Raw genomic sequence first — 125,966 nt, 5'->3', positions numbered from 1 at the left:
GCGACCAAAAATGAACCCGCACAAATAACTGCAGCGCCGGTGGACAGATTGACAAGGCCTGGAATCCATTATAAAATCAAAGACACATTACATGTATTTTTCTTTTGTACAGTTATACATAAGGTTTGTTATAAAAATAGGTACCCACACAACACGAAGTCGTATTAAGTTGAATAAATTGAATCTCATATTAGTATATTTCGAATCGGAATCGCAGTATGCATAGACAATGTACGAGCAATGTATATTCTTTGTTGCATATGATGCCGAATAAGAATGTAATACGATTTTCTTTATGCATACGTATAGATATACGAACAATGTACGGCTGATGTATATTGTAAGTCGTATATGATGCCGACTTAGAAAATATACGACTAAACATATACATTTTGAACAATGTACGGTTAGCGCCTCCACTTTTGTACGTATAGGCATTATTTTAGCATAATTCACGATTCAATCATATTGCATAAATATACGATTATTGGAAGTTGTATTTCGATTTACGTACAAGTGTGTTGTGTGGGTAATTACTATTTACGTGTTCCCGGTTCCAATATTCACGTACTTTTTTTTTGCAGATTTTTCGACCTGCCATTATTCCAAGGTTGTCTTGGAGTGGTACTGGGTCAATAAGATCCACTTGATACCAAAACCAAATTTCCCATAGTTTCGCCCCATCGAAAAAATCTGGAAAATCACAAAACTTCAGCTTACCGTCCGTCCACACGGCGCTGCGACAATTCTGCGACCGGGGTTTCTGCGACCGATTTGTGCTCACCGGAAGTGTCAAAGTAATCAAAAGTAGCCCAAGTCGGCCATCTCGCATGTCAAAAGTGTCGCAGAAACTCCCGCCGGCACTGGGTCGCAGCGTTGAACGCACTGTTTACTACGTTTCAACAGATTTTGCACGCGCACACGGACTTGACAATCGCGTTCCGAGAAAATTGAACACAACCAACGTTAAAGTCGATAGAAGTGCTTTGATCATCGACTTGGGTATCGGTTTTATTACGTTTGTTTTTTTTATGTTATTTGTAAACAAAAAATAAATTCCAGAATAAAATTCTTTCTAGTCGAACGAAAACGTATACGGATAACGGACATATTGAAAAGTTTGAACAATACTTAAGCGCTTCCAAAACTATGCTTTTAACGTTTACTTTTTTTTACATTAATGTTTTTGACTTTCTAGAATGCTTAGCCATGTAATGATTCCCCAAAATATGCCATAGGGCGCATTTACATTGAAGTTATTATTTACATTCATACATTTTAATACAATAGTTGAATTAAAAAACGGATTAAAAACATGAATTAATACGTCAGTATATTTATTTACTATATTAAAGCTCCTTTTCGTCGAGCAAACCGGCGTTACTTGTTTTTACATTAATGCTGTTGACTTTCTAGAATAATAAAAATATGCTATACAGTAGATATCCGACATACGCGGTACTCGACATACGCGGATTCGGAGATACAGTCTGTTCCCGAGTTACGCGGTTTTTGCGTTCCACAGAAATCCGCGTATCTCGAATTTCCGCGTATCTCGAATATTGCTTGACACATAGTTTATATTAGGAGTTAAGAGATCGAGCTATTGTGTACATGTATCATAGAATATTCAAAATTTTTCTTTGTCCATTAATATGAATGCAATGCAAGCGTATTCAAACTACATAAATTGCAACAAACGAAATTAAAAGCGTAAGTTATGCAAATGTGTAATTTACACATTTTTTCGTGTGGTTGTACATCTCAGGAATTTAAATCGATGTAATAAACCCAATCTACTGTCAAATTTTGAAAACCGCGTATCTCCGAATCCGCGTAAAGCAACCCGTAGACGTTGCGAACTTGTACGTGCGAACAATTTGACAACCAATGCCAGGTTGTCAAATTGTTCGCGCTTACAAGTTCGCAACGTCTACGGGTTGCTTAAGTCGAGAACCGCGTAACTCGAGAACAGACTGTACGCGGTTTTCAAAATTTGACAGTAGATTGGGTTTATAACATCGATGTAAATTCTTCAGATGTACAACCACACGAATAAATATGTAAATTACACATTTACATAACTTACGCATTTTATTTTGTTTATTGCAATTTATGTTGTTTGAATACGCTTGCATTGCATTCATATTAAAGGACAATGTAAAATTTTGAATATTCTATGATACATGTACACAAGAGCTCGATCTCTTAACTCCTTGTATAAGCTATGTGTAAAGCAATATTCGAGATACGCGGAAATTCGAGATACGCGGATTTCTCTGGTCCCCATTATCCGCGCAAGTCGGATACTGACTGTATGCATTTTCATGACAATTATTATTTACATTCTTTCATTTTAACACAATAAGTAAATTAAAAAACGCAATAGAAACATGAATTAGTACGCCAGTATATTTATTTACTATATCAAAACTCCTTCTCGTCGAACAAACCACGACAATGACCATTTTTACATACGAATAACGGTATTTTTGTAATGTCGCAGAAAGTTGCGACGAAAACGTTGGCCAGATTGTCCAACGCTGCGATCCAGTGCCGGCGGGAGTTTCTGCGACACTTTTGACATGCAAGATGGCCGACTTGGGCTACTTTTGATTACTTTGACACTTCCGGTGAGCACAAATCGGTCGCAGAAATCCCGGTCGCAGAATTGTCGCAGCGCCGTGTGGACGGACGGTTAGACGAAGTGGTAGAACAGTTAGAGATGTTCTTGGCAAGAAGAAGTGAACGGACATTGCGAAAACGGTGTCCCTTTCCACGATACGAGCGCTAATGCAGGAACCAAAACACAAAATACGTGAATTTATAAGAACAGTGAACACTAGAATACTAAAAACCTATTTTTATAACAATCGTCATGCATAATTGTACAAAAGAAAAATACTTGTCATTTTTATTGATTTTTTATGGGTTCCCGGATTATTCAATTTGCTCAATTACCTTGGTTTTCCAGTTATTTGTGCAGGTTCATTTTTGGTCGCTCTCCCGGGAGAGCGCTGTGTGACATTGAGAGATCGCATGTTGTGTTCTTTCGCAGCAGTGCTGTAAAACGAGAGCACTTCTTCAGTGTTCATAGCAAACGTTAAAACAGAATGCAGTCCTTCTCCTTGATAATTGGTACTCGGACATCGCGATCCTGTTCACAGCAAAGCAAAACGAGTTGCGCCAGATCCTGCAGTAACAGGCAGTGAATTTCTACTCCTTCCTTAAGTTTGATAATGAATTATAACACTCCGACTAAACTAACTTAATGACAATATTCATATAAAAGAATAAATTCTGTTTTCACAGTTCAAGTAATACGTAAAAGTATAAAATAAATTAAATGAAAAAAATAAATTTTCACAATAAAAGTTTTTTTCCGTAAACGTAATAGAAAATAAAAAATAATGTATGTTAAATGAGATATGTATTTATGTATCAGTTTTTCATTTTTGTCGTTATTCGCATAGCATCGTAGATGGCGATCGAACTGAGAGCTGAAGTAGCTACTTGCCGCTGGAATAGAACTGAGTCTATTTTTCGGGCAAGTAGATGGATGTATTGGTTGACAACGCGTGTAATTACAAGTTGTCAAAAATAATTGTTTAATTTTCGTGATTTTTTTAGGATAACCTACGACTTATGTTACAGAAATGTTATTTTATTGCACCAATGATCGATATTTTTATTTATTGAAGACAACATCATGGTAAATTTAATTTCATAACTTTCTGTTTACTTGTGTTAGTGGTTTAGTTACCGGCAAGTACTTGCTACAGTGCGAACGGCTACTTGCCACTTGCCTGCTTACTTGCCACTTGCACTTGCCGACGTGCGAATCAGCCTTAACAATAAGACAATCAATGGTTGAATTGCTCCAAAGACCAAATCGATTCTGTGAATGGTCCCTAGGACCATCAGGATCGTTATCGGTATCCGCTCCTAGGGGGAGCTGTTTCATTTCAGTTCCTAGGGAACTACCTACCACTATGCGTCAAACTGAGAAAGAAAAGAGAATTGAGAATTCTCTCGTGAAATCGGCAAAATTCATCTCTCTCTCTATCGGAGAGAATCGCGAATCGGGAACATTCGACATTTGTTTTCCAAATTTATATGAAAATGACATTTTGAACCGGTAGGTCAACGACACTACTCACCAGATATGTCAATTAGTGTTGGCAGAATCAGGATTCGGAAGATTCGATCCCTAGACGGATTCTAAAGATTCAAATCCCATTTGACGGATTCAAACACGCTTTCTGGACTGCACCATCGCGTAAGAGCCCCGCTACACGACCCGAAAACTCAAAAACTTCTCGGCGAGAAGAGGGGAACAACCGAGAAGTTAACGTCAAAAACTTTTCAGCTCCGTGAGCTGAAAACTGCACCCGAGAAGTTTTTGGCAGCTAACCGAAAACTCAAATGCGTCAGAAGAAGAAGACGAAAAAGAAATAAATGTAAACATAACAAATCTCAAAAACAAAATAAACGAACATATGGTGATAAATTTACGTGTTTCTTTTGTAGTTACGGTTAGTTAATATTTTGTTATTTTATAGCTAGAATATCAATTATAAATTCACTATAGATCAGGGGTTCGCAAAGTCCGGCCCACCAACTGATTCCAAAATCTAAAAGTTTCAAAAAGTTTAATGATAAAGATTAAAATATTTTATTCTACCACTTTTTATGTAACTTGAGAACATCAAAATCTTCCTTCTTCATGCGAAGAAAGTTAATTATAGTTTCATTTGCTTGCTCTGCTACAGTATTGTCCAGCAAACGGTTGCCATCTTCTTGCCTCCGCACAATACGCCTGTTGCGTTGTTGCAAGTTTTGGGTACTCAACTCGATGACCCGCGATAGGGTAGTTAGCCACACTTCAACAGATTATCCATCTTTTACTTTTTGTGTGAATTGAAATAAGATCTTGTTTGCTTTGAAGGAAGATTTTTGAGTTAACTGAAAAATCAAAAACAAAAACCTCGTTGCGCCGCAAAGTTTTGAGTTTGCGGCTCGTGTAGCGTGGCTCACAGAATTGGTACCACAAAACGCGGCTACACGAACCGAGAAGATTTTGACGTAAACTTATACGGTTTTTGAGTTCTCGGTTGGAGTTTTCGGTTCGTGTAGCGGCCCGGTAAGGCCGCGTCCACACGGCATCGTAGCGTAGCGATTTTGACACTCCGTCGTAGTGTCAACTATTTTTTATGGCCGTGGCTAAGGCCTCTCGACCAACATTTACACTACGACGGAGTGTCAAAATCCCTACGCTACTATGCCGTGTGGACGCGGGGTAAAGCAAGCCGGAGACGTCGCGAACTTGAACGCGCGAACAATTTGACAACCATGCATTGCCTATGTTAAGGAAAGGAAAGGAAAATAATAAGAGGATATCTTCCTTTCCTTTCCGTAACGTCTCCGGCTTACTTAACGCGACGTCCCCTTACAGGCGCTGAACTCCATGCAAAAAAACCTAGCGCGATTCGCACGACTTTATTAAGATTGTTCTGCCGAAACTGGGCTACTTTTGAAACGGGACGTCACGCTGCAGTGTGGACCATTCGGGGTCATTAAAAAGTAGCCCATTTTCGGCAGAACAATCGCGCAAGCCAAGCGCGACAGAGGTAGGAGAGTATGTGGAAATATGTATCACATAGGGGCGCAAACTCGGCTGAAATTGTTTATTGAATTTTGAGGTAGTAATGCATGATATTTGTGTAGCTACGTATTTTATGCACCCTGAGTGAGTTTGGAGCTTCCACATTTGAAATTCACTAAGAAAACAAACTTAAACAGACAACGACAATATTTTGGCCCACCGTAGGAAGTATATATTTCCACATCATCTCCTACTTGTTGAAGAGCTGTTTGTTTACGTTTCGACACTCGAAAAAACTTTGGTAAAAATATCAATTAAAACGGAGTTTGATTACTGAATTACATTTGTGAAGGCTAGAAATAAGTGATAAAACGAAAAATCCGATGTTTTGTGAAGAATATTGCTCGTTTTGTTCGCGTTTGTGTTTCGACTTGTTTACGTTTTGTCCAGCTGTCGGTTTGTTTTCGTTTCGAATTGACATTTGACAAGAGCTAGTGCGACGCCGCGTTTTTCGCTGCTTCTACACTAGCGCGGTTTGTGCGACATTTTTTTTTGTATGGAGTTCGGCCGCCTGTCAGGCGATGTCGCGCTGTAGTGTGGACCCCGAGTAAAGATTCAAATCTCATTTGACGGATTCTAAAACTTTGACTCGATTTGGTTCGAATCAGATTTGATTTGTTTTTGCGCGATTATGTGGTGAGTCGTTGACGTACCGGTTCAAAATGTCATTTTCATTTGGAAAACCAATTTTTCGACATTCATCTCTACGTTGGAAAACCTATGTCGAATGTTCCCGATTCGCGATTCTCTCCGAGAGAGAGAGAGAAAGATTTTGCTGATTTCGCGAGAGAATTCTTAATACTCGTTTCTCTCTCAATTTGACGCATAGTGGTGGGTAGTTCCATCGGAACTGAAATGAAACAGCTCCCCCTAGGAGCGGATACCGATAACGATCCTGATGGTCCTGGGGACCATTCACAGAATCGATTTAGCCTTTGGAGCAATTCAACCATTGATTGTTTAATTGTTAAAGTAACAAATAATATGAAAAATCGGTAAGTTTGGTATGCACGCATGATATGACGGATTGGGACTCGGTTTCGAAGATCCGGATCTCAGAATGGAATTGAATCGAAAGATTCGAATCCCTGTATGGATTCAGTTTCCCCATCACTATTGGTGAGTTGCCATATTGGACTGTGTCGCACCGACCACGGTGTATTTTTCGTGAGTGACAGCAAGCGTCCATTTTGATTCTGCACATCCAACTGTTTCAATCCATCATCGCCATAGCGGGGAGCGCACAGCTACGAAGGCTTCGAGGACGCCATTGTTTATTTTTTATGCATAAAAATTAACTTCTCCGGTACTGTGCTACTGTTATAAAGTGTTAAAAAACGGAAACAGTGTTACGTGTGTTGGGAAAGTTATCGTTCCAGAAAGTTAAGCCGTACCGAAGCTTATGGTTTGTACAATTTTTCCTACGTTCTATATGTTCTGCTGGTATATATATGTTAATATGGTAGTCAGAATGAGATGGAATGTCGATAACTAACCAAACAAGGAGGAAAACATTGTTCATCTTTGCAAATGAATGTTATATACATAATATTGGGCCAAGTAAAATGGCAAATGCTTGACGATGAGTTGAAAATTAATTTTTTTCCAATTTTGCTGTGCCAGTTAACTACTCGGGACCGCTTAATTTGTCGAGATACTAAACTTATGCAGCAGCATTGAAAGAAAAGTAGGGTACAATGAAGTATAGAATGAGATAGATACAATAAGTCGTAACTGCTTGTAAGAAAAGAGTGGAAATATACTCCTTGTTTTGTCTGACATGGAAATAAGAGCTCTTTGGCGCGCATAAAGAATAGTATGAGATAGACAATATGACGCGTAGGTGCTTGCGGAGAAAAGAGCGGATGTAACCGAAAAAGCAATATCGCGCGTGAGCATTTTGAAGTATTAATCGTTTGGTCCCTTTCCAACTCTTACCTTCTCAGTTTCTTATTGGGAAATTCTTCTAGTTACTTTATGCACATCATTTTTAAGTAATGAAAAAGAAATTATGTGCAGTTGCAAAAAAATGTAAATGATTGTTATTTGTTAACTTCAGTATAGTATCGTTTGGTATTTTTATGGTTGGTATCTGTATCTGGAAAATAGTGAAATTGTATACAATTTTTGTAGGTTTAACATGAAAGTTGTGATGGCGGTAAACTTGAGAAATTTCAAATTTAACACGTTGCGTACCAAGCATTTTAGCACAATTTTTAGTACAATTTTTCAAATTACAATTTGTTCATAATATTTGTTAAACCTATTGTTTTCGAAGGCCAAGCAAAAACTTAGCTTCCCAAAATATTTATATGAAATATTACAATAATTTTTATGTTGCATTTTTATTTATTTATGGGTCAAAAACTTTTTAGAACTAGAACTGCTGTCACCCAAATTAGGGAGCGATTGTATTAAGATTTTTCGAGAAAATCGTTAAAATCTACGAAACTCTTTCCTTTTCAACGAATCATAATGTTATAAGCAGATAGTTCACTCACTTTGAAATAGAAGCACCTATTGCGTAAAACAATCGGTAGTAATTGTTTTTATTAAGCTTTGAGAGCTTTTAGGAATTATAAAAAGTTATTTGAATGGTTGGATGTCGAGAAGTAATGTTAATTTCGATATAAAAATGGACCAAAATAGATGCAAAGAAACCTGGTTTCGACTGAAACTTCTATGCATTTTGATACTGACAGGTTGTCAGAAATTTTCTAGACGAAAATGCGGGCATCCTGCAAAAAAGTGGATTTAAAAAAATCAAATTAAACATGTAATCTCACTAATTGATCTCACTTTAACATAAAAGTAAATAGCAGTTTCTAAATTATTTGAAAGATTATTTAAACCATAAAACACAGAACATAAACATGGGGGGCAAAATAGAAACAAAATAGTGACAAAAAGTATGTTCGGGAATTGATGATTTTCAGTCCAGCATTAAATTAACTTAAAACTATGAATTTCAGTGCGTGTTTAGATAGCTACCCTAAATTACCATACCAAGTTTATCGTTTATCACTAAGTGGGCCAAAATTAGCACTATTTCCTTATTTGCCTATGATGGACTAAAGTATCTTAGCACAACTTCTTTTTTTATTACGAATATACTTTTCAAAGTTGAAGGTATTAATTAAACTGTAAATTCAACATTACGATCCGTTCAACGGTCCATTTGGTAGATGTTATTATATCTATCTCTTTTGTTATGCACACTTTCAGATTTTCGAACGATGGACGCAACACTCGAAAGAGACAAAAGTATCCGAAACTTCATGTAGCGACTACATGAACAAGCACGGAATTGACAGAGGTGAGCCGTGATCGGATATCTACGGCAGCCGAGATCCTTCTTCGACTGAGAAAGTGTTGTTGTGTTCAAATGCGCGAAAAGTCAACGGTGTCGATTTTTTTTCAACGAGTACAAGTTCGGGAAGAACATTGAGTGAATTTACATATGAACTCCATATTGCTAAAAATATCAACTGTCTAATGAGTGGTGAACTGCGTGTGAAAACTGTGTGCACAGAACAAAACGAAGAAACATCGTGTAAATCGTGGTAGCAAGCGCATCTTGTAAATCAGTTCGTATGCATGAAAATGCACTGTTCTGTTGATAGCTAGCAACAGCCAGGGCAGTTTATGTAGAAATATTATAAGAGCCATATTCAACTGTGCACATCATAAAAAATCCAAGGAACACCAAACATGACGGCCAATTCGGATACATCTACTACTGAGTTGGCGTCGCCGGTACCACACAATGCAATACTTCGCTGGAAGAGGGTAACTAATCCCAGCGGCCCACAACCAAGGCCTCGCCACGGGCACCGATCTGTGAATATCAAAGAGTTGATGGTCGTTTTTGGTGGCGGTAACGAAGGAATTGTCGATGAATTGCACGTATATAATACAGGTAAGAAAAAAGAACGAAAGATTGTCATGGGTTGATTTTTATATTCATTCGATACTGTTGAGAGTACTTCCGTATCCTCAATATACTTCTTACTCGTGACAAATATTGCTTTATGCCATGTTTCTAATGGACTGTAAACAAGTTTAGCGAGAATGTTTTTACAGCCGATAAAATCCGACAACAGCGCAATCGCGTCATATTGACTAGATGATGGCGACCATATTGGAAGAATGGAAGGCGGCCATATTGGAAGAAATATATATTTGTCTTTCTTTCATCTGCTTCTGTTGCAGTTTACTTTTATGCAGAACATTGAAGTGTGGATGAAAAAGAAGATGCGAGATCTGCGGTACAGCAGATATCATTGTAATCCCTTCAGTAACGGTTTATAATACGAGTAGCCTGAAAACTTTCGACAGGAACTTTTGTTTGAAATCCTCAAATTTGAACATCAGTCTAAACTGTTAAGCTCGAAATTAATAGAATAAACTAACTAACTTGGAAAACAGTTAAGAGATTCATGCAGGATGCTTCCTGAATTGAATTATTGGTTATTTATCTAAGTTATGAATCAGTGCTGATAACTGCATAGGTCATTAAAAATTTTGTGTGTTCTTTTAAGGTAACTTTTATCAAAAACATTTGAGCAACGGACGTAATCAGCAACTTATTTTTATGATGATGACAACAAAGCCTTTTATTAGCATTCGGAAAGATGTGAAAAGCATATTTTTTACCTTTCCTAGAGTGCCATGAATAAACATTTTGGTTTGAGAGCGTAGCGAAACACTGAAAATATAATCTCCCATTTTTGTGGCAATAATCCTTAATTTAATTGTTTATTCCGTCACTATTCTTATCTATTTCAGCTACCAACCAATGGTATGTCCCTGCTACAAAAGGAGATGTTCCACCAGGATGTGCTGCTTACGGATTTGTCGTAGATGGTACTAGGATTCTCGTTTTTGGTGGGATGGTAGAGTACGGCAAGTACTCCAACGAACTTTACGAGCTACAGGCCACCAAATGGGAATGGAAAAAATTGCGTCCGAAACCTCCAGAGTCCGGACCACCGCCGTGCCGTCGCTTAGGTCATAGTTTCACGCTTGTGGGGGATAAAATTTACCTATTCGGAGGTCTTGCCAATGAAAGTGATGACCCGAAAAACAACATCCCCAAATATCTTAATGATCTCTATATATTGGAGATCAAAAATAACCAACTACAGTGGGAAATTCCTACTACGTTCGGAGAAAGTCCACCACCTCGCGAGTCACACACCGCAGTTTCATGGTACGATAAAAAGATGAAAAAGTATTGGCTTGTGATCTACGGTGGTATGTCTGGCTGTCGACTTGGCGATCTTTGGCTACTGGACACGGATACAATGTCCTGGACGCGTCCCCGAACAAATGGTCCACTACCACTGCCTAGATCATTGCACAGCTCCACGCTTATAGGAAATCGAATGTATGTGTTTGGTGGTTGGGTTCCGCTAGTGATGGATGAAGTGAAGATAGAGAAACATGAAAAAGAATGGAAGTGTACAAATACTTTGGCATGTTTGAATCTCGGTAATAATCAATTGACTCCTTAAAAGTAAATGGATATTGCAAGATCCATCTTATCCTTTTTTTTAACTTTATCGTTTCAGAATCTATGACCTGGGAGGAGCTTGATCTAGATACTGAAGAAGACAACATGCCACGTGCCCGTGCAGGCCACTGTGCCGTCGGAATACATACTAGACTTTATATATGGTCTGGTCGTGACGGCTACAGAAAGGCCTGGAACAACCAGGTCAGGGTGAGCTCTGTTATTCCTAATACGACATAGCCATTTGTATGCATCAATATAATATTACATATGTAAATTTTATTAAACGCTGGCTACCGCGTTTGGTGTTTTTGTTGATTTCGTACAATCAATGAAATTTATGTTCACAGCATTTGACGTAAAATTGCGCGTGCTGTTGCGGTGTCTTTGTTGTCTAACAGCTTAACAGCTTAACTTTTTCAAGATTCACGATATTTAAATCGCTGAAAAATCACGGTTTTTGCTCTAGTCTAGTCGTGTGTTGGCGTCTATTTTTGTGCTCCCTTTTTTCCCCATCCGCGAAACAAGTGAACAAAGTTAACAGTATTTTACTTGGACGTCAAACGTTTACTTACGGTTGAAGAGTACTACAGAAGCAGTTGAACGATGCTTACCTGGGCTCGAAAACGGTGTATGTATGGGCCGAGGCCGGCTGTACCAAAATTCACCACCACATTTTGATTACGTGGAGTGGCGAGTGTTGTTCGTGATGAATCTAAAAAATTGGAGAAGTTCTCTGTTAGTCAGTTAGATGCTTCGGAGAAGTAGTTTACAAATCTTCAAAATTAGATTATAGCTTTTCCACTCTACTTAGATTATAAATGTTTACTACAATTCAAGTTGTCTACACATTTTTGTATGAAAATATTCAGATGAAATGAGTAGTAAATGTGTTCTTTTCATAAACGTAATATCTATACACTATCAACGCTCAATAAACGTTCTGTTGAAAGTTTTTCATAAAATTCTTTTTTTGCATTTTATCGTGAATTTGCCTATTTAATTAAGTTTTCTAGTTTAAATTCAATTAAATATACATATATGTATGAATATTATCAATGGGAGAGTTATTAATGCTAATAAATGCTTTACACTGCAACTGCAATGTGCGTTGCGGACAAAAGCAAGCATTTCTCTCGAGCTTACATATCAGATATCTGCAGACTAGCAAGACCAGCTTGAAACGGTTTTGCTAAGCATCCAATTTGAACAAATTTATGTTTTTAAGTGGCACAACATCTCCTAGAATTACTAGGCTTCTATTCTTAGAGAGTAACTATGAACGGAAGACTGTATATACTATAGATCGGTGGTCAGCTGTTCGTAAAATCAGGAAGTGCCAGACTGGAGATTCGACATTGTTTCGTAATTTTTCCTCTAGAATGTTCTTTATTGATTAAAGAAAATAAAAATTCCTCACGCGAGAGGTTTGAGCTTAAATGCTGATTGAGAAAAGGGTAGCGTGATACTTTTGAGCTAGAATATTCTGCATAATGTTGCAAGATGTTTAATTTTAGTTACCAAAGTATTCAAGCAATTTAGCACATCTCTAGTCACGGCATGTAGTATGTTTTGATGTTCACACCAAATGACGCCTCGTAAAATGAAAGGGCTTTTGATTTGTTTGTTTAATGTCCTGGTACTATTTATTGTTTCACTTGACACAGGTTTGTTGCAAAGATCTTTGGTACCTTGAAGTTGAGCGCCCATCTGCAGCATCACGCGTGCAGCTGGTACGGGCTGCTACTCACTCGCTCGAGGTGTGCTGGCCAGCAGTTCCATCGGCGGCATATTATATTCTCGAAGTTCAAAAAATTCCCCAAGCGCCTCCACCACCACCCACACCTGTTGCTCAAATTCCACCGTTACCGGTTGGGTCGGCTGCACCATCAGCAATCATTGGCTCCGGTGCCGCTTCTAGTGCCGGATCGATGTCACCGGCACAAATGAATATTGGCGTTGCGGCAACAGCAGGAGAACCTTTGATTCAGCAACCAAGTAAGTGAATCTAGTCCATTAGGATTGGTATTGGTATAGCTCAGACATGTTTTCTGTTTATCTCACGATCTATTATTTTTTTAGTTATAAAACAACTACCTGTTCGAGCTGCTGGACCTGGAACACCAACAGCATTAGGCGTATCAGCAACAAGCATTCAATCACCCATACTTCAAAGTAACAGTATGACCACGCAAACAGCGATACTCAGTTCTGTTCACAACCCGACCACCATCGGACTGCAATCGCCTCCTACAAACAACAATGTAGGTGTCGTTTCGTCGTCAATACATAGTTTGAACCAACCGGTTCAAAGAATTGTCACCAAGGTACAGCCAGCAAAGCAAATTCAAACGCCACAAAGGGTTCTTACTACTTGTTCGCCTATTCTGCAGCAGCAACCCACACAAATTATTGCGACGCAACAACAACCGATATCTTCGCAAACTATTCAGGCGGCCGTAGCTCATGCAACGAATGTAACCACAGGTCAGAACCAACTTACGCAACTACAACATACACCACAGACAATTCGGGTCGTTTCGGCCGGTGGCACGTCTATTACAAACGCACAACAGCTTACCATAGGTGCCGGAACACCGATACGGGTACTCTCATCTACTGGGCAGCAGTTACGTATCGGGACAGCCGGTTCTGCTACCATCCAGCAGGGCCAGACGGCAGTCCTTCGAGCCGCTGGTACCAACGTAGTTTCCGGTAGCCATCTACAGTCTGTTCAGCAGCGTATCGTGAGTGCCGCTTCTGGTAACACATCCACAACGGCCACCATCGGTGGCAAACAAATTATTTTACAGAAACCAGGTACCATAGTAAGCGGTCCGGTAGTGGCTGGTGTTACAGCTACCACCGCTATCAATAGTGCTGCTACAAACCAGGGTCAGATTCTGACACTGGTAAAAACAAGCCAAGGCATGGCGATGCAAACTGTACCGAAGATGAGTGTGGTCCAGAAAGCCACCGGAACAATCGCGGGAGCACTACACCAGTCTCCGCAGCAGCTTATTACGTCAAATCTTATCGCCGGATCGGGAGGCACAGTGTTGCAACAGGCATCTGTCGCAGGTCCGGGTGGTGGTCAGAAGACCACCGTTCTCGGCGGCAACGTAGTGAAGTTGATGTCAACTGGTACCGGTACCATAGGAGGCAAGCAGATACTGATGAAAAATTCAAATATTGTGCAGGTGGGAAAAGTGGGTACTAACGCCACTGGAAAGCCAACGTTGGTACTCACGAACAAGGCAGGCCAACCAATACGCGGTAACCAGCAGGTAATTGTCGTTACGACTCCACAAGGAATTCGTACTGTGAGTGGAACAGTTACGTCGTCGGCCAGCAATTTTGTTACCCTCTCGACATCGCAGGTTATCAACACGATCAGTACCTCACGAGCTGCCAGTATAAGTGGCACGACGGTCCTTCAGGGGACATCGGTGTCAAGTGCGGGAACTGTGTCAGCTCTTGGGAGTAACGCGATTGCTGTTACGTCGAGTGGAAGTGCCACCACGACTATCGGTGGACAAGCTATAAAGCTGCGGGCCGTGCAGGGTGGCAAACCGATCACCTTCACTATGCCAGTTGCAGGTCTACAAGCTGCTGGGCAAAAACTGACGGGAACACAAATCATTAACATGCCACAGAAGCTTGTTAGCGGTAAAGCCCTCACAGTCCAGCTGACTCCTGCAGGTGGTCAGAAGACAGTCACTATCGTTAATTCTGCTGCAGGCGCCACTGGTGCTGGTGCTTCCGTGACCGGACAGACTGGCCAGAAAATCCTTATGCTGCCTTCAAAAACAACCACTAGAATCGTCACTCAGCAGCAGTATCAACAAATACAGCTACAACAGCAGCAGCTACAGGCTGCTCAACAGCAACAGCAACAACAACAGCAACAGCAACAGCAACCGGTGCAACAGTTGCCACAGGAACAGCAAGTGTCCACTGACGCAGCGTTTGCAGCGTTAGCAGCAGAAACCGGCATGATGGAAATGGATAGCGAAGGAATGGAACAAATGGATGGCTGTTTCGACTTTGATGATGGAAATTGTACTGAATATGTCCTGGAGGATACAGAGGCTGATAACGCCGTAACTCTAGAAGAGTTAGAACAGAAAATTCTACCACCAGAAGAGTTGCTACTGGAGAGCATTATGAATCTACAGGAGATGCCTGTATTTGAGCAGTTGGATGGTTGCGACGACATCCTTCCAACTCGTGATGACGAAGAAAAGGACACGTTTTCGAAGAATTATTCTTGTACCCCAATGACAAAAGTACGGTACACTAAATTAGGCTTATATGGTGGCGCAGTGAATATTACTGGTGCCGTTAACAATGGTAATGGTGCAGAAGATAACGCCTCGATGATAGATAATACCATACCGGATAATAATCAGCACCTGAATGAGGCCGAAGGCAATCAGCTGCCGGTAACAGACTCTACAGAAGGGGGACAAGTTGATTTTCCAACCGACACAATCGAAAGGGACGAAGATGGTGAAGGGTCGATGGTTGAGCAGGAGGAAGAATCCACTTTGAATAACCCGAATGAAGAGCATTTGGGAGCGACGAGCAACAACGACACTGCGATAGAGGACAACTCCATGTTTGTTTCAACGGTTAATGAAGATATGCCAGCCGGGGCTGTGTCAGAGGGTTTAAATGTAGAAGGACACAATGTGGGATCCGAGGAGGAACCCACTATTGCAGAAGTGAACGAAAGACACAGCACGGATCAGACGGATACGAATACTTCGATACCATTGGAAGGCGTAGAAGATGAGCCTCACCAAAATCTCGGTGCTCTGTTAGATGATAATACATTAAACGAAACATCAAGTCAACAACAATACGAAGTAAGTAATAATCCTTTTACTTCGAATATAAAATCGAGCACCATCTCAGGTCAATTGGCTTTAACCCTCATTATGCCCGATATTGGGGACCTTATTTTAGATGCCTTTTGCGGATCATAATGAAGAAGGCACCAAGACACAGCAAGAACAGATTCTAAATGATAGTACAGGGGAAGGCGACGGGTCTATCATCAGCGACAGAGTACCACAAGCTTCTCTTCGCAATCCAACAGCAACGGAAACGGAAGCCGCAAATATTCTTACTACTATTAAAAGCGCTGACATCCTTTCAATTCAAAATGCCGAACTTTTGGCCAGCGGAAGCGCCAACGAGAATATTATGTGAGTGTAAACATCAAATCCATCGGGGATGAGCTACTGTTGTCTTAACTCTTTTATGTTAATTGTTTTGTCTTCTTTCTTTGCATATTATAATCCGCAATTAAGCTCGGGGGTTGCCACTGAGATGCTCCCAACGGACGCCGAAAATCAATCAATAACATTCAAAACAGAATGTGGAGATGTCACATCGGCTGTAAGCGGTAACATGATGACCCTAAGTGATGGAACCACCTTCGTGACAAGGTTGCAACCTGCCGGAGATGTAACTACGCACAGTGTGATTCCGCCTGTCGTTAAGATCGAGGATAATAAGACGTTTACTACTGGCCACTTGGATGCATTGGCCGAGGCAGCTGCTTCGGCTACCTCTGCTCTGCCAGTCGACTTGATGAATAGCTCGTTATCGACTGGTGGCTTAATGGGCGATTTACTTTCTTCGCCTACATCCAACGTGGCACAGCAGCAACACCCAACGTCGATAAAGTATCTAGAGACTGAATCGAAACCGTTTCAGCTTTCTTCACCAATACTCCAAACGGCGGGCAACCCTCCGGCAGTAAATAATGGGAATAATGCAATGCCAGCAAACAAACAGTTAATTGCTACAAATGCAGCCAAGGTCAATGCACGGGGTGTAACAGTTGGAAAACTCAAGGATGAAAAAGTTGAAGTATGTATCTTATTTTTTGTCTTATATTTATATACTAGAGTTTTTGTAAGCACAGTCATATTGTGTATAACAAATTCAACTAGTATTGTAATAATTTTATGTTTTTAGTGTTTAAAATCAGAAGCTTGATTAGCGTTTGGTACAGTATTTTTAGGGAAACTGGATGCACTTAACATTTTGTTGACGGGAGACGAAGATCTTCGTCTATTTTTCACTCAACGTTAGATCCACGCATACCATTGCATAATTGAGCATTTACTTGTTTCGTTCGATTCGTCGTTTCCGTTTCGATCGTTCGTTCGTTACCGATTTATAAAGAAAAAAAACAATTTTGTCACAAACAGGCGATTGTGAATCGACACTCTTACTGCTTGGTACATCAAATCGTAGAATTATTCAAAAACGAAAACATTACAATTCAATGCACTACAAGGTCAAATTAGAACAAAGGATACGTACTTATAGAAATGTCAACTACTGGTTAGTAGTTGTAATTTTTAACATATAACAGGTGATATTAATTCTTGAATTGTTGTGAAATCTCGATGTTTTTTCTACTATTGCAGCAGAAGCCCATGAAACCAAAAGATGAATCAGAAATCTGGCACACTGTTGGTATATTCAAGGCAGTCAATCATACCGTATCAAATTACATTGATGTAAATGAATGGGACAGTTCGGTCGACGGTGAAATGCTTACAGCAGACAACATACCGAATCTGTCCGAATTGAAGCGGATAAATCTGGAGCCTGGCTGTGCGTACCGGTTCCGAGTAGCGGCTATTAATAGCTGCGGTCGTGGCGAGTGGAGCGACGTGACTCCTTTCAAGACTTGCCTGCCAGGTTTCCCAGGTGCACCATCAGCAATTAAGATTTCTAAGTCACCCGAGGGTGCGCACTTGTCCTGGGAGCCACCACCGTCAACTACCGGCGACATTCTTGAATATTCAGTCTATTTGGCGGTCAAGTCGCAAAATGCGACTAAAGATAAATCGTCCTCCCCATCGGCCGCACAGTTGGCATTTGTTCGTGTATACTGTGGGTCAAACAATCAATGCACAGTGGCGAACCAGTCGTTGCAAACGGCACATGTTGACTTCACCTCCAAACCGGCCATCATATTCCGTATTGCTGCCCGCAATGACAAAGGTTACGGACCAGCAACGCAGGTCAGGTGGCTACAAGGTGAGTAGTGTTACGGCAAATCAATTAGCCAAGCCTAGAATTTCTCTTTTCACATTTTCACATACTATTTCATCTGATTTCCATTCTCGCAAAAGATCCACAATCTTCAAAGACTGGGCAAGCTGGTGGAAGTGCTGGAGGCCAATCGCAGCCCGGAGTTGGCGGGAAACGTTTGACTGAAAAGTCAATGGCAGCTGGACCGAATAACAAAAGAATCAAGATAAACACGGCCTCCAATCCAACGATAATGGTGTCTCCACAACACAACCAGTAGGTAGTCAGCATCTGTGACACTGGGGCATGTTATTTATCTCTATGAGATTGATTTTAAAGAGCACAAGATCGAATACAGTGCTGCAGAGAACTAGTGGGTTATATATAATGCAGCTGACGAAGGGAATTATCAGCTTTTATATCAAAAAGTAACGAAGCAATTCGTATAACTACATGCAAACAGACGGAGTCCTCAAAAGAAATAAATATACACTGTTGGTAAAGCATGGTTACCCAACGATCGGGATCGTTTATCACACATCAATCGATAAAACGTTTCGTAACGTTTAACGCAATTTTGTATAGAATGTATTTTAAGCAATATATCTAACGCATATTACGTATATATTCCGAGTACCGATTCTTCACAACCCGCGCTTCACGATAGATTTCCCTTCCGCATTGTTTCAGTCCGATAGTAGAACGAAAATATCCACACCTACACTTAAAGATGGATCCGTGGACATACAAAAAAATCTGTTCTGTAATAATAATGTGCTTTAGTGTCTGTTTAGGTACAAAGAGTCCCTGGCCTGAAGATTACATCCAACGAACATATATCGCAGCTTTAATCCGAAAACCGAACCGAAACCACACCATTCTATCAGATTTCACAGAGTCTGGTAGATTGATAGCGATGCATATGTATTGACGATAAGAAGGGTATAGGGTTCAGGTACATGATGGGAAAGGAAATTACACGTATAGGAACGTCCCAAATTGTTTCCCCTTCTTCCATTCATATGTATAGTTTTATAACATCGTCAGATGGTATAATGACATTTATAAAGGGTGTTTAGATATAAACTCGTGTCAAGAAAATAATAAAACATGGGAAACGCGACTCGCAATTCTAAGAAAAGAAAACCAGAATCGTGCTGCAGATACACATTGCGAGAGAATTGCGCATACCAACCGGTCGGGAGGCTATTCAAATATTAATTTCCCATTTTTCACTTCCTAATGAAAGACAGCACAAAATCGAGCATTACAGTAGAGAAAATTATAAAATGATCGATGAGTTGCACATGTAATAAGCTAACGTATGAAAGATCGATCGATCGATTATCAGCATGTTGTAGGAAAATCCCGAACGCAAAAAAGTGTACATACATTTTAAATGAATATGATTAGTACCTCCAATAGAGCGTATAATAAGTGAACCCGTGACTGAATTTGTGTGAATGGAACATTATCACTTCATTTGGTTATGTTAAACGCAGTCTTCATCACATGATTTTGTGGTTTGCGTTTGGGAAAAAATTGTCAAAATGGTAACTCAAATAAATAAGATCCCATCGATTGGAAAACAACAGTAATCTTTATGGAGAGTTTATTGTCATTTGCTGACTGCTTGCTTACGATATAACGAAAAATGTTAATACAACATAGTCATTTTTCTATTTTATTATATGTAACAGTTTTCATTGCCCATCAACATGGTTTGACACATGTATCTACTGTAACCAAATCAATTTCGCTCTGGGGGATACTGCGTGACATGTGACAAAAATTATGTGTTTTATAATACTTTAACTATGTCCCTTTCCTAGACAGTAGTCAGTGGTGACTGTAAATTCAATAGATGGGCTGAAACATTAGTTTGGTTATTAGAGCAAGAAGAATTACTTCAGTATGTTAAGTTGTGGTGCGTCATTAGAGATGCGTCTAAGCAATGAAAAATGTCATGGATTTTCTCAGATTTGCTACAAATATATGCAATAATAGTACTTGTGAACAACCTTTGTAGTTTTTTTTCTTGGTCCAGGCGACGGCATGCGATGAAAACACATCTTCAACAAAAGTAGTTGCAGTAGGAATATGCCTCTACGGCCACCACCACCCTCCCCCCCCCCCCAGCCCCCCGCCACCCACAGAGGCTCCAACTCCATAATAACGGCCCGATAATCTACTTTTGGTACAGCATTATGATACACGGGAGAACACAGAGGAATGCAATGAGTGATATAAGTACCGAGTAAGTAGAATCTTACCAATAAATTTGCCGGTTTAAATCATATCTATTGAATCCCTAAAGAGTGAATAAGCATGTAAAAAGAACTTCTCGATGTACCACATCGACGCAACATACGCGTCGAGACTTTGCACGAAATGTACCGACGCCGCAAAGTCATTTTTTTGCTGTTTTCAAAGTATTGGAGGTATTCATGATTTTCCGTCGAAACCTACCAGTTTTAACAACGCTGTTCCATACAAAAAGTACTTACAGCCGCTACCGGCCAGCTCTGTCGTACGCTCCTCGAACTTTGTCTTGTAAGCCCGATCGTTGGCTTCTGTGCCAATACGTTCAGCTTTCGCTTCGATTCGCTCGTCTTGTTCGTTGCTGAACAAGGTGGCTAAACCAAGCTAAACAACTGGCGAAGGTTTAAAGAGCATCGAAGTCAAGGTGTATAGTTTTGGTATCAACCAAATAAAAAATCAAAGATCGTCGTAATGGCAGTAGAATTGACCAATTTGTGTATTTGTTAAAGATTTTTTCAAGTGATTAATGATGCGTATGAAAATTATTACTTCGATCAATTCTACTGCCATTACGACGGCCATTATGTTTTTATTTTTTTGACACCAAAACTATACACCTTGACTTTGATGCTCTATAAACCTTCGCGAGTTGTTTAGCTTGGTTTAGTCACCTTGTTCAGCAACGAACAAGACGAGCGAATCGGAGCGAAAGCTGAACGTATTGGCACAGAAGCCAACGATCGGGCTTACAAGACAAAGTTCGAGGAGCGTACAACAGAGCTGGCCGGTAGCGGCTGTATAATAATGTATTAGGTTTTTGGAGTTTTTAAATATACCATAACCACTATAACTTTAAACAATAAGTGTGAATGTACAGATTTTTGTACATCATAACATAAGGCCCAAATTGGCCAAATCAAAAACATCTATTTAGTTAGTATTTTTAATGACCACTTGTGGCATCTAGTACTGCCTGCACCACCAACAATGCACGATGGAGCGAAGCCGGGATAAAAATCAAAAATTCATTTTTGGATTTCAGAAAAATTAGATATGTTTTCTTAAACTACAAGATGAAACTAAGAACCTAATGACCCAAAAACTAGAGCCTCTGTTCTTCCAGGTTCTGAGAAACATACTTACTTACTTATGTGGCGCTACAACCGCTGAGCGGTCTTGGCCTGACGAAGCTCCATCCGAAACCGCTCACGGTCGCTCGCCACGCTGGTCCAATTCCGTATCCCGGCTTTATTGGCGGCTTCGTCTACGCCATCCTTCCACCTCAATTTAGGCCTACCACGCCTCCTCTGTCCTTGGGGACAGCCTAAAAGGACTTTACGGGCTGGGTCGTCCGATGCCATTCTCATGACATGACCAGCCCACCGGAGCCTGGCGAGTCTAATTCGCTGTACGACAGTAAGGTCGCCGTACAGCTCGTAGAGCTCGTCGTTATAACGGCTCCTCCATTGTCCCTCCTCACATACGGGGCCAAAAATCCTCCTGAGCATCTTCCTCTCGAACACGGCTAAGAGGGTTTCGTCAGATTTGGACAGAGTCCATGTCTCGGAGGCGTATGTGAGCACTGGTACTATGTATGTTCGGTATAGTCCCAGCTGCGACTGTCTTGACAGGTATCGTGAGTGGAAGAGATTTCTCAGACTGTAATATGACCGGTTGGCTGCCAGCACCCTAGCGCGAATTTCATCTTCAATGTTGTTGTCGGTGCTGACCTTTGACCCAAGATAGGTGAAATTTTGGACGACTTCAAAAGTGCGTTCACCTACTTGTACGTCACCCCCGCGTAGGCTTTCGGCAATTGTTGGCAGGGCCGCTGATGGTGAAGAACATACCGTCAAAGCTGCGCTCTGAGAAACATACCGTCAAAGTAAAGATTTGTGAAAATATTGCGTGAAAAACTGAAAAAAATCCATCAACTTTGAAGGTCTGTAACTCCTATAATGGCGGAATCGAATTTCAAGCACAGTTTTGGAAAGGTATATTATCATGCTTTAAAATTGTTGACAGTTTAAGTAAATTGAAAATGAATGTCCCAAAATATTAAGCATTGTTTCGCAAAACTTTTGGAAATTTTTTCAATTTTCTGTTTTTAACCTTACGCCATCGCTAAGGATTGTGAAAGATTGTAATATGATGCATACCCACTTATAGTCTAGAATGTTTTGCAACAATAAATGATGGTTTTTTTTGCATATACGCGCGAACTTTACCTGTTTTTTTGAACTTCGTATGTGAAGCTTATAGTTTATCACCTACTAGGCGTCTCCATCATGCCATATGCCGCATCGTGTGTGGTAAGAAATATTTGAAATTCTCATTCAATGAAGTATTTATTGGTCGATAAAAATATGAAGCAGGGTAGTGGTTGAACATCACGTAAAAGGGGAAAGACAAGCCAAGTCAATGGCAAAGAATGAAATTTTTGGTTTGCTTTGAATGCATTAGGTCGCTTTTTCTTGTTCTAAAGCTCACAAACCAATCTTTTTATACCCAAAATTCCTATTAATAATTCGATTCAGATATCATCTGGATAAACTTGATGTCCAAAAGTGTTAGGTTTTGCAGGCCAATTGTGATCGAGTTTGCGAGAGAGTCAAAAGAAAAAGTTATGCAAACAGTAGACGAAATCAAAAGCCAAATAACCAGGTTAGTTCCTTATACAATTCAGCTAAATGAAAAAAGTTATGTGACGGTAAACTATTCATTTTATATGAGTTTAATTGATAGAAAAAATTAGCATATTCAACCGACACTCTGTCTATGCAAACATGGTGCAAAACCAACAGAAATGAACAGTGTAGAGCACTTAGAAAATGGATTTATTCCAAATCCTGAGAATTTATCTAATGGAATATCTCCACTGCACTGTTGGATGAGGTTTTTCGAATGCTTGCTTCACATTTCGTACAGAATTGAATTTAAAAAATGGAAGGTTACTCAAAATTATAAAAAACATGCACAATGATCGAAAAAAATTGTTTTGGAAAAGATGTACAAACATTTGGTGTTAAAGTAGATGAAGGCAAATGGGTGGAAATAGTACGACGGGAAACGTTTGTCGTGGGCCTTATTCAAACATAGAAAAATTGAGCGATATTTTGCAAATAGAAACAGAATTTATAGAAAGGTTTCGAAATATTTTAATAGTCATCAACTGTTCTTCTTCTTCTTCTTCTTCTTGGCGTAACGACCTCTTGGTCATGCCTGCCCGTTAAGGGCTTACGAGACTTATTTCCCTGTTGTACGTGGATAGTCAGTCCTCTCGTACAGGGGAGGGTCCGGTCTCGGTTGGGATTCGAACCCACGCCGTCGAGGTGGTGAGCCCCGGCGCTCATGGGCCGATTTTCTATCGGGGGGCTGTCGCGGACCCCCTCATCAACTGTTCACAGCCTTTAAATCCAAAAACTGTTAGTCTATATTGCAAAGACACATACATGTTGTACATACATCATTACAATTGATACAAAATGCCTTATACTGTCCATAAAGTTCTTGCGCATGTAGATGAACTAATTGTAAATGCCCCAGGTCCATTGGGATCCTTAGGAGAGGAAGCAGCAGAAGGTAGAAATAAAATATACAGAAGGGATAGAAGAGAACATGCCCTAAAATGTCACAAGAATTCAATATTAAATATCAATATTAATGTTTATAAACAATAAACAATATTAAAGACATTTTTATGAGAGCATTACAATCATCCGATCCATACATTTCAACAATATATCTGTCTAAATCGTTGAAAAATAAAAAACAAATCCCATACCCAGACGCAGTAAAAACATTCTTCGTAGATTACAGCTCCTCAAATAGTAACAGAGCCAATTCAAAACCAAGAATATGATGGTACAAGCTCAGAATAGTTCAGAAGTTTTGTCCGCGTTAAATATCAATTATTTTCCAGATAACAATATTTTGAATGAAAGTTTGTGGTAAATTTAGTTTGTTTTATATTAAACTAAAAAAAATCTTTAAGTTAATGTAAAAAAAAGATTGAAAAAAAATGCACCCATAGAAAAGTAAAAAAATATGTGGTTTTTGCAGTGCCACCTGGCGGGATTGTCCAGAAACATCATAATTTCGTGTAATATAATAGTATTACACGATATTACAATGAAAAAATTGCAAAACATTTGATTCCGAATTTATCCCGGCAATTTGCTCTTTTTGCTCCATAGTGCAATGACGGTATACTATATCATGTATCTGGCATCGCGGATTTCAGTTCTCTTTTGTACCTTGGCATTGGTCGGTCGCTGTAATTGGACATGCTCCACTATAAATGTGGTATGGGATTGAGGTCCAGTGATTTGGGACGATGTTTTGGTTTGCTTATATAGACATTATTCAATGCTAGTACCGAACATACTAAGCGAGGTTTGTATCGTTGTCCCGCTGGAGGACGTAGTCACGAAACAAGCTCAATTTCTTAACGGTAGGTTATTGGTGATGTTTCAGAATGATAAAATAATCCATTTTCTTGATTCATTGATGAAGATCATAGTTCATTCAGCTACACTTAAACTACATAGCACAACACTATTTTCAGCGTTCAATGCAGAGAACAAACCCTAATTTTTACTTTTATAAAATACCTCACAAAGTGGATGGCTTTTGTTTCTGCTTTAGCCTGGTGTGTACTGACTTTATGGATGTAGTGCATGGGGTTGGTATACATTTCCTAAAAAGGGCCACATGATCAAAAGGAAACCGAATGCGCGCGCCGGATACCTTAAACTATGATTTAATGTTTTCAAAGTATTATCCTTTTTAATTGAGTATCAATTTTCTAGTAAATCTCTATTTGAAAAAAAAACGGAAAATTCAAATCGCGAAATGAAGCATCCACCTCTACAATCTACTCTTTGAACAAAAGCGCTCACAAAAGGCTCGGAAAAATGACTGCCGCTAAAAGGTGCGGCGAACGGTCTAATAGGTGCGGTCAACCCGCAAAGGGTGCTCCCATTATCTTACTCGGGGTCCACGCCCGAGCCGCCTGTCAGGTGACGTCGCGTTTCATGACGGGACGTCGCGCTGTAGTGTGGACCCCGAGTTAGAAGGGTCTGTCATCTTTTTAATGCTTTGGATGGAGTTGCTAAACGGCGCTCGCGCAGTCTTAATAGCTCCGGCGATCGTATTAATGTTTTGGACGGCGTCACTAAGCGCCTTGGCCATCGCTAGTGTTGGGTCAAGTATAGATTTTCAGTAAGCGGAGCGAAGGCTCACCAGCGCAGCGTTGTAAAGCGTTAAGTAGATATTGAACGCAACTATTGCGGGTGAAAATTACAATAGCATAACTAAACAAAAAAATTTGTGATTCTTTTTATACATTCATGACTGTGCAGTGCACAGGTTGCTCAGGTGGTCGAGACGCCACTGATATTAAGGTATGCGCGATGACGAGATGGTGTTCTGGTGGTTTTGCAAGGAATATTCGTCGTCTATTCGTCAAGAAAAAAGACAATAGGTACTTTGAATTGAACACAGTAAACCGTAGGAAAATTATTTTGATACGTATACGGTTTGTACAATCATGCGAATATTCCTTAACACGTTAACCGCCATGTCAGTCCCTGGGGACAGACGGTGAAGTTTCCGTTCACGCCACGTCGGTCCCTAGGAACTGACGAATCCATGAGTCTCGTCAATCGATCGGTGTCAGTCCGCCAGCGTTGGTCCATCATGTCGTGATCGCCAGACATTATTTCTTCTATTTTTTATCTTTTTTTATTACTTTCTTTTCTTTTTTTTATTTTTGCACCACCGAACTCATCAAAGTCAACCACAAGACTACTTTTTTATTACTTTCTTTTCTTTTTTATTTTCGCACCACTGAACTCGTCAAAGTCAACCACAAGACTGTCCTCTTCAAGGTCTACCACAAGACTGTCGCCCGCAATCGAGCTCGCGCTTTATCAGCTCGCCGACGCCGGTCCCTCTGTCTTCCTCTTATTCGGTCCTTCTCTCTCAATTTCGCCCGTTTTTTGGCTAACACCCGCGTTCCTCTTCCTATCTCTTTCTCTGACTCGGTGCATCTCTTCCTATTTCGCCCCAACCACTACACATCAGTATCAGTCCGCCAGTGTGTTTCATGTTCATGCACTCTCTTCGTTTCTGTCTTTCCACTTCCGAGCCACCGAGTGGCGTAAACGGAAAGTATCACAAAATAGGCTAACCCCTGAATTGTAAAAGTAGGCAAACAGGGAGGTCTGCAGCAAAATCTAAATGGCCCAAAATCATTTCATCATCATACAAGCTTTGATCGAAGAGGATTGTTCTATCACATTAATGGTTTTGCAGATGAATCAACGCGAAGAATTTTGCGTTGACATGTCATCTATATCAATTTAGAAAGATATCGGAATTTTACTGCTCGAAAAATGTTGGAAAATGAATAGTTTCCTTTAAAATAATTAGAAAGCATTTCTCTTGAAATTCAAAGAACTTACCAGCTAAACAAAAAATATTCGAAAATATTGATACGTAACGGAAAATGCAAACCACGAAATGAAGCATCCACCTCTACAATCAACTCTTTGAACAAACGAGCTCACGAAAGGCTCGGAAAAATGACTGCCGCTGAAAGGTGCGGCGAACGGTCTAATAGGTGCGGCCAACGCGCTAAGGGTGCTCCCATTATCTTAGAAGGGTCTGCTATCATCTAAATGCTTTGGATGGAGTTGCTAAACGACGCTTGCGTTATCTTAATAGCTCCGGCGATCGTATTAATGTTTTGGACAATGTCACAAAAGACCTTGGCCATCGCGCTAAACAGTGGTAAAAGGTGTATTCTGATGTTTGTAATTATGCTGTTTAATGAGTTACCATGGTGATGTAAAAGTTTCTTTATTTACGTATTCAAAATGTTCCCACAAATTATTATACAGGGGTACTTTATAGAATTATCAATGCATATAATCATTTATTCAAAGGGATATAAAAACAATATTGCAATGATTGAACTCTATAATAATAAAGAAAAAACCGTACCCTCCACCCTAAAGTATTTATTTTTAACATCTCCAACTGTTTCTCAAACCGTCCGGTGCCGTTGGCTATTCATTTTGTCATCCAGGCTTCAATTTCCTCCACCCTTGTGAAAAGAATGAAACAAGAAAAAAGAAAAACTGGTTATTTGCAAAGCTACGTTGAGCTAGAGACTGATTTTCTTGTAGTTTGAAAACGAAGGAAAGGATAGTCTCACAGTGTTTTTTCAATTCGATAATCTCAGCGAAAAATAATTTGTTGCCCAACGTATTCAAGGTTAGATCGCTACTTACGTTCTTGGAACAAGCGTGAAGTTCTCTATGCCTGTTTCCGTGATCAATACATCATCTTCGATGCGCACCCCGCCAAAATTGCGGAAACGATCCAGATTTTCTTTAACTAGAAATTTACTCATCTCAGGATCCGCATACGCTTTGTTGAGCAGCTGAAAGATGCAAAATACTGTTAGTGTAGCAAATGTAGATGTCGGAAGTCGAAAAACGCTTACCGGTTCAATGAAGTAACAACCCGGTTCGATGGTCAAATACATTCCTGCCATCAAGGTGCGTGCCGTACGTAGACGATTGATGCCCGCTTTGGTTGCTCGTTGCGGACAATGTGGCAGATATCCGCCAACGTCATGCACATCCAGCCCCAAAAAGTGCCCAAGTCCGTGGGGTTGGAAAATGGCATTCAAGCCCGCTTCCATCATCTCCTCTATGTCGCCTTGCAGCAGTTGCCCCTTGCGCATCTCCTCGAGCATCACTCGGTTGGCCAGAAGATGCATATCAACCCACGAAACCCCCTGCCGTGCAGCACCGCAAACTGCATTACGCGCGGCCAGAACCGCGTTATAGATCAACTTTTGGTCGGCAGTGAACTTACCATTTGCAGGAAAGCTACATGTAATATCCGCGGCGTATCCACCATAATTGGCGCCCATATCAAACAGGCACATGTCACCATCGCGTATGGCGCAGTCGTTAGGAGAGCCGGCGTGTCCGTAATGCAAAATAGCCGAGTTTGTGCCGACCCCGCAGATACAGGTGTACGATACGTGGCGGCAACCACCAACCGCGTAAGAATAGCGTAGGAATTCGGCTTCCGCCTGGTATTCGTACATACCCGGCCGTATCGCCTTCATGACCGCCTTGTGCGCCTCTGATGAGACGCGTGCTACATATCGCAGAACTTCTATTTCAGCGGGAGACTTTAAGACGCGGCTGAAAATGATCCGAAATAAGGATGAGTGAAAGGTAATTTTTAAAAATATATTAATATTTAGTTCATTTAATCCATGACCAATGTACCCCTTTAACAATCGATTCGATAATTTCATAAAAATTACATTTATATGATACAATGATTAAAGACTATCAACAAATCTTCATCCGAATCTATGATATGATTGATTATTATCCCTCCTACAAAACGGTTAACATAAATCATCAACATGTTTCGTTTTTTGCGGTATTCTTCTTCGCCTTGGGGTCACGACTGTATGACTTGTCGTACTGTCACGACTTCCCTTTGTATACGTGGATAGTCAGTCCTCTCGTACTAAGGAGGGTCCGGTCACGGTTGGGATTCGAACCCACGCCGTCAAGGTGCTGAGCCCCAGTGCTCATACAACGAATTTCTAAGCGGCGTTAACGATCGGTTGTCGCGGTTCCCTTTCGCGTTATTAATTATGCTAATTAAAAGTATTAAATATTTAGTGTGGACTCATTTTGTTGGTCAGTTATTCAATGCAATGTTTGCCACGTGGGATATAAATCTAATTAAATACTAGATCACAATAAACGAAAGCAGACCGAGAGGAATCCCATTACAAAATCGAGTTTGTTAGACTTTGTAATCGTCGTGAGGAAGGAATGGAGACGTGGTAGTTAAACAAGATGCTCGAGCAGTCAAAAACAGACTTGGTACGGTTAAGCGGGTCAATTTTAACCACGTGCGTTAAACAGAGGGGCGTGGGGGGTTTCTCCCATTTTTTTGGGTTTTCCAGGTAAATTTGCATTCGTTTTCTATTTTAATGTTATATGAAAGTAACTTAAGCATGTTAAAAGTAGATTCTTTTCAAAAAATATTCCCAATTGAATCTGTTCGAATAACGAATTTTAATCAAGATCGCTTTGCCATATGATCCAGTCAATTGAAACTGCAACCCCTTTCGGAACTTTCTTACTAAAACACGGTGGTTAACACCTGTTAATAATTTCTTATTCTATATTGAGTTTGAATATCTAAAATTCACAAACAAAGAAAATTGTGCACATCCCATTAATATTAAGTCGGTGGCGGTAGAGCATCGAGAGCCGTTTGCATGCGCTCCACCAAATAACGACGCAGTTGCTTTGGATGAATCTTCATTTTGTATAATACATCAAACTGCAAAGTCACCACTTTCAAACCAAGTCGTCTTAGATGCCGTATTCGCATAACCTGAGGGCCGATCAGGTAATTGCCAGTGCTATCATAAAATTCCGGTAAGTGCACCAACACGGCCACGTTAATATTCCTTTCCTTCATCATATTTATTGAAAACACATTACCCATCTCAGCGGGATGGAAGATGACATCGACCAGATAGATTGAGTTGACGGGCAAATGCTGTAATACTGCAAACTTGGTAATACATTCCGGTCCTCCAGCAAGTTCTTCCAGCTCGGTTGTGACATAGTTAACGATACGCTTAATGCGTCCATCGTAGAAAACGGCCTTTGCTGAATGATCTCGTGGCAGCAAGGGACCATCATACGCTGGACATTCTAGTGTCAGTCCAGTATCAAACACCTTCAGTTTACCGCGAATATTGTCCAGCCATTCTGGTGGCGTCCTCGAGTGCAGTGCGTCGAGAAAGTATGGATTGAAAATGCGATTCACGAAGTTGAGCGGATACCGTTCAAGGCACAGGAAACCAAATACAATATGGATTATATCAGCAGGATGAAATTTGACAAAATTTAAATCGATGTACATACTCAGGGTGTCAAAAAATTTGTCTGCATTAACCGGTACGTAGTCCAGATAGGCGAATGGACAAAAGAAAGACTTCAGGCTAGCACATTCTACCTGGCTGAAGTTAGCGATAAAAAACTCACTGCATCCGTTCAATATGTGCCTGTTACGAAGCCGAAACTGTTCGCAGTGGCGTACTATCGTGATAATCAGATTCTGTGACCTAACTTTGACGCCTTTTGCTTTCATGTATCGTTCGATGGCTCGCTCGATTAGCGCGTCCGAATAGCCCAAATTGGTGAATGATTCCACTATTGCACCGAGGTCATCCTCTGACAACGCATGTATATTCGTATTGAGCCACCGTGATTGGGTTTGCATAATACGGTAAGATGATAATTTACAATCTACAAGCGTTTGAAGTACCTTTATCGAAGCATCCGATCCCATCTGCCACCAGAGTTGCTGGACACGTTTTTCCAATACTGTCAAAACGGCCCGCCTACTGATCTTCAGATGAGGGAGAATCGCAAATATTAATTCCACATTCTGCTCTGTGATAAGCTTTTCCTTATCGATCAGTCCGCACCAGAACTTTTCCGCCATTTCGTGTAGTTGGGATCTGGCGAGCACTTCGATCGCATTACAACATTCCTTTACCGAAAGTGCGTTCTCCGAACAACGATAAACCAGCTCGTTAGCCAATATGTCGATGATTTTGGACATTTCCACGCAGCTTCCTAGCGCATGCAGCAGTTGTAAAATTAAGCTCGAGTCAGCATAATATACGGTACAGTTGATAAACCGCTCGAATGTCGCGCTTTTTCCCAACGTTTTCAGTTCATGCTCATCGGCAACCTCGAGAATTTTTTCAACAACCTTGTTTGCGATTTTTTTATAGTATACACCGTTGGGCATGTTTTTCTCCATCGCATCCAAGATTGTAACTACACCGTTGATCGACGTATCCATAAATTCCATGTCTGAATCCTTCCAGCCATTGGTAGCCTGCAAGTAATTTGTAGCATTTGTAATTTGCAGCACATCTGTTACTGGGTGAGATCGCGTTCCAAAGATAGTATCCGATACAAAAGACGCAAATTCGTTTTCTCCAATCTTACGAACGACTACTGGCAGTTCTTGAATATCGCAGCCTTGTTGTACAAGTATCATAACATTATTCCTCACTCGTTTCTTGACGTCAGTTGATTGACTATTTGCATTATTATTCGGTGTTCTTGTTGGAGGCTCATCGCTCGAATCTTTCGATGAAAATTTGCACACACGGTTTTGGAACCGCGGAAAGAAATTCTCTGTTGATGTACAGATAACTCCAGCCAGTCGATGTGACGACAGAGAACTCCAAATGCAACGAGACATCCTGAATTATTATGTAAAAGAAAAAGCACTCTGATTTCACAATGTTGCAATTTGGGAAGCTTCTTAACCCCTGCTGACGGACCAAACAATTACTGCATAAAAACAAGCTTATCTGAATACATTTCTTTTGCAAAGATCAACCAATGATCGAAAACTTAATCTCTCAACTGTACAAGTGCATGTGAAAACAGTGCAATGGTTGAAGCAACGAAGTTTATTTACCACAGCTGCAATTGCAGCAACACACCTTAAGGTGTGTTGGACGAATCGGGATTCAGAAGACTGGAAGACTCGATCGCTTGACCGATTCTACAGGATTGGATCCCATTACACGGATTCGGATCAGTTTTGATTCGCTTGGGTTTGAATCACATTTGTTTGGGACTCGATTTGGTTCAATTCCGTGGAGTTACTCATTGTAACCAAGACCCGATCTACATTTTTAACGAATGTTTTTTGTTTAAAATATGACTCTCCATTGAGAATGTCTAAAGAAAGTGTTACAAATAAAAATCACTGTGCCCGGTTTTTAATGCCTATCGATATACATCGTTTCCATCTGTTACTCCACGGTTAACCTTACCGTCCGTCCACACGGCGCTGCGACAATTCTGCGACCGGGATTTCTGCGACCGATTTGTGCTCACCGGAAGTGTCAAAGTAATCAAAAGTAGCCCAAGTCGGCCATCTTGCATGTCAAAAGTGTCGCAGAAACTCCCGCCGGCACTGGGTCGCAGCGTTGGACAATCTGGCCAACGTTTTCGTCGCAACTTTCTGCGACATTACAAAAATACCGTTACAGTCTGTTCCCGAGTTACGCGGATAATTGGGACCAGAGAAATCCGCGTATCTCGAATATTGCTTGACACATAGTTTATACTAGGAGTTAAGAGATCGAGCTCTTGTGTACATGTATCATAGAATATTCAAAAATTTTCTTTGTTCATTAATATGAATGCAATGCAAGCGTATTCAAACAACATAAATTACAACAAACGAAATAAAAAGCGTAAGTTATGCAAATGTGTAATTTATATATTTATTCGTGTGGTTGTTCATCTCAGGAATTTAAATCGATGTAATAAACCCAATCTACTGTCAAATTTTGAAAACCGCGTATCTCCGAATCCGCGTAAGTCGAGAACCGCGTAACTCGAGAACAGACTGTATTCGTATGTAAAAATGGTCATTGTCGTGGTTTGTTCGACGAGAAGGAGTTTTGATATAGTAAATAAATATACTGGCGTACTAATTCATGTTTCTATTGCGTTTTTTAATTTACTTATTGTGTTAAAATGAAAGAATGTAAATAATAATTGTCATGAAAATGCATATAGCATATTTTTATTATTCTAGAAAGTCAACAGCATCAATGTAAAAACAAGTAACGCCGGTTTGTTCGACGAAAAGGAGCTTTAATATAGTAAATAAATATACTGACGTATTAATTCATGTTTTTAATCCGTTTTTTAATCAACTATTGTATTAAAATGTATGAATGTAAATAATAACTTCAATGTAAATGCGCCCTATGGCATATTTTGGGGAATCATTACATGGCTAAGCATTCTAGAAAGTCAAAAACATTAATGTAAAAAAAAGTAAACGTTAAAAGCATAGTTTTGGAAGCGCTTAAGTATTGTTCAAACTTTTCAATATGTCCGTTATCCGTATACGTTTTCTTTCGACTAGAAAGAATTTTATTCTGGAATTTATTTTTTGTTTACAAATAACATAAAAAAACAAACGTAATAAAACCGATACCCAAGTCGATGATCAAAAGCACTTCTATCGACTTTAACGTTGGTTGTGTTCAATTTTCTCGGAACGCGATTGTCAAGTCCGTGTGCGCGTGCAAAATCTGTTGAAACGTAGTAAATAGTGCGTTCAACGCTGCGACCCAGTGCCGGCGGGAGTTTCTGCGACACTTTTGACATGCAAGATGGCCGACTTGGGCTACTTTTGATTACTTTGACACTTCCGGTGAGCACAAATCGGTCGCAGAATTGTCGCAGCGCCGTGTGGACGGACGGTTACTCGGGGTCCACACTACAGCGCGGCGTCCCGTCACGAAACGCGACGTCGCCTGACAGGCGGCCGAACTCCATACAAAAAAAATGTCCCACAAATCGCGCTAGTGTAGAAACAGCGAAAAACGCGACGTCACGCTAGTTCTTGTCAAATGTCAATTCGAAACGATAACAAACCGACGCTGGACAAAACGTAAACAAACCGAAAAACAAACGCGAACAAAACTAGCAATATTCTCCACGAAACATCGGATTTTTCGTTGTACTACTTATTATTAGCATTCACAAATGAAATTCAGTTATCAAACTCCGTTTTAATTGATATTTTTACCAAAGTGTTTTCAGGTGCCGAAACGTAAACAAACTGCTCTCAATAAGTAGGAGATGACGGAGAAATATATACCTCCTACGGTGGGGCAAAATATCGTCGATGGTTGTTTTAGGTGGTTTTCTCAGTGAATTTCAAATGTAGAAGCAGCAAACTCACTCAGGGTGCATAAAATACGTAGCTAAACAAATATCATGCATTACTACCTCAAAATTCAACAAAAAATTTTAGCCGAGTTTGCGTCCCAATTTGATACATATTTCCACATACTCCCCTACCTCTGTCGCGCTTGGCTTGTGCGATTGCTCTGCCGAAACTGGGCTACTTTTGAAACGGGACGTCGCGCTGCAGTGTGGACCCCGAGTTACACTGTACAACCAAAGTTCCCAGCGAACGGTTTTGCTCGAATCAGTTCATTTTACAGGCGAGAGGTAGGGAGAATCCAATCTCCACGAAACTCTACTGTGGACAAGATCGAGATAGCTGCTATTGATGCTATGCCATGACTCTTTCTTCCTCATTGGGTCATGCATTTGCTGTTAACCCGGAATAAAAACCGGTTGAAGGTGTGCGTGAAGCGGAAGGCATATGCATTGTATGCGTGTTGAGGATTCTCTTTCAATGCTTTCTGCTGTGTGCAAAAAGAGCATGCCTCAAATGTGCTATCTTTTTCACTCTTATTGGACCTGTGTTTGTTTGTATGTGTTATGATTTTTTTTCTATGTTATTGGCACAGCTGATTGCTGAGCAATGTAGCGGTCTCCAGATTTACAAGCGTTCGAAATTAGTAGCAATCGCTGGACGGTTCTGTTTGTTTCAATAATGTGAATGGCGATTATTAACCAAAGGCTTTGGCTCACTTCTTTGAACCGAAATCCGATGAACCTTTACTCAAGCTGACACGAGCATACGTAAATTGAATTTACCTTAATCAACCCGTACAACATGCATACAGCGATTAACGGATTTATTGCGGTTGTTGTGCTAATGTGATAACGCAGTACTACCATATTTCAACCCATTGCAATTCATACATTTTTAATCGTTATTTTAATGTAGTTCTTTCTTTCATTCAATTCTATAGTAAAACGTACGAATAACAAAGAAAATGAAGAAGGAAAACGACAAATAAAGAAATTACTTAGTTTCATGCAAGCAATTTCATTCCATTAGCTTCACGCAATTTCATTCCGCAATCAAAACAATCCCCATGCATGCATCGAACACATACACCATTCATATCATTGACTACGAACAGCTGTGAGCGAAACCATCCGTGCTTACACCTGAGCGGAGCAAAGTAGTGCGCCATGATGGGAAGGAGAATGGAACGTCATGGAAACGATGTCCATTCCTCCTAGGTTAATATTGGATGTTAAACCTCGGGCATCGCCAACTGACAAATAGCCCAGAGTGATTATTGCACTGACTTATCCTATCGAGACAACATGACGACTAAATAGTAGAAAAAGACGCATTGATGAGAATTGAAGACGAGCTGTGAGAAAGAGTGGGGGCTGAGCATAGTAGCGAGCGGAATAAGAGAGCAACTATGTTTTTGCTCTTTTTTTGCCTGGCGCGCTTGGTGTGCGTGTCACCTCTGACTCAACGTTGTGTGCGTGTAATCCGACCCCCCGTTAAGCGGAAATCGGGGGATCCGAAAGAAAAAGGCAAAAAACTGCTCGATTTTCAGTGTACCGCCGTTCGCTGGGTTACTTCCCAACCAAGGTGTATAAATTAGAATGTGAAGTCGTCCAGTGTGAAATGACATTTTATGACTTGACATAACAATTCTGTGGTAATCATATGGGTTTTGAGGGGGGGTATCGGAAAAGCATTGGGCTTTTGACATAACTCTTCTCAAATATGGCACCCCTTCCAAAGCGACATAAAAGGTTCATCCAGACGATGGCAATCTTTTCGTCAATCTTTCGCACACATTCAAACATGGTTGTCAGCCATGTGCAAAAATGGCGAATTCTGTCCAGACGATGGCAATCAATGTTCATCAATGTTTCCAACAATGTTCAAGGTTTCTAAACATTTTTCATGGCATATAGTTATCTTGTAAAATATGTATCAATAGAAAGTAACAACATATGGTAACTAGTTAACATCACAAAAGTGAATTTAATTAGTGGCATGATTGTAAAACTGAACCAACACTTGCCCAAATTAAACTGACTCGTTCTAATTAATAATTTACTTAAGGTTCGTACAGGATATAGCTTAGCTTCGTTACCTTGTTGAATGCCAAACGGATCGCTGTCAACATTGCTCGTCAATGTTTCCAGCTTATCCATCGACCCATGGATAGCTCGTCAATTCGCTCGGCAATGTTGCTTGGCACACACATACAGTCAACGAAATCGTGTACGAATACGGTAAACGTCAACATTGCCGAGAAACATTGCTGTCGTCTGGATGAACCTAAAGTCACATTCTATATTTATACACCTTGCTTAAGCAACGTAATTACCAAGATGATTAAATACTGAATAGGTGACTTTTTAGGAGGTATTTTTTTAGAAAATGGCGACCGTGGCTTTTGACAGCATGGTGATAAACAGCACAAAATGTAAACAACTATGCGAGTAAAGAGAAGGTACGTGAGGTGAAACTTCGATACATTTCGTCGAAAAATCGGTAACCCACTACGGCCGACGGCTTCTTAAACATTTTCCATGCGAACAAAACGGAAGCAATTGAAGAATCGGTTTGTTTGGTCCTCGAGTGTTGTAGTTTGTTTATCTTCTAATGACGATTCCCGCCAAATTTGAGTATCAGCATACTGTCAAAAGCTATTTTTTGATTTTTTGCAGTGTATACGTCAAAATGCTCTACATTCCGCTACCTTATATAGTGTGTATTTATCTTGGTAATTACGTTAACGTTCAACCTGTGGTCACAGCTTTCTTTAACCGTCACCCGTTCAACCAAACCTACATACGTAGACGTTCAACCGGACTACCCGGGTAGTCCATACATTTTGTATGGGAGACTCCGTTTTCCTGTACTTAAGACTTAATAACTTTTTATCTAGACGTCGGCTCGATTTGAAATTTTTAGTGAAGATACTTGAAGGTGTTTCTCAAAATATTGTATAACATTTATAATTTTAAAAATTCATTAACTATGTTAATTTGAGGTTCCAAAAAATTTCACCCTTCACATCTATGACCCAAACCTGTGTAGCTTCAACATTTTAGATAGGAGTTTGCATTTTCTGTATTTCAGTAAACATATCTTCGATCATTGAAGCTGAATTGCTTGAAATTTTCAGAAAATTATTCAATTTTTTTTCCAAAAGTGTTTTAGAAATGTTCAATGTTCAAGTAGGATTGTTTCATTCGAAAACACGAATTCGATAATTTAAATATTTATGCCTTACGTTTAGGTATAAAAATCTTAATCTTATATTAAATACAAGTATGCTTCACATCATTTTGTTCAGAAAATGTACCCCACAAACACTATATTAATCCGCTTCTAATCGCCTATGTGTGTGATTCAAAGTACAACAAAAGCTGAGTAAAAGTGAGCGTTATGGAAAAACTCAATCCTTAGAATAGATAAAACCGAACAGAATTAGAGAAGAATCACTAGGAACAGCATTTCTGACGAAAATAGAATTAAATAACGGACAAAACTCTGTTCCCAGTTGAAGCATGAAGAAAGCATGAAGCGACTGTGAGTTTATTAATTTTTACGATATTTTATGCAATTTTCCAAAAAATTTCAAGTAGTTAAGTATCTACGAGCAAATACATCAGTACTAAAATACAGAAAAAGCAATCTTCTATGTCAAATTTATGAACTACACAGATAAATGGTTGTAAATGTGTATGGTGAAATTTTTTGGAACCTCAAATAAACATACTTAATGAATTTTTAAAAATATAAAAATTATACAATATTTTTGGAAACACTCTCAAGTACCTTCACTGAAAATTTCAAATCGATCCGACGTCTAAATAAAAAGTTATTAAGTCTTAACCACAGGAAAACGGAATCTCCCATACAAAATGTATGGACTACCCGGGTAGTCCGGTTGAACGTTTGAGGGGTATCAACCGAAAAACGCAAATAAAAATTATTTAAATTCCTTGGAAAAAATTTTTTCTTTAGCAAAACGATAGAAAATGAGTTTTTCTAGGCATTCTAAAAATTTCATGCCGATACGTCAATCCAATCAAAAGTTAGAACAAAACAAAACTCCAAAAACTACCCGGGTAGGCGGTTGAACGGGTGACGGTTAATACTTACTTACTAAAACAATAATACTTTAATGTTTGAATATACCACTTATATGAGCATACAATCTCATTAAAGTCTACTAGGAACAATATTTACTGTTGACATATAAAAACGCAAGAGTCTGCGGCAAGAATCAAACTCGTTTGATTTTTTAGTACAGAAACCGCAAGGTCGTGCGTCTGCGGTGACAGCCCATGACAGCTCCTATCTCTCCCATGGGAAAAAACGCAACCGCATGCGGTTGCGCAAAGCTGTGACCAGGGGTTCAACCGGACTACCCGGGAAGTCCGTGCATTTTATATGAGCCACGCTACACGAGCCGCAAAATCAAAAACTTTGCGGCGCAAAGAGGGGAACAGCCGAAAAGTTTACGTCAGAAGCTTTTCAGCTCTGTGAGCTGAAAACTGCACCCGTAAAGTTTTTGGCAGCTAACCGCTAAAATGCGCTAGACGAAGAATACGAAAAAGAAATAAATGTAAACATAACAAATCTCAAAAACAAAATAAACGGACATACGGTGATAAATTTACGTGTTTCTTTTATAGTTACGGTAATATTTTGTCATTTTATAGCCAGAATTTTTAATTTGAGATTTATTTCCCTGTGATGAAACTTTTTTTTAAATTTCAGAGACTTTGACCTCCTCGGTCATTCGTCTCTGCCTGTGATGAAACTAAATTACATTTCCATTCCAATTACAGGGTAGTTAGGCACTCTTCACTCATCAACAGATTATCCATATTTAACTTTTTGTGTTAACTGAAGAAAATATCTTGTTTGCTTCGAAGGAAGCTTTTTAAGTTAACTGATAACAAAAACAGCAGAAACTTACTCATGCATAGACTGTCAGAAACTTTGCGCTTGCATTGACTGGCGACAGCATTGGTACCGCAAAACGCGGCTACACGAACCGCAAAGATTTTGACGTAAACTTATACGGTTTTTGAGTTTGCGGTTGGAGTTTGCGGCTCGTGTAGCAGGCCGGTATGAGAGTAGTAGTATACCCGGTTGACAAAAATTCAAATTGTTTGCAGCTGTCATGTAGTACCAGCAAGTTTTTCCATGGCAGATTGCTGGGACTCTTGCTGGAACTACATAGTAGGGGAAGGTGGGGCAAGACGCGCCGGTGGGGCAAGATGCCCCGGCCTGTTTTACGCTGAATTAAGCCATTTAAAAATAATTTAAGTAATAGAATATGTTCATCAACGTATCTACTACAGCCTATGTAAATTTCACTTCACGAAATAACCATTTCAAAAAGAAAACGAGAAAAAACCAAATTGACTCTAAATGATCTAATATTTTGCCACTTTTATGTAAGGTATGGCATGCTTTGATATTATATTTTTTAAACACCGAGGCCTTCTTTTACTACCTGATAATGGTATTTAACGAATACCGAAGAGAAACTGTTTTAAAATTCTCAAAGTTTTGAATAAATTACATAAAACGGACGATCCTCAGAGTGGGGCAAGATGCGCCGGCCTAGGTGGGGCAAGACGCCCTAGCATTCCAAATGTAAACAATGGGGCAGGACGCACCATTAAAACAAGAGCAAGTCGCACGGTGCCTCCATTGTCAACGCATTGTTGATTTAAATAAGTCTAATATTAAACATGCCATGTGAGTTTCATAAGAAACGAATAGTTTTTAGTTCTTCATATGAAATTTGTGTTAATTTTTTATGATGTTCAACTGTGTTTTCAAACCACAGATCAACTGGATTACAAAACGTCAAATTTTGACTCTGTCAGAAGTGCTACCTGCAAGGTTGATGTAATTGTAAAGGTTGTACTAAGGCGGTTTGTATAAAAGGCCAAAAACAGATCCGTGAAAATATTCAATAATTGTTCGGAATTCAGCAACGAATTTATACCCAAACTGTCTTTTGAATGGTACACCACAAAATTCAATCCAATGTGGGTTACATGGGCTCAGTATCGGACTGTTTACTAGTGTCTCTGCATAGACTAACCTTTCAACAAGCAACCTTGGTCCATCTCCTGTCTGTTTTAGGCCATCTTGCCCCATGTTTACGTAGTGGCGCGTCCTGCCCCACCGGCTGGGCCATCTTGCCCCACTATTGTCAACGGAGCTAAAAATTGAAAGGCCCTTCGAAAATCTTATTTAATATGAAATTGATTAGTTTGATATAGTGTTTGATATTTTTCATACATAAACAAGATGTTTATTTATCTAACTATGAAAATTAGAGACTTTTTAATGAAAGGAATGGAAGAAAATAATGTTTTTCGCTTAATGGGCGCGTCCTGCCCCACCTTACCTTACCAGCAACAATGTCAATTTCTGTCAACCGGGTATATATTTTATAGAGGTTTTGAGCTGGGTGGCTTCTTTCACCTCTAGGCCGGTATGAGACCGGAAGAAGGGATTAACCGTCACCCGTTCAACCAAACCCTACTACGTAGACGTTCAACCGGACTACCCGGGTAGTCCATACATTTTGTATGGGAAACTCCGTTTTCCTATACTTAAGACTTAATAACTTTTTATCTAGACGTCGGATCGATTTGAAATTTTCAGTGAAGATACTTGAGTGTGTTTCCCACAATATTGTATAACTTTTATAATTTTACAAATGCATTAAGTATGTTAATTTGAGGTTCCAAAAAATTTCTGCAGTGTCAAGAACGCTCATGTCATTGACAAGTTCCTTTTTGACACTGATCGGTTACGCTCTTCGTGGCTAGTTATGGGTTCATGTTTACACATAACGCCGTTGACGTTACAACTTCAATTTTGCTGCTGACGTGAAAGAAAGTGTTATTTACAAGGAATGTTGCTGGATCTTGTAGTTGATATGTCAAACCCTGTATTGAAATGATTACCAACGACTTCGTTTGAAAAGTAATAACCCTGCGAACGGTTTTGCTCGAATCAGTTCATTTTACAGGCGAGGGGTAGGGAGAATATCACCTCCGCGACCCTCTACTGTGGACAAGAACAAGATAGCTGCTATTGATGCTATGCCTTGACTCTTTCTTCCTCATTGGGTCATGCATTTGTGGTTAACGCGGAATAAAAACCGGTGGATGGTGTGCGTGAAGCGGAAGGCATATGCATTGTATGTGTGTTGCGGATTCTCTTTCAATGCTTTCTGCTATGTGCAAAAAGAGCATGCCTCAAATGTGCTATCTCCTTCATTCTTATTGGACCTATGTTTGTTTATCATGTGCTCTGAGTTTTCTATGTTATTGGCACAGCTGATTGCTGAGCAATGTAGAGGTCTCCAGATTTAAATTCGATTTCAAATATCAAGTTTGAAATTAGTAGCAATCACTGTACGGTTCTGTTTGTTTCAATAATGTGAATGGCGAAAATTAACGCAAATGCTCTGGCTCATTTCCATGAACCGAAATCCAATGGACCTTTACTCATGCTGACACGTGCATAGAGCGATTAACGGATTTATTGCGGTGGTTGCGTTAATGTGAAGACGCATTACTACCGTATTTCAGCCCATTGCAATTCATTATTTTTAATCGTTGTTTTAATGTTGTTATTTCATTTATTCAATTCTATAGTGAAAAGTACGGAAAACAAAGTAGAAGAGGAAGTTAAACGACAAATAAAGAAATTACTTAGTTTCATGTATGCAATTTCATTCCATTAGCTTCACGCAATTTCATTCCGCAATCAAAACAATCCCCATGCATGCATCGAACACATACACCATTCATATCATTGACTACGAACAGCTGTGAGCGAAACCATCCGTGCTTACACCTGAGCGGAGCAAAGTAGTGCGCCATGATGGGAGAGAGAATGGAACGTCATGGAAACGATGTCCATTCCTCCTAGGTTAATATTGGATGTTAAACCTCGGGCATCACCAACTGACAAATAGCCCAGAGTGATTATTGCACTGACTTATCCTATCGAGACAACATGACGACTAAATAGTAGAAAAAGACGCATTGGTGAGAATTGAAGACGAGCTGGGAGAAAGAGTGGGGGCTGAGCATAGTAGCGAGCGGAATAAGAGAGCAACTATGTTTTTGCTCTTTTTTGCCTGGCGCGATTGGTGTGCGTGCCACTTCTGACTCAACGTTGTGTGCGTGTAATCCGGCCCCCCGTTAAGCGGAAATCGGGGGGTCCAAAAGAAAAAGGGAAAAAACTGCTCGGTTTTCAGTGTACCGCCGTTCGCTGGGCTACAACCAGCAAAATCTGTCAATTTTTGGTGACAGTCCGCAATCGGGTCTAACCAAGATAAATACACACCCTATAAGGTAGCAGAATGTAGAGCATTTTGACGTCTAGACTGCAAAAAATCGAAAAATAGGTTTTGATAGCATGCTGATACTCAAATTTGGCGGGAATCGTCCTTAGAAGATAAACAAACAACAACGCTTGAGAACCAAACAAACCGATTCTTCAATTGCTTTCATTTTGTTCGCATGGCAAATGTTTAAGAAGCCGCCGGCTGTGTCGAAGCTTCGTTAATACTCCATCTGATTGTGCAGGCTATATGTTCAATATATGGGCATATATCACAAAATGCCTCAGAAAGGAAGCAATTATGGAGTAAATATGAACAAAACACAATGTACAAATGTAAGTTAGAATGATTTGAAAAGGCGACCTTTATGAAAATAAATATGGTAAAAAAGTAAATGAGGCCCCGGCCGCCATGTTTTCGATCGTGGCTACACCTCTTGTGGACGTTTAAACTGAATGTATGCAATTGGTGATACATTAATTCGTTAAATTCAACCTGCGAGTATTTGAACCGTAATGTGTACCGTTAATTTCGGCTACGCAATCAACCTAGGGGTGCGGTATGAGGGGGGCCCACGGGCCCCCCTTATTTCTCAAAACTATAACAAACTCTCTTTTTCGGTAGACCTAGCGCAGTCCGCTCGCTTCGCTCGCTGCGGGCGCGCCGCCGTTTCCAAATCATTTCTTCGGCTAAACTCATTGTTTCATGCTGTCCATCATGTGTGGTATACTTTAGTTACTAGTAACTTACAGTAACTTAACATGTAAAAGTATATTAACCCGCATTCACGCTCCACTGCGTGATTAGTTTAAACCGTTATGTTCTTTTAAGCGAACCGTTAGCGATCAAATGTTTGAAAAGTATGCATGCGTCGCGCTTTGCATAGCTTCAGGCGCTTAATGTGAACCAGTAGGAAGAGGAGAATCTACCCCGGGGCCTCATTTACTCTTTTACCATAAATATTAAAGCTCTTTATGGAAATTAATATTTTCATTTACAATTTTCAGAAATTATTTCCCAAGACATTTTAAAGAACTTTCCAGCCAAACAAAAAATATTCGAAAATATTGATACGTAACGGAAAATTCAAACTACGAAATGAAGCATCCACCTCTACAATCGACTCTTTGAACAAAAGCGCTCACAAAAGGCTCGGAAAAATGACTGCCGCTAAAAGGTGCGGCGAACGGTCTAATAGGTGCGGTCAACGCGCAAAGGGTGCTCCCATTATCTTAGAAGGGTCTGTCATCTTCTTAATGCTTTGGATGGAGTTGCTAAATGGCGCTAGCGCTGTCTTAATAGCTCCGGCGATCGTATTAATGTTTTGGACGGTGTCACTTAAGGTCTTGGCCATCGCGCTAAACAGTGGTAAAAGGTGTATAAAGCCGAATACGGCATAATTCGGCGATGGCACTCATCATCGGAGAGCCCTGTTATGATCATATCATGATGGTTCGAATCAAAAATAAAAAAATATGAACGCTTAACTCCATTATAGAAAGTAATATAGCCATTTTTACTTTGCTGAAATTCCTCTCATGAATTAAAGTCCTTAACACTTTGTTGACAAAAGAGGAAGATCATCGGCAGCATTTGACTGAACGTTGGTCACGGGCAGACGAACATGTCCGGGAGGTGCACTGATGCACACAGACCATTGTATTATTGCATTTTCTTCTTTCGATCATTTCATTTAGCATTTCCTTCATTCGATTTCTTCGTCTCTTTACACAAGTAAACAATAAGGAATGACTTTGAATGAAATAATAATTTTCGAACATTAGTCGAAAATTCGCAAACAAATCACATAAATGAAAATGTTTTTGTTTGACAACTTGTAATTACAGAGCTGTTAACTAATACATTCACCTACTTGCCAGCAAAAAAAGGCTCATATCTATTTAAGTGGCAAGTAGCTACTTGCCACTCACAATGACCTGCTCACAAAAGGCTCGGAAAAATGACTGCCGCTAAAAGGTGCGGCGAACGGTCTAATAGGTGCGGTCAACGCGCAAAGGGTGCTCCCATTATCTTAGAAGGGTCTGTCATCTTCTTAATGCTTTGGATGGAGTTGCTAAATGGCGCTAGCGCTGTCTTAATAGCTCCGGCGATCGTATTAATGTTTTGGACGGTGTCACTTAAGGTCTTGGCCATCGCGCTAAACAGTGGTAAAAGGTGTATAAAGCCGAATACGGCATAATTCGGCGATGGCACTCATCATCGGAGAGCCCTGTTATGATCATATCATGATGGTTCGAATCAAAAATAAAAAAATATGAACGCTTAACTCCATTATAGAAAGTAATATAGCCATTTTTACTTTGCTGAAATTCCTCTCATGAATTAAAGTCCTTAACACTTTGTTGACAAAAGAGGAAGATCATCGGCAGCATTTGACTGAACGTTGGTCACGGGCAGACGAACATGTCCGGGAGGTGCACTGATGCACACAGACCATTGTATTATTGCATTTTCTTCTTTCGATCATTTCATTTAGCATTTCCTTCATTCGATTTCTTCGTCTCTTTACACAAGTAAACAATAAGGAATGACTTTGAATGAAATAATAATTTTCGAACATTAGTCGAAAATTCGCAAACAAATCACATAAATGAAAATGTTTTTGTTTGACAACTTGTAATTACAGAGCTGTTAACTAATACATTCACCTACTTGCCAGCAAAAAAAGGCTCATATCTATTTAAGTGGCAAGTAGCTACTTGCCACTTGCTACTTGGTAGGTCCTGATTTGCACGAGGTAGGTAAGCTGCAACGTGTCATTTGCCGACGTGCGAAATAGCCTTTAGTGTAGGCTCGGCATCATAAATAGAAAAAGAGAAAACTTACCATTCTGCAATAATCGGGAAAAGAATGTCGGTGTCCACGACGAACCTAGTAGAAATATATATATATATTTTTAAATTTGTTTTACAAACCGGCGGCAATTACATACTTTTCGATGCCTTTAAAATTTGCTGGCTTTGTCACGGATCCACTATCAGAGTTAGGTCCATTCTAAATAAAAAACAAAAATGAAATGCGGTTAGCACAAGGAACATTTGAAATAAGACAAGGAAGAATTTCAAAGTGTACTAATTAGTGAATCTTCAGTCACATTTTGCATCTTTTAGACGACTTAAGGGGTCCGCGTCAGCACCCGGTTAGAGATGATAGCACCGGTTAGAAAATAGGCCCATGAGCGCCGGGGCGTTCAAATCCAACCGCGATCGGACCCTCCTCATTAGGAGAGAACTGACACAAAGGGAATAAGTCTTGTAAGCCCCAGTGGCATCTCGTCCACCTGAGCAACCTGTGCCCTGCACAGTCATGAATTTTTTAAATGATTCACTAAATTATTTGTTTAGTTATGGTATTGTTATTTCCACCTGCAACAGTTGCGTTCAAAATCTACTTAATGCTTTACAACACTGCGCTGGGCACGTCTGCTGGTGCACCGCTGCTACAAACGATCATCTTTAATGAAATAAGAACAGTTCTCCTAACCACATTCTCGAACCACAAGTCGATCAGTTTTGTTTACAAGTGCGAGTGTACTAGCCAATTGTATACGTACACATTAGTTCTCTCATGCATGTGTTGAATGCGTCCATGTGAAATTGTCAATGTATAGGTGACTTTCCTGTGCACATTAGATTGCACTCAGGCCGGACCCGAGGTCCCAGTCTACAATTTTCGGCCGGTGCTCGGATCTCTCGCTCTAATCTCGCATTCGCTCTTGCTTCCACTCGTACGTGGCTAGACAACACCCGATGAGAGTGTGTGCGGTGCACGGCGAGCTGAGAGCGTGTGCGTTTCAACGCGTCGAACTTGCACTGCGCCACATACACGCTGCGTCCCCACGCTCCGCGACCATAAGCGTATGTTATTTTCTATTCTTCATGCACCTCTGGATGTCCATCATTTAGGTTTTGCTCTAATTTGTTATCTTTTTGCTACTTGTAATTCTGTAGCAGATCAATAAACATAAATCCATATTATATACCATGCTCGGATATTTGAATTTTAGTTAGTTACACATTTTAACTTTTGAGCGGATTCAAGGTGGAAAGAACGGGATTAGAGCCATCCTGTACGAGTAAAACACTTTCGTATTGTTTCGAACTAACATTTTGTGGAAGACCGCAAGATTGTTCCAGCTACCGTTCGTGTGTAAGAACCTTAAATCATCTTCATAAGGTCCCAGATGAGCCATCGGCATCAGAAAGTTACGAGATGATGCGCAAACAATTTTTCAAATAAAAATATGTCGGTCAAAAAAAACCCTATTTTGTGGAAAAATATACGATCCTCAATTCATAGTGGTCAAAACACATTAACCGTCCGATCACTAACCAAAGTTTCACCCTTCGTCTCATAACCGGGTACCCGGGTACCCGATTGTCGATTTTCAACCGGCAATCGAATTTGATGTTAAATGCTAAGAATGCTATAGTACTAGATAGTATCACATGACCAAATTTGTTTACTATATCCACTTTGATTTGTCATTCCGTAATTTGTCATGCAAGAACAGAAACGCGGGAAAATTAGGACTTCACTGATCCGTTGTATGTCAAACGGGAACAAAAAGGTGGGAAAAATAAAAGTTGATCAAATTTGTAGTCCATCAAACCGTTAAACAGGTGTTTTTTGAGTAACGGCTAAAAATTAAAGCACAACAGATTGTTGGTTCTACCCACGCATGTTGTTGCATCAAGCTCCAAACGGTAAGGCGCTATTTCCTAGTAGTTTTCGTGGATGGCACCTACCCATTCCAAAAGTTGAAAAGATGATCGTATATTAATAAAAATTAACATTTTACAAGAGAATCACAAAGAGTGTATGTGAATAGGTACGGTCACACGAGACGAACCTTTGCTGGCGAACCTTTCGCACACTATTACAAACGAATGCCAAAAAAAGGTTCGCCGAACCTTTTAGCGTTCACACGTAACGAACCTTTGATGTAGTTTCATTGATAGTTGGTAAAAATAAATCAAAGTAAGCATTGTAAACAAATGGGGAAATCGAACGGAACGTCAAAAATGTTCGCGGCAAAGGTTCGTGCTATCCACCAAAATCGGTGAACCTTTTCTGCTCGAAAAAGGTTCGCGAACTCTGCTCGATTCACTAACACATTCAAGAAAAGGTTCGCCGAGCGTCCAAATTCGAGCAGGGTTCGTCTCGTGTGACCGTACCTAATGAAGAATTCGTTTCTGATTCAGAAGAATCTGATGAGTGTCACAAAAAAGTAGACCTTCGAAGATTACTAGAATGCTATCCATTCTCGATACAAATGATCGATACATAATACGCCATTCAAACAAGAAGGCTTAGTCATCCTATGATGCTTATAACCAAAAGAATGCGGGAAGAAACCATTGAAGTGGAAAGCAATTGATTTGGAAGAAATGTATGCTTCCCTATTCGTCTATCTGGCGCCAACTACTCTAATACCGATAGTGCAGGAGATATGTGTAAGCCGTGGTCATATCCACTATATCGTGCAGTAATATTCATCAATCAGTTTAGTATCATAATGCGTTTTGTCCGATTCGATGATGCGAATACTCATGCCCAGCGCATTGAAGATGACAAAGTTGCTCCGATACGCCATATATGGGCTATACTAAATAGTAATTTGTCAAAAAGTTATGAACCATCGGAGTACTTAGCAGTCGGCGAGCAGCTTTTCCCGTACCGTGGACGAACCAGGTTTACACAATACATACTTTACAAACCAGCCAAATATGGGATTAAAGTCTGGTGGATTTGTGACGCTGTGAATTCGTATCCTCTCAATGGCTAGATTTACACTGGGAAATCGAATGCTGGCCGTGGAAAGAACGTTGGGAAGAGAATTGTTAAGGATTTAGTCGCTTCTTATAAAGGGTCAGAAACGTAACAATGGATTTTTTTTGGAATTTTTGGTTAATCACTTATAACTATTATTGAGTTATTAAGTACTATGCACGGTGTTGCAAATTTGGTGCAAAAAGCCTTCATTTCTGGGGATCTAAAGTGGCGTAAAACGATTCGGAAGAAAAGTTACAAAATTCTCCCATGGAAACTGAAATGGGTACCCGGGTACCCGGTTATTGATCGGACAGTTAAAGAATGAACGTTCTTCATTCGCAATTCGTTCACGAAGCGAACGGCACGTCACATAGCATCGATTAATATTTGATGTATAACGTGTCCGTTTTCGAGGAATAGCCCAGACATTACCGACTATTTACTTTCAGATCCCAGGCATGGCATTGAACGGAACATCGAGTGGAAGGAAAGCATGATATGCATCGACAATGAGCAGGACATCGTAGATGAGGTGTTAAAGTCGTTTTTCAGGTAGATTCATTTAGTAGCAATTAAAGATTGCAAAACTAAATAGACCATTCACGGTTCCTCAAACTATTCTTTCACTTAACTGCCCATACTCACATATGAGTCCCATTTGCAAAATCACCATATTGAGAAAATAACGATTGAACATTTTTATATTAGACAAGCTGACCCAATGAACTTCGCCTCGTTCCAGAATAATAATACACTAATATTAAAAAAAAAAACAAAGCATTACAATTCAAGGGAAGCCCCATTGATTTGATGACTGAAGATGTCGACACATAACTATAACAGATCCATCTTTAAGTCGCGGCATATCAGACAAATCGAAAGAATGTTTTAAAATTCCAGTGAACGATTCGGCTTCGTTTTCATTTTCAATACGATTAATCCATTTATATGAGCGCAATGGTCCAGGTGGAGTCATTAGCATAGGTTTTTAAGCAGCTAAAATTGTACGTGCACTCAACTAATTTTAGTTTCGATACTATGGGGCATTCACATAAACATTTGTTGTTATAAGTGGTTTGTAGAAACCCTGTAACGATAGTAGCTTAACGTAACGGGCTGAGTACCAACGGATTATTTTGCCCGTGGAACTCACAGGCAAAAGGATATAAAGGGGGGCCACAGACGGGGCACACTCAGTGTGAAAAAATAGACCAATAAAGGACTAATTTTTTAGTTTATTCCACAAGCGAAATTCTCAAAGAATTCCTTTATTTTCCACTCACGTTGCAGTTGCAACATACTAAAAAATTAGTACATTTTAAAAAAGAAGTCATTCTCAGTAAAGAGTGCTTCGCGATTGAAAGTGACCGGACACTCGTGAAATGACCCAACAATATTTGGCGGGATTCATCGGCAGCGTACGCGATGGCGTCGGCGCAAGACGCGCTATGCCGGAAAACCCGAATCGGGGACGGTCAATCACATCACTTCAAGGCGAATGGTTTTCTGGGCAGCCGGCAAGATGTGATTTCTACACGCCGGGGAGCCCCGGATGGTCGTATCCTACGCAAACGGAGCCACTACGCTACGAGCATGCACTGGGCCAGCCGTGCCAAAGGTCGAGTCAAGATGCCCGCTGGGAGCCGCCTGGATGGCACCACCGAAGCGCATCCTCGAGCTCGATTGAATCGAGCCGACCACCAAACCCTACTTACTACGGCGAGCACGAGCTGGAGCAAAGCTATCAGCTTAGATTAAGACAAGTTGAGCTTGCCGAAATAGAGCTCGAAAAAAGGAAACTCGAGCTCGACATGAAGAAACGCATCGCAAGGGAGCGAGCGATGCATACACAGTGGCAACGCGAAACGGACGCGCTGGCGCAAGCGGAGCGCCATTTTTCGCACACCACGAAACACAGCACTTCAAGTGCAAATGAACTCTACTAACTACAAATGAACACTAAAACACCTTTGGAAGCAGTTCGTCCAACTTATGCTCCATTCACGGAGGAGCAAATACGCGCACGTAAGGCGACGGATTGGAGATTGCCGGTGTTTTCGGGGTCACCGAAACAGTGGCCGAGGTTTATCGAAGCCTACGAAAGGTCGACGAAACTGTGTGGCTTCTGCGACATCGAAAACCTCCAGCGCCTGAGAGAAGCTCTCCAAGGAAAGGCGCGTCAAATGGTTGACATGTCGTTAATTTTTCCTGCAACGGTTCATCTTGCGATTGAACACTTAAAATTGCGGAACGGCAGGACTGAGTTGAATGCGGAAGGCTGCCAGAGCGCAACGATTGCGATGCCGGATAATGTCCTGGAGAAAGAAAGAGAAAGTAATTGTTCTTTCCTACCACCGATGCGCACCGTAACGGCACAAAAACAGAACGATACCGCGCTTGTGTTTGGCGAGAGCCCGCAGCGTAAACCACCTGTATTGTTCGACGTGTCTCGTGTAACGCCGGCAGCAGCAGCATCCACAGCAACTACACTTGTTTCAGCGGCGCTTTCGTTTGTGGCAGTCGGTAAGGAAAGGTCAGAACCCTCCGACAATACTCCGGGGCCATCTATTGTGTCCCAACCGGTGCATGTTACCGAGCATCCGGTACAACGGGAGCACTTCACTGCGATCGATATCGCACCTGGCATTGCGGATAGCACCATTGGAGCTGAGCCGGACGGGGACTGCCACGGGGGCGAGGTGCGGGCATCATCGGCTTCTCTATCGATTCCGATCGATCCGGTAGCACCAACAAATGACGAGGTTGACAAACTCGCCTTTGTTAATCCCGTCGCTGCTGTGGACGCGCGACGGCAGCTACCTTTCGAGATCGTCCAGGAGGAACAACCGCCTGCGCTGCTTGACCCGTCGTCAACGCTGCAATTTCACGCTTCCGATAATGTTCTTGGCTCGCCGGAGCAGCAACGGCAACCCACGATCGCGATGGCCGAAGAAGTGGCTGCAATTAGTGGCAGCATCGAGATGCATCCCGTCGGAGCGAGCGGTCGGAGCAGTGTTGCTACCAATCCTGGTAGTTTTATTCGGATTTCGGCTGCTTTCCTAGCGGTTTTTGGCGTGATCAGCAGACGAATCGCGATCCTGCTGGATGGAGAATTACGTCGGCCAAAACCACCAAACGATGTGCCGCCAATCCGTGCGCTCAAACTACCAGACGAGCACAACGGGTCGCTGTGGCTGGAGCCTAAACAGAAAATATTTAGCGACAATTGTGACCGGCACGAATTTTACCCAGATTTTGGATGCTAGCCTGTTTGTAAACATTAAGCTGAGGTTGTCTAAGTAGCACACAACACAGGGGTGTGTGTGTGTACTGCCGGGGAGAATGTTACAAATGGTTTGTAGAAACCCTGTAACGATAGCAGCTTAACGTAACGGGCTGAGTACCAACGGATTATTTTGCCCGTGGAACTCACAGGCAAAAGGATATAAAGGGGGGCCACAGACGTGGCACACTCAGTGTGAAAAAATAGACCAATAAAGGACTAATTTTTTAGTTTATTCCACAAGCGAAATTCTCAAAGAATTCCTTTATTTTCCACTCACGTTGCAGTTGCAACATTTGTGATAAACCATTTTTAGTTGAATCTAATTGGAAAATGAGCGGGTGAAAGCGGGTTGCAAGCCCATGTTACTATTCACGAAGCAGACCATTTTTAATTAGACGATTGGTGAATGGCATTTGAATTTCAGTCAATAGAATGCTACTCATAAACAAACTCACATTTTCAATCAACATCAATGTTTCATTACATCATTCATTTTTTTGTTCAAACCCATGGAACGAAGCGCTTTGGGGCCGACGCTGTATATTTAACGCATACTCGTGTGCATGTTCTGGTAATATGCAGCAAAAGCCGAAAATAAAAACCGAAGTTGCCACGACAAAAACGAAAATGGAGGCCCCTTTCGGGGCCTTTGCTCTTTTTCTCTTCTCTTTCTTCTACACATTCTCATGTCTCGAGCTGTTACGCGGACTTGAACCGCGTTGTTTCCACTCCGGTCTCTGCGCACCTACCGCAAGACCGTCGCTCTTTGTTGAGAACGGTGTGCTAAAGGCTCAATATATATCTACTGTGTAGTCGTTTCGCTAAATGAAGAGCAAAAACCAAAACGCGGTGGCCATATGAATTCGCTCTGCGAGAGGTTTAAATGGCTAGAGCGGGTTGAGCGTATACCGATGCATTCCCATACAGTCCATACAAACGACTACGCTTTTTTAGTTTGATATAAAATAAACTAAATTTACTACAAACTTTCATTCAAAATATTGTCATCTGGAAAATAATTGTTATTTAAAGCATTTAACGCGGACATAACGTCTCCTAACGAAGAGCTACTATCTGAATATTCTGAACTTGTACCATTATCTTCTTGGTTTTGAATTGGCAAGGAACTCTTACTATTAGAGGAGCTGTAATGTACGAAAAAGGGTTTGACTGCGTCTGGGTATGGGATTTGTTTTTAATTTTTCAACGATTTAGCAAGAGTTATTGTTGAAATGTATGGAGCGGATAATTGTAATGCTCTCATAAAAATGTCTTTAATATTGAATTCTCGTGACATTTTACGGGCAAGTTCTCTTCTATCCCTTCTGTATATTTTATTTCTACCTTCTGCTGCTTCCTCTCCGAAGGATCCCAATGGAGCTGCGGCATTTACAATGATTTCACCTACATGGGCAAGAACTTTATGGACAGTAGAAAGCATTTTTTACCAATAGTAATGATGTATGCAAAACATGTTTGTGTCTTTGCAATATAGACTAATGGTTTTTGGATTTAAAGGCTGTTAACAGTTGATGGGTATTAAAATATTTCGAAACCTTTCTATAAGTTCTGTTTCTATTTGCAAAATATCGCTCAATTTTTCTATGTTTGAAAAAGCCAGACGACAAACTTTTCCTGACGTACTCTTTCCACCCATTTGCCTTGGTTCCTCTACTTTAACAACAAATTTTTGTACATCTTTTCCAAAACAAATTTTTTCGATCATTGTGCATGTTTTTTATAATTTTGAGTAACCTTCCATTTTTTTAATTCAATTCTGTACGAAATGTGAAGCAAGCATTCGAAAAATCTCATCCAACAGTGCAGTGGAGATATTCCATAAGATAAATTCTCAGGATTTGGAATAAATCCATTTTCTAAGTGCTCTACACTGTTCATTTCTGTTGGTTTTGCACCACATATACAACATGTTTGCATAGACAGAGTGTCGGTTAAATATGCCAAAATTTTTCTATCAATTAAACTCATGTAATATGAATAGTTTACTGCCACCTAACTTGTTTCATTTAGCTGAATTGTATAAGGAACTAACCTGCTTATTTGGCTTTTGTTTTCGTCTACTGTTTGCATAACTTTATCTTTTGACTCTTTCGAAAACTCGATAACAATTGGCCTGCAAAACCTAACACTTTGGGGCATCAAGTTTATCCAGATGATATCTGAATCGTCACTAATGAACGAAAGACGGATAGGCGTTAATGCCGATTCTAGTAAATCACTGTCTGATGCAGTATTTTCTCCGGAACCATGAAACAGTTGATTGTAAATGTTATGTCCACGAGATCCGTCAGTGCCCCACGAGCACAATAATACGACGCTTAGTGAATCACGCAAAGAAGATGAAAGGTGCCGCAAGATTTCTGCTTTTTGTATTTCAATTATTCTACACGCAGTGTTATTGACGCTTACGGTTTGATGCTTACTTAACTTTCAATGAACTCTAAAGCTGCAGATAAATGACAGCAACTTTCATGCAAGAGAAACTTTCAGTCGTCTTCATTTCAGTGGACTGAAAGTTTCCGAACGCATCACGCGTTTACACGACTCACAACAAATTAACCCTAACTGTCAACCGGCAATGATGAGTCGGTAAACAAATTATGTAGAATTGTAAATAAGCTGTATTATTTCATCTCTAAAATTAATAATAATACTCATTTAGCGTTGTGAATCATGCAAGTGAACTTAAATCGCATAAAACGACTTTGATTATTTCGTTTAACGATCATTTTAAATAGTTTTATACTGTTGACGCCTTCTAAATCTGTCAGTTGTACGAGCTGTCAAGAAACTTTTATTGCTGTGAAATAAATTTACAGCCCGGCTACGTTAAGTGAAATTTTAGTTGCGCAACTCAAATTGTTTGTTTATTTCGCGTTTAGACATGCTAAGTTGGGTTTCACATGAGTGAAATGAGTGTTTGACAGTTGCTGTTAAGTGAAAGTTGCAATCATTTAAAACGCCTTTAACGCATACCTAATGTTTTCCTTGCAAGAAGCATTGTTTTGCAAAACGTTTATGATAGCAAAACGTATATGATATGTAAGGATACAAACAGAACAAAGTGTTAGTGTAGGGTACATTATTCCGAGGAATTTAGGGTATAAAAAGATGGGTTTTTAGCTGTTTCGGGGTAAAAGAGCTAGTTTCTTTATTCGATCGCGTATGTCGTATATTTTTCAATAATTTCACGAGTCTATAACGCGGACCGATTGGTACGTGAGCGTGTGTGACTACTGGCTGGGAACGAAGAGAGAGATGTCCTGCTCGACCGGCCTTATAAAGACGGTCGCGAGTTCCGGACTTGCTCGACTCCGTGGTTCCGTTCCTCGGCGTGCTGGTTCCCGCGATGGGCTCGTTGACACCTAGGATGGTGCTGGTGTGCGCCACAGTATTCCCCCACCAGACTGGTGTTACCGGTAACGAAGTGGGATGACTACTCGACGTTGTGACCGGGTAACACCGTGTGGTGGATATTACGGTATCCATAACTCGTGGTCACCTTGTATCAACGCATACTGCGTGAAACCACTCGCGGTCGCGGACTTATCCAAGCGAAGGGTTTGTCATCGTGTACAACTTGGACTTAGATGAAAACTCAGAGATTTTTAGTTACTGGATGCGCGACGGGCATTACGACCACGTCCGATCAGTGTCCACCGAATAGTTCTCTGGTCTATTCGGTATCGATTTATTTATACGGTTTCTTAGGGCTAGTTTACAGGTGGTTGAATAAGTGTTGGTAATGAGGCTGACCTACTTTACAAAAGTTGTTTATCGGTTCTATAAATGCTGATTGGATATATTGATGTTTTTCAAGAATAGTAAGGTTGTTGACTTCGGTCGCGCAAAGGTTTTTGCGCGCATCGTTCCCTGTCTGTTTCATAACATCCGGCCCGCTGTGGGTCATGCTTACTTGGCTCGAATGCCCTGACGCCGGCTTGCCATGGGTCATATTACTAGGGTGCAATGTTCGCGCACAATCGAGTCGCAACTTGTTTACGAGTTGATCGGAATTTGCTTATGCTGCATCTTTACAATTTCGGTTGTATCAAGTATGAATAGATTGGCATCGATCAATAAAAGTGTGTCTGGTTAAGATTGTGCATAGCGTTGGCTGTGGCGTAGACGCAGGTTGGTTCGGCATGTAACATGGCTTCAGGCGATCAATGGAAATTTTTACCGATTTCCCGTTGATCTGTACTTCGAACGGTTTTTCGATACGCCCTGTTACTGCGAAAGGTCCCTGGTATGGCGGGGTTAGAGCTGGCCGTACGATGTCGTTGCGGACGAAGACGTGGGTGCATGTCCGTAAGTCTGTATGGACGAAGGTGGCTTTGTTGGTGTGCCATGCCGTTGGTGGTGGCCGAATGTTTGCCATCGCCTTCTTCAGTAGTCTGTGGGTCGCCGTGGAAGAATTCTGCTGGTATACGGAGAGTGGTGCCGTAAACGAGCTCTGCTGGTGAGGCCTTTATGTCATCTTTGTATGCCGTTCGTAGTCCCAGCAGGATGATGAGTAGATGATCCGTCCAGTAGGTGTTGTCCTTGGCGCAGATGGCGGCCTTTAGCGTCCGATGCCACCGTTCGATTAGCCCGTTGGCTTGCGGGTGGTAAGCCGTTGTGCGGAGGTGTTTGATGCCGAGCATCTGGGTGAGTTCCGCGAACAGTGTCGAATCGAACTGTCGTCCCTGGTCCGTGGTGATGAATACCGGCACTCAGAAGTGGGCTATCCATCCGCTGAGTAAGTCTGAGGCGACAGTTGGCGCCGTTATGTCCGCCAACGGTATGGCTTCGGGCCAACGGGTGAAGCGGTCGATAACGGTGAGGCAGTAGCGAGACCCGTTGCTTACTGGGAGTGGGCCAACGATGTCAACGTTGATGTGCGCGAACCTGGTTTCCGGGGACGGGTAGCGTACGAGTGGACTGTGTGTATGCCGATGAACTTTTGCTGTTTGGCAAGGCAAGCAGTTGCGTACGAAGTCCCTGGTGTCTCGGCGGATGTTCAGCCAGACGAAGCGGTCTGTCATTAGCTTGACAGTGGTTCTTGTGCCGGGGTAGCACATGTCGTGGACAGCATGCAGAAGTTGTTGTCGGAAAGGCGTTGTCACGTACGGTCGGATTACACCGGTTGGGCAATCACAGTAGAGTGCCTTGGTACTGCCAGGGATAACTACTTTTTGGAGAGTCAGGTCCGTCCTGATTTTACCGTTGATGATGTCAGCGAGTTCAGGATCGCTGGACTGATCTTCTGCTAGTTTGTCGTAGTCGATGGTGGAAGCGGACCGGATGGACTCGATGCGGGAGAGTAGGTCGGCCGTTATATTGTTTTCGCCTTCTACGTGACGGATGTCGGTGGTGAACTGGGCGATGTAATCAAGATGTCGCGCTTGCCGTGGCGATGCTTTTTCCAGCGACTGATGAAAAGCGTACACTAACGGCTTATGGTCAGTGTAGATGTGGAAGTTTCGCCCCTCCAGATGGTGTCGGAAGTGTCGCACGGCAAGGTATACAGCGGCCAGTTCGCGGTCGTAGGTGGAGTATCGGCGTTGTGCTTTATCGAATTTTTTGGAAAAGAATCCGAGAGGCTGCAACTGTCCATCGATTACTTGATGGAGTACTGCTCCTGTGGCGAAATCGGACGCGTCGCACCATAGGGAGAGTTCGGCATCGCTGTCCGGATGTGCCAACAAAGCGCCGCGTGCTAGTTGTAGTTTGCATGCGTCGAAAGCCTTGATGGATTCTGGAGTCCATGCAATAACCGTTTTGTTTCGCCTTTTGTTTCCCGGGGTGAGCTCGAGTAGGGGGCCTTGTTCCTCTATGGCGTGCGGGATGAACCGCCTGTAGAAGTTGATCATCGCCAGGAATTTCTTGAGGTCCATGACGATGTTTGGTCTCTGGAACGTTTAGATGACCTCAACTTTTTTCGGGAGTGGCTGGATCCCATCGGTTGTGCCGCGGTGGCCCAGGAAGGAAATTTCCGGTTTGGAGAAGTCGCACTTAGGCACGTTGATGGTCAATTTGTGCTCCGTGAGACGTCTAAATAACTGGCGAAGGTGTTCCTCGTGTTCTTCGGGTGATGTAGAGAAGACGATGATGTCATCGATGTACGGGAACACGAAGTCCAGTCCCCGTAGCGCGTCGTGGATCAGCCGTTGAAAGGTTTGGGCAGCGTTGCGGAGTCCGAACGGCATGGTCACAAACTCGAACAGTCCGAATGGGGTGGTGATGGCAGTCTTGGCGATGTCATCCGGATGGATTGGTATCTGATGATACGCCTTGTGGAGGTCGACCTTTGAGAATATATTTTTTCCACGTAGCTGCATTGTGAAGCCCGTTAGGTATGGCAGTGGATACCGGTCTGGGACGGTTTTCGCGTTCAGTGCCCTGTAGTCTCCACAAGGGCGCCAAGTGCCGTCCGCATTCCTCTTCATGTGAAGTGGGCTGGACCAGCTGCTGTTGGACGGTCGACACACCCCTAGCTGTAGCAGCGATTCAAATTCGGTCCGCGCTGCTGCGTATTTCTCTGGTGTCAATCTCCGCGGTCGAGCGAAGATTGGTTGCCCACTCGTCTCTATCCGGTGCGTCACTTCAGACGGGAGAGATGTTCCGGGGCCGGTGAGCGTTGTTAGTTGTGGAAACTCGTTGAGCAGCCGAGTTATTGGCGATGTTGGGTCGCAGACCTTAAGCGTTGGTTCCCGTTGACCTTGGTCGGGAATTCCAGGAGTGGTAAGATTTGTTGTCGCGTCCACCAAACATCTCCGGCGCAGGTCGACCAACAGATGGAAGTGTTAGAGGAAATCGGCACCAATAATCGCTGTCCCAACGTCTGCGATTATGAAGTTCCACAGATACGCGCGTCGTAGGCCGAGGTTTTGGGTGTACAGTGATTCTCCGTATACTTTAATGGGCGTTCGGTTGGCGGCAAACAGGTGCATTGGTGATGGCTTAGTGTGTTTTGTATTCCTGGATATTGGGACGACGGAGACGTCGGCGCCGGTGTCAATTAAAAACTGTTGTTGTGTTTTTCGGTCCACGACAATAAGGCGATGACTTGCCGGTGTTATTGTTTGGACTTGCATCCGGTCGTCTCCGGTATTTCCTCATGAAGAGGTGCTCGCGTTGTTATTGCGCCCCTGCTGCTGTTGTGACTCGAACGTGCACGGGTCCTGGCACTTTTTTGCGGCGTGGCCGAAACGCTGGTGGTAGTAGCAAAATCCGCTGGTTTTCGATCGGTTTGAGGACCGCGAGTGGGAGCGCTGGTGGTGTCGGGGTTCTGCACGACGTTGTTGAACTGCCATTCGCGATTACTGTTTGGTAAGCTCGGCTACCTGTCGCGAAAGGAGTTAGACTGTGCTCGATGTAACTTCCGCGATGCTTTGGTATGGGCCCGTGCGATGGTGTAATGCGTAGGAGTCCATTACTGCGTCGGCAACCCTCGCTTTTTCTGATGCGGCTGCAGGAATGGCGATCACGGCGCATTGGATGTGCGGAGGCAACCGTCCTATCCACAGGTCTAACAGCATGGAGTCGGACATGGCCCCGTCCGCAGTGCGTCGCATCTCCGCAAGCAGTTGGGAAGGTTTGCGGTCTCCAAGTACCATGTCGGATAGCAGTCGCTGTAGCCGGCTCCTTTGCGACTCCTCGTAGTGTGCGATGATGGTGCGCTTGGCGAATTCGTATGTGTTCCCAGCAAACCAGTGCTCCAGTGCCCAGAAGTACGATTGCAGGTCCTCGATATTCATGTCCGGTGGGTTTACTCGCATAGTGTTAACCGCCTCCACTGAATTTCTTGCGCCTGACGCCATGGGCGGCTCCGTTTTTGTTGGTTGGGCGCTAGCGGTGGTGGTTTGTTCGGCGGTCGTGTCGTTCATTTTGGCTTTTTCCGTATTACGTGCACTGCTCGTGGTTCACTGTAACACAGGAGGAACACGTTTGTACAGGTTTGTCGGTCGGAGTCGTGCGTAAGATGGCGTTTTGGTGCGCAAGCGACCGATAGCACGTGTGCCAAGATGGCGTCTCGCGAACGCGGGGTATCGTGTAATGCGGCGGAACTTATTGAAAATGTTCGACGATGTTACGCGGATCACGTCGGGGTCACCACTTTTTAGCTGTTTCGGGGTAAAAGAGCTAGTTTCTTTATTCGATCGCGTATGTCGTATATTTTTTCAATAATTTCACGAGTCTAAAACGTGGGCCGATGGGTACGTGAGCGTGTGTGACTACTGGCTGGGAACGAAGAGAGAGATGTCCTGCTCGACCGGCCTTATAAAGACGGTCGCGGGTTCCGGACTTGCTCGACCCCGTGGTTCCGTTCCTCCGCGCGACATCGCGCAAGGTTTTTTTTATATGGAGTTCAGCTCCTGTCAGGCGACGTCGCGTTACGCAATCAGTACGTGTGGAAATCGCGAAAGCGAAGTGAAATTCCTGGCTCTAAGACATCAGGTGCTGCAGCAGCCGACAGGCACGATGTTCGCCACGGCCGTTCCAGAGGCAATAGACGGAACTTGCGACACCAACAACCCTTCACCCCCACCAGCACCGTCCCGTTGACCAACGTAGCGGTACCATCGCCGAGCGCCAGCAACAAGGAGCTGCAGGCAGCCTGCGCGCACCCACCTACTGTACCCGGATCAGTTGGTGGGTGCGCGCAGGCATGCCGGTTCGGCGCCAAACAACATCTTTTCGAATTTACTTTCAGAACCAGACGCAATCACATAGATCCCGACTTCGCTAACACATGGAGATGGTCAGCGGTTCGGCACAGCCATTCTTCATCCTGGCTATACCCAACCAGCCTGGATTTGGGTTACATTTGAAAATTGAGCATCGCGGAGAAAACTCCATACAAAAAAAACCAGCTCTCTCGGACTTAGCCGATTTTTGCGATGCCACTCTCGATGATTGCCGTCCGCAGATGCCGCGATAGTGGCGGAGACACGTCGCTCGTGGACTTAGCCAAATTTTTCGATCGCCCTCTCGAACATAGCCCGCCGCAGATGCCGCGATAGCAAAGGAGCGTCCGTTTTGTGCGATAGAACGGGCGCGACGATGTGCGTGTGGATGTTTTTTCCCGTTCGAACGGCGCATCTCACACGCAGAGTGATTTTGACATATCGAAGTAAACAAAGCAGCACGGTAAGTTCGCTAAAGTTTTTCGCCGATAATTACATGTTATTTTTACATTTCAGCTGCTACAGGGCAATATTTCTTATCTTCAATCAATCATCAATCGATCAACCTACGATCCAGAGCAGTTTGCGACGTAATTTAGCCGCAGCGTCCAACTATATCATCATGACGAATCCTTACCAGCCGAGATGTAAACAATCTGGTAAGCAATGACGTGAAAGTGTTTCATCCGAATTATTTTATGATTTCTGGTGTTGTATTTTGTTCTTGCAGCATTACAAACGCAAACTGCATCTTTACTGATGATTTAATTTGGTTTCATCAGTTGCACTTCATTCAGTCACGATGGATTTACTTCAGTGTAGCATTCGATTCAAATCGCCATCGGTTTGGGCATGCATCAATGCATAATCCCGCATCGTAAACAGTCAGGTAAGTTGAAAGGAAAGTGTTCTTTATCCGCAATGGATTTCCCCATATCACATTGTGTTCTGTGATGTCATCAGCGCATCTGGTGTAAGGTTTATATTCTGTGCAAGCAGCGTGATTATCATTCCGGTGGTCTGGTTTCGACTCAGAACACTTACACGTATCCTGCCCGGTATACATGGACATAGGTATCGTTGCGTTGGATAACGCACCGACGAAACTTCTTGAAACATGCAGGTGAGTTGTGATGTGTATGTTTGCTAGTTCGTATAACGTTGCTAATGTTTGATTATTATTGTGTTTTTACAGCTAAACTAATATCGTTGCGCATCTTTATTACAAGCAACGCAAAAAAGACATTGCGTTTTGTGGCCATCCAGCCGGATTTGGTTAGGCGCGTTTGGCGACCAGACGGAAAAACTATACTTGTGGGTGAGTGTATTGCTCTCGCTGTTTCAAACAATTAAAAAAGCAATCTAGAGAAGTGTGAAACCAACATTGCTTATCAATAGCAGTTTAGTTTGAAATTAATGTAATATGAATCTACTTTTCCAGCTGCATCCGATGTCACATGAAGGAGCTAATGACAGTGTTTTCGAAACGAACAGCTTTATTGCCGAATATCAGGTGAGATTAATCAAGAGATAAAAAACGATTCGAAGCCGTCCTCTCATATATAAATCCTAATGCTCTACTTATTTTAAATTTCAGCTGCATCTGTTTTGTTCGTCCTTTATTTTTCCCATAACGAAGGCGTCTGTATCAACTTGTAGTCAGCATAAACATGTACGAATGGTGTAACGTTTTTATTAACAACAGAGGAAACAGGCACATGATTGCTTTCATCAGAAGTAACAGTCGGAATCTAGCAGGTAAATAAAATAAGTTATGAAAATGTTTTATTATCAGTAATTAGTTGATAAGCTTTGATTTAATGTTATCATTCTTTTGTTCTAGCAACACGTTTAATGGAAAAGTGTTGTTAGCCTGTTAGCATTGCTGCTGTAAATGCAACGTTTTCAGTGGCAATTAAAATGGAAGATCCACGAAATACGCTTGGAACTTCTAAGTGCAGTGTCTTCGAATTCGTACTTTATGAATTCAAATGGGGTATGAAGGTTATGGGCAGTAATCAGGTAAGATATAAAGTTAAAATTGACGATACGAATGAGTTTGTTCATATCTATATTTAAATAATGTTCTCTGTTTTGCTAGTACGAACGTTCAAACACGATGTGTGTGAGGATTCGCACCCTTTAATGCATTTAAGCTTAACGACCACACTACACGATAGGTCAAAGCCACCAGCTGTTTAATTTTCTCCAGTTTTACTTCCTTGGTTGGCTTCAGTTTCATGAAAAGCATCTTCGGCGCCGTTACAGTTCATCGGAATATTTCCAGGAATTATTTTGGTAAGTCATCTTCTAAAAGACGTATTGCAATAATACCATACATATGCCGTAGGATACGGGAAAGTGTATTTCCGATTTTATATATTCACTAAAATTATTGAAACATTTTAGATAACCCGCCATTCATCAAACGTCCTCCGCTTCAATGCATGATGCTGATGTCTACTGCCTTCAACAACACCGCCAGTATCAGAACTGGTAGACGGAAAGATCAACTGGTAAGCTGATATTCTATTATTTAAAACAATTGGGGTAATAACTTTGAAAACTTAACAGTTTTTAATATTAATTTGGTTCCGTTTAATGCAACAGTTTTATCACAAAAAATCGAGTCCATGTAATAAGAAAATATTAGATAAGAAAAATCAACATTAAATTCTTATACCTAAAAGGTGAACTAACACACCATAATTGATGGATATCAACGATACTGAGTTGATGTAGGAAATTTCGTATATCAATTTATTTAATTGATATCTTCTACATTCTATAATAACAATGCCTTGTTCATATCATTCAGCAATAATATCAGCTCGATTACGATTCGTTAAGGCAAATTATTATCTATTCTTTTTTCTATTTTACATTCCAGATTCGAATGATGATCATCACTGCATTTGATAGAGATCGTAAATCTTGTGTGTTCACCAAAAAAATGGTAAATAAAATGAAAACCAAGCTAAAATAATTTTCGTTCATCGTATTTATTCGGCGCACGGGCTGTGACGTCACAGCCAAGCGTCGGAGTGAAAGAAACAAATACACCGCGGGGAAAAGTAACTCAAGGCCCTGGGGTGCTCGCGCGCTCACCACTGAAATAGCCCGCGAAGACGCTGCTATCGCGGGGAGTTGTCGCTCCCGGCTATTATTTGCAGATAGCCGGCTATAACCCGCCCAACTCGAGTTTATAGCATTCAAATGGGTAGTTGCCCAACCAGCCTGGAATTGGGTTCCTTTTGAAAATTGAGCAGCCCGGAGAGAACTCCATACAAAAAAAAACCAGCTCTCGCGGACTTAGCCGATTTTTGCGATGCCACTCTCGATGATTGTCGTCCGCAGATGCCGCGATAGTGGCGGAGACGCGTCGCTCGCGGACTTAGCCAAATTTTTCGATCCCGCTCTCGAACATAGCCAGCCGCAGATGCCGCGATAGCAAAGGAGCGTCCGTTTTGTGCGATCGAACGAGCGCGACGATGTGCGTGCGGATGTTTTTTCCCGTTCGTACGGCGCATCTCACACGCAGAGTGATTTTGACACATCGAAGTAAACAAAGCAGCACGGTAAGTTCGCTTAAGTTTTTCGCTGATAATTACATATTATTTATACATTTCAGCTGGTAAAGGGTAATATTTCGCTTCATCAATCAACATTCAACCGATCAACATACGATTCTGACCAGTTCGCGACGTCATTCTACCGTCGGACGATACTGCATCAGGTCGACGCGCGCCTGCGTTTCCTTGCAATGGAACCTTAGCAGTGAAAAAGTAAACAATGAAGTAAGCTGTGAAGTGTTGTGTTTCATTTGAAGTAGTTGACTTTTTTAAAAAACTCTTTTCTGTTCGTACAGCATCGTGAATTTTATATGCGTATAAGGTGAGGTTTTTCCTTTTTCATTGCATCAAAGCACACCGTCCAGCTAACATGTACAAGGTACAGTTTTGCGATGAAGCCAAGTCGTGTGTTTCGTTGTCAGATCGACACGCGCATCGACCTGTTAGTTAGCAGATTAGCAGAGGAAACATCGGAAACAATCGGGTAAGCTTTGAAGTGAAAGTCTTCTTAACTGAAATACACTAACATTACATCGTTGCAATTGTCTTCTGTGTTTCTAGCTTTATGGCCGGTACAAAATCTCTTATATTACTAGCGTTTTGCGTTGGTACATCCAGCGGTTCAACACATACGCACGATAGATCTCGTAGCGTTAGATATTTAACAACGGAACCTTCCGGAAATATACAGGTGAGTCGTAAAGCGAAAGTTTGTTCGTTTTCATAATGTTGCTATTGTTATGTGTATTGTGTTCTTACAGTTCAACTGAATGTTTTCGAATGGTGCTTGCAGGCAGCTAAACGTAATGAACGTACTCATTCTCAATCGAAAAGGAAAACAAGATATTCACCGTATTGTGAGTTTGGTGACAAGGCGATAATGCTAATTCAGCTCGTGAATCTAGCAGTTCTACGCGTCGGAGGATCAACTATGCAATAAGGTGAGCAATGAAAAAAAATTATCGAACTACATTATTTGATGGTGTTTCCTTTGTCACGGCTTTAGAAAAAATGTATCAAACCCACAACACTTGTTGGTTTAAATCGGAGAATTGTGCTGCAGTGGTGACGAGATGAACATTGCAACACGTGTTCTTACAATGCATGAATATTTTTGAAAAGTTCTCGGTTCAAATAACGTTTTCATTATTACAGGTGATGTTGCATTAAAACGGAAGTACTGGGCGCAAAAAAAGCGATACTGTGAAAATATTTGTTGAGGTATGTTATGCTATTTATCAAAGATAATCTTGATTTGTTAAGTCAATGTTACTTACACACTGCTATGATTTCAATTTCATTTTAGGTTCCTCTTGTATCAGGTTATCAACAGGTATGATCACGTTGGTCATGATATTTGTAGGGTTACGTGTCCAATTACAACCCGTAAACATATGATGAATCAATCTAAACCTTATCTTATATATTTTTTCAATCATTTTAGGTCTCTTGGGCATCGTTCACACGTTATTTCTTCGGGCAGCTAACAGGGTGGCATACTTACTTAAAACGTATGTTTTTAACGTGTGTGAATAAGTTTTACTTGATGTGCTGCGTGCAACAATCAGGTTAGTTATATTTCATATTTTTACATTATCTTAAATAAATAGTGCTACGCATCTTGGAACATAACTAAGCTATTCTTCGTTCAAATTTAGATCATCCACCGTGTATTACATCAACTCATGTACGATGTACCTGGAATGTTTGACCTAGTAGACAAAACCACATACGATTCGAACGATACGATAAGTATAGTAAACGAACGTGACGAGGAGATCTATGGGTAAGCTATAATTTTATCGCTTGTTTAAACTACGATTAAGAAACGGATGACTGTCTTAATCCACTCTAATTCATAATAACTTTGCAACCATCACATACGCCTTTGATTATATGATCCAACCACTTAGAGCCTAAAGTTTTTTTTCTAATAAGTTGCATATTGTTTTATTTTAATTGATATTAACTTTATCAAACATTATAAACTTAATAAACCAATTAGACTTGCCACAAAATATTGGAAGTTGGAATATCAATGGGCCATGATAGTATCGGAAAGGCATTGCATTGATATTTATTGAAATGTTATTCTTTTCTTTAAGTTAAATGCTATAAGACAAATTGAATTGGGTAAAACTTTATTTGGTCCTTTGGTCTGGTACTTTCAACAGCACCACTTGGTGACCCTCAACATCATCATAGCGGATGGACGGGCAGATCATATGGTAAGCTATTTCTTATATTTACTATCATAGTAATAAGGATCATACCCCTAAGTTAAGCTTTATAAATTTGAAAGCACCAATTTGCTAACACCTTACTTTCATTTCATTTGGGTAAACAGTTTTCATCCTATATAATAATTTTCCTTCCGAGGGTCGACCATGGCCCAACAAACACGCGCGCGAAAAGTAACCCTTATTCGATCGATGGCTGATTCAATGTCGCTACCAATTCAAAATCAGAAAAATGGGACTGTTAAGCAAAACCGACCCTTCTGAACGTTGTTGTTGGAATTTTGTGCTGTTAGTGTGTGTAAGAGTGAGAGAAAGAAATAGGGAGAGGTAGAACGAGAAAATGAGAGCGAGAGAGAGAGACATACAGTTAAGATAGAAGCTGACATAGTGGGAAGAAGAGAGATAAAAGAGGAGAGGAGAGAGGGAGGGAGAGCGAGAATGCGAGCGGCATAGGACGGTATGTCCGAGCTGTGCGAGCAGGTAGCTTTACCTTCCGCGAAACGAACTACGCAAGAGATGAGGGATAGTTCTTCCGCGATACACAGAAAGTGAGGGATAGCAAGCGGCAGAGTGTGCCGGATGTCGAGCCGATACTGCGCCTTTCGTGAATCGTCACACACATGGAAGGGTTCTGCAACACGAACGAAAGAAAGAAGAAACCGGAAACGAGGGGAATAATGAGCCGCAGAATTTGCAGCGAATGGGCACGTATGGTATGGAGAGAGAAGGATGTGCACCGGCAACACTGGCTTTTCGGTAAGCTCAGGCTGCGAGTAAGTGCTTTTGACTTCTTTGAATTGTTTTGTTCCTGTTTGAGTTGATTTGTGCTATTGGCCGAAACAATGCCCAATTTAAATCTCAATAATGTGGATTATCATGCGTAGCAGGAGTTACGAGACGTAAACAAATTGTATAATATTCGCGCGAATGTCAGTTTTGCTGTCATTTTTTTTTTGTTTCGTATCGACGCTCCTATTCGTGAGCCGATCCAAATGAAAGCGCATTCAGTGTTGATTTGAATGTTTAACTGTAACAAATTACAGAGAGGTAATGTGTTCACCGAAATCTTTTGAACAAACATTAAACATCATCACAAACAACTATTTTCCATCGGCTTGCAAGCAATACCAGTTGCGCAAATTTTTGCAAATCTATTTGTCACTCGACGACCGAAAACACATTTGCGCAGATTTTGACAGTTTATTGACTAACTGACATTTTACCGTTTGCAAAGGTTGCAGTACCCGGTTGCATGTGCTGTGTGGCACAGAAACTGGTAAAATATGCTGTAATTCGGTTCAAGTCCCTGCCTTCGAAAAACCTTCTACTAACCGAGCTGTTCGATAGACGCGTTTGGTTTTTTGGTTACATTTTGCGATATAACAGTGCTTTCGCATACATATCGATGGGGGCTTCAATTAAAGGGAGACATCTTGCGCGTGAAGATCGGGCTCTGGTCGAACAGAGAGAGGGTCAGATTATTTCGTAATTTTTATCCCACAATTCGTATTTGTATTTGAACCCACTTATCGCTCGGCAATTGTCAACACAATATACCTTCTGCGGAAAGACCTAGAAACTGTAACGGGGACGGCATGGAACCTACAATGAGGCGATAGGGGAGCCAGGGACTGCTGACGGGCCAGGTACCTGGCCTAAAAATCCTAGTTATAAATAATTAAGTCCGTGAAATTTATGTTGAATAATATTAAAATAGTGTTATCGTATGAAAAGATCAATTGACAAATCGTTAATATCCGATACTACAGGTGATTTCGTGTATCAACTGTGTTTAGTTGATATCGTAAATAATCAATAACAACTCTGCTGGTGTTGCGGCTAGAATGAGACCACAACACCGTCGCTGTCAGCTGCACCAGCAGTCAATGTGACAGCGGCCGAGGCCCATGCAGCAGCGATGGGGCTTAGGCCACGAAGGGGATAAAAGGGCTGCGCGAGCCACCATAAGGTCTCTTCGCGATAACGTTGGCGTGATAATTGGCGGAATAAAGACACTAATTTGTGGTTTCTTCGATACCGAAAATTCCGACAAATTTTATTTCAATATCACTGCCAACAGCTGGCGTTAGTTTATAATATCAACTCAATGACGATTTTTACAGATAAACATTTATTTATTCAATTGTTTTCTTTTTTTCGTTTCAGATTTACCATTGTATGCCGAAGATCGCGTAATTCAACTGTAAGCAACCAAAAAATCGGTAAATAAATTGTAAAAAAGGAAATAATTTTCGTTCAGCGTATTTATTCGGCGCACGGGCTAGCCCGTCACAGCTGTGACGTCACAGCCAAGCGTCGGAGTGAAAGAAACAAATACACCGCGGGGAAAAGTAACTCAAGGCCCTGGGGTGCTCGCGCGCTCACCACTGAAATAGCCCGCGAAGACGCTGCTATCGCGGGGAGTTGTCGCTGCCGGCTATTATTTGCCGATAGCCGGCTAGATCCCGCTCAACTCGAGTTTATCGCATTCAAATGGGTAGTTGGGTGGGTACCGATGCGAGCGGGTCTCATTATTATGCACAGCACACCAGCAGAAACCCAGGTGGCAGCGGGAACTCAAAATTCCATGTCGTGTCTACGTTTCTCCCGTCTCCACCCGTTTCCACCCCTCATTGGCCCACACTTTTTAAACGATGTGCAACACCGTTGATACACGCAGCAGGCCATCCTACTCCCACCTTCGACCCCGGATTTTCGTACTCGCTCTTTTGGGACTTAGTCAAATTTTCAAACAGTTTTCAGTTTTGCAAAACTTAAAGAAATAACGTCGATTTGATCAATGAACAACAAATTGGTTCAATTTCAATCGTTCATCAATTAATTAGATTAAACGTAGTCAAAAAGCATGCACATAATGCACTTAAAATGATTTAAGCATATATTACAACGGAAATAAACATAGAAAAGAGATTATACGTTCGATTCCATCATTTTCAATATGATTTACGTCCATGTATTTGAAAACAACAATAAAAATCAAATTCACACTTCAACCAGATTTTCAATCACTCCGTGCCAAGCCAAACCGCCTACATTAGTATGGGATTTGGTTGTCCTGTGGACACATTTTATTGTGGGTGGATAAATTATTTTTATCACCGATTTTTCATGCAACAGTTGAATAGGCGAAACCTCAACCACGTACAAAAAAACATTATCAAGTTTAAAAAAAATTAGGACAGATAAAGTGCGTCGAGCGCAGTGATAGTAAAGTGCGTAAATTAGTGGTGTTTTCGGTGTTATTTAGTGATCTTTATCGATAAGAGTGAAGAAATTGTGCGTGGGCTTGCGTTGCGGTTCATATTCGGCCCGAAATTGGAAGTTGTAGTGTTGTTTACATAGCTTCTCTTCCGCATGGAGAGGTACTGCTGCTGCTGGCGCCCGATCCGATCTCGAGGAATTCATCGGTGGAAAACGAAAAAAGATGAGTATTTTATCATGATAATGCATTAGTTATTTTGATTATCGATGTTAAGTGTTTTATGTCTTTATTTGCAGAAGCTGTTTCGTGTGGAGTTTGTTTTGGCTGCCGCTTGACCGATGTGGGTCCGACGGCGTACCTCGGAAGCGCGTTAAACTTGACCGGATCAAATTTTCAGTGCTGTTTTACGTGTGCAGTGATATAAAGTGAATTTTAATATTAAGAATAGTTTAAGTTAGCGTCGATAATCAAAGAAAAAGACAAAAAATATATGTTGACAAAAATTTATGGAACTGACGGATTTATGAATGCATGATGACCATCACTATTGCACGGTACCCGGGGCCGCCATTACTGACCCACACAAGCACAAAAATCACTCACGAGGGTATCTCAGACCCGCGCACTTCACTGTCACAATGCGCGCTAATTGCGCGCTAAGTGCGCGGGGTACACAACATTTTTATGTCACGTCCCTGGTGGCAAAATCAGCATGCTTTCTCATTCTGACGGTATCAATTGTCAATTGGACAGAATGAGAAAGCATGCTGATTTTACCACTAGGGACGCGTGACATTTTCTGCCTCTCCCTGGTGGCAGCGGGAACTCAAAATTCCATGTCACGTCTACGTTTCTCCCGACTCCACCCGTTTCCATCCCTCATTGGCCCACACTTTTCAAACGATGTGCAACACCGTTGATACACGCAGCAGGCCATCCTACTCCCACCTTCGACCCCGGATTTTCGTACTCGCTCTTTTGGGACTTAGTCAATTTTTCAAACAGTTTTCATTTTGGCAAAACTTAAATAAATAACGTCGATCTGATCGATGATCACAAATTGGTTCAATTTCAATCGTTCATCAATTCATTAGATTAAAAGTAGTTGAAAAGCATGCACATAATGCACTTGAAATGATTTCAGCACATTTTACAACGGATACAAACATAGAAAAGAGATTATACGTTCGATTCTATCATTTTCAATATCATTTACGTCCATATATTTGAAAATAACAATGAAAATCAAATTCACACTTCGACCAGATTTTCAATCACTCAATGCCAAGTGAAACCGCCTACATTATTGTGTGATTTGGTTGTCCTGTGGACAAAGATTATTGCGGGTGGATAAATTATTTTTATCACCGATTTTTCATGCAATTGTTGAATAGGCGAAACCTCAACCATGTACAAAAAAACATTATCAAATTTAAAAAAATTTAGGACAGATAAACTTTTGTCACACGCGATGTTTGTTCAACGATCACACTTAGTTTTGGCCACCATAGTCTCAAACCCACGCTCACAGTCAAGCTGTAAAGGGAGCGTTCAGTGATGGCAGCCGCCGGGACCGGCTTGGAGTGCGTCGAGCGCAGTGAAAATAAAGTGGGTAAATTAGTGGTGTTTTCTGTGTTATTTAGTGATCTTTATCGATAAGAGTGAAAAAATTGTGTGTGGGCTTGCTTTGCTGCTCATATTCAGCCCGAAAACGACATATTTAATCGATAGATAGTGTTGTTTACATCGCTACTCTTCCGCACGGAGAGGTACTGCTGCTGCTGGCGCCCGATCCGTTCTCGCAGAATTCATTGATAAAAAACAAAAAAAGATGAGTATTCCATCATTGATTGATTGTGTATAAATATCAATAGTAATTGATTTCCTATCTATTTTCATTTCTAGAGCATCTTTCGTCGGAAGCTTTGGATTCCGCTGCTCGGATGCGAATCCGAAGATATTCTCTAGTGTACAAGTGTTGTGTGTAGTGCAGTGATATGTAGTGAAATTTATGACTAAGAATAGTCTTAAGCGGCGTAGGTAATTAAAAATAAACCGAAATAAATATATATGTTAATAAAAATATTACGGAACTGGCGGACTTATGTTTGCATGATGACCATCACTATACAGGGTACTCGGGGGCCGCCATTTCTGATCCATGCGCATGCGCAAAATCGCCCACGAGGGTAACTCAGACCCGCGCAATTAGCTGTTACATTGCGCGCCAATTGCGAGCTAATTGCGCGGGGTATACAACATTTTTATGTCACGCGTGACATTTTCTGCCTCCGGGGCTGGGGAATATCTCGCACTGCGAACCAGCTTGTTGCAATAACATTAGCAGCAGCAATGTTTACAAATTGTAAAGCAACAACGACACAGTAGTGTAGGCCCCGGTGGCAAAATCAGCATGCTTTCTCATTCTGGCGGAATCAATTGTCAATTGAACAGAATGAGAAAGTATGCTGATTTTGCCACCGGGGGGCTATGAAAACGTCAGCATTGGAAACGCCATGCCGAGCGTTTATTAAATGTAAATATTGTTCAATGTTAAAATTTCCTTTCGAAACTCCAAAGTAGGAAATTAGAGAGGGCAGTACTTCCGCGATAATACATTACATCCGGTGTATAAAATAGATTCAAACTATTAGAATTTCGTATGCAGGATGCACGTTTTAGCGTAATGTAACACCTTGAATCGAATCTAGATTAGTTAGCAAGCATTCATCGATACCGCAGGTTGTTAGTTACCTGGACAACACCTGGGCACTCAATTTTCCGATTATTTCCGTAATGTTCAGAAGCAGTCAGTGCCGTCAGTATTTACCAAAATGTGTACAATGTAATGACGAAAATAATTACACAAAGTGGGAACTTGTTATGAGACCATGCGGTGAATCTAGGTAAACTAGACGTCGTCCCAATAGAGTAGGACATTCAGTGACCGGCAGGAAAAAGTGCCCACTTCGAATTTTGTTGATTTTCGCTCAATATTTTTTTCTCAATCCATTTAAATATACTGGAAGTATTGTTCGTATATTGATTTACATATTTCATATGAGATCCACTTATGAGTAAGCGAAAACAAACATATTTTGATTTTGAGAAAAAAATAATAAAAAAAAGTATCTAAAAAAACCGTGACAAGAAAAAGTGCCCACTTCAGTTATTCATTATTATACATAAAAATAAGAAATAATAAATGCATTTTGATATTTTTGGTGTTCTCTTTTAGCTTTAAGAACCTGCTGAAGGTGCTTTGGCATGCTTTCTACTAGGATTTTGAGTTTTTGGGGATTTTATTCTTCTCAAGCGCGCATTAGAGCTTCAAAATTGTCGTTTTTATTCGATACATCAGTTTTGTCCACCCTGGCATCGAGAACTGCCCACAAATTCTTAATCTCCGGGCTCTGAGGAGGCCATTTCAACAGTTTTGTCCGACAAGACGGGAAGAAAGACTTCGTCTTCTTGGCAGTATGTCGGATTTATGTTGTAATCTGCAGTTTTAACACCGTTAATGTTCCCAAGGCTCCCCACTCCACTGGACGAAAAACAACACCAGACCACCATATTGCCTCCTTCATGGCATACTGTGCCCTGGATGTGGCGAACCTGCAGCATTGCCTTCTTCGATCTGCGCTGTATACGTTCATGCCATCTTCGATTAAAAAGTTCAAATTTTGATTGGTTAGACCACAGAACCGTTTACCAGGACTCTAGAGGCATAGCAGCATGTTCCTCAGCGAGCATAAGACGCTTGGCCTTATTGGTCATGCTCATATAAAGAAGCCTCTTAGCAAGTCTGCTCTGTAACCCGTAACACTCAAATTAATGAGATACCAAAACCTGATATTAACAAATTGTATATCTACAACCAAATATTAATTAAACACGTGATCATACATGTATAAATATCAGAAATGGTGCTAACAAACCTAAAAAATATTAAAACGCAATAAATTGGTTAGCCCTCAATGGAAAAGTTTATGCAAAGCACTAATTTTAAAAGTGGGCACTTTTTCGTGTCACTGTTTTTTTAGATTCTTTTTTTTATTATTTTTTTCTCAAAATCAAAATATGTTTGTTTTCGCTTACTCATTAGTGGATTTTATGTGAAATATGTAAATCAATATACGAAAAATACTTGCAGTATATTTAGTTGGATTGAGAAAAAATTATTGGGCGAAAATCAACAAAATTCGAAGTGGGCACTTTTTCCTGCCGGTCACTGTAGATTGTCATACTGAGGGGGGTGTTGCAGCCAGCAACGGGCCGCCGATCTAAATTGTTAGGCAAAACCCTGTAGCGGGCAAAGTGTAGCGGGCAAAGTGTACGGAACGGGGAAAAGAGAAAAATAGCGACGAAAAGGGATAGCTAGCGCCCACGTTTGGGCACTTTTATCCGAGGAGATCGCGAGAGTTGATAAGCGATAAGGACTGATCAGCCAGTTGCGAAAAAGAACTATAGGAATAAAGACTGTTTTTTTTAACTCATTGTCACAAAGTGAGATGTGTTAAAATTCGGTTTTAATTATAAACATTTTCGCTCGCAACTTACTGTGAGTAACAGCGTTTGAACTCCATTAGATTACACGCTTGTTTAATCTCTCTCGGCATCCTGTTGTACCATTGTACTTCTTTGAAAAACAACGAATTTCAGATGTTCCCAGACAGATAGCCGGGAAGTCTTGGCTTACCGGCATTACGAGTGTGAGTCCTAACTACTATCCTTTCCCCCAAATACGTTGGTACCAGGCCTTTCAAAATTTTGTACACAAAGATCACAGTTCCAAAGGGACACTATCCGCTGCTTAGACTGTTCCGACTGTTTCTTGGATTGGGAATCGGGTTTGGGGATTTGCCCAAAACCTTGGTCACAACTGGAAATAATGGCTAAAGTAACTAATTTCTCAATAACTTTTTAGTGGCTCGGCCTATTTTAGCGCCATACCCCTTAAATGAAAGGTCTTTTGAAGACACATAATTCTGTGCAACAAAGACTGTTCCGTAATTCTTAGTTTATGAAATTCTGAGGCGTAGGTGCAGATACCTTCGTTAGTATTTTCTGCCGAAATAACAAATTTGTTAATAACTTTACAACTGCTGAACCGATTTTTACATGTGACCCCTTAAATGAAAGGTCTGCTCAAGACACACAACTTTGTGTAACAATAGATCATTCTACATTTTCGAGTTTTTGAGAAAGTTTATTTTTCTAAAAGCTTCGGAAATCTACCGGTTCCACCGGAACAAGGTACTCAATACTTGGAATAGCCATTTAGGCAAAAATTTGCCATTTTTGTTAATAACTTTTGATTCTTTAAGCCAATTTTCACGATTGACCCCTCAAATGAAAGGATTTCTCAAGACGCGCAACTTTAACGATAATAAGATTTTCCAGGCTTCTTGGTTTTTAAGAAATAATATTGTATGGAAAAATGGCCGAAACAGCCAATTGACCAATAACTTTTGATTATTTGGACCGATTTTTACGACAGAACCCTCAAACAAAAGGTCTTACTCGGGGTCCACACTGCAGCGCGACGTCCCGTTTCAAAAGTAGCCCAGTTTCGGCAGAACAATCGCGCAAGCCAAGCGCGACAGAGGTAGGAGAGTATGTGGAAATATGTATCACATTGGGGCGCAAACTCGGCTAAAATTTTTTATTGAATTTTGAGGTAGTAATGCATGATATTTGTTTATCTACGTATTTTATGCACCCTGAGTGTGTTTGGCGCTTCTACATTTGAAATTCACTGAGAAAACAAACTTAAACAAACAACGACGATATTTTGGTCCACCGTAGGAAGTATATATTTCCACATCATTTCCTACTTGTTGAAGAGCAGTTTGTTTACGTTTCGGCACCCAAAAAAACGGAGTTTGATAACTGAATTACATTTGTGAAGCCTAAAAATAAGTAGTATAACAAAAAATACGATGTTTCGTGAAGAAAATTGCTCGTTTTGTTCGCGTTTGTGATTCGGTTTGTTTAAGTTTTGTCCAGCTGTCGGTTTGTTTACGTTTCGAATTGACACTTTGAGAAGAGCTAGCGTGACGTCGCGTTTTTCGCTGTTTCTACACTAGCGCGATTTGTGCGACAGTTTTTTTTGTATGGAGTTCGGCCGCCTGTCAGGCGACGTTGCGGTTCGTGACGGGACGTCGCGCTGTAGTATGGACCCCGAGTTATGCAGACCAACAACTTTGTGGAAGTAAAGACTTATCCATCGTTTCCCGTTTTGGAGAAATTAATGCTGTTTTGTCAACTCGACAATAGCCCGGTTGAGTATCACTGACAGTTGCGTTGTAAAAACATCCAAATGTCGTTTTCATATCACTCCAGGACATTCCGATTCGCGAATCGGGAAATTCGAAATAGATTTTCCTGGAATTATATGAAAATGACATTTTGATGTTTTTTCGAGTATCGAATACCGGCCCATTATTGATTCTCTCTTTCAAACAGATTTTGCGATTTTGTGAGAGAATTCTCTCTTTCTAATTGGCGCATAGTGATGGGTATCTAACGTCATTTTTCCCCATTTGCGTCTAAAAGTTATGTAATAGGTTTCATTAATTCAGTTTGAATATTTGAACCGATGAATTTTCGTTAGAAGCAGTAATGGTTTGAACTAATCGGTTAAACTAGGCAAGATACACAGCATAAATCAATGAGTTGGACTGAAGAAATGAGTATGAAACGGCGTACTACCCGTGTATAACGACCCCCTTTACCCCTCCTTGATAATTTGTTTTTACTAAAAGGAGGTTATACACGGAAAATACGGTAATTGGTGTAGCCATGTGTAGCCATATTTTCATCTAGGTGGATGTGGTGTTTCGGATTAACTTACCAAAAGCAGCAGGACTGAAGGGTCATTATTTGCAAGACATTCTGAAATCTGGGAAAAGATCACGAAAATAATTATTATAATTTGCTCTAGAGTCGTTTCTTATAAATACTGTCTGTATCGAAGTTCAATATCACTTCAGTACCACACGTTATAATGTTATGCGCTTTTGCAGTCGTGGCTACACCTCTTGTGCGACGCGTCCGTGTCCGGAATGTGATCTACAATCTGTCAAACTGACACCTTTTAGGTCACTTTCGGCACACACTAGATGACGTGCCTGCCGAGACGCAGAGTTGCTTTGAGCAAGCAACTCTGCGTTCCACGTGCTAGCGCGTCCGTCGACGGTTCAATATAAATCAGTTATAATTAATTCGTTGAGTGGATGTTGTACAAAAACACATATCACACCTGTCTCGCTAAGAAAGAATGAGGGTAAAATAGTATATGAGGCCCCGGGTTTCGTTTTTTTCGGTTGTGGCTACAACTCTTGTTTGACGATTTACCTAAACGTATGCAATCCTTATACTTAATTTATTTTAAGCGTTTTTGACGCGTTTTTTGATCATTGCGTTTTTCTCGACTGGCCTGACAGCCCTCGAAACCAACACGCATACACATACGCATACGCATTGCCAACGGCCCTTCCAAACCAAAACTTCCACTGCGCAAGTTTCTGATCGAACGCACGGAAGAAAAAGTTCGAACTGCAGGTGAAGTTGACAGCTTACTTTGTTAACTGTTGTGAAGGTAGGGTAAAGGCAGATTCGCACGTCGGCAAGTGGCAAGTGCAAGTGGCAAGTTGCCGGGTACCTATCCCGTGCGAATCAGGACCTAGCAAGTAGCAAGTGGCAACCCTGCGAACGGTTTTGATCGAATCAGTTCATTTTACAGGCGAGGGGTAGGGAGAATCCCTCCTCCGCGTCCCTCTGCTGTAGACAAGAACAAAATAGCTGTTATTGATGCTATGCCCTGACTCTGTCTTCCTCATTGGGTCATGCGTTTGCGATTAACGCGGAATAAAAACCGGTTGATGATCAAAAAAAGAAAAAAAGCTGTGCCAATAACATAGAAAACTCAGAGCACATGACGAACAAACATAGGTCCAATAAGAATGAAGGAGATAGCACATTTGAGGCATGCTCTTTTTACACACAGCAGAAAGCATTGAAAGAGAATCCTAAAGACGCATACAATGCATATGCCTTCCGCTTCACGCACACCATCAACCGGTTTTTATTCCGCGTTAGAATAAGGAAGACAGAGTCAGGGCATAGCATCAATAGCAGCTATCTTGTTCTTGTCCACAGTAGAGGGTCGCGGAGGTGATATTCTCCCTACCCCTCGCCTGTAAAATGAACTGATTCGAGCAAAACCGTTCGCAGGGAATGAACTGATTCGATCAAAACCGTTCGCAGGGAATACAACTTTGTTTTGAATGTTTCTCAGGCCGAAAATAGACGGGACGCGTCCGTGTCCCGAATGTGAGCTACAATCTGTCAAACTGATATCTTTTAGGTCACTTTCGGCACACACATAGACGACGCGCCTAGCGTAACTTGAGTAAATTGTAAAACTGTAACTCTAAACTGTGTTTTTCACATTGAAAAATAACTCATTTTTTAATTAAATCAAAACACCAATATGAAAGAACTAATTATCCGTAATCGACTGGTCCAAGCCAGTCGATACCATATCGATCTATTTAGCTCAACATTTGGTGTTCGCGATTGATATTACCGATCGGTATCGCAACTGCTCGAAAAACTATTAGTTTGTATGCATTTGATAGATGCCATACAAACTGGTTCTCGATCAAGCCTTTCGCGATACGTACCATTGTGCTAGTGCTAAACTATGTAAGTATGTATCTTCGTTCACAGCCTACCTTGGTATTGAGGAAATTAATTAATACGATTGTGAAAACATTATGCCAACATAATGCAAACACAATTATAACGCCATTGTCCATCCACTCATTTGCTAGAATAAAATAATTGTTACTGCTTACCTCATCCACATAAAATACTGCGTCCAATTCATACTTTCTCTTGAAATCCTCCAACCCAAGAAGCGGGCCCATCCACACGGCGTACTCTTCAGGCAGTCTTGGCACATACAGCGTGCTGCGTCCAGTTTTTACTTCTACTGTTCCAAAGCATCCGGGTTCAGTCACACCAAACAGATAGGTAAAATAGGATTCCTGTAAAAATGGAGAAAAGTCAAGCTAGATTTCTAAGATACACCTCGGCACACTATCCCGGAATGCAATCGAAAAGAATACGATCCCACGATCGTACCACTTTTTTGTTATGGTACGCTGTAATGTAGTCCCGCGGTGACGGAAACATTGAATATGACGGAAGTAGAGATTTGCGAACGTTCAAAATCCATGGAAAGGGAACAGAAGCTTGGAAAACGGGTTCCCCATGAGTTGACCGAAAGGCATCGTAAAGTCGTTTGTGAAATGCATCTTCAACGGTTCCAAAGGACGTTTTCCAAGGTGTTGTTTACCTATTGTACGGGACAGCGACGAGAAAACAGACAGTTTGCGTTGTTTCGTTCCTTCCAATCATACAGGCCAGCCAACTTTGCCTCGAAAGCGGATGATTTTGTCTCTAACGCACGTTATTTTGAAATAGCTCACCAACTGTTGTCTCTAAAGCAACTGGTATTGAAATAGCTCATCGACAGTTGTCTCTAACTCATCTCATTTTGTTTCTAACCGTGAGTTTACACGGGCTTGCGACATTTCTGCGACCGGGTTTTCTGCGACCGATTTGTGCTCACCGGAAGTGTCAAAGTAATCAAAAGTAGCCCAAGTCGGCCATCTTGCGTGTCAAAAGTGTCGCAGAAACTCCCGCCGGCACTGGGTCATAGCGTTGGACAATCTGGCCAACGCACGATGGAGCGAAGCCGGGATAAAAATCAAAAATTCATTTTTGGAATTCAGAAAAATGAAATATGTTTTCTTAAACTACAAGATGAAACTAAGAAATGACGCAAAAACTAGAGCCTTTGTTCTTCCAGATTCTGAGAAACAGCCCGTCAAAGTAAAGATTTGTGAAAATATTGCGTGCAAAATTGAAAAAAATCCATCAACTTTGAAGGTCTGTAACTCCTATAATAATGGCCGGAATCAAATTTCAAGCACAGTTTTGGAAAGGTATATTATCCTGCTTTAAAATTGAGTTTAAGTAAATTGGAATTGAATGTCACAAAATATTAAGAATTGTTTCGTAAAACTCCTAGAAAATTTTTCAATTTTCTGTTTTAACCTTACGCCGTCGCTAAGGATTGTAAAAGATTGTAATATGATGCATACCCACTTATAGTCTAGAATGTTTTGTAACAATAAATGATGGTTTTTTTTGCATATACGCGCGAACTTTACCTGTTTTTTTGAACTTCGTATGTGAAGCTTATAGTTTATCACCTACTAGGCGTCTCCATCATCCCATATGCTGCATCATGTGTGGTAAGAAATATTTGAATTTCTAATTCAATGAAAAATGTGAAGCAGGGTAGTGGTTGAACATCACGTAAAAGGGGAAAGACAAGCCAAGTCACTGGCAAAGAATGAAATTTGGTTTGGTTTGCTTTAAATGTATCAAGCTTATCAAGCACAAGTAAAAGCGTATCACTTTTACTTGTTCTACAGCTCACAAACCCATCTTTTTGTACCCAAAATTCCTCGGAATAATGTACCCTACACTAACTCTTCATTCTGTTTGTACTCTTACACATCATATACGTTTTGATATCATAAACATCGTAAAGTAAGCATCAATCACACTGCGTGTAGAGTAATTGAAATACAAAAAGCAGAAATCTTGCGGCACCTTTCATCTTCTTTGTGTGATTCACTAAGCGTCGTATTATTGTGCTCGTGGGGCATTGACGGATCTAGTAGACACAGCATTTACAATCAACCGTTTCATGGTTCCGGAGAAAATACCGCATCAGACAGTGCGAGCCCCGGCGCTCATGGGCCGATTTTCTAACCGGCGCTACCGCTCGGCTGTCGCGGACCCCCAAACTATTCATATTACATGTGTTTAACACGTTAAGCGCTACGTCGGCGCCATGGGGCCGACAGTGTACTTCCCCGTAAGCCAGCGTCGGTCTGCTCGGACCGACAGAGCCCGTTAGGTAGGCCGGCGTTTCCACGAATAGCTGACTGAACGGAAAGCTGTGCAATTTGGGCGTAGCGCTTAACGTGTTAATTGATGGAAAAATATTGGCATATTTAACCGACACTCTGTCTATGCAAACATGTTGTATATGTGGTGCAAAACCAACAGAAATGAACAGTGTAGAGCACTTAGAATAGAATCTTGAGAATTTATATTATGGAATATCTCCACTGCACTGTTGGATGAGATTTTTCGAATGCTTGCTCCACATTTCGTACAGAATTGGATTTAAAAAATGGAAGGTTACTAAAAAATATAAAAGCAAGTATAATGATCGAAAAAAACTGTATTGGAGAAACAAATTCAAAGTAGATGAACCAAGGCAAATGGGTGGAAATAGTACGACGGGAAATGTTTGTCGTCGGGATTTTTCAAACATAGAAAAATTGAGCGATATTTTGCAAATAGAAACTGAACTTATAGAAAGCATTCGAAATATGTTAATAGCCATGAACTGTTCACAGCCTTTAAATTAAAAAACTATTAGTCTTTATTGTAAAAACACATAACTGTTTTACATACATAATTACAATTGATAAAAAATGCCTTCTACTGTCCATAAAGTTCTTGCGCATGTAGGTGAATCATTGTAAATCTTAGGAGAGGAAGCAGCAGAAGGTAGAAATAAAATATACAGACAGGATAGAAGAGAACACGCCCGTAAAATGTAACGAGAATTCAATATTAAAGACATTTTTATGAGAGCATTATAATCATCCGATCCATACACTTCAACAATATCTCTGGCTAAATGGTTGAAAAATAAAAACAACTAATCCCTTACCCAGACGCAGTAAACAAATTCTTCGTAGATTACAGTTCCTCAAATAGTAACAGACCCTTGCCAATTCAAAACCAAGAAGATAATGGTACAAGTTAAGAATATTCAGATAGTATCTCTTCGTTAGTAGACGTTGTGTCCGCGTTAGATGCTTTAGATATCAATTATTTTCCAGTTAACAATATTTTGAATGAAAGTTTGTTGTAAATTTAGTTTGTTTTTCATCAAACTAAAAAAAAATCTTTAAGTTAATATAAAAAAAAAATATTTAAAAAATAATGCACCCATAGAAAAGTCCGAAAATACGTGGTTTTTGCAGCGCCACCAGGCGGGATTGTCCAGAAACATCATAATTTCGTGTAATATAATAGTATTACACGATATTACAATGAAAAAATTGCAAAACATTTGGTTCCGAATTTTATCCCGGCAATTTGCTCTTTTCGCTCCATAGTGCAACGTTTTCGTCGCAACTTTCTGCGACATTACAAAAAGACCGTTATTCGTATGTAAAAATGGTCATTGTCGTGGTTTGTTCGACGAGAAGGAGTTTTGATATAGTAACTAAATATACTGGCGTACTAATTCAAGTTTTTAATGCGTTTCTTAATTTAACTATTGTGTTAAAATGAAAGAATGTAAATAATAATTATAATGTAAATGCACCCTATAGCATATTTTTATTATTCTAGAAAGTCAAAAATTAATGTAAAAATGAATAAACGTTAAAAGCGTAATTTTGGAAGCACATAAGTTTTACAAACTCCAAGAACAATAAACATTATTATTTGTATATGCTTTAAAGCTATTTTTGGTTATTTTTAAACCATTTTGCATATGCTTTTCACTCGTGCATGTATGCGTATGTAAACCAAGAAGGCTGCATTGTGGTGTTTAACCCGGTGGCATAAACGCATTATCTTAGCTGTCAAGTGACATACATTCAAATTGATTACTATCCAGGTGGGTTCATCCCGAACAAATCACTATCCGCAACCCGAACGGTTTGAGAACGTTTCCCGAAGTTTTGTATGGGATACGAAGCGTTGTTGTTGGAATTTGCCTGATTTTGCCATAACAGTAGCGTCATCTGGTGGTCCTTTTGTAGAACTATCGATCGATGCATTGGGCTTCTTGCACGAGCGTGATTCTACGTTATTTCGAGAAGAATATTTATCAATGCTCTCTGCAAACCCCAACTTAAAATCAGTTACTATTTATGTGTGCTTTCAATACTTTGATTAATATTGTAGCCCGCACCATTTCCTTCCCGAAAATGATAGGAGAGGAGGAGCGAAGGCGTGAGCGGAACTAAAAAGCCAACTGTCATATTTGATTCTTAAAAAACATTGAACATAAAATAACTTTCATCAATTGCATATTCCTGGAACAATGAACAGCAAATTGAACAATAAATAGCGTGGCCTTAAACTATTTTGAATAAAAACTGCATTTGGGGATATAATCAAACAAAATTAGTTGGATATAATCAAACAAACACCGTATGCGTGATAATGTTTGCACCATTTAGCAATAACAAAATTTAAAATATCCTCAAAAATTTTAAGCAAGTAAGTCTTTGATTGAGTTGCCATTTGTGGCCATTATAGTCTATGCGCTTGCGGAATGCACTGCAGGTTAGATCTAATTCTCTCCAAAAACTGGTCAATGTTTACCGGAGGCTAGTCATACTTGGGCAGCGTTTAGAGTAAGCCTTGAGCTTCATAAAACGCTATTAAGATCCAACCCGGAATCCAGCATGGTGGCCATATATATTTCGACCAGAAGCTGTTCCTGCCTCTAGTTTTGGGTGCGTTTTGAAGGATAGGGCGGAGCCCCATGGATAGTTATCCAACCTTATCCCTGTCCAAGACCTTTTCCACATTATCATTATCACGTGCAAACATTATCACGCATACGGTAAACTATTAAAAAAAAGTCATGTGTATACACATATTATATATATATATATATATATATATAAACAATATTTTAAATTATTGAACCTTTTACGATATTATAATTTTGTATAAATTTACATGCCCTGAGCAATCAAATATTTGAATCCACGCGCACGGACGCTTAGAACCGAAATGCATGCTTTCATGGTTAAAACAATTGCCGAAAGCTTCGCCAAACGCTATGAGAGAAAAAATGGAGCAATATAGAAATGTGAGCGAAATGTAAACAAGCTAAGGAAAACAGTGTGATTGCACGATCCAGTGTTTTTATAAACAACTTAGCGCGCGCCACATGCAACTGTTCCGTAGCCTTACTGGTAGAGCGGCTACCACTAGAAACTTTTCACAAACCTGAAGTACCGTGTTTAAATATAGAATCACAGAACTCTACATCTAGAACTGGTAGAAAAACTGAACCCTACATAGCTTCCTCCTCTGAGTTTCTCTCCAAAGCGTGGTGCCGTGCGAAAGAGCGTGAGTAAGCGCGACCACGCTTTTTTTTCGCTCGCCAAACCGCTGCTCAAAACGAGCTCAAAACGTTCTCGCCGCCTTCTTCGAGCAGTAGTGCACGACCGCTATTCTGCCCCAAAAAACGCTCGGTTTGCGGATAGTGATCGCCTTGATTTTTTTAGAAAAATAAAGGAAAAATTTGACAATCGTTCCGGGTTTTGTTTATGTTTACAATTTGCCAGTTCTTTCCGAAAGCGTAAAAATGCCGTATTTATCCTGCTCAGCTGTTTTTTGCAAAAATAACGCAAGGTGAAAAAATGCGATATGAAGAAGACACTGTCGTTTTAACAAACACGTTTCGTGTAGCATTGTAGCAACAAAGTGTTAACATATGTGCCTTTGGACGACCACACCGCTTTACCCATCTCGTCCAACCAAATTTACTAGATGACTTTGCAATATATCGTAGATGGAACTGTGTCCTCAGTAAAGTTGTGGCTAATGAGGGCATAGTCTTAAAACCGTATCAACTGGCAGCTTGCTAACGCGTCGTTATCCTTTTGTTGGTAAACAAAACCAGGAACGATTGTCAAAAATTAATTTCAAAATGGCTGCCACGACCAGGCCTTTGAGTTCACCTCACGTATGCAGGCACGTATAAAAATTAAACGCAAAATTGTTCAAAAATACTTCAGAATAGCTTTAACACGTTGACTGCCAAGCGATTTTAGCATACTTTTATAGAACTATCTTTTTCAATAAAATTTGTTTATAACATTTATTAAATCGACGGTTTTTTAATGCTAAACAAAGACTTAGCTTCCCATAGAATTGATATTAAATATTACTGTAATGTTTATGTTGCATTTTCAATTATTTATGGGCCAAAAACTTGTTAGAACTAATGACAGCTGGTTATCAAAAATGATAGCCATGGCCGTCAACGTGTTAAAGCATACAAAAATAATAATGTTTATTGTTCATGGAGTTCTACAACGTATCATAACCACAATTACTTTTTTTATTCCATAGTTTTCGGCTTGACACAAACCCAGAAGCATTAGAGACAAAGCCAGATGAGTTAGAGACAAAATGAGATGAGTAAGAGGCAACAGTCGATAAGCTATTTCAATACCACATGCATTAGAGACAACAGTTGATGAGCTATTTCAATCATCGGTGGGTTAGAGCTGAACATAGGTGGCAAACCCTGTAATAATCTCAATTAACGGCTTGCGTTCTACCCCACTCTTCGGTTTACTTTACCACAAAAATTTAAATTACACGTGGTAAAAAGTGCTCTTAAACATGTTCATTTTAATGATATTCAAATATTTTAAACATCGTTTTGTGTTTTTTTTTTGGTACAAGACGAGAGGGTAAAAAATCGACCATCGATGATTTGGATTCTTTTCCTAAAATGGATTGCGATCCGGTTGACGACAAATGTCAGCTCATCCTGGTTTTTGGTCCCCGCATCCTAAAATCCGTACTTCTCCCCCCCCTCAACTCTATGATTAGAAATGCGAAGGTGTGCGTTGGTCGTTATCTTAAGGAGAGAGAGGGTGCGAATACTTCCTATTCATATTCTATCCTTTGCAACCATGCAACGCCAAACTATCCCCAATATGCTTACTGTGTCGTTATACGCGTATACGCACGTACTTACGTACGAAACCTATTTGAGATATGTGAGTGTGTTTCTTGTTGGAGCAACTACAGCATCATGTATTTGCGCATTCTGGTCATAGCAATCCCAGAGTGCAGGCGCAAGTACATTGAGCAGCAAGTGTTATGATTGTGCCATTAATACTGTTAAGGTAAGACAAAACTAATAAACTTAGGAAAATGATGGAAATCTAGGTCTAATAATTTAAATCAGTAACATTCTAACTTGTTTTACTTTTAGGAATGAAAAGCAAAGCTAAAGAATGCGTCGAATGATGCATGAGCTGGATCGCATATGCTAATAAGAATTGGATCGTTCTGGGACGGCAACTCCACTACAGAGGCCGGATCTCTACACTGGTAAGTCAGAAACCAGCATGAGCGTAAATATCCGAATAATAAATATCCGATGACTTAATTCTCAAAAAGCAAATGCTTTGATTTCACCGCAGCATTCTGCGGGTAGAAGAAAATATCACATTCATAGAATATACCATACACACACACCTACAAGAGAGCTAGTCTCACCCACACCACCAAACAAACCAATGCAAAGGTGTGCGGCAATACATGGGCGATCCGTCAAATTTTGACTTGCTCCCACTAGGCAAAAACCCCACTAGTCAATTTAGCCGTTACCATACAAGTTTTCCCACCTCCGATCCCTCTTGGCCCATACTTCGATCTTTGCACACAAGATATCGAGTATGCCATCTCTTTTTAGCGTGTAGCTCGTCATCGTCTGTCCCGCTCATCTGTATAAATCAACGTTCTGTTGGATCCAACCCGGGTGGTATAAACGTAACTTCCCGTGTTTGGACACAGCGATTCAAAAATGTGTCTGTTGTGCCTATCGCGAACGCAAGACTTCACCCAGCCAGCAATATCTGTCAAAAACATAGGCGAGGGCGAGTAGAAGGAAAATCCCCGCCGCAAGCGGACTGTCGATGTTTGAATGTGTGCATGGGACGGCGATGAATTCAGTGCAAGAGAAGCTTTCGATATGGGCATTACACGAGACGCCATATTTGCCCATCTTTGCGTTGTGAATTGTGATCGACTAAACATATTTCTGAGTAATTTCAATTTTAAATATGTGATTTAGTGTTCTTTTCGTGATCAGTAGTGTTATATATGTGAAACAGATGGAATAATGATATAACAGCCGCGTTTGCTGTTTTTTTTTTAAGGCAGCTGCCGGCTGCTGTTCTTTGGCGCTGTGCTGTCCCGGATGACTCTCAACCGCTGCAGCCGATAGAGAATGCATCGTCCGTATCACATATCCCAGCATTCTGGCGCTGTGCTGAGCAAGAGGCCTTTCAACAGATGCAGCCAAGAAGTCATACCCCGAATCATCCCGGCATTCTGACGCTGAGCTGATCCGGACGCAGAGCGGTACAGTCGATGGAAAAGGCATCTCCCAGATTTTACACGGAGACGGGATGGACATCTTAAGTGTAAACGTATTGTTACCGTAACGAATAGTAATATTGTAATTGTAATTGTTGTTATTTGAAATTCAATGTATATTTATTGAAATAAACGAATATGTGCATTGAAATTATGAATTTATTATTGGCATAAATTGAATAATAATAAAATAAAAAAATGGCTGCCTCTACTGCTTATGTGTGCGTGAAGCAGGTGTTTACATGTGTGCGTGCACCCATCGGCTTGGATTGACTGTCTTTCGTGCTTCCGTTAGACCCGATTGCGGACCGTCACCAAAAATTGACAGATGTTGCTGGCTGGGCAGTCCATATCGATCGGTATCACTTTATCTATCGGTAACGATATCTACTCGAATTAGCTACCGCGAACGTTCTTCCCATATCGATAGATAAAACATAATCAATCGATATGGCAAGCAGTTCTCAGGCTGTCAAACAGCCATTTGTTTACATATGGCTTAAATATTAATATGGATGACAATTGTCATCCAAACAGTTTGTTTATGTTTTATGAGCATTTTTTCGTTTCGTTCCAACAAGTTTTGTGTGATAATTAATAAAAAGTGATATTCAGCATGAATGCATTACTCTTCTTGTCGAGTGATGATAGTGAGGAAGAGGTTAATGCAGTGAATCTTGCGGTGCATCGAAGGACATTAAGGAGTAATCTGGACTTGTTTGAGATCTCCGATGAAGCGTGAGTAAGCTGTAATCTTTGAGGAAATGCATTCACTAATCCTACTTGTTGATATTCTTCAAAAGGTTTGAGTCCAATTTTCGTGTGTCGAAGGCATTGTTCACTGCAATACACAGTAAAATTGCATCAGGTATTTATTATTTATAATTTATTTTATTTTTGCGATACAAGTTCCAATCGGTTTTTGCTTACCGAAAACGAAAAGAATGGTGGGAGCATACTCTTTTGGACAATACATATTATTAAAAATATGTGAAAAAACAAAATCTGAAATTACATTTTAAAATAACCTGTTCACATTGCTAAAATTATTTAAAACTTCGTTTTAACTTCGTTTAGAATATTTCTTAGTATTGAACTATAACTTGAGTAAATTTACAGAACTGTTTTGTTTTTTGTTTTTCACATTGAAAATTATTTCATTTTTTAAATTAAATCAAAACACCAATATCATAAATGAACTTTTCATCTGCTAACGACTGGTCCATGGCAGTCGGTAGCCTACCGATCGATATAGCAAAACATTTTACGTTCGCGGTAGATATACCGATCGGTATCGCAACTGGCAGATGCCCATATCGACTATATATCGATCGGTTGTTTTAGCCGTTCGCGGTAGGTTAGTGAACCAAATGAACACATATCGATCGGTAAGAGATACCGATCGGTATGTCAAGCCTTTCCCGATAGGTATCTGTGTTAGTGGAACCGTGCGTGGAAAGAAAGCCAGTGAGCAAATGACAAGTTTGAGAAGCCGGATCAGTATCACAACAAGAAGAGAGTTGAACACACGCGAAAGCAAAGCTAATCGTGGTAATTGTTTTAGTTTCTGCGGATCTGTAATTTTTTTTTGGTGATTCCAGAACATTGTTATCTTCAGTTCAATAGAGACACTCAACTGTAAAAAGTAAGGAAAGCAGCATCTCAGGAAGCCGACAAAGCGACCGGGGAAACTACATCCGCGGCAGCAAAGTCGGAGTCGGAAGTTCCGACGCAATCGGTGGCGCCAATCCTGGCCTTGTTAAAAAGGGTAAACACAAGCATGCCGATATTAATTTCGTACCAGTTGCAGCGTAATGAAATCTCACTCCAGTTTTAGACAATTACAACCGAATCGACCCGCCGGATAGACGAGTGCTTGTTTGCGATGGCTTATTGTGTCCGGAAGTTTCATACACCCGAAACGATAAGCACTTCCCGTGAATTTTTCTACTTCCTAGAATATTATGCGTGAGTATTTGTAAAAAGTGTTTAAAACATTTTTTGAGTGTTAAATAAATATTTCATAATTTCTCCAATTTGAGCCTGACATTTTTATTTTGCGAAATCAAGCGAAAGAAACCATGTATCACTACTACATACATACATTCCATGGTTCGCACCAACACATGCATAGGTCTGAGCTGTACGTTCTCACTCACACACGCTCATAAGCCCGTGGCTCAAACTCCTAAAAACTCCTCAAAACTCCTCAATTTTGTATGGGCAAAATCGGGGTGACACAAAATTAGGAGTTAGCATGCAAGTTTTTGCCTAGTGGGACTTGCGCTCATTACGCTGCAACTGGTACGAAATGATTATCGGCATGCTTGTGCTTACCCTTTTTAACAAGGCCAGGACTGGCGACACCGATTGCGTCGGAACTTCCGACTCCCCCGGTGTACAAAAACTTGTATGCAATCACTGAACGCCATACATTAGAATTACTGAACGCCATATGCTTGAATTACTGAACGCCAAGCAATAGGAGTCTTTTTGATATATGGCGTTCAGTAATTCGAAAAATGAGAGGAAAGAACTCACTCTCCTTCTTTTATGGGTTACCCCTCCTCGTTTCTCCCTTCCCACATTTTTCCCCATACCCTCCGGGTCTACCAATGCCCACGAGGGAAATGTCATCCGAAAATGTAAACAACAACTATTTTGGAATTTACCTTTAGGTTATGTTACCGTTTTATTAATTTAATTTCTCTTTTTACACTTCACTGGCACTACTCCTAGGTCTACTTCTGGCAAAACCTGCAAAAGAAGAAAGACTATATCACTTATTATGTACAATTATGCACAATATAAAGATGGAATACTTATCTTCTTTCCATTGCCAGCATCAAGTGGAAGAGCGTTGACAATACTGAAGCACGATCGATTTTCATCTGCTTTACATGTTTAAATGAAAGCAAACACTTTATTAACCAATCTTATCTATTAACGAGCTTGGTTAGATTGAAAACACAACTATTTTTCACACTTATATTTTTACTGCACACGACGCACTCCAAGTGCTGCTGGCAGCTATCAACACTGAACTAGAGTTGGAACGTCGGAGCTGGATCGTATGTATTCATTTGCTCCATATAAGAAATTTTTCATTCCAACCGTAAATTAAGTTTTATTGGCTCCTCATATTGCATTATGAAGATTCATTGTGCTTAAAGATTGACCCACTCGTTGGTAAGTGGCAAGTGACTGGCATGCAGACAATTTGACGAAAGCTGTTCGCTCCGGAGCAATCATTTACCGGTAACAAATTGTTTGAAACCTTGTAATTACATAAGCTGTGAAATCATATAGCAACCTGAATACCAGCTCCTTGCTCACATGGGACAGGTAGACTAGCATTAACCACTTGCTAATTTCAGGCCTTACTGCGTACTTGCCTGAGCAATCAAGTTATCTAACCTACGCACGAGTCAACTATAAGCTATTCTAATATTCGTTTTGTCCGTGACTTAATCAGCAGCATAAAATAATGAATAAATGAATAAAGATTATGGTGTTATAATACCATTTTTTTTTATCTACGAAAGGACTCGCTCCTTTGCTGGATCGGATGCGAAGATGTCGTTCTTTTCTGGAGCTATCCCATCACTACACTGATTTGTTTATAGACAGCAGGAGTGCTGACGGCTACTATGGAAAAATACGATGGTCAAAAATAAATCTAATTGGTGAGCAAAAAACGTGTTTGCGAAGAAATAAACCATAAAAAAATATATTTGATTGCATACTATTTATTTGTAAGTGCGTCCGGTTGTATATATTAATCAATCGCACTAAAAATCGGTAGGAACATTGTAGAAAAATATCCGGAATAAAATTTTGACCAGATGTAAATCAAACCTTCCTACTGTGGCAAATGTAGTTAGGGTTCGAGGGGAGTGAGAGATATTTGAACCATGGATGCCATAGGGGGTGAAGCAGGAAGACGGTGGGTGAGCAGTTGTGTGCAAGCAGCAGTTTGTAGGGTAGGGTGGGTAAAACAGTCAGTGAAACGGGTGGAAATTGTGTGCAAGCACTCATTTTGTACCGCGGGGTCCGACTTTGCTGCCGCGGATGTAGTTTCCCCGGTCGCTTTGTCGGCTTCCTGAGATGCTGCTTTCCTTACTTTTTACAGTTGAGTGTCTCCATCGAACTGAAGATAACCATGTTCTGGAATCACTAAAAGAAATTACAGATCCGCAGAAACTAAAACAATTACCACGATTAGCTTTGCTTTCGCGTGTGTTCAACTCTCTTCTTGTTGTGATACTGATCCGGCTTCTCGAACTTGTCATTTGCTCACTGGTTTTCTTTCCACGCACGGTTCCACTAACACAGACACATTTTTTAATCGCTGTGTCCAAACACGGGAAGTTACGTTTATACCACCCGGGTTGGATCCAACAGAACGTTGATTTATACAGATGAGCGGGACAGACGATGACGAGCTACACGCTAAAAAGAGATGGCATACTCGATATCTTGTGTGCAAAGACCGAAGTATGGGCCAAGAGGGATCGGGGGTGGGAAAACTTGTATGGTAACGGCTAAATTGACTAGTGGGGGGTTGCTGGAACTACATGACAGCAGCAGAAAATTTGAATTTCTGTCAGCCGGGAAGGAACATTATTCCCCGCGGTACAAAATGAGTCTTGCACACAACTTCCACCCGTTTCACTGACTGTTTTACCCACCCTACCCCACAAACTGCTGCTTGCACACAACTGCTAGCTAATCTTCACCCACCGCCTTCCTGTTTCACCCCCTATGGTATCCATGGTTCAAATATCTCTCACTCCCCTCGAATCCGGTTCGAATCAATCGAAGGTTTGATTTACATCTGGTCAAAGTTTTATTCCGTATATATTTTGACAATGTTACTGGCGATTTTTAGTGCGATTGATTAATATATACAACCGGAAGCACTTATAAATAAATAGTATCCAATCAACAATCTTTGGTTATGGTTTATTTCATCGCAAACACGTTTTTTGCTCACCAATTAGATTTATTTTTGACCATCGTATATTTCCATAGTAGCCGTCAGCATTCCTGCTGTCTAAAGACAAACCAGTGTAGTGATGGGATAGCTCCAGAAAAGAATGTCATCTTCGCATCCGATCCAGCAAAGGAGCGAGTCCTTTCGTAGATAAAAAAAATATGGTATTATAACACCATAATCTTTATTCATTTATTCATTATTTTATGCTGCTGATTAAGTCACGGACAAAACGAATATTAGAATTATATTCGCTGCTCGATCAAATACTGCTTTGTATAGTTGACTCGTGCGTCGAAAAGATAACTTGATTGCAAGGGGAAGTACGCAGTAAAGCCTGAAATTGGCAATTGATTACTACTAGTCAACCTGTCCCGTGTGAGCAAGGAGCTGGTTAATTATGTGGCTATATTATTTCACAGCTTATGTAATTACAAGCTTTCAAACAATTTGTTACCGGTAAATGATTGATCCGGAGCAAACAGCTTTCGTCAAATTGTCTGAATGTCAGTCACTTGCCACTTACCAACGAGTCCAGGAGACCCGGAGGGTATGGGGAAAAATGTAAGAAGGGAGGAACGAGGAGGGGTAACCCATAACAGAAGGGGAGAGAGTGCCTTCCCCTCATTTTTCGAATTACTGAACGCCATATATCAAAAAGACTCCTATTGCTTGGCGTTCAGTGATTCAAGTATATGGCGTTCAGTAATTCTAATGTATGGCGTTCAGTGATTGCACGCAAGTTTTTGTACACCGGGGTTGTGCCGCTAAAAGGAGCATATTACCTCACATTACGTTAGTTTTGCCCACTATTTGACTTACCTGTCGAAAAACATAGTCTACGTCCGTGTCGTAATGACTAATGTTATCTCCTCCCTGCAGCAAAATGAATGGTTTGGACTGCTCGCCAAATTTGTTAACGCGCTGTAGTTCGTTGGTCACCTTTGCACGATTGTCACGGAACAACGCCATAGGGATAGCGTGAGTATTCAAACCCATCTGGAAGAACGCCATTCTTGTCTATCGATATCGTCCTTTTGAAAAAAGAATTAGACAAGTTTTGAAGAAAAAAACGATAAAAACAATTACAACAATATATGAAATAACATTCATATTTTCTTTATTTGCTTATAATTATATCTGCAGATAAAAAATAATCAATATTTTTAACAGTAGAATGCGTTGCGTTGGAATCTTGCCTGAATGCTTTTTAACGGTTAATTGAACGCTCTTTTTGACACGCTGTAACTTCTCCATTATTAAAGATTTTTCAAATCCGTAAACGGTTATGTTGTAGTATCCCAAGTAACATTTCCAAGACCTATTAGACTTTAACAAGTTTTATCAATGTTTTAACATGGGTGTACCAAGTCCAATTGGTTTTATAGAGGTTTCTCAGCAGGCAAAATAGTTTTAATATTTTTGACATCCTTAAAACCTTTTGAGGATAGCTATAAAATCGCTCATTAAGTCTAAAATCTTAGTAGACTTGAAGAGTCTGTAAATACGCTGTTAAGTCCTTCTTAAAACCTTCTCTTAAAACCAATCAGTGATTTTTGGTCTAGAAAAGGTTTTAAGGGATGGTTTTGACAACGTTCTGTAGAGTGGGCCCTCTTACACTTAAAACGGGTTTATGAAGGTTTTATCACAGCCTTTAAGATATTTTACTCTTAAGATGAGACTTAATGATGAGCATGAACAACATCGTAAGAACCATGATAAAACTTAAAATGTTACTTGGGATATTTGTTGGCTATCTTGTGGCTTTTTTTAATTTTTTGATGTACTACTTCATCATTCCGCTAGCTCAGTGGAAATCAAAAAATATCGAATTGAGACGTATTAACGGTTGAAGGTGGTGAGCCGATCAAGTCTTACTCAATTTGCAGTTCTTGATCCATGCGCTTCGGTGTTCTCCAAACTTTTGTTAACGCGGGCCGCATTGGGTGGAATAACCGTAGCGTTAGTCCACATTTACCCAAGGAGGAGAGGGTCTCGCGTGCCGTAGTTTGGAGATCCCTGCCGTATCATCCAAATTCCGAAAAAAATGTGTATGGCGTCGTCTGTAATCGCAAAATTATGACTTTAATTTTTAAATATTGCTCGACATACAGTAGATATCCGACATACGCTGTACTCGACATACGCGGATTCGGAGATACGCGGTTTGCAAAATTTGACAGTAGATTGGGTTTATTACATCTATTTAAATTCCTGAGATGTACAACCACACGAATAAATATGTAAAATACACATTTGCATAACTTATGTTTTTTATTTCGTTTATTGCAATTTACGTGCACATTTGAAGATGTTGAGGGAAAACAGCTAGAAGAAAACGACGGATCCGTCGCGAGACTGATTCTTCCAAGATTCCAAATGAGACCACGATAAGCACCTGCCCACAAAGTGCTGTCCGTGAGGCAGTTTTTGACCAAAAATGACATGACACCGATTTTTCCATCGTGGAGGAACAAATTCTGAACAAGATTGTTGATTTTTAGGACATTTTCGTCCGTTTTTGAAGTTGGGGGGCGCCCAGAACGAGGTTGGCCTCAGTTCCACTTGGCCATCTCACAAAACCGCCGAAAACACTAAAACCGTTACACTGAAAAAAAATCTCAAAGACTAGCGGATGCACTCACAGAAACTAAACTTTGCATACTGATCAAGAACATGTTAAGATTTAAAAAAAAAATATTGAACCCGATCCCCATTCCCCCCTTTTCTCCCTACAACCCGATTCCCGTTACTTTTGGGTTGTTTGAATACGCTTGCATTGCATTCATATTAAAGGACAATGTAAAATTTTGAATATTCTATGATACATGTACACAAGAGCTCGATCTCTTAACTCCTTGTATAAGCTATGTGTAAAGCAATATTCGAGATACGCGGAAATTCGAGATACGCGGATTTCTCTGGCCCCCATTATCCGCGTTAGTCGGATATCAACTGTACTAGATTTCCAGCGCACATTTTTATCCTGGATCTGAATACTTCTTCTCCATCTTGGCGTAACGACCTCTTGGTCATGCCTGCCCGTTAAGGGCTTACGAGACTTGTTTCCCTGTTGTACGTGGATAGTCAGTCCTCTCGTACAGGGGAGGGTCCGGTCTCGGTTGGGATTCGAACCCGCCGTCGAGGTGGTGAGCCCCGGCGCTCATGGGCCGATTTTCTAACCGGCGCTACCGCTCGGCTGTCGCGGACCCATGGATCTGAATAACACATCTACTACATATTTTAGTTTTTTTATGTATGGAGTTTTGAGTACACTAAAAACTCGACCAACACTGAATCGTCGGTTCTGAAACTTTCCACACATATAGTTTAAGCACTGCAGATGTTGTTGAAGTTTCGTTTGATCACTTTTTTGTGAAAAAATCATCTAAATTTTACAATTGAAACTCAGTTTCACTAACACAAACAAAACAAACACGTACGCATTCTACACTGCTTCACATAATAACAAAACATTGCAAAAATGTACAAAATATGTATTTTTGTTGCACAAAACAAACATTATCCACAGTTTTCAGTAGTTTTTTTAAAGAACCATAATTAATCGTAGGAATTTACGGGCTTTCATAAATATTATTCTAATTTATGGCTCATACACGGTACTAATGAAAATAAACATTAGCCCAAGTATGTATGATGGCTGACCACTACTGTAATGAAAGTGACAATACCAGATGTCAAGGTACATTCATTAAAATAGGTTTTTACAACACGGGGAAATTGAAGAAATATCTATTTTAAATATTACGGTAAAAGAGTAAATGAGGCCCCGGCCGCCATGTTTTCGATCGTGGCTACACCTCTTGTGGACGTTTAAACTGAATGTATGCAATTGGCGATACATTAATTCGTTAAATTCAACCTACGAGTATTTGAATCGTAGTGTGCCCACGGGCCCCCCTTATTTCTCAAAACTATAACAAACTCTCTTTTTCAGTAGACCTAGCGCAGTCCGCTCGCTGCGGGCGCGCCGCCGTTTCAAAATCATTTCTTCGGCTAAACTCATTGTTTCATGCTGTCCATCATGTGTGGTATAGTTTAGTTACTAGTAACAGTACACTAACTTAACATGTAAAAGTATATTAACCCGCATTCAACCTCCACTGCGTGATTAGTTTAAACCGTTATGTTCTTTTAAGCGAACCGTTAGCGATCAAATATTTGAAAAGTATGCATGCTTCGCGCTTTGCATAGCTTCAGGCGCTTAATGTGAACCAGTAGGAAGAGGAGAATCTAACCCGGGGCCTCATTTACTCTTTTACCAATTACTTATGGAAACTATCATATTAAAATAAAACTTTCGAGTACATGGTAAAAACTATAATTCTTTTCTCAAATCCTTCTTCGCCGAGCAACGCCGGGGCGACAAGCTAGTTTTGAATAAATAAATGCTGAAAAATCGACTTCGATCTTTTTCGCTTTACACCAAGCAAGCAGTACCTAAAAGCAGCATTTGAACGATTGATTACGGAAATTAGTCAAGTTGGTTTTCGGAACGGGTCGAATAGGAAAATCTGACATTTTTGTTTTTCTCGGGGTCCACACTACAGCGCGGCGTCCCGTCACGAAACGCGACGTCGCCTGACAGGCGGCCGAACTCCATACAAAAAAAATGTCGCACAAATCGCGCTAGTGTAGAAACAGCGAAAAACGCGACGTCCGGCTAGCTCTTCAGTTCCAGTTCGGCGCATCAGAGCGGATGGTTAGCAGTGTACGAGGTTCCTGAAAGGGTTAGCGGAAAAGTAAGGTTAACTTAGGCACGACCGCGTGGTGTCGCCGAGCTGGAGCTCAAGTCAGAGAAATCCTAGCCGACGCACATCTCGTGCTGTTTGAGTAATCAAGCGGATCCCGAGTTTCGTGCGATCTGACAAACGGAAGGAAATATTCCTTTCGTTACGGCGGGTGAACAGCCGCATTTTGATTGCGCACTAGCGGGGTTGGCTAGAAGTGCTCCTGGCCGCATGGTGGCAGTCAAAATGTGACGCCTACAGAAAATCTGAATCAAAGAAAATCAGAACACAGAAAATCAGGACATATGGCCTTTAGTAGCCAGTCCTTAAACAATAGAGGTCTATGTCTCCAGGTTAGCTTGCGAAGGCCCAGGAAGCTGGATTCAATAGCCGTACTGGAGTAAATCCTCGCCGAAGCGAAGAAGAAGAAGAAGAAGCGCTAGCTCTTGTCAAATGCCAATTCGAAACGTAAACAAACCGACTGCTGGAAAAAACGTAAACAATCCGAATCACAAACGCGAACAAGACGAGCAATATTCTTCACGAAACATCGGATTTTTCGTTGTACTACTTATTTTTAGGCTTCACAAATGTAATTAAGTTATCAAACTCCGTTTTAATTGATATTTTTACCAAAGTTTTATCGGGTGCCGAAACGTAAACAAACTGCTCTTCAACAAGTAGGAGATGATGTGGAAATATATACTTCCTACGGCGGGCCAAAATATCGTCGTTGTTTGTTTAAGTTTGTTTTCTCAGTGAATTTCAAATGTGGAAGCGCCAAACTAACTCAGGGTGCATAAAATACGTAGCTAAACAAATATCATGCATTACTACCTCAAAATTCAATAAAAAATTTTAGCCGAGTTTGCGCCCCAATGTGATACATATTTCCACATACTCGCCTACCTCTGTCGCGCTTGGCTTGCGCGATTGTTCTGTCGAAACTGGGCTACTTTTGAAACGGGACGTCGCGCTGCAGTGTGGACCCCGAGTTAGAGGTAACTTTGGATTTTGAGAAGTCTGTTTTTTTGTAAAAATATTTAACCGTTTTCGAGATTTTCAAATCGAAAATTGCGTTGCGGTCAAAATGACCACTGTTTGGATTTGAGTGTTAATCAAAACAGATAATTGAAAAGCGATTGAATTGATGTGTGTTATTATTTATTAACCTCAACCTGGAAGATTTGCAGCAGATTCATTTCGGATAGTAGAAAAAAGATGAAATTCTGTTTTAAAACACATCTTGGTTTTTAATTCCATGGGTATTTTTTATTTATACATGATTTTATTCACATCGTTTATTAATTATGATCGAATCGATTTTCTAAAATTTATTTCACTTTTTTACCTTACAGAATTCTGCAGGCTTAGTGCTAGTTGTCTATTTTATGCATTTCACCCATCAAGATTTTTAACACTCGTGATAGTTTGTGCAACTAGATCAGGTATTTAAACTAGCAGTCATCGAAGATTTTTTGAGGACCGCATGTATTTGTTGCAGCAATTCATTATTTTCAAAACATTTGTTTAATCATTAATAGTTCAGTATTTCAGCTTACCTATTTTGCTCCAAGTCGCAATTGCGTTAACTAGCTACCACTGAATTGATTTAGACATGCTTGCTGTGAAGTTTTGCTTTTTCTTGGCTTAAAAAATTACAGTAGAACCTCATTCATTAGCAAACAACGTGTTTGTTTTAAACTCATATATGAAATTGATTCATAATCCTTATAGCTCACGTGAAGTTGTGTTGAAATATTTAAGCTTTTTAATAAGTACTATATTCTTTATTCTTCCTCTTTTTTCGAAGAGTTATTCGACATGAATAGATGACATTTTGTGCTAAATAAAAACTAGACATTACATGTTGGCAGTGATATGTATAGAAATAGCGAACACGTAGCAAACAATTATGAAACGTAAATGAAAAAAATGTTGGAATCCCACAAATAAATGCTTTAAATGAAGTTGATCACCGCCAACTGTCAAATATAAAAAAGATAGATTTGTGCCAATGGAATCTGTATTTACGTATGTAGGACTATCGTGTAGGTTGCTTATTTTCTCAGTATTTTGATGACCGAATTCGGAAGCTGATTGCAATGCAATGCTGCTCAATACATACTCAATATTTCTGTTCCTGCACAGATAAGTATAAGCAATGAGGAGAGTAGCAGTGTGCTCAGGTTAAAACAAAACACTAAATTTCTGCATTCTTAGTTCAGTTTACCGTGTTAACATGCAAGCAAAAGACATTCAAATACAAATTTCAACCTTTCTTAGCTTACACGCGATTTTTTCCGTTCGATAATAATAATAGGTGAAATAGCATACGGATTTGTTTAGTTAACCATCGTTTAAAACGAGGATGAATTTGCGTGCATGTTAGATGTTGTCTTTATTATTAGGTACTTGTTTATTTTCGAATGAAAGAGCTTCTACTGTATGCCAATAATTGTGATGTAAATTGTAAAACAAAAGCAAAACTATTTCAACAACAAAATTGCCCTATTTACATAGATATATATTAGGAAATTATGTTTATATTTGCAATGCTATTTATGGACTGCGAACAATAATTATGAAAACGCCAATATATATTATCTTATATATCATCTTATTACAATAATATATATAATGATATATAATATATGTATATATAAATATACATATATTTAAACTAAATCACATAGAAACTTATTATTTGTTATGTAGAAATTATATATTTTTGAAAACTATATGATTATTAACATCGTAGAATTAATTATAAGGAAATGGTAGTCGCATCGGGAGACGAAAGAAAATTAATCCTAAAACGGATTTAAACTACAGCATAAAAGAATCTATATTCCATTGCGCCTTTTATGAAAATCATTCACATACATGCTTCATTCATTCATTAGTATTGATTTATTCTAATATATTTAGTTTTCTGATAGCTTCACTATGCCGTGAAATATTGTTCTTGTTTTCTTCACCTCTGAGATTCATCTTATAGACACATTTCTCGAGATACACAAAAACAGAAACCAAAAGTTTAAAATTGTAAATAAGCATCATAAAATGAACATTAGTGAAATCTGGAAAGTTTCTTTGAAGTTTCCATATGTTCATGTCGTTATATCGCAACTTGAATCATATCGCGTTTTTTGTGTAAACAGCGAGCGAAATCGGAACCAATTGAGTACAAAAAATCGAAGGCCCCCAAACAGATGAAAAAATAATCATTATCATTAATCATTATAAAACAATTTCACCGAAAAAATATTCCTTTCTTTTACTATTCATGTCAAACTCGAAATATTTCCCATAATGTATCATTTGCAAAATACAAATAATTAAAGAAAGTTGCCCCAGAATGTTTTGGTGCTTCCGAACATAATGTTCGCCTGGCGAATTAACTGGACTGTTAAAACAGAATGATGTACGAGTGAAAGAGGATCCGTTAGTGTAGTGCTTGCTTGTGTGGGATTTGCTGTCTTTGGCTGTTTTTTATTTGATCTTAAATTGATTTATGTCATGCACATCAATAGTTAATCCTTCAGTACTTTAGTTCTGAATAACCGCTTTATTCTTCTTTTTTGCGCGCAAAGTTAAATCCACCTGATTTGGGTGACCCCTCCACATTCAGAGACACAGTTTTGATAGCTATGACAGTAAAGACATATTAGTGCGGAATGCGAGTTCTAATTTATAGAAAATCATATGAACTGAATGTCAATGACAAAAACTTCAGCTCTCACACTCAGGAGTTCTAAATTATCACACTAACAAGGGACACAACCAGTATGAAATGGCCATATGTATAACATAATGAGTTATTGAAAACGAAAGGATAAAGTCGACAGAAAAGGAAGATTAGAGAAGAGCAGAATTTTCGCAAGTAAAACACCTCGATTTAAACCGGAATGATGCTGTTGGTAGGTAAAAGGTGTGCATGAGCTCCCCCCTGTAAGAGACGACTGACTACACCAACGGTAAAAATCTTGTAAGTCCCTAATGGAGCAGGCAAGTCCAAGACGGTTGTTGCGAGAAGTTGCCAAGAACAAAAAGAAGTGATGAAAAGAAGTTTAGCCAGTAGATTGAGCAAAATGGCGAATATGTTTTTGGACCGATGTGGATGACTTGTTGATGAAAAATACAAATCCATTCAACAACAACTATTATAAGGTTGGAGAATAAACCTCGCAACAATTATCCTGTCCTGGATACACACATCGATAATTAATCTTTTTTCATGCCTTCTTCTTTCATAGGTCTGTCAGTCTGTTTTTTATGGTTGATATTGGTTCATTATAGCTTAAATTGTTCGAAATGTCATTAAAATAGGTTTCAAAGGATCTCTTTCCGCTTGTTATTATACCCTTATTAGACGAGGACTTTAATTGTCATCTTTGTCTAGACGTTTATTTCCAAATAGGAGCTGACAGGGCGTATGACATAAAAATTCTGCCCACTCGTGTAATAACGCAAAGTTCTACCAAATGAGGTTTGAAGTTGTTTGGTTTGTTTTTATGTTTGAATTTACCGTATTTTTTAACTTAGAGTAACGAACAAAACGTGTTTCAACTTACAGAGCAAAAACATATTGCCACTTAAAACTTCTAGACCACAGCAAAAAGAAATCAGAATCCGGGTGTGAAAAGAGAAATATTTCTGTCAAACGCGATTCGACAGTTGAAGTTTGGCAAAGGTGACAGTTAAAGTTTTCGTTTTATAACGGCTTTAGACAATAATATATCTTCGATCAGTATAGAAATACTCATGCTTAGCACGGACTTGGGCCGGAAATTTCATACATATAACGAAAGCGAGATTCGGTTCGTTTGACGCGATATGTATGAAAATTGGCAGCTCGATTCGATCGAATTCAGTGATCGAAGGATGACTCACTGTACAAAAAAGAGATCTTATAAGAAAGTTATTTGACCTGTCTGCGAAAAACAATGAATTGTGTGGTATTTTTTATTAGTATTATCCCAAATAACATGTCCCTAAGGCTGGTGTCAGTGCTCTGTCGAGTCAGTCAGATTTTATCGGGCGATATTGTATGGATTTGACAGATGAAATCGGTCATGTAATTTTGTTGTACGTTGAAATCAAAAAGGTTTGATTTAATCGAATGGTCGTTTAATTTCATCTGTCAATCAATCTTCATTTCATAAAACCGAAATTAAGGCTATCATCTAGAAAAAATAAATAAAATCATTTAATTTTCTTAGAATTTGAACATAACAGAAAAGCTTACGAATCTGACGTCCGATAAAATTCCGTGCCACAAAGCACTGACACCATTGTAATGCTTTTGATAAATAACACAAGCAGCAGCATACCTTAATCGGATGGAACTTAACAATTCAAAATCCTGTGCGTCGTGCTTAAGTCCTGTCAAATTTGTCGGGGTTTGAAGAATTAAACTTATGCGAAGAAATACTTCGCTGGAAAATGATTTCAGCGGAAAAGTTTCTTCAGATTATGAAGTTCCAGTTTCGAATGAAATAAGTTGAAGCGAAGGTACGCTGCTTTCCGTCTTTAATAAGTGATTGTTTTATGCGAGTTATGGCAAAAACATTCATAGGAACAAAAAAAGAAGCATAGTGATAGTAAAGGCTTAAATGCAAAGAACATTTGCAGTATATCAACTTTCATGAATTGATGAGACTGATTTCCTTATGTTACGCATCTTACACAGTAAAAAATACTAGCTTATTACACTGCTATGTGTGTCAGTTATCAACGACAGCACAAGAATGCTGCACATAGAGAACAAAACGCCTTTTAAAAAGACGCATGCGTATAAACCTATCATGAAATGTCTAAGACTCGTCGAGCATTGACTACCTTTGAATGAGAATTGCTTATATTTATATTTCATGATAGTTTTGATATCAAATCAATACTAGCAAACATGTTGTATATTTGGAAAAAAGAATCGACCAATATACAAAAAAGGAGAACACAAAATTAATTCTCTAAATAAAACTGGACACATTTCTCTCATTCGACAAGAGAAAATTTCATTGCAGATGCAGCACTCATAGGAAGAAAACATGCTCAAAACACCACACATTGAATGGGCTACAGAATCGCCTATTTTTACCCTCTAAGAGTACAATGAATGACGATTTGTGTAACAGCTGAAAAATTATTCTGTTGTTAAGTCTACCGTAACTTGCGATTACTTTTTGTGTTGATTTAAACGAGTCTAACGTTTTTGTTTTTTTTAAGCGCTTTTGCCTATGATTATTCCTACTATTAATACTACTTAAGATTCTAGCTGACACATGACTACTATAGGTGACCGTGTCGATTCCTCGTCGCTCTCGTAGAAATATCTCTGCTTCGGCGATAGACCGTGCTGCAATCGGCGGACGGCTTCCTTGACGAGGTTGTTGTTTTTCAAGAGAGTCTGCAGGAACTCGTAAGGGTCATCTATTGCTTCATCGCCTTTCGTCTTTGCCTTACATCCAGAAGATAGCTTCCCCTTGTCTGTGCCGTTCCCGCACAATGGCTCCGACCACGATCGGCATGGTATGTGGTAGGGTGAGGGTCTTGAACTACGCGACGATTGATGGGAAGGTTTTGCCTTTAACCGCAGATTCTCGCGGATTTCATGTACAAGCTCCTCAACTGCTAACACGTCGTTCGTCTGTTTGCTCGGCATGATGCTTTTGTTGTTGCTAGTCACACGTCTCGATAGATTTCACCAACACCACTGTTTTTCGTGTTCGAAATTTAATAGTTGCGGTTAAGTGCTGCAACAGCGTTAGCAATATGGCCGTAAAGAAAATAAGAACTGGTCCACTCCCAACACTCACACACAACTAAATAACACTCTTTGCTCTCTGTCTTTTTCACCCCCTCTGTCTTCTTTTCACACAGTGGATTCACAGTCTTGGGAGAAAAAAAAAATGCCAGCTTGGCAATCACTTCTCTGTTTCAATTATATTCCAGTAGCTAAGTTTGCTAATTTTGCACATTAAACTTTGAAGGGATCAAGACCGCCGTTCAATGCAATGTCTGCTATGATGATAAATTTCATGGTGTTTAACACAACACGATTGTTTCACAGTATTTTGTTGTTTTTGTAACGTTTCTATCTTGTGTGTTTTAGGTTGATGCCTAATGGAAATATTGAATCATGTATTTTTGCTGCGGTTTTTCGTTCAAATTGAAAAAAAAGTTTATTTTCATTTCTGATTCTTCCCACGATGGTGCCACGGAGATAAACGACGTTTGTTTACTTTCTTTCTCATACGCAGTATGATCGTCTGCACTACACTTCTCACGTAGATGATTTCAACTACACAAGAATGAAATTGCGTTTGAAGTCTTACATGGCTATTAGGTTATTTGTTTACTTTACTTCGAATGACGCTGGGTGACCTCAATTGTTTCATTACGAACAATATTAAACCCTGCCAGCAACACCTCTCACAACTGTGTGTAGCAGTCAGTTTCTTGTTTTATTCACATTTTGTCGCCACAAACATAACGCACGCGCATTATTTACGAGTTTTTTCGCTTCGGTATCGCCATTAGTCTGCTCAGACCAGTTTCGTTAAAACTCAGCACACACGCTTGACCTCCAGGCGTTGTTGGCCAACCAAAAGAAAAGCGATATAGCGCTATACTCTCTCTCTTTTCTGTTCCGTGGATTAAGCCTTTTTGTTTTCGCCACTATCCGTTGCCATCTCTCTTCACCACAGTCGAAAGATGTTTACACTTTCTCAGTTGGACACGGAATAGAAAGAGATGGAAAATGAATACCAGCGACATGAGACACACTCGACTCAAAAGTGCACAGCAGACTGACTCTATTCCATCTTTGGTTCCGGTAATAGCTCTACCGAATCGTATCACGATCAATAATGGTGAGTGCAACACAACTACTACCATGAGTTGTGGAAGGTGTTGTGAAACATTTCCTCAGCATTTCACGTACACTACTGAAAAAATATGGGAAAAACACCATTCCCAATACGGCTCGGACTGTGGGATTTGTTTTTTCAAGTTCGTGGTGTATTTATGTTTCTATTGAGACAAATTTGTTTCTTGAGCCAAGCCATATCCACAAAATAGATAGAAGAAACAGTAAAAACTACATATCGTATTATCACGGTTGGTAACAAGCGGAAAGAATATTGTGTTAAAATTTTTTATGATGATATTAAGCCCAATGTTGTGAACCGGTGCCTAATGTTGTGTCGGGTGTGTCTTGAGATTACACGACCACGAAGGCATCACATACGATGTTATACAACATGTTGGAAGCAAATGGTGATTTCTTAAGAAATTACTTGCTGTTCAATAGAACTTTGCATTTTAAACAAAATAAAGTCCGTACAATTTTAATCTCTTGATTAGTTTTTGTTACTCCTTGTTAACATTTCTCAACTGTCAGGGCATCAGTTCCGTTCTCCGGTGGATTTTCAAGTATAGTTGACGATGCAGGAAAGGAAGGGACAAAATACGCATCATTGCGAACTTTGCTCCCAAACACACCTTCTGCACCGAGAAGCCGAAATTGCCTCAACGTTTTACACAAATTGAATTGGTTCAAAAGCTATCCGTACGCCTGGTTGGGGCAGTCGATTTGCGTGGTGAAATTTGAACGATATATTACAAATTTATTGATTGGTTCATATTTATTTACATATTTCTGCTAGAAGAGGTAACTCACTAAGATTTGTTTTGTAACATAAATTATCTCCTTTCTGCTACATACATAGTAATGTAAACATTATTCGTCACATTCGAATATTCTAGACCGGATACCAGTTGTTGAATTGGCTATGCGATTTTTTCCCTACAAGCAGCTTGGTGGTGATTAAGATATGTTTCTCAACGCGGAAAAAACACGATAACGACGTTTCGGTATGTATTTCCAACTTATTCAACATCGTTCTTCTATCTGTGTTGCTCGCAGGCTGTTTTGTGAATCATTTTTACCGTTCTAAATACTGTGTATTGTAAATAAATCGCATGCACTGCCACCACTACAGACGACTGCTATGAATCGAATTTCTACGCCGAGGGCATTGAACACCTGCAAAATTGCAGGCACCTTTTTCTGTACGCGTAAAAAGCCAAAGTTTCCAATGAATATACAAAATATCATACCATTACATTATGTATTCTACACTTTTAAACATTTAATTATTGAGTTTTGATTCTTGATGTGGAGAGTCAATCGGTACGTAGGTATAGGAAAAATAGCTTTAAATTTAAACAAAATTCGTACATTGTAGCCTTTCAGGAGCGAAGTTCACTTTGCTAATTGTTTGGAATCTTCTTATTATTTTGTAACGTCAAATATTCGAACTTTGCTTCGCATAATATCAACTGCTACAGTTACCATTTCTACTGTCAACGCTATGATAAACACGATCGCGTGCTTACTGGTTCTGATGGAATGTCATGTGCTGCAGTTAGAATAAATACTGGTACTGTTATGGTATCATGAAAAACCCTGTAAAAGGTAAATCTACAGATGCACAGCATTGTACATTTGTAAGCAGTAACGTTTTTTCAAATAGTTTGCTATGTGTATGCATGTACATAGTTTACATCTATGAAACGCACACGATACATTGGCGCGCAACGTCCCGACGTGAAGCGCAACCTTGCACCACCCTAACCTCCTTGCACGAGGTCGACTACAGCACGACGTCCCGTTACAAAAGTAGCCCAGTTTCGGCAGAACAATCGCGCAAGCAAAGCGCGACAGAGGTAGGGAAGTATGTGAAAATATGCATCACATTGGGGCGCAAACTCGGCGAAATTTTTTTGTTTAATGTTGTCGTAGTAATGTATGCTATTTGTTTAGGTACTTATTTTATGCACCCTTAGGAAGTTTGGCGCTTCTACATTTGAAATTCGATATTTTATCCCACCGTAGGAGGTATATATTTCTCCGTCATCTCTACTTGTTGTTTACGTTTCGGCACCCGAAAAAAATTTGGTAAAAATATCAATTAAAACGGAGTTTGATTACTGAATTACATTTGTGAAGGCTAGAAATAAGTGATAAAACGAAAAATCCGATGTTTTGTGAAGAATATTGCTCGTTTTGTACGCGTTTGTGTTTCGGCTTGTTTACGTTTTGTCCAGCTGTCGGTTTTTTTACGTTTCGAATTGACATTTGTCAAGAGCGAGCGCGACGTCGCGTTTTTCGCTGTTTCTACACTAGGCATCGTCTAGCGCGATTTGTGCGACATTTTTTTTATATGGAGTTCAGCCGCCTATCAGGCGACGTCGCGTTTCGGGACGGGACGTCGCGCTGTAGTGTGGACCCCGAGTACCATACAAAAAAAAACTGGCACTATTCAGTATTTAATCATCTTGCTGCAACCGAAATATTTGGTTCATTTTTCGACTCGGTACCATCAAGATAAAGAGACATATCAACCTGTTGAAGAAAATTCGTTCCAGTAACCTTGGCTTTAACAGAAAATGTTTTTAACACAACCTTAAAAATCTTGGTAGTGTCAGGTTGTGTAATTGTGCGGCAGGAGTTTCGATGGTGAAAACCATTAATTAAAATGAGTGGAAATTCCCTTCGTAATTTTGGTAGTCGATACATTTCTGTTAGTTCAACTTATTAACCTTCCTCTATATTCAGGGACATTGTAGTTAAATGTAAAGGTTTAGAAAGTAGAATAAGCCCATCATATATGACTTGGATGGCAAACAAAACATTTGTGCGTTTGTGTTCATTAGTGAAGTTGTATATAAACCCAAAGAACAAAATATAAGGATCTTTTGCGGTTTTGAAGATTTCACACACTAGATGATAAAAATGACGTTCTAGGTTCATATCTGTTGCTTTCAATTAATGTTTTCACTCTATTTACTTCCAGATGCTGACGCAAGTATGGTCAGGAACCTCCCGAATGGTTACAAATTCTGAGGAATTATTGCAGAAAACACTTCAATCCAAATTCCCGTTGGTATGTGCATCATGAACGATTAAACAGCCCACACATCCAACACTTAGCAACGATCGTCATATGTCTGCCAGTTTCGATCGTTAGCGTTGTAGATTATCTTATCACATAGTACGAACAATGTTCAATGATGTGTTCTTTTGATTGACAGGCTAAAAATATCACGGTCAGCGACATTTCTGGTGGCTGTGGCTCAATGTATGAAATATTCGTCGAAACATCCGAGTTCAAAGGGCTGTCCACCGTCAAACAGCACAAATTAATAACAGAAATACTTAAAGATGAAATAAAAAACATGCATGGCCTAAGGATACGGACAGCTATTGCTGAAAAGTAACTAAGCCATGAGAAATAAGCAGAAGCGGATATTCAATTGTTGTACAAGCACTTAGATATCATATTAAGGAAAATAATCAACCAAACCACTCACCTAAACAGGATAAGTTTCCAAACAACGTACGAGGGTGTCACTAATAAATCATTCGAAAACAACAATCCTTCCCGAATAAACACATCCACTTGCACAGTGTCGCCGGAGTATACCTTTTATATATATTGGGTTGTAGATACTGTTATCAGTTATCTCGCGGAAGTGGTTTACAATTCATGTTTACGTTAGAAAGAGTATATGACAAATGTTTCAGTTTCAGTTTTATTTAGTGATGGGAAAACTGAATCCCTACAGGGATTCGAATTTTTCGATTCAAATCCATTTTGAGATCCGGATCTTCGATTCCGAATCCCAATCCGTCATATCATGCGTGCCTACCAAATTTACCGATTTTTCATATTATTTGTTACTTTAACAATTGTACAATCAATGGTTGAATTGATCCAAAGGCTAAATCGAGCTTGCCACTGCCAGGGTTGGCAGAATCAGGATTCGGAAGATTCGAAGATTCAATTCCTACACTGATTCCAAATATTCGAGTCCCATTGAATGGTTTCTAACAAAGTCAATCAACAGACAGGTCGCAGCATACCAAAGACAATTAACAGACAGGTCGGGTCAAAGCTGTTTTTTGCTCCGCCATTGTTGTGACAGTTGGTTAAAAAAGTGTTTTCAAAAAATTCCAGCTTACTTGTGGGAGATCTCCGCCAAAATCTTCGCGAAACAGGAAGTTGGTAATTCTAGATCACAGTATCCATGGTCTTGCGGATAGAAACTGCTCTTCTGTGTGAAATCATGTGATATACAGTCTATCAAGAAAGTATCCGTACAGTCATCAATTTCAACTTTAAGCCTAGTTATCTCAGCGACTACGTGACCTAGGACAATTATTTAAACGACATATCGTAGATAAACTTCTATTCTATCCAATGAAGTCTTAACATTTCGAGAAAGTTACTTGTAGGTCACTTTGTTCTATAGAAACCCAAAAAAAGGCTCAAAATCGATGACAAAAAAGTATCCGTACATGATGAGTATTGATGATGTGCCATCCGCACATGATGTGCCAATATGTTGCAATCAATGTCACTTGCCTCAATAATAGCCTACAAGTGCCAAGGTATCATTTCTACCACTTTTTTTCTCTAAAGATGGTGGAAATTTGACCCGATTCCAAAATAGTTCTAAAGATGTCTACTAAGATCAACATAATGTCCCGTTGATGGTAAATCTAGGTATCCTTCGACAAATGTTCTATAGAGATCGATTCCGGAGACTTTGGGAGTATCGTTAACACTTGTACGGTCTCATAAAGTGGTCACTCTTAGACAATACATGGCCTATTCTAGAGATCGTTATTTTACTCAGAGAACATATTATTGAACATTTAAAGTTTATCCTAGGCATGGCTTGTCCAAGTGACAAAATGGGCGAAGTAGACTATGTCCCACAGATGATTCATACTTAATTCAATATTTCCAGTTCGATTAATGGCCTTGGAACACCATAACACAAACTCTCAACTACTGTGTTTTATCGTTGGAACAACGTTGCTCGTACTGATGGTTGAGTTCGACATCTGGTGTCTATTGTTATTCGTTTTTGGGCAAAATTGCTTAATTTTGTCTGTATTAAGTCTGTATATAGTGTATAAAACACTGTGCCGACACGGCAATGGCATCAAAATACAGCGATTTGCAAATCCCCAGTCTTCCTTATTCTTTCCTTAGAAACGAAAAATTTGCAACGTACAATTATGCAATGTTATTGTTTTTTCCAATAAACCTTCTTAAGAGTTGTAATCCAAATCATATGATTGGTGATCTAGACACTTCGTTCGTCATGTTTAAAAACTCTAAGTATGGAGGACTTCATAGCTTTTCGAGCAATCACCCCCTCATAGCGATTGAGTAACCACGAAAGATGTCTGTTTGCAGGGTTTAGTCTAGTTGCATCCTGGTTAATTCGACAAATTATAAGTTCCTGAAACTTAGCATGAGATTTTTCACAGGGTTCATAAACTTGCCAAGTTAGGTTCCCTTTACATCACATGAAAAAGATAGTTCTCTATCGGTTGCAGCTGTTTGCCTAGTTTCACCTGCCATTTCACGTTAAATGATGATATAAAATGGTTGCCGCCATACTATTAGACACTTGATAACTCAAAATAATGACTAGGTTGATATTTTGCCTACTAGAACCTCACCAAACTGGTGTTTTTCTTCAAGAAAAGTGGGTGTACGGATACTTTTTTGTCATCGATTTTGAGCCTTTTTTTGGGTTTCTATAGAACAAAGTGACCTACAAGTAACTTTCTCGAAATGTTAAGACCCCATTGGTTAGAATAGAAGTTTATCTACGATATGTCGTTTAAATGGTTGTCCTAGGTCACGTAGTCGCTGAGATAACTAGGCTTGAAGTTGAAATTGGTGACTGTACGGATACTTTCTTGTCAGACTGTAGATCCTTTTGCTCGCTGTAATTGCCGAAATTAAGTGTGTTGGTCTGGCTTATACGCAGCCTTCCTCCAGAACATATTTCGAACGCCTCAATTCGTTGTTCAGTTGATGAAACATACCAAATTTGAAGTTTTACCCCACTTTCTTCGCTGTTCGTGAGAAGTAAACAAAATTTTAACCAACTGTCAAAAAATTTTCCACGGTTTTCGGCTCGTTACATGGTATGCTTCGACCTGTCTGTTAATTGTCTTTGCAGCATACCATGTAACGAGCCGAAAACCGAGGGAAAATTTTTGACGGTTGAAATTTTGTTTACTTCTCACGATCAGCGAGAAAGTGGGGTAAAACTGCAAATTTGGTATGTTTCTCCAAATCAACAGAGCAAAGAGTTGAGGTGTTCGAAATATGTTCTGGTTATTAGGCAGACCAACAGACTTAATTTCAGCAATCACAGCTAGCAAAAGGATCCATTTCCCATGATTTCACACAGAAGAGCAGTTTCTATCCGCAAGTCATGGATACTGTGATCAAGAATTACCAATTACCGGTAAAAGAGTAAATGAGGTCCCGGCCGCCATGTTTTCGATCGTGGCTATACCTCTTGTGGACGTTTAAACTGAATGTATGCAATTGGTGATACATTAATTCGTTAAATTCAACCTGCGAGTATTTGAACCGTAGTGAACCATTAATTTGGCTACGCAATCAACCTATGGGTGCGGTATGAGGGCTTTCCACCGGCCCACCTTATTTCTCTAAACTCTCTTTTTCGGTAGACCTAGCGCAGTCCGCTCGCTGCGGGCGCGCCGCCGTTTCCAACTCATTTCTTCGACTAAACTCATTATAACGAAGCGGATTGTCCAGCCGAGCGCGAAGGTACCCCCGAAACACTGCACGAAGTAAAGCCAGCCAAATTGTGGCTCTATCGGGACACGAATATTCAGAAAGATTTGGTTGGAAATTGCCGAAGCAAAACCGAAGTTGCCGCAGCAAAAACGAAAAATGGAGGCCCCGATCGGGGCCTTTGCTCTTTTTCTCTTCTCTTCCTTCTACACATTCTCATGTCTCGAGCTGTTTACGCGGACTTGAACCGCGTTGTTTCCACTCCGGTCTCTGCGCACCTACCGCAAGACCGTCGCTCTTTGTTGAGAACGGTGTGCTAAAGGCCCAATATATATCTACTGTGTAGTCGTTTGTATGGACTGTATGGGAATGCATCAGTATACGCTCAACCCGCTCTAGCCATTTAAACCTCTCGCGGAGCGAATTCATATGGCCACCGCGTTTCGGTTTTTGCTCTTCATTTAGCGATCGCTTGCGCTGCGTACGTATGCATGAATGACCGCTCGCGCTGGGTATACCCGTACGTCCGTATTCGACCGCGCTGGGTATTCGACTGGTCTACGATTGCTCGCGCTGGGTTTTCGATCGCTCGCGCTGGGTCTTCGAAGACCCGATCGCGCAGGGCATTTAAACTTCGTACATGCAACTTGCGCATGCGCACTTTGATGACTTCACACATGAGGATTCGGCTAGCCAATCACAAAAATCGATTTTTCAGTTCGGATCGGCTGCCTCGGCAACAGATGGGCGCGGTAAGGAGAGATTTCTGGCAGTGGCGGGACGGGGGAATTTCTGCGTTGGTGTAAAAGAGACAAGAATATCACCATCTCGCTCTGGCCCATTGAATTCCCTATCTCCACCCGAAGCTATGGCTGGTAGGGTGACTTCACACATGAGGATTCGGCTAGCCAATCACAAACCTCGATTTTTCAGTTCGGATCGGCTGCCGCGGCAACAGATGGGCGCGGTAAGGAGAGATTTCTGGCAGTGGCGGGACGGGGGAATTTCTGCGTTGGTGTAAAAGAGACAAGAATATCACCATCTCGCTCTGGCCCATTGAATTCCCTATCTCCACCCGAAGCTGTGGCTGGTAGGGTAAACTCGACCGAGTGCGTCGTCGTTTCTGACGCGAGAATCTTCACTGGATTTGGAGGTCCGTCGGTTTGGGTATCAACGTGTTCGGCCCGGGTTGTGACGTGCCAACACCGGTGCAAACAACGTGTGATACTTCGACCTGGAGTTACGGTAAACCGGGAACCCGGTCCGCAGCGTGACTTGCCGCTAATGGAGAGGTGTTCCAACGAGTTATCCTTAACTCTTTTCGGACGAGGAGTGTTGGGAATGCTTGTCAGCGTGACCGGTCCGAGCCGTGACTTGCCGACAACGGAGAGGACCACGCAGAAGCGGGAAACTTATTGAATCTTCTAAAGTTCCGCCCGAGCCGTGACTTGCCGACGTCGGAGAGAAGCCTTCAGAATTTTCGCCAAGTTCGGGAAGGGACTTACGTGAATCCGGTTTGCAGCGTGACGTGCTGCTGAACAGAGAAAATTCAAGCGTAAGGCGGAAAGGTAGTTCGAGAACTAGTTTCGGATGAACTGGAGCAACAGAATTTCGGGTACTTTTACTCACGAGTGTCCTGGTGAAAATATCTAGTTTATTCAAATTTTCGAGCGCTTATAAACTATTTCGGTTACATTTGATCAATAAGTGCACTTATTTACATGTAAACAAGATAGAAGATCTCGCTCTAATTCCAGATTGCCCCTGCGCATTGTGAGAAAATTACGTGGTATTCTGTTCCTGTCACGCGTCCTTTTTTCCTAAACGTCTTGCTTTCTCCTAATGAGAATGCAAGGGGTCGCAGCGTCGATCGATATCGACCCACTTGACGCTTCGTCGCTCGATCACATTGATCGCGCGAAGATTTTAACCCATGTTCGGAAGATGTTGTTCGGAAACACCAACCCATGGATTGGCGCGTGGGATGATGATTTTCGCAAGCACGAAAAAATCAGTCGATCGACGTGATAATCATCACCACGAATATGTAGCGATGGTTTTTCAGGGTGCATAATGCATTGACATTGATTCTTCGACATATAATTTTGTAACACCTTATTTAACTTTAACTCGATGGTTTGCGAGAGAGAAATCAAAATCGCATCGCATTTTGTCCAGCATATCTAAGATTCTGTTGGAGGGTCCACGTCGTAGGGCTGATCAGTCACTTGAGCCTGAAAGACAATCATGGACTGAAGCGGCTCAATTGTCGATGTTCACACGGTCAAACCGATAAAGTGTGGAACAGAGCTTCGTGTTATTAAATTGCAGAATTAAATCTTTGTACGTCTAATTTTTCAACGATTGGAAATAAAGTCAGAGCGATACACAATGCTATCGACCCATTCTGTTTGTGCCATTCCAATGCACCAACTTGATATCTCAAATCAAATCTAAGAGTAATGTAAATGGGTTACATTAAATGGTTTTTCGAATCGTTATTCCTTCGCTTACCCGAATTGTGTACCCAAATCGTTGTTTGGCTTGCTGTACATTGTATAAAGAGTAAATTCGGCGAAGGTTTGAATTATATCAAGTTGGTGCAAAGCTTCGTGTTATTGAATTGCAGAATTAAATCTTTGTACGTTTCATGTTTCAACGATTTGCAAATAAAGTCTGTCAAAAATAATGATGATCCACCATAGTTGTGTGACGCATATTTTAACGAAAACTACAATAATATAATAAATCGAATCATCCGAGTACTTCTGACGATGCCCAAGAGTCGTCTGCGTCGGTAATAACGGTAATCGTCGTTTGGCTTGCTGAATGATATCAAGAAATGTTTGAGTGATATCAAGTTGGTGCATTGGAATGGCACAAATTTTATGAGTCGATAGCATTTGTGTATCGCTCTGACTTTTGTCGCTTGAGCCAGGAAGACAATCATTAAGAGGCTCCATTGTCGTGACTAAAACAACCAAAGCGATAAAGTGCGGAACAGAGCATCGTGTTGAATGCAACGTGAAGATAAATATTTGTACGTCTCATTTTGAAAGTAAGGTGAAAGTTTCTCTGGCTCACTTTACATTATATAAAGATTAATTTCGGCGATTTAAATGACATTGATTATGGGCCGACGACATTTGTACACCACCTCGATTTTTTTTAGCAAATCGTTATTCGTAGAAAGTTTTCGGATACATGCTAGAAATTAAATAATACGGTCAAACTTGAACAAAATCAATTTCAAGATACGTCATGTCATCAATTTTGTCCATATTAGCAAACGTTGGTCAGGTCAGGTAAACTTTCAGTCAACTTTCTGTTAAATGTGGTAAATAATTTGCGACACTTTCCGTTCACGCCATATGGACCGAGGCGACTTATGTGTTCGTTCGATATCAATCCAAAGGGACTGACGCGGCCTGAACGGAAAGTTTACTGGAAGTCCTGAGGGATCCCCCACCAGCAAGAACCGTTTCGATCGCGAACCGGTCACGCCTCCACCGTGGATCAGAGAGTGACGCATACATCAGTCGAATTTGCCGTCGCACTCGCACCGCCGGCGTTCAAAATTTCCGGTTGGGAAAAGATGTAACCGATTCGAATTTGTACCGAGCGCTCATTAAAAATTGCATACCCCCCACCAGCAAGAACCGTTTCGATCGCGAACCGGTCACGCCTCCGCCGTGGATCAGAAAGTGACGCATACACCAGTCAAATTTGCCGTCGCACTCGCACCGCCGGCGTTCAAAATTTCCGGTTGGGAAAAGATGTAACCGATTCGATTTTGTACCGAGCGCTCGTTAAAAATTGCATACCTGCAGGGACTCTGTATGGAAATCGTATGGGAAACGGTATCACCGATTCGAATTGTATATGAGAGCGAAGAATGGAGAACGTAAAACGTATGTATGTTCGGTGTGTTCGCGCGTCTGCCGCGCGTTTTTTCCATATACAGGGTCCGCAGCCATACAATGGCAGGACCCAACCGGTACAGGGATTCATGAACGTGCTAGGGGGATTGCCTGTACCAGTAGAGGGATAACCGCGGGCATATAATTGCAAACCGCGGTGGCTGAGGGGAATCAAGCTGGCGTATTGTTGCGGTTGTCAACCGGTCGCAAAATAGTAGGTATCTGGCAACCGTGCATGAGCGGTGCTGTGCACCACACATCCAAATGTGTCGCATACATAACCGTTACATATCGTGTAAAAACGATGAAAAACTACGTTTAAATGAAATTTCGTATTTAGTATTTACGGAAAAAATATTATATCAAAAAATAAATTTGATATTTCCTTTCAACGCGTTCCATTAGCTGTTTAGCACGCCATTTAACGGTCATTTGTGCGACACATTTGAATCATGCACGGTTGCCAGATACCTACTATTTTGCGACCGGTTGACAACCGCAACAATACGCCAGCTTGATTCCCCTTAGTCACCGCGGTTTGCAATTATATGCCCGCGGATATCCCTCTACCGGTACAGGCAATCCCCCTAGCACGTTCATGAATCCCTGTACCGGTTGGGGCCTGCCATTGTATGACTGCGGACCCTGTATATGCCCGCGGATATCCCTCTACCGGTACAGGCAATCTCCCTAGCACGTTCATGAATCCCTGTACCGGTTGGGTCCTGCCATTATATGGCTGCAGACCCTGTATTGTTTTGTTTATAGTCCGTTCTACCATTCTATGCAACGGGCAATTGGAAAGAAATCTACAAAAAGTTTTAAAAATTTATCTACTACATATTTTAGCTTTTTTTTATGTATGAAGTTCTGTGTACACTAAAAATTCGACCAATACTGAACCGTCGCTTCTGAAACTTTTCACACATTAAGTTTAAGTACTGCAGATGTTGTTTAAGGTTTGCTTGATCACTATTTTTTGATAAAATTATCTGAATTTTACAATTTAAACTCAGTTTTACTAACACTAACAAAACAAGCATGTAAACAAATGTCAAGGTGTATCCAACATAGTTACCCTAAGGTTTATACATCACGGTGAAATTCATGAAATTTCATACATTTAAATTTGCCGTTATTGTAACTAATAAATTAATTCAAACTTTCAAGTAAAGAGTAAAACCATAATTCTTTTCTCAATCCCTTCGTCACCGAGCAACGCCGGGGCGTCAAGCTAGTGATAAATAAATTCCAAAATATACCGTTACGGTTTAGCGTAGCTAATCACAATCCGAAGACAGAATCTTAACCAGAAAAGGATCTTTTCCTAAATCGCTTTACAACTGATGTAGTTTTAAACGTTCAAAGATTAAAGATTTCAAAGCATTTGCAACATTGCCATATGGTTTCTACCAAACAACAACTGGTAGAATGATGTCTCTTTGGGCAAAGATGGTACCTGCGAGCAGATGCGATTGACACATTGTTTGAAAAAATCGGTCACAGTTCAACATCAATGAAAACAACAAGCGCATACGCCGTGGTGTAAATAATAAGCATTTGTAACAAGAGTAAAGTTCAACAAAAACACAATCGGCTTATAATATTTATAAGTTAGCATGAAAGTAATGTTGATGAATTTAAAATCCCGACGACCGCGTTGAATTTTTAATCCAACCACGCACTTTCTCGTTTTCAATCAGCAACTTCTTCACAACTTTTCCATTGCACCAGGCTCAAGTAGTGTCAGGCTCAAAGCACCTTCTGTGAATGCGCAATCAAACTATGTGCATTTCCTGTGCTTAAAGGAAAGGTACAAAATAACGGTATTATTTTTCCGGCCTCGATCACTCCTCTCTCATAGATGCAACATCCGATATTGCAGTATGTTGTCACCAACACTGAATAATTGAATGCATACCAACGTGTTGTCCAAAGACTTTATGTTTTCAATAATCCACTCGATCGATTTTCATTATACAAACGCATCACTAGACGAACTCCAATATTACAGTTAGGCCATGTAATATCGAACCCCAAGCATTTGTGTTCATAGGAAACTTACAAAGTAACGATAATTCGTCCGGCAGTGATCTTTTTTCTATGCGCCCGTGCAGTCCCGAACCCTAGAAATGGCATGATTGAATCTGAAAGAAATACTGGAAACAAGGTAGGCTATTGCCAACCATAAATCCAACACGTTGTGTACCCAATATATATCAACGAGTTTGGGACATGAGGTTCACACACTAAACGGACGAAATTAATAAAAAAAAACAAACAAGATAGATTATCTTGGCTATGGAGACGCCCGGTCAGTGATGTAGTCAAGGTGCAATCAGGGATGTATTGAATTGATGGTCGTCCTTTTTTTTCGAAAAATATATATTTTTATTCAAGAAATCGAATGCGCGTCATCTCATTGTGTACTGATGTCAATGACCGGATAGATCGGGTAATGATAACGGTATTCACAAGATATTTCACAGTATTTCCTTTTCTCCTGCCACCCAGCACCCCCATGTTGCCATGTGTTTAATGCAGAAATCGGCTTCAGATCGGATTTTTCAGCCTAGCTTGTCATTTGAGGAAATCAGAGCGTTTACGCTAGTTTTGATCCCAACATGACTTTTCACTCACACGGTTTCCTCTCCAAACGTTAGCAATTTGCAACATATCTATATTGTTATTTTTTACTGTATTATGATGGCTTCAAGCAGGTGATGCCAATCTTAAAGAGAAAAGATTTCATCAAGCTAATGTAATTTTATTTATAAACATATATTTCAAAATATTATTGTTCAATTGCATTTGTTTACTCGGCGTGGGTAATGCTGTTGCAAAACATACGCTTGTATTGCTGTAGCAACTGCACGCGCCGATAGAAAAAAGATCACTACCGGACAAATTATCGTTACTTTCCCACACAACACATATGCATGTAAATCGAATATCAACTTGAAATAATCGTACTTCTATGCAATATGATTGAATCGTAAATGATGCTAAAATAATGCCTATACGTACAAAAGTGGAGGCGCTAACCGTACATTGTTCAAAATGTATACGTTTAGTCGTATATTTTCTAAGTCGGCAACATATACGACTTACGATCTACATCAGCCGTACATTGTTCGTATATCTATACGTATGCATAAAGAAAATCGTATTACATTCTTAATCGGCATCATATGCAACAAAGAATATACATTGCTCGTACATTGTCTATGCATACTGCGATTCCGATTCGAAATATACTAATATGAGATTCAATTTATTCAACTTAATACGACTTCGTGTTGTGTGGGTTGTAAGTTTCCTAGGAACACAAATGCTTGGGTTTCGATATTACATGGCCTTATTGTAATGTTGGAGTTCGTCTAGTGATGCGGTTGTATTATGAAAATCGATCGAGTGGATTATTGAAAACATGAAGTCTTTGGACAACACGTTGATGTGCAATCGTTTATTCAGTGTTGGTGACACTGTTGCAAAACATACAGCAATATCGGATGTTGCATCTATGAGAGAGGAGTGATCGAGGTCGGAAAAATAATACCGTTATTTTGTACCTTTTCTTTAAGCACAGGAAATGCACATAGTTTGATTGCGCTTTGGTTCCACCCTTCACAGAAAGTGCTCTGAGCTTGGCACTACTTGAGCTTGGTGTAACGGAAAAGTTGTGATTTGTTTGTTTGCTGATTGAGAGTGCGTGGTTGGATTAAAAATTCAACGCGGTCGTCGGGATTTTAAATTCAACAACTTTACTTTCATGGTAACACAAAACTATGATAAATGGCTCGTTTGCCTTTGTTGTACTTTGTTTCCGTTACAAAAATTATGTTTTACACCACGGCGTATGCGTTTGTTATTTTCATTGATGTTGAACGGTGACCGATTTTTTCAAACAACTTGTCAAACGCGTGGTATCTCCTCGCAGCTACCATATTTGTCCAAGAAGACATCTTTCTACCAGTTGTTGTTTGGTAGGAAACATATGGCAAGGTTGAAAATGCATTCAAAATCATTGATCTTTGATCGTTCAAAACTCCATCAGTTGTAAAGCGATTTAGTAGTTATGACCTGAGTTGAAAAGATCCTTTTCAGGTTAACATTATGTCTTCGGATTGTGTTTAGCTACGAAAAACCCCAAAAGAGATATTTTGGAATTTATATCATGCATTTTTGAAACTTCGTGTATACACGAAAGAAAGACAGAAATCTAGTTTTCTTTCCGACTCTTCGCTGCATCGAATGGTAGAACGGAACATAAACAAAACAAATGCATGAAAAAAACGTGTGGCAGACGCGCGAACACACCGAACATACATACATTTTACGTTCTCCATTCTTCGCTCTCACATACAATTCGATACCGTTTCCCATACGATTTCCATACAGAGTCCCTGCAGGTATGCAATTTTTAACGAGCGCTCGGTACAAAATCGAATCGGTTACATCTTTTCCCAACCGGAAATTTTGAACGCCGGCGGTGCGAGTGCGACGGCAAATTTGACTAGTGTATGCGTCACTTTCTGATCCACGGCGGAGGCGTGACCGGTTCGCGATCGAAACGGTTCTTGGTGGTGGGGATATGTTGTTTCCGAACAACAATTTATCCCGTTACGAACGCATTTTTCCGCTCAAGCATATTTCAAGCTGCGCGGGCTTCACGCAGCGGCGAGTCTCTTCCTTAGAATTGGAAAACAATGCAACTCGCACCGCAGCGCGTTTACCTGTAGACCACGGTTTGCAGGTTTTGCACAAGCGTACCAAAACAAACCGCAAGAAAAGTTTCAAAATTCGTCTCGACCTTGAACTTGATATCGCCCAAGTTTGACTTAGTTATTTAGATTGAGAATGAATGCAAAACATTCGCTATAACACTCTCGCCGAGTCAATGCGTTGACACACGGTGACATGCACGTATAGCGCCGGCCTAAATGTGTCGAAAATCCACGCTAATGTTTCATGCACGCGAATATTCTCTAAAACATCCCCAAACATGCATGGTGATGATTTATTCGAAGATCATCAGATCCTTCCAAGGAGGAAACCATCATTTAGTGGGTGAAACCAGCGTTTCAGGTCCGCTAGCAATGTTATCAACCCAAGCCGTGGTGCACCTGCCTGCTCACGCATACTCCCACGGCACCCGTAAACCATCGATTGATGTTTGCGACCGGCGCACGACTTTTCACGCCGTGGGCTCAAAAAATCGCTGAAAATCGATCTTTATGCCTTTTACATCATTCTAGACCTTAACATATGCTTAAAAATGTGGAAAACCATCGTTCGTTGGGTGAAACCATCGTTTGAAGTTTGTCAAAACCCAAACCTTCTATGTGTCCAAATAGACCCAAATATGCGTCGGGATGATTTTTCCGAAGATCAGCAACTCCTTCCAAGGTGGAAACCGTCATTTTATGTCTGAAACCAGCGTTTCAGGTCCGCCAGCAATGGTATCAGCCCAAGCCGTGGAGCGCTGTACGGCTCACGCACACTCCCACGGCACCTGTAAACCATCGATTGAGGTTTGTGACCAAAGTCAAGACGGCGCACGAATTTCCACGCTATCGGCTCAAAAAATCGCTGAAAATTGATAATTATACATTTTACATCATTCTAGACCTCAAAATATCGTTAAATATGTTGAAAACCATCGCTAAGTGGGTAAAACCATCGTTTGAGGTTTATCAAAACTCAAACGGTGGTTTCAAGCTTCTATGTGTTAAAATAGACCCAAATATGTGTCGGGATGATTTTTCCGAAGATCAGCAACTTCTTTCAAGGAGGAAATCATCATTTAATGGATGAAACCAGCGTTTCAGGTTCGTCAACAATGTTACCAGCCCAAGCCGTGGAGCGCTGTACGGCTCACGCACACTCCCACGGCACCCGTAATCCATCGATTGAGGTTTGTGACCAAAGTCAAGGCGGCGCACGAATTTCCACGCTATCGGCTCAAAAACTCGCTGAAAATCGATATATATGCATTTTACATCATTTTAGACCTTAAAATATCGTTAAATATGTGGAAAACCATCGTTCGGGGGGTGAAACCATCGTTTGAGGTTGACCATCGTGAAACCTCAAACGGTGGTCGCAGGCGATATGCGAGAGCGGCGGTGGGCTGCGGCGAGAGAGCCCGGGTCGGCTCGCTCTCTCTCAGTACTCGGCCAATGGCTGCGTGCTGCTCGACTGGTTTGAACTACATGACTATTTGAATTTCCACTGTGGAGCTTTCCTCCGTCCACCCGTCTCACCCCCTCTCACCCGTCCTTCGCGCCCCTCTGGCCCATATTCACCAGCCAAACCGGCTATGACAGCCGCGTGCGCAGCGTTCTCGTGCATGTTATCATTTCAATTTTTATTCAAAAGTCTGCGCAGTATGTGTCTGTGTTTTAACATCGATCATTTTTAGATAAAATATACGGTATTTCAACAACTTTACACGTGATATGCTGTCCAAATTATTGCAGACATATTGTATCGTTGTGGCGGTATACGTTCAATTGCTTACTTATTTTTCAGCACAGCAACTCAATATTTACAGCTACATATTGCCAATTCCATACTTTCCATGTAGGGTGTACAGCCGAACATAAATTAAGAAGGTAAGTGAATATTTCATTCATTTCCCGCCGAAGATTTCATATTTCACATGCGTTATATATGATGGCCCATACGTTCTATTTGCGTTCCTTGCGCATATGATTCCCGCTTTTCAGCACAACAACTTTACAGGTGAAATGTCCAGAGCAGTGTTGTAAACTGTCGACATTTTTTTTGATATTCGCTGTAGCCTACTTGTCGAAATCATTTGAGGGTATTATGATTGGGAGCGCGGAAACGATAAACTTCTCGACGCTGGCCCATACAAAAGGTAAACAACACTTTGAAAAAAGCGAAAAAATGGCTGGGCGTCTCGACGATCCAAAACGACGCCACCTGCGTGTCGAGACGATGCGCGGATACGAAACGACGCGCGTCGTTATCGTCGAGCAGTTTCAAGCACCTCCTGGTCGATGGATCTCTATAGACCGTATGTGTCCGAAGCATATGTGGGTTCTATGGATCTTGGTATTTACCAAGAACATGATAATTCAGGATTCACTTGTCATATCAACGTTGTGTTTAGACAAGTCACTTTGATTTATTTAGCCATTTAGCCATAGTATAAAACACACCAATAACTCGATCGTTTTGAAAATTGATTAAAAATCAAAGTGCTCGAAACTTGTTAAAAACTATATATTTATATACCTTGAAATACTTGTATAAATACCCAGGTTGCTATTCGAGCAAATATGCGGAAACTTTCGAGCAATAACGCGGAACTGGATCATAATACCCTCAATTGTTTATGAACGACAGTGAATTTGATCATGAAACGAATTATGGGTTTGTGACATGAATCGTCTAAGACTATCACCGTAGTAGCATATGAATGTCAACGACATTCAATGATACGACATTCAATTGCTGTAGTTACCGCCATCTAATCCTCGTTCAAATGAATGCCTTGTGAATGTCAATTTTTCGTATGCAATGCAAATCACTTTAACGATAGTCAAATTTAATTTCGTAGAGTCAAACAACCGTAACATATAAAAATAACTTATAAAAACGGTTTTTAACACGTTAAACGCCATGTCAGTCCCTGGGGACTGACAGTGAAGTTTCCGTTCACGCCACGTCCGTCACGTCGGTCCATCAGTGTCGGTCCGCCAGTGTCAGTCCGCCAGTGTGCTTCATTTTCATGCACTCTCTTCATTTCTTTCTGTCCACTTCATTTCGTTTTACCGCTGCGCGGTTAACGTGTTAATCACAACACACATATTTTTCTATTTCAAAAAGAAAACCTTAGCACTATCGCTGGAAACGCACAAAGAATGAGACCAAAACAATCGTATAACAGGTTTTACTGAATGTTGGATGGTGGATATTCGTATGCTAACTTGATCATTTGAATCCCTGAAAAATTAGTGTCATAGGATTTCACCAAGAAAATGTCGTCGTATCAAATGACATTTTTTGACGTGACGGTCAAGTGAATGAACGAAATTTGAATGTAGAGCTTCAAGCAGAATGAATGTCAGCAATTGAATGTCAATGAACATCACCGTTCTCAACACTGGTCCAGAGTAAGTGTAAATTTGTAAAATATTGCCATAGAAAATTGTGGCGTTTGCCGTGTTTTGAATGGAACGCTACGTCATGGCGTATTTTTTAAGAACATTATGAAACGTCTGTGTAATGCTCAAATACAATGTGTTACCTTAAATTCCCATGAATCGCAATTTTTGATTGCGTAGCAAACGTTTACGGTAGCACCTGAAGAAAGAGGAGAAGATCAGTTTTCTGGTCAATGAAAATTTAAAAAAATAGCATGAAGCTGTGGAGCGATCCACCACTCGTTACACATTAAAAGCCAAGCCCTTCCTAAGCTGCGTGCGCTGTTTACGCTGATTACCAGATCCCAAAGGGTGTAAAGTTCGATCTCTAACCGGAATTCGGACCTTGAAGTTCACTCAACAACTGGCTTAAGCGACCGTGTCAGCTGAGTAGGATTGCCGTATTCCTGGTCCCCGTCGTTGAAACTTGATTCCCCGGTCCGTTTGGCCAAACTTAGAAACTCCTGGGCTCCCTTGAGACCTTTCGTGGAAACGCCGCCCCAAGGTAGGGTGGGTAGTGGTGCTTCTTCTTTTTTGAAAGCACAAGGCCCGACCTCGGCAATTTGCAGATTACCTCACTGTTCGATGGGGGAGGTAGGTGGTTGTCTGGGGATCTCGACACCTCCCTCCCATCCCCCCTTTTTATCTCTTCTTGCTCGTCCTTCCTATCCCCATCAGTGGCCGCAACGATACCAGACGGTATTGGACGGTGTTGTCCTCCGTCCGATCCGTCGTCGGCTTGGTGGTGGTTGTGACCCTTCTTCATTTCATGATGCTTCGAACGCTACATCACATGACAGGTGTGGTAAAAATGAGGGCATGTGAAGACGATGTGTAGGGCCTATTCGTCTTGGTCCAAGCCAACGAAACAGTTTGCTGTACCCTCGAGGGGTTCTCTGTCGACACACTAGGTCAACAGAAACCCGTCCCCGAAAAGAAGCTGAGTAATGAAGTCGTCCGTTTCCTCATGCTAAAATGTCAGGACATCAAATAAAATGATCACAGTCACAGAAATACCAACCGTACTCGAGTTTAAAATTATGGAGCATGAATTCGTCTTTGCGCAACTTGGTCGTGTGATTGAATGGTACCGTAAATGGAGGTGCTCTCGTAAATTCGAAGCGTAAAACTAATTTCACGAAAATGATTAACGGTATTGCGAACGGTGATAACGGTTTATGCGTTTGAAACGGACGATCGTTTTCGAGCTGTTAGCTCCCGAGCGCCACCTATAAAACAACAACAAAGCTCGTGTGATAAGCTTGCGCGTTGAATTTCAAAACAAAACGATTGCTTGACCGGTAGCCACATCTAAATTGTCTGCATTTAGCCAGTTTAATTTCTAACTTGATTGACACTGCTGTAACATGCATATAAAAGAATGGATGGATGGCTACGAAAGTGGGCTGCCGAATTACAAGAGTTTCTGTTGTTTTTTCCCGACGGCCAGGTAATATGGATCCACGTTCCTATGGTCGCAAACCTCAAACGATGGTTTACGGTCGAGCTGAGAGAGAGTGTGCGCTGCTTGGAGCGTGCGTAAGTGAGAATGTGCCCCACAGCTTGAGCCGAGCTGGTATGATTGATGGTGGACCTCAAACGATGATTTCAGCGATCGGAAAGAACCTCTAGAGCCTCGGAAAAATCATCACCACGTATATTTGGAGTAATTATGAAGCACAGAAGGATGCAACCACCATATGTGCATATTGCCCAAACCTCAAATGATGGTTTCAATAAGGGATTGATGTTTTTTAGCCTACAAGTATGCATCGATTTAAAGGGATATTTTTGGGCACACGCCATGTCCAACGCCTTGGATTTGGTCGCAAACCTCAAACGATGGTTCATGGATGCGCCAGGAGGGTGTGAAAGAGACTCCTCGCTCAGTGAAGCGCGCGCGGCTTGAAGTGTGCGAGAGCGGGAGGGTGATCCACGGCTGTGGTTTTAACTGTTGGCGGACCTGAAACGCTGGTTTCGCTGATGAAATGACGATTTTCTCCACGAATGGATCTGTTGATCTTCGAAAAAATCATCCGGACGCATGTTTCAGTCTATTTTGACAAATAAAAGCTTGAACCCACCGTTTGAGGTTTAGGTATTGAAAAATCTCAATACCTAGGTGAAACCATCACCTCCCGAACGATGGTTTTCCACGTATTTAAGGATATGTTGAGGTCTAGAAGGATGTGAAGGGCATAATGATCGATTTTCAGCGATTTTTTGAGCCCACGGCGTGAAAATTCGTGCGTCGCCTTGGTTTTCGGCACAAACCTCAAACGATGGTTTACGGCTGAGCTGACGGAGTGAGCGAGAAGGGGAGTGTACTCCACGGCTGCGGTTTTAACTGCTGGCGGACCTGAAACGCTGGTTTCACACATAAAACGACGGTTTCCACCTTGGATGGACTTGTTGATCTTCGGAAAAATCATCCCGACGCATATTTGGGTCTATTTGGACACATAGAAGCTTGAAACCACCGTTTGAGGTTCGGGTTTTGACAAACCTCAAACGATGGTTTCACCCACCTAGCGATGGTTTTCCACATATTTAGGGATATTTTGAGGTCTGGTAGGATGTGAAGGGCATAATTATCGATTTTCAGCGATTTTTTGAGCCGATAGCGTGGAAATTCGTGCGCCG

The 125,966-nt window shown here is 40.7% G+C and overlaps 5 protein-coding genes across 10 annotated transcripts; 2 read left to right on the top strand and 3 right to left on the bottom strand.

Annotated features, from left to right (window-relative positions):
• The first annotated feature begins 6,898 nt into the window (after positions 1-6,898).
• Positions 6,899-20,248, top strand: LOC131262501 (host cell factor). 5 transcript variants are annotated; one of them, XM_058264520.1, is made up of 11 exons: positions 6,899-7,070; positions 8,891-9,584; positions 10,454-11,158; positions 11,239-11,384; positions 12,848-13,178; positions 13,263-13,507; positions 13,577-16,051; positions 16,152-16,393; positions 16,499-17,063; positions 17,630-18,248; positions 18,344-20,248. In XM_058264520.1, exons 2-11 carry the CDS (start codon positions 9,377-9,379, stop codon positions 18,520-18,522), a joined length of 5,715 nt encoding a protein of 1,904 aa, XP_058120503.1. In that variant the 5' UTR covers positions 6,899-7,070; positions 8,891-9,376; the 3' UTR covers positions 18,523-20,248. The 5 variants fall into 5 exon arrangements, with proteins under 5 accessions (XP_058120503.1, XP_058120502.1, XP_058120501.1 ...); XM_058264519.1 differs by having other exon boundaries at positions 13,574-16,051; XM_058264518.1 differs by having other exon boundaries at positions 13,263-16,051; positions 17,633-18,248.
• A 7,163-nt stretch (positions 20,249-27,411) lies between these two features.
• LOC131262536 (xaa-Pro dipeptidase) lies at positions 27,412-108,079 on the bottom strand. Its single transcript, XM_058264570.1, has 9 exons — positions 107,964-108,079; positions 92,653-92,864; positions 78,380-78,571; positions 76,372-76,419; positions 45,659-45,720; positions 45,553-45,597; positions 28,018-28,732; positions 27,803-27,954; positions 27,412-27,615 (listed from the first exon to the last, which is right to left on the bottom strand). The coding sequence occupies exons 2-9, from the start codon at positions 92,842-92,844 to the stop codon at positions 27,582-27,584; spliced, it is 1,440 nt and encodes a 479-aa protein (XP_058120553.1). The 5' UTR covers positions 92,845-92,864; positions 107,964-108,079; the 3' UTR covers positions 27,412-27,581.
• LOC131262523 (FAST kinase domain-containing protein 3, mitochondrial-like) lies at positions 29,728-31,893 on the bottom strand. 2 transcript variants are annotated; one of them, XM_058264548.1, is made up of 2 exons: positions 30,494-31,893; positions 29,728-30,337 (listed from the first exon to the last, which is right to left on the bottom strand). In XM_058264548.1, exons 1-2 carry the CDS (start codon positions 31,848-31,850, stop codon positions 29,799-29,801), a joined length of 1,896 nt encoding a protein of 631 aa, XP_058120531.1. In that variant the 5' UTR covers positions 31,851-31,893; the 3' UTR covers positions 29,728-29,798. The 2 variants fall into 2 exon arrangements, with proteins under 2 accessions (XP_058120531.1, XP_058120530.1); XM_058264547.1 differs by having other exon boundaries at positions 29,728-31,893.
• LOC131264453 (uncharacterized) lies at positions 102,850-103,248 on the bottom strand. Its single transcript, XM_058266754.1, has one exon. The coding sequence runs from the start codon at positions 103,246-103,248 to the stop codon at positions 102,850-102,852; it is 399 nt and encodes a 132-aa protein (XP_058122737.1).
• On the top strand, positions 107,061-108,029 carry LOC131262558 (bolA-like protein 3). Its single transcript, XM_058264599.1, has 3 exons — positions 107,061-107,173; positions 107,447-107,536; positions 107,685-108,029. Exons 1-3 carry the CDS (start codon positions 107,129-107,131, stop codon positions 107,868-107,870), a joined length of 321 nt encoding a protein of 106 aa, XP_058120582.1. The 5' UTR covers positions 107,061-107,128; the 3' UTR covers positions 107,871-108,029.
• Positions 108,080-125,966: the final 17,887 nt, after the last annotated feature.

The sequence above is a fragment of the Anopheles coustani genome, chromosome 2 (genome assembly GCF_943734705.1).
Source record: "Anopheles coustani chromosome 2, idAnoCousDA_361_x.2, whole genome shotgun sequence".
In the NCBI taxonomy this organism is placed as follows: Eukaryota; Metazoa; Arthropoda; class Insecta; order Diptera; family Culicidae; genus Anopheles; species Anopheles coustani.
Note: the sequence above shows the minus strand (reverse complement) of the source record. Positions and strands in the feature narration are given on the sequence as shown.

Bases quoted from the DNA above. Each gene is read 5' to 3' on its own strand.
- LOC131264453 (XM_058266754.1), bottom strand. From the start codon at position 103,248: ATGCCGAGCAAACAGACGAACGACGTGTTAGCAGTTGAGGAGCTTGTA.
- LOC131262523 (XM_058264547.1), bottom strand. From the start codon at position 31,850: ATGTCTCGTTGCATTTGGAGTTCTCTGTCGTCACATCGACTGGCTGGA.
- LOC131262501 (XM_058264517.1), top strand. From the start codon at position 9,377: ATGACGGCCAATTCGGATACATCTACTACTGAGTTGGCGTCGCCGGTA. The intron at 13,179-13,262 runs GTAAGTGAATCT...TTATTTTTTTAG, and splicing joins ACCTTTGATTCAGCAACCAA to TTATAAAACAACTACCTGTT. The intron at 16,052-16,151 runs GTAAGTAATAAT...ACCTTATTTTAG, and splicing joins CAAGTCAACAACAATACGAA to ATGCCTTTTGCGGATCATAA.
- LOC131262558 (XM_058264599.1), top strand. From the start codon at position 107,129: ATGAGTGGAAATTCCCTTCGTAATTTTGGTAGTCGATACATTTCT. The intron at 107,174-107,446 runs GTTAGTTCAACT...ATTTACTTCCAG, and splicing joins TTGGTAGTCGATACATTTCT to ATGCTGACGCAAGTATGGTC. The intron at 107,537-107,684 runs GTATGTGCATCA...TTTGATTGACAG, and splicing joins TTCAATCCAAATTCCCGTTG to GCTAAAAATATCACGGTCAG.
- LOC131262536 (XM_058264570.1), bottom strand. From the start codon at position 92,844: ATGGCGTTCTTCCAGATGGGTTTGAATACTCACGCTATCCCTATGGCG. The intron at 45,721-76,371 runs GTAAGTTAATCC...TTTTTTATTTAG, and splicing joins CTTCAGTCCTGCTGCTTTTG to AATGGACCTAACTCTGATAG. The intron at 28,733-45,552 runs GTAAGTTTTCTC...GATCATTTTCAG, and splicing joins TTCCCGATTATTGCAGAATG to CCGCGTCTTAAAGTCTCCCG.